This window comes from Nomascus leucogenys, chromosome 3, assembly GCF_006542625.1.
Source record: "Nomascus leucogenys isolate Asia chromosome 3, Asia_NLE_v1, whole genome shotgun sequence".
NCBI lineage: Eukaryota > Metazoa > Chordata > Mammalia > Primates > Hylobatidae > Nomascus > Nomascus leucogenys.
In genome coordinates, this window is record NC_044383.1 from 42751665 (window position 1) to 42895843 (window position 144179).

The window sequence follows — 144179 nt, forward strand, 5'->3', positions numbered from 1 at the left end:
AATTTTAAATTTTAAAAGGAATTTTTAAAAGGAATTTTTAGGACAATTCCAAACCTCAAAATAAAAAATGGAGACATTTCAATGCAGTCACATATGATCTTGGATAAGTTATAAAATTTCTCCCAGCCTCTATTTCCTCCTCTGCACTGAAGAGTGAACAAATGGTTTCTTAGATGCATTCCAGCAACAAACTATTTGTCTTCTGTCTGAGATTTCCTCAGGGGATATCTCCCAAGATCCCCAGTGGATGCCTAAAACCCCAGATAGTACCCAATCGTATATATACTGTGTTTTTTTTTCGATCTGATGAGAGAGGGCTACTAAGTGACTAATGGTGGGTGGCATATACAGTGTGGATATGTTGGAAAAGGGATGATTCATATCCTGGGTAAGACAGAGAGAGATTTCATCACGCTACTCAGAATAGTGTGCAATTGACAACTTACACATTGTTTATTTCTGAAATTTTCCATTTAATATTTTCGGACCATGGTTCACCACAGATAACTGAAACCAAGAAAAGCAAAACAGAGAATAACTAACATAAGTAAGGTTGAAGAAATTTCCTCTTCCATCTTCTTAACTATTAGATAATATTGCTTTGTGGCCTAGGTATTATCTTCCACTCTTCCTCTGACTCAATGGATTGGTTTGCTTATCCTAGGCAGAAAGGAGCCTCTGAAATGTTGATCACAGCGAAAGAGCTGTGAACATTGGCCCATCATTAGGGCTTTTCTTTTTTCATTAAAACTTTTTTTGAATGTGTACAGGGAAGAATATGGGCATAGTAATCAGATAAACTTGGGTTTGAAACATAATTATTCCTTACCAGCTGATTGCAAGAGCTAACAAGCTTCCTTATCTGGAAAAACAGGGCTAATACCCACCTTGAAGAATGAAAGTACTATTCAGCACTCTGATCAATATACTTAGAGGTTTTTATTCCTTTTCTTCTTATTTATAATCCACTAGGGCCTAACAAGAAAACAGATTTGATTAGAGTCTTAAACTAAAGAAATCACTGCTGGCTTCCAATGAAACCTTCAAACAAAATGGAATGAAGCAAGTCTCACAAATAATAAAAATCAGCTGCTCTGACAGGGTTTGGATACCAAGGGGAATTTTAGCCAATAGGTATTAAATCAACATACACCTCCAGGATTCCTTTATAGAAGAATATAACCGGTCATTTCTTTGCTTATGTGTAAGACTTCCAGAATGCTACGAGAAAATTAACTCTCTTTTCAATATATTAGGCTTTGAAGTCTAAATATAAAGGCAATCAGGGTCTATTTTCAGAGCGGAGAGGACTGTTTCTAGACATCCAGGAAGGATTAGTCCAAACGGGTGTAACCCCCTGGAGGCCTTGTCCCCAGAGCATCCTCATCTCCTAGGTGCCAGGGGCTTAAGGAATCCCCCTCCCTCCTTTTTTTCTTTCTTCCTCCTCTCGGAGCTCCCACCCTCACCCCATTCGACTGCTTCTTTTCCGTCTTCGCTTCTTCCCATAAGCGGTCAAAATAGAAAATGGAAGTACCTATTTGTTGCTTAGTGTAGTGCTCAGAGAGGTTTTTGTTGTTGTTTAATTAAGAAAAATAAAATCCCCCTCTAGGTTCTTCATTTCGCAATGAGCCCGAACATCCGCTGGCTCATTAGGCCTCTTAACAAAAGAAAAATGCCCCCACTGAACTGTGGCTGACTACTGTGCGGAGGCTGGGGTCGGCCGGAGTGGTTCTGAGTATCTATCATGCGGCATGAACAGCTTCCCGGGCGAAGGGACCCGGGATCCCGGGAGGCGCGTGCAGCGCCGCCCCCTCACAGTAGGGAGGCGCGGGAGAGGCGGCGGTCCCTGCCCAGCCTGGGTATCCCGTCCCAGGAGCGCGAGGGAGCGGGCAGCGGCCGGAGGCGGCGGCGGCGGCGGCGGCGGGGACGCGGCGCGGCTGCCGCAGGGGAGCGGCGGCGGCGGCGGCGGCGGCGGCGGGCGCGAGGGGCGGGGCGCACTCGCAACTTCTGCCGCTGCCGCTGCCGCTGCCGCTGCCTCCCGGGCGCTCTCGGCCCAGCCGAGCTGTTGCTGCGAACTGTGGAGCTGCCGGCGGAGCCCGGCCCGAGCTCCCTCGACTCTGCGCGTCCCAGGCGTCCGTCGGGCGCCGAGGCGCCTCCCGCAGGGAGTCCCCGTGAGGCCGCGCTGCCGCGTTACCCGCAGCGGCCGGGGGTCCGGGGAGTGCGGGACTCTGAGACCGAGCCAGGCGCCCCCCAGCGGTCGGCGCGGGCCCCATGGCTGGGCCGGGAGGAGCGGAACCGGCGAGGTGAAGCCCCGGGGCCGGCAGCCGGAGCGCGTGGCGGGGGCGCCGGCTCCATGGGCAGCTGCACACGGCGGCGCGATGATGGACGTTAACAGCAGCGGCCGCCCGGACCTCTACGGGCACCTCCGCTCTTTCCTTCTGCCAGAAGTGGGGCGCGGGCTGCCCGACCTGAGCCCCGACGGTGGCGCCGACCCGGTCGCGGGCTCCTGGGCGCCGCACCTGCTGAGCGAGGTGACAGCCAGCCCGGCGCCCACCTGGGACGCGCCCCCGGACAATGCCTCCGGCTGTGGGGAACAGATCAACTACGGCAGAGCCGAGAAAGTTGTGATCGGCTCCATCCTGACGCTCATCACGCTGCTGACGATCGCGGGCAACTGCCTGGTGGTGATCTCCGTGTGCTTCGTCAAGAAGCTCCGCCAGCCTTCCAACTACCTGATCGTGTCCCTGGCGCTGGCCGACCTCTCGGTGGCTGTGGCGGTCATGCCCTTCGTCAGCGTCACCGACCTCATCGGGGGCAAGTGGATCTTTGGCCACTTTTTCTGTAATGTCTTCATCGCCATGGACGTCATGTGCTGCACGGCCTCGATCATGACCCTGTGCGTGATAAGCATTGACAGGTAAGGGCCGGACCGCCCCGTCCCAGGCTCTGGCTGGGGACCGGCTGGCAGCTCAGCCCCGCGCGCTCTCCTTTCCTGGGAGGATCAAGCCAGACTTCAAGGCGGGATGAAGGGCTGCGCTTAAAACACCGCTCCCCCCAAATCCACCCTGCACCAACCAAACTTCGGTTACGGCATAGCCTATGCACATCTTTAAAAGAAAAACCCGAAATGTTCTGGTTTACTGTAGTGACGAATTTAAGACCAAAGTTAAGAGTATTTTAAGCCTTAGCATTTCCACCAGGGCGTCCCTTGCCTTGGTTTTTGGAAGGAAGGGATTTGATGCTCCCTGACTTGATCAAGCCTTGCTGTGAGTCTTAAAGAGTCATTAAAAAAAAAAAAAAATCAGTCGGAGAAAAGCCACCTTGCTTCCCTCATTGTGGGAGCTACTCCCTAGGCCAGTGAAAAGACCTTGGATGGCTCTAGAATTGGGGTCTGCATGTCTTAGACATTGCATCCTTATGATGGTCAGTTCGGAATCGCATTCTTGCTTGTGGAAGTCTGATTTTAATGTTTGATAATGCTGTCTGTATCTTGCGAGCTTACTGACTGGAGCCTTACTCCAGGTCTGAATGGCTGGTTCTAGCCTTTCATCATAGCCCTTGGGAACCTTCTCTTGAGAACTCCCCCATTGGAGTAATTGAAACAGAGGCTGACCATCTGTCAGGGATGCTAGGGGAAAAATTCCTGCCTTGGGTGTCATATTGAACTAGGAGACCCACAGGGTTTCTTCAGACTGTAAGGTTACAGGCTTTTGAAATGGAGCTAGTCTTTGACCCTTGAAATATTATGCAGTTGACAACTTCAAGTATGGTCTCAATCCTCTTTGGCCTAAAACTCTATTTCACTTGAAACTGAAATATGAGACCTTAATATTCACACTCAGAATTTTGCCGGTGTTTCAGGACTAGTATCCTGTTGTGTTTAATGATACAGAGAAATGGTTGCTTATTTTCTTAGTGGATCTATAGAACCTTTATATATGTAGACCTTTCAGCCTAGGGGAAATAATTGATGCCTCCACACTTAAAATGACAGTGCCTCAAAGGATGGTCTAGCATGAAACTGAGACTTTCCTTTTTTTCTTCTTGAAAACACTGCTGTTTGTGGTTTGCTGGTACTTAAAATGTTATGCTGTGTATGTTTTTTGCTTGACCAGGGTTTATAGTTACTAAATAAAGGAAATAATAGAAAAGGGAATATTTTCAAGAAGAAAAACACATTGTAGCTCCATTTAGCTAATAATTTAGGTTATTTTTCTTTAAATTGATTCTACCATTTTATATATCATGGTAGAAGCTGCTGACAGCAAACAAGGAATTATTTAAGAGCAGAGCATGAACTGCATATGTGAGAATATTAGCACCAAATTTGGCAGCTGAAGTTCTGAATTACATAGTTAAGAATGACAAAAACATATGCATTTACAGTCAGGCTGTGGCAACTGGAATTAGGAGAGTGCACTCAATACACATAGTAAGTAAATACATGAATTATAAGCACAGAAATCTGACTGCTCAGCCAACCAAAACAGAGCATCCTGCATGAATGGAGTCCTTTTAAGTGGAACTTAGTGTAATAAAACAAATAACGGTTTATGCTGCAAGTACTGTATTTATAACCATTTTTTAAAATTTCACAGTTGATAAATGTTACATAAATAGTACCTTGTGCTAATTTGTCTCCTAAGACAGCCAGTGTTTCTCTTCTTCTGGGCTACATTGAGGTTTGGCTGAGATCACCTTGTGATTCCTATACATGAGCTAAAGGCATTCTTCACTCAGCGTGCGTGTGTGACTTAGCATCGGCAGGCATGTCCTGAATACCGAGAAGAGATTAATCCTTCTTGGCAAGAGCTTAAAATTTGTTGTTAACTATATTCTTATGATTGTCACAAATTGTGGTAACATAGGCATATAGATTCTCCTTTTACCTATGAGAATTGCCCCATTGGTGAATTCTGCTTAAAAATTATTTTAGAAGATCAGCATATCATTTCTTTAGAGAAAATGAAGAATTGATAAAATTGGAAGACACAGACTAATTTTCTTCCAAGAACACTGAGAACTAAAAATGAGAAAAAAGGAAAATATATTATTTCTGAAAAGCATGTTTTCTGCAATTCCGTTGTAGAATATGACAGATGATATTAAATGTGCTGTGAAAATATGTAAAAAAAATTATCTTCATTCATTCCCTTGTTCATTCCCTCTTGAGTACCTAATATAGGTTACACTGTGCTTTGTGCATCATAATCAAAGATTAATTACAATATTGTTGCTTTTGTGCTCATACTGTATTTTGAGAGTTTGGATATCTGTTGGGCATTTAGCCTGTCTAAAATGGAACCTTTCATTTTTCTTAACCACTCCCCATCACACTGGGATGCTTTTCTAATGTAATGCCATACCGTTTTTCACAGGCTTCAGAGCTCCCATCCCGTGTCTTTTTCAGAAAATGACTTGTATTCATTGAAAAAGTAGCAGCCATCAGATGAGAACTTTTATCTTTCCCCCACCAAACAATCTGTCCTGCATATGTACCCTTCTTTTTACTTCTTTCCAGTTAAAAAGCAAAAAGACATTGTGAGCCAGCAAATACCAAACTACTTGGACTTTATATTCCATCTCCCCACCTTCTCAAGGACTTTGTTCCTTCATTGTTTCTTCATGTATGGTCTTTTTTGTTGTTGTTGTTTTGTTGTTTTTTTTGGGGGGTGGGGGCGGGGACAGAATCTCACTCTGTTACCCAGGCTGGAGTGCAGTGGTCCGATCTCTGCTCACTGCACCCTCTGCTTCCTGGGTTCAGGTGATTCTCGTGCCTCAGCCCCTGCAAATACCTAGGATTACAGGTGCACGCCACCATGCCCGGCTAATTTTTGAATTTTAGTAGACACGGGGTTTTGCCATGTTGGCAAACTCGTGACATCAACTGATCCGCCCACCTCGGCCTCCCAAAGTGCTGGGATTACAGGCGTGAGCCACCATGCCCAGCTCATTGATGGTCTTTCTTCAGCTTTTCCTTTCTACCGTGTCAGGTTCGTTTTTCTATCTTTTAAAACCCTTCTTTGGCCTCTGGCCTCACTTCTTCCTCCAGCCACTGCTCTGCTTCACAGTTAAGCTGCTCAAAGAATTGTATCCATAAGTTGTGTTTTCTTCCTTACACTTTAGATAGATGACTTTGATGCTCATCAGGTTTACTGCAATATTCTAATTGGCTTTCCTGGTTCCACTTCTGTCCAGCCCCAATCTATTCCCTAAGAAGAAGCAAGAATGGTCTATTTAGAAACTTTTTAAAGTGAAATAATTTACATATAATGACATGCACAGATGTTAAATATTCAATTTGTATGTTGACAAATATATATACCTCCGTGACCAATGTTCTAATCAAGATATGGAATATCTTGTCATCCAAGAAAGTTCCCTTGTGCTAATTTAAGAATGATCTTTTAAAAATAGAAATCAAATTACCAGCCAGATGTGGTGACTCACAACTGTAATCCCAGCACTTTGGGAGGCCGAGGCTGGAGGATTGCTGGAGCCCTGGAGTTCAAGACCAGCCTGGGCAACGTAGGGAGACTCCCATCTCTACGGAAAAAAAAAAAAAAAAAGAAAAGAATGAAAAAAGCTAGGCATGGTGTCAAATGCCTGTGGTCTCAATTACTTGGGAAGCTGAGGTGGGAGGATCACTTTGGCCCAGGAGGTTGAGGCTGCAGTGAGCCATGATTACACCACTGCACTCTAGCCTGGGCAATAGAGTGAGGCACTGTCTTGAAAAAAAAAAAAAAAAAGAAATCAAATTACTTTTTATGTATAGTTTTAAAACATGAAAAATAGTTTTACATATCATTTAGGGGAGCTTGTAGAAAGAATAAAAGTATAAAATAGTGCAAGGGAGTGGTTGACACCAAATTCAGGACAGTGGTTTATCTCTGGTGGGGTGGGTGGAGATGTAATCAGTAGTATATATATCACCTATATTGGTAATGTTTCGTTTCTTAATCTTGGTGGTGGATATAGACTTATTATCCATTGTATAACTTTTTGTATGACTGAAATATTTGTTAAAACTTTTTGAAATTCATATAGAAAAGTATATGTATGTGCACAATTCTAAATAGGAAGCTTGATGAATTTCCACATCCATGTAAACAACTATATTAAGAAATAGAACACTGGCAACCTCCCAGAGGTCCCCTCCTCTCCTTTTCTAGTTTCTATTGCCTGCAAAGAGAACCATTGTCCTGACATTAGCATCATACATTGGGGTTTTGCTTGGCTGGAACTTCATATAAATGGAATTGTATAGTATGTACTCTTTTGAATCTGGCTTCTATTTCTCAACATAATGTCCGTGAGAGTCATCTGTAGTTTTTAGCCTATCAGTGGTTCATTCATTTTTATTGATAAGTAGTATTCCATTGTATAAATATACCATAATTTGCTTATCCATTCACTGTAGATGGACATTTGAGTTTTTTCTAGTTTCTGGCTATCTCTAATAGTGCTGCTCTGAACATTTATTTGTGTACAAGTCATTTGTGGATATGTTTAAATTTATTTTGGGGAAATACAATCCTAGGTAATAAGGTACTTTGGAACATTTTAATTTTATCTATCCCCTCACACCTTTTATGTTATTATTGTCATTCATTTTATGTCTACAGATTATTAAAACCCATTAGATATTATTTTTATTGTTGTAACAGTCAGTATTCATTCTTCTTTGCCTACATGTTCATCTTTTCCATTGTTCTTTTTTTTGCATTACTACATTTTCATCTGAGATCATTTTCTTCTGCCCAATTAGATGCCTGTTAGCATTATTATTTTTTTAAATTAAAAACTTTTTTTTTTTTTTTTACTTTACATAAAGAGACAGAGTCTCGCCATGTTGCCCAGGCTGGTCTTGAACTCCTGGCCTCAAGTAATTCTCTCACCCTGGCCTCCCAAAGTGCTGAGATTACAGATATGACCCATCATGCCCGGCCCAGCATTATTTTTTTACTGAATGCATTAGTCTGTTCTCATGCTGCTAATAAAGACATACCCAAGACTGGGTAATTTATAAAGGAAAGAGGTTTAATTGACTCACAGTTCCACATGGCTGGAGAGGCCTCACAATCATGGTGGAAGGTGAAGGGGAAGCAAGGCATGTCTTTCATGGCATCAGGCAAGAGAGAGCTTGTGCACGGGAACTCCCATTTATAAAACCATCAGATCTTGTGAGACTTATTCACTACCAGGAGAATGGTATGGGGGAAACCACCCCCATGATTCAGTTATCTCCACCTGGCTCTGCCCTTGACGTGTGGGGATTATTACAATTCAAGGTGAGATTTGGGTGGGGACACAGCCAAACCATATTACTGAGGGTTTGCTAGTGACAAATCCTCTCAATTCTTACTTGTCTGAAAATGTCTTTGTTTCAGCTTCTTTCTTTTTTTTTAAGACAGAGTCTCACTCTGTAGCCTAGGCTGGAGTGTAGTGGCGCGATCTCAGCTCACTGCAAGCTCCACCTCCTGGACTCATGCCATTCTCCTGCCTTAGCCTCCCAAGTAGCTGGGACTACAGGCGTCTGCCACCACGCCCTGCTAATTTTTGTATTTTTAGTAGAGACGGGATTTCACCATGTTAACCAGGATGGTCTTGATCTCCTGACCTCGTGATCCGCCTGCCTCGGCCTCCCAAAGTGCTGGGATTGCAGGTGTGAGCCAATGCACCCAGCCTCAGCTTCATTTTTGAATGATATTTTCACTGAGTATGGAATTTTATATTTCTAGTTTTTTTCCCCAGAACTTTAAAACATTGTTCCATTGTCTTCTGACTGCCATAATTTCTGTTGAAAAATCAGCCATTAGCCAACATTATTATGACTCCATGGAAGGTAATATGTCTTTTTTACCCTGACTTCTAGGGTTTTGTCTTTGTCTTTAATTTTTATCAGTTTTTCTGTGATGTCTCTAGGTCTGGCTTTATTGATTTTTTGTTGTTATTGTTGTTTATTTACTGTTAACCCTGTTTGGGGTTCCTAATGATTTTTAAAATTTGTGTATTGATATCTTTAATCAGTTTTCTGTTATCTTGTCAAACACTACTACTGTTCCATTCTTTGCTTTTCTATGTCTTCAAACATATGTATTGTAGACCTTTTTACTCTGTCACACATATTTCTTACTCTTTTCTATATTTTCCATTTTATGTTTTACCTCTGTGCTCGAGTTTTGAAAAAATTTTGACCAGCCTTCCAATTTGTTAATTGTCTCTTCTACTATGTCTAATCTGTTGTTCAATCTTATCTATTGAGTTAATTTCCATAATAGTATTTTACAATTCTAGACATTCCATTTAAGCTTTTTAAATTGATTCTGATTTTTTTGGTGAAATTCTCTACCTTTTTGTCTAATTTCTTCATCTTGTTATATATTTTAGTATATTAATCATAGTTTGACTCTTTGTTTCCTGACTCCAATATCTGAATCACTTGTGGTTTCTTTATGTGATCTGCTTTTTTCTCTGGGTTTTTGGTCTGTGTCTTGGCATGCCTAGCAAATGTTGATTGTATATTCATCATATTGCATGAAAAATTGTAGATGCTGTAGATGATGTTATTTTGTTCCAGAGAAAATGGTAGGCAGGCATATTGGACAACTGATTATTTTAATCCAATTAGGGACTGAGCTGAACATAGGCTGTATTTTAGTTCTGATAGAGCTCTGCCACTGCCAGATGCCTCTTTCTAGGATGTAGCCTTCTTAGGATTTCAGCCCAATGACTTCTACCCCTGGCTAGTTCAGAACTTTAAATGTTCTTTCCTCAAAACTGTGAGACTATCAAGCATGGCTTCTTAGCCTCCTGCCTTATGCAGTCTCAGAATTCAGCAAATGTTTTGAGGGAAATATCAAACAGGTGCTGGGCTTAGGTTTCACTGGCATCTTTGCCTTTTAGGCCTCTGACTTTTGCCTATCTCCAAAAGACTGCCAAATGCTCTTCTGGTGTTTTTGCCCCTTATTAGCAACTCTCTGCTGAGGCTCTTTACCTGGATCCTTAGCCCCTTACCTTTCACCCAATTTTGGCAAGTGCCCCAAGGGAAAGAGCAGCTGCACAATATTGGCTTGCTTCCCTGTGCTTCTGTCTTCTCTAGGATTTTGTTCCCTGAAGTCCTGGTTGTCTCAACAACTGCTTGATGCTTTCGGGCATCACAGCGTGCAGGCGTGTGTGAGTGTGTGTGTATTTGTGCTTTATCCAGCTTTTAAAGTGGCTTTCAGCAGAAGCATTGGTCTGAAGTATCAAACAACCCCATCATAGCTAGAAGTGGCTATGTGCCTGAAATATTTTAAATGTATGCTAATATAGAAATATAATTATGTAAATTTCCTGCTTAAAATTTTTCATTTTTGTTTCATTTCACTTGGAATAAAATTCACTCTTTAGCACATGTAGGAGGTCCTTGGTTTGTCCTGTCTCACTCCTCAACATCTTGAACTGCATTCTGTTTTGTTCGCCACATTCCAGTCACATTGACCTTTCTCAGTTTCTCTATTGTATCAGATTCTTTCCTGCATCAGGTTTACTCCATGAAAACTCACCAACTAATATATTTGTGAAACTGATTTTACATCTGAAGTTCTGTTCTCTAATATATATTTTTTAATTCTAAGTTGGAAAGTTTAAGTGTTTAACCCTCTAGACTGACAACAATTAAAATGTCAAAAAACTACCAAGTGTTGGGAAGGATATGGAGCAAAGGGAATTTACATACATTACTAGTGGGATTATAAATTGGTGAACTACTTTGCAAATAGTTTAGTGTTATCATGCAATGTTAAAAATGCATACACCCTAAGACCCTGTTATTTTATCACCAGGTATATATCAGAAAGATGCTTGTCCACCAAAAGTCTTCTACAAGAATATTTATAGTATCCACAAACTTGAAACCTTAAAACTTGAAATAATACACCTGTGTGTCAGTAGTAGAATGAATAAATAAATTGTGTTATATTCATACAACAGAATGCTATCTAGGAGTGTTTATCAAACTTGAATGTGCATCAGAACTACCTGGAGAGCTTATTAAAACACAGATTGTTGGGCCTCACCCCAGACCTTACCAAATCAGAAACCTTACCCCAAGAGTTTCCGATTTCAAAAGTTTGGAGTTGGGCTAAGAATGTACAGTTCACATAAATTCCCAGGTGATTCTGATGCTTCTGGTCTTGGGATCTTACTTAGAGAAGTATTAATATACAGCAATGAAAATGAACAAATTCTAACTACACACAGCAACCAAGTGAATCTCATGAAGTAATTTAAGTGATTTTTTGTTATATAAATTTTGAAACATATTTTAAAGTCAAGTATACTATAATGAGTCTGATGTATCCATTATCCGTCTTCAACAGTGATCAACTGATGGTCAATTTATTCAAAATATACTTTGCAACTCTTCCTTCATCCAATTATTTTAAATCAAATTTCAGATGTCATATCATTTCACTGATAAATATTTTATGGTTACAAATGTAAGGCTGAGCAGAAGCAGCAAAGTATAAAGTATATACATATGTGATTCCATTCAAATAAAAATTTTAAATAGACAAAAATATTTTTAGGGTTGTACGTAAGTGGTAATATTATAAAGAAAAGGAAGGAACTGTGTATCATAAGAACAAAGAGGCCAGGCACAGTGGCTTACACCTATAATGCCAGCACTTTGGGAGGCTGAGGTGGGCAGATCACCTGAGGTCGGGAGTTCGAGACCAGCCTCACCAACATGGAGAAGCCCCGTCTCTACTAAAAATACAAAATTAGCTGGGTGTGGTGGCGCATGCCTGTAATCCCAGCTACTCGGGAGGCAGGAGAATCGCTTGAACCCGGGAGACTGAGGTTGCAGTGAGCCGAGATTGCACCATTGCACTCCAGCCTGGGCAACACGAGCAAACCCTGTCAAAAAAAAAAAAAAAAAAAAAAAAGAACGAAGAGAGTGATTGCTTTTAGATGGGATGGAGAAAACTGAAATCAGAGCGGCATGCTTCTAAGGTGGTGTAGTGTTTTCTTTCTTGACTGGAGTGGTAATTACACAAGGGTTAACTTAATTATTGTTAAAGTGTCTATGTATATTTTAGGCACTTTCCTGTATATGTATTTTATTTTATAATGAAAGGGGCAAAAGTATGTATTTGATACATCTCGTGAGGTAGATTTGGATTAAGTCAGCTATATGATTAATCTGAGCAGATATAGTTATTGTTTTAATGCTGTCAGCAACCATTAGTTTTTAGCTTTGTGTATGAGGGCAGGGGCCAACTTTGGGTTGTTCATGGTTACAGGAACTCATCTGCCTTATTTGCAAGAGCTGTAATATTTAGCTCTGATTGGTGTCTGGCTGAAGCCTTGCTTCCTCGCCAGGTACTATGACTCATTCCCTCTGATGATCTGAGTTCTGCTTTTGGCTTTAATTCTGCTTCAGTCAGCAGGGCAGGGTGCATTCTGGCTTCTCCAGACTCCTTTCACTTCAAAGGAAGTTATCCTTGCTCATCTCTAAAATTAATTTTCTGCTTGTAGATACATTTTAAGAATTGATGGAATCCTCTTCTGGCTTTGCTATGGGAAAGTGAGAAGGAGATGAAACGCGTCTTCTGCCCTGTTCTTTTGTGTAGTAACACTTAGCCACCAACTGCTTTTTTTTTTTCCTCTCATGTTAACTAACAGGAAGTAATGCTTCAGGGTAGAAATGATGATAGCTAATAGATGTTTAATGATTTATTGCTTACAGACCACTCCCAAATACAGAAATCTCCACTGATCTGCTCTACAACATTGTGAGGTGGGCATCGGTATCCCCACTTGCTGTAGGAGGAACTTGAGGCTCAGAGGGTAGAAGTGACTTGACAAGGACATACAGTTTGTATGGATGGAACTTGTATTCAAAGCTTGTTCAAATATTGTGTATTTATTTATATCTATATGTATAAGTATTTCTAAGGAAAATAATAAAAGTGGAGACATGGAACATTCCAGTCAAAGCAGCAGCAGATGCCAGGAACACAGAGGCACTGAATCAGTCTTTGAATGAACTCACAGAGAGGGAGCAGGAAGGCATTCTGAGTGAGGGAATAGCATAGGAGAAGCGCAAGTCAATAACCCTTCACCCCTTGCAGTAGATACTGCTGGTTGCCTACCCCAATCTCCATCCTCCCCTTCCTCCTTTAGTTGTGGGAATTCCTGCTTTGACCTGGGAATATGGCTGCCCAGAATAAAGGCTGCATTTCTTAGCCTCCCTTACAGCTAGATGTGGCCATGTTACTGAATTTGGGCTTGAGAGATGTTAGTAGAAGTATTATGTTTCAGCTTCCCAGAAACTGCCTTCAAGAAAATTGGTGTGTGCCGTCTTCCTATTTTCTGTCCTTTCCTCCATCTTCTTGCCTGGAATATGAAGATGGTGGCTAGAGCTCTGGCCATCTTAGTCAAGATGGACAAAAATGGCCATGCTTGTTAAAGAGGAGCAGTATGCTGGAAGGGTATCCTGGATCGTGGAGGACTGTCAACTCCACAGAATTGCTGGAACCTTGACTTCTTACTAATTGATGAACTAATACCATTATGTTGTTTATCACATGCAGCTGAACTTAATCTCAACTGCTAAACCTAGTACAAATTGGGTATCCCTGATCTGAAAGTCTGAAACCCAAAGTGCTCCAAGATTAGATCTTTGAGTACTGACATGATGCCACAAGTAGAAAAGTTCACACCTGACCTCATGTGATGGGCACACAAAATTATTTAAAATATTATATAAGATTACTGTCATATCATTTCACTGATATTTTGATTTTTGGGTACAAGGTAAATATAAAACATAAATGAATTTTGTGTTTAGACTTAGGTCCCATCCTCAAGATATTTTATTATGTATATGCACATATTTCAAAATATAAAAAAGGTTCCCAGCATTTTGGATCAGGCATACTCAACCTGTACACATTTCTTCTCCCTGTCACCCATCCTTCCCACAGATGTTCATATACACCTTTTTTTTCCACCTTGGCATATGATTCTGTTTTGAGAACAGGCAAAAGAGGACAATGTGTCTGAAGTGCTGGTCAGCCACAGCGTCTTGGGTGGCATTGGAACAGAGGGTGAGGTATCATGGAAACAAAATTCTTGGCCAGAAGATCATGGAGTGAAGGGTCTAGGGGGAAAGCTTATGGCTTCTGGGCACCAAGGGTGGCCATCCCAGGCAGGTGGTGGTCTTCTTGGCAGCCAGGCATCATGTGCAGTGCCAGGAAGTCTCCAGATGCAGGGCAGTGACCACTGGGGCACCACCTACACTTTCTAAAACTTCACTGTGAGAGTGTCACTGGGTCATGCGTCTTTGGAAACCCTTCAGGGATAACACTACCATTTTATGAATGCGTTTTGTGCTACTTAAGTTTCTAGACACTTGACACATGGCATCTCATCGAATCTTTACAATATCCTTGTGAGGGTGTTTTTTGAGTGTCTGTCGTTGAGTGACTCTGCTGGCCAAAGATGAACAAGACATATATGAACACTTTTAATACCATTCTATAGGTGAGGAAGCTGAGGAAACTCACATACATTGTATGTGACTGGAACAATGTCTGAATCCAAAGGTCATACGTATTTCACCATATCATTGTAGCCATTGCCTGCTATATGAGGAGGATATTGTTAGGATAGCATTCAAGGCTCTTTATCATTTGATTGCAGTCCCTTACAGCTTTAATCTGGCCAACTCTCTGAAGACACCCTCCTTTTCAACACTACATCAGAACGGAAATCGTGCTCTTACTTCCGTACCTTGTTCCTCGTCCAAGTTCCCATCCCATTAAGTGCCATCGGTTTGCACCCAGTTGCTTTGCTAGATACTTGAGTATTGTTTTTGAAACTTTCCACCTCAGCCTTCCACTTTCACTTACTGATCACCAAGTCCTTCTGATTGTGCCTATACAGCCCCCTACCCCCAACAACTCAACTTCAGCCCCTATCATCTTTCAGTTGGGCACTCACAGTAGCCTCTTGGCCTGGGTCTTCATCCTTGGACCCTGTTAATGCAGGGCGCACAACCCTGGCTGCATGTTAGAATCACCTGGGCAACTTTATACCAATGCTTGGGGAGACCCCCTGGAGATTCTTATTTAATTGATGCCAGGTGGGCCTGGGCATCACATCAGTATATTTGAAAATATCCCCCAGATGATCCCAATGTGCAGCCAGAGGGAGAACCCCTGAGCCAGACTGATCTTTAAAACATAAAAATGTGATTATATCCATGGTTCCCAAACTTATCTGCATATCAAAGTCACCTAGGAATCCCCTCAAAGCACTGGCCATACCAAGACTAATTAATTCATAGTATCTGGAAGTGGGACTCGTGCTTCCATATTTTTTGAAGCTCCCTAGTCTAATGTGCAGATAGGTTTGGGCACTACTGGGTCATGCTGTTCTCCTGTTCAGGTTATTTATTGGGTTCCCCTGGTCTTGGGATAAGATAGTAAATCTTTAATGTGACCTAAAATATTATATGATCTGGCCTCTGCCAATCTCACTAAATCAGGGGTTGGCAAACACTTTTTTTCTGTAAAGGTATAGGTAGTAAATATTTTAAGCTTGTGGACTGTAAGGTCTCTGTTGCAACTCCTCAACTCTGCCACTGTAGCATGAAAACAGCCATAGATAATACGTAAATGTGTGGGTGTGGCTGTGTTCCAATAAAGCTTTATTTATGGATACAGAAAATTGAATTTGATATAATTTTAACATATCATAAAATAGCATTCTTCTGGTTTTATTTTTTTCAACTAGTTAAAAATACAAAGACCGTTCTTAGCTGGGGGCCATACAAAAACAGACTGGGACCAGATTTGGTCCTACTGGAGCTTGCCAGCTTCTGCTCCAGATTTGATTTGGTTCCATTTAATTCTTTCCCTCCTTTCCTTCTTTCCCCCTTTCTTTTCTCCCATGTTTCCTTCCTTTCTTCCTACCTGCAACCAACTAACCAGTCATGTACCATATTGCCTCTCCTCCCCATATTTTGGCAGTTCTGGTCTTCTTTCAGTTCCTTGACATTTTGATGTTCAGGGTCTTCACATGTCTATTCATGTCTCCCCTGGAATACTCTTCTATCTCTTTAGCTGGGTAACTTTTATCACTCTTCAGGCAGGTCTTTGATTAGATATTACTAGGTCATGGACACATTTCTAGGATCCCCTATCTTAAACAGTCTTTTAACACCTTGCACTTTTTCTTCCTAATTCTCACCTCAATTTGTAATTAATGGTTTGTAAAATTAACTGTAATAAAGTCATGATTTGTGGGATCATCTGTACACTCTGCATAGCATGACCCAGGCTTATCTTGAAGACTGCATTGCCAGCCCCTTGGCATAGTACTTTGTACTTGGTAGGTGTTCAGTTAATCTTTGTGGATTGACTGTGGAAGGAAGGGAGGGAGGGAAGGAAGAAGGAAGGAAAGAAAAAAAAGGAGGGAAGGAAGTAGGAAGGAAGGAAAAAAAGGAGGGAAGAAAGGGAAGAAAAAAGGGAATGGTGCCTCTGATTCTCAAATCCACACATCTGGCCTTGACTTCTTATTCTGCATCTTCCTATAAGACATTCCTCTTTGTGGCAGTGGAGAAGTTTACTTGATAAACCAAGTTAGGATCAGGAGATGTCTGGTGAAAACAGAAGCAGTGTGGAGGCAGTGGGACAGTCCCAAGGGATGGCCTCATGAGAACATAGTAGGCTGGTGAGTTACTTCCTGTTCTGCAGAACGCCAACATTAGCAAAGCTGCCAGTGATGTGAAGGTCTTAGCAGCTTAGATCCAGGAGTTAGCTTTTTAGTATCATCAGTTCTGTGCTATGGAGCAGGATGAAACATAGGCAAAATTAAATGAAAATCTCAGGGTCCTTTTTTTTTTTTTTTCACTAAGTAAACACATTTTTGATGAAGGCCACACATCCCAGAAAGAAAGCCATGGGTGTCAGCCATGAAGGCAATAGCCAAGTAGAAGAGCATAACAACTGGCAGTAGCAATCCCATTGTTGGGTGCCAAGGGCTGTGCATGATTCATCTCATTGAATCCCCATGACCACTCTGTGGGCACACTCACACCCCCACCCCTACCCCTGGGTGATGAGGACAGGGAGGCTGATAGAGGTTAGGAGTACACAGCAAGAAAGGAGTGGTATCAGGTTTGGCCATGAGGAATGTCTGACTCCTGATCTGTCTTACCCCTTCATGCTGCTATAACAAAATACCCAAGACTGGGTAATTTATAAACAACAGAAATTTGTTTCTCACAGTTCTAGAGGCTGGGAAGTCCAAGATCAAGGCACAGGCAAGTTCCGTGTCTGGTAAAGACATAGTCTCTGCTTGCAAGATGGTGCCTTGTTGCTGCATCCTTATGTGGCAAAAGGAACAGAGGGAAAAAAGGCCTAGTGAATTTACTCCAGCCCTTTTATGAGGTTGCTAATCCCATCCATGAGGGCTGTAACCTCATGACTTAATCACCTCCCAAAAGTCCGCCTCTTAATACTATCACATTGAGGTTTAAGTTCCAACATATGAATTTTCGAGGGACATATACATTCAAACCATAGCAGGATCTTTTTTGTTGTTGCTGTATTTTTTTTTTTTTTTTTTGAGACAGAATCTTGCTCTATGCCCAGGCTGAAGTGGAGTGGCATGATCTTGGCTCACTGCAACCTCTGTCTCCTGGGTTCAAGCGATTCTTCTGCCTCAGCATTCCAAGTAGCTGGGATTACAGTCGTGCACCATCACGACTGGCTAATTTTTGTATTTTTAGTAGAAATGAGTTTTCACCTGATGGCCAGGCTGGTCTTGAGCTCCTGGCCTCAAGTGATTAGCCAACTTTGGCCTCCCAAGTTGCTGAGATTACAGGTGTGAGCCACCATGTGTGGCCAGCAGGGTCTTCCAAGGCTCAAGGGGGCACTGGCTTTGTGAACATGATTTATGAACCATGTCGACCATGGACCATTTTCTCTTGCCTTTCAGAGAAGAAGAGGATGTTAATAATAATTATTGGAATATAAATGTATAGTCTCATCTAAAACCCTTAGGATCAGAGGTATTTCAGAATTCAGAATTGTTTGGATTTTAGAAATGTAATTCAGTTAATATACTGTATATTACATAGCACCACAATGGGATCTGGGGCTGCATCCTAAACCAAATGTAAGAATAGTTATATTTAGTGGAGAAAATTAAGACTATAGTCATATCAATTCAAGTTAGGTTTTGTTGCCAGATCAGTTTGCCACAAGTTTGACAGGCAAAATCATAGCTCCCCTAATTCCTAACTATGTCCTAATTCCTGGAACCTGTAAATATATTACCTTACATAGCAAATTGGGGGAATGAAGGTAGCAGGTGGAATTAAGGTTGTTAATCAGCTGACTTTAAAGTTGGAGAATTATCCTGGATTATCCAGATGTACACCATGTAATCACAAGGGTTCTTAAATGTGAAAGAATGAGGCAAGAGAGTCAGAGAGGGACATATGACAAAGGGAGCAGAGGTTGGAGTGATGTGATGTGAGAGGGACCCAGTCCACCAATGGTGGCTTTGAAGATGGAAGGGGGCCATGAGCCAAAGAATGGGAGAAGCCTCTAAAAGACGGAAAAGGTGATGAAATGAATCCTCTCTAGACTCTTCAGAAAGGAACACAGCCTGTAGACACCTTGATTTTAGTCCAGGGACCCACATTTGATTTCTGACCTACAAAACTGCAGGATAAAAAATTTTTGTTGTTTTAAGCCACTGAATTTGTGGGAACTTGTTACAGTAGCAGTAGAAATTAATACAACCAGTTTAAGAATGAGGTCTAATTTCAGAGCTTTTCAGGCTTTAGATTTATGGTTAAGAAATTGTAGACCTGTAAGTAGTCTTACTGTGCATTACTCAAGATACTAAGTGTCCTATTGAAGGCACTTTTATTATCGCCGTTTTACAGATGAGAAAGCTGAGGCTCCGAGAGATTAACAAATATGCCTAAGGTTGCAGAACTAATAAGTGACTAGTCTGGGACTTGAAGCCATGGCTCTTTTTCTGCTTCATAGCCTGTACTCTTAGACTGCTTGCTTCTAAGCAATTGTTGGTGCCTAGATTTGAGGCTTAAAGCTTTGACCAGTGTCAGGGACTGTACTTAATGCTGGGGATAAGGATGAACAAGTTAAAGATGAATACTGCCCAGGCCTTGGAGTCAACAGACCTGAGTTCAGGTCCTAAAATTTGACATTTGCAGTTCTGTGGCCATGTAGACATTATTTAACTTCTTTGAGATTCAGGATACTCATCTATAACATAGGTAATACTAATGCCTTCCCCATAGGTTTGTGATAGTTAATTGGGTTGGTGTAGGTGAAGTCTTTTGTCGCATGCTTGGCTAATACCAATTGTGCTGATAAATGTGAGCTGTTACACTTATTAGTAGTGTTGTTGTATTAATATTATGCTTCTCTAGTAAGGAACTTATTGTTGTAAATAGAGGAGTCAGGTCTCTAAGAAAAATTTGAACAGTTCTTAAAAATTGAAGAAGTTGAAAGAATAAGACAAACTCCATGCCTTTTGTCAGACAGGATTCCCTTCTCTTGGTTTCAGTGGCTGCTGTAAGTGTTGGGTGTTCAGGACAGTTGCATTGCATACTGCAGCTAAGTTTTCTGCATGTTTGGGGTGGGAGAATGAAGCAGCCTATCTGATCATTTGGCTTTACTCCTTTCCAGTGTCATTGCGGGCACTTTTATTATCCCCATTTTACAGACGAGAAAGTTGATCTCACTCCCTGCCATCAGTTAGATTTTGGGTTACAATGATGATTAAGGTATTATGGACTATCAGATGTAGTCCTTCACAGATTTAAGATAGAATATAAGCAGTGAGCTCTAACAGAGAGGCCAGATGTGTGTGTGTGTGTGTGTGTGTGTGTGTGTGTGTGTGTATGAGAGAGAGAGAGAGAGAGAGACAGATGGAGAGACAGACAGATGGAGAGATGGAGAGGAGAGAGGAAGAGATGATTGCATGCACAACCAAGTTAGAGAAGATGGTGGTGGTGAGATTTATTTAATAAGCAAACTGTTACTGCTTGCCTACAAGATATTTAAGAACTATGAGGATACAAAAGTGAATAAAGACACATTCCCATCCTTAACATGTTATCTAGTTGAGGGTAAATTAAGACTATTTCGTTCACATCAGAAAATTTAGAGCTTTTGAAAGTTAGGTTATAGATATTGCTTTACAATCAATTCCTGTGTGATATGACCTTTCTTGAAAGAGATATGAGTCATTTAGCTTCTAGTTGCAAACAATTGTGTTGTTTTATTAGCACTTCCATCAATAAAAACCCCGGTATTCTCTGGTCTGTTTTCCAACAGCCTTTTTGTGCCTGAAGAATTATTAAGGACCCCTGCAAAATGATGGCTCCTAGCTCAAACTTAAGTACTCACTCTTCTGATGTTGTATGTTAAAGTAAAGGATACCAATCTGGGACTGGGGACTATCTCTAGTGCATCTGTTTGGGGAGCTTTATTTCACCCATTTATCCAGTTTGTATTATCACTTTCATTATGCCCTCTGTTCTGATTCAAATCCCTGAGTATTCTATTTTTCTGGGCATGCTTATAACATATTCCACTCTCTAAAAGAGAGGCAGCTACATAGCTTTCTTCCTTTTAAATGGTTTTTTTCATCTGGAACATGAGGCAGAACCATCTACCAAAAAGGGGCTATCAATATTTATGGTCAAACATGGGGAGACTTAAAAGGCATGCTCCAATCCATCCATAATCAATCTGGTCCAGTTGCCTGAATATTTCACAATTGTATTCTGGGAAATGTATATTCTGTATGTTTGGATTAAAAAGTCTCTGCTATTTTCAGTAAAAGTCTTTGAAAATTCTTTCATGCTGATGAAAGGATTGTCTTACAATTTTTTATTTGATAGTTTTCTGAGTTCCACAGGCCCCTACTAATCCAGCTTCTTTTCTGGGCCACAAAGGTGATAGCCCTTTATTAGCAACTACTTAGCATAATAAAATTGCCTTTTCTTCTTATGTAAGTTATGGGGATTTATCTTTTTGCTTCTTTAATATTTATTGACTACCTAATCTATGTTGGTTACTCTTCCTTATCATAAGCAAGGCAAATAACACCTTTGCTCTCTAGGATCTTATATTCCAGTAAGAATAAACAGGTAGGTAAGAAACAGATAAGTTAAAACACACACACACATTAATTTGTTAGTAATAAGTGTCATGCATAATTAAAATAGGGCAATGTGTAAGAGTGGGTGATCATGGAAGGCCTTTCTGAGGAGGTGACATATAACTGAGATGTAAATGACATGAAGGAGCCAGCTGTGTGAAGATCAGGAAAAAGAGCTTTCTAGGCAGAGGCAGCAGCTGGCAGAAAGGCCCTGGGCCAGTGTGATTGGAGTAGAGAGATAAAAGGAAAACCTGGAAGGAGATGAGATTAGAGAAGTGTTGCAAATTATATTGGGATTCAGACCAGGTAAAGAGTTTGGACTTTATTCTAAGTGCTGCAGAACCACTGGAGACTTTGAAACATAGGGTGAAATGGTCTGGTTTTTAATTTTAATGGTTCATTGTGGTTACTTTGTGGAGAATGAAATGGAGGAGGGTGAGAATGAAAACTTGGAGACCAAGGGGAAGGCTTCTACATTAGTCAAGGCAAGAGGTAATTGTAGCTTGGACTGGGTTGGAGTAGTGGAGACAGAGGCAACTGGAGAAATTCCAGATCTGTCTTGGAGGTGTATCGGCAGGCCTTGCTGATGGACTGGATGTAGGCGCTGAGGGAGAGAGGCATAAAGGATGACTCTTGTGCTTTTGGCTCAAGCAATTCAGTAAATGGTGATACTGTTTACCATGATGTGACGGTAGTAGAATTGGTGGTAAAAATCAAGAGTTCTATTTTGACTGATAAATTTTATATCAATAGACATTTGGATATGAGTCTAGAATTCCAGAGAGAAATCAAGACTAGAGGTAAAAAATTGGGTGTCATTATAAATGATATTTCAGGCAATGGTGTAGGAGAGAGCAGATAGGAAAAGGGGTTTAAAAACCAAGCTTTGAGGAGATAAAATGTTTGGAGGTTAAGAGAAGGACGCAGCAAAGCTTAAAAAGGGATGGTTAGTCAGTGCAATATGAGGAACATCTGTCATGGAAATTAAGGGGAAAGTGTTTTGACAAAGATGGAATATAATCAAATTGGTGACCTTGAAGTCATTAGTGATCTTGAGTAGTTTTAGTGAAGAAGTCAGATGGAAGCCAGCAAGAGTTAGGTAAAGAGAAAATGAGAGGAAAGGAGAGATGGCAGCTAGAAGCAACTCTTCCAAGAAGTTTTGCTGATAGGCACTCACCTGGAAGTCAAAGGACCTAGATTCCAGCCCAAATGTGCCGCATTGTACTCTGATGATAATTGTTTGTGTTAGTCATTTTCTGTTGTTACAACAGAATACCACAGATTGGGTGGCTTATGAAGAAAATAATTTTATTTAGCACAGTGTTCTGGAAGCTGGGAAGTTCAAGAGCTTAGTGCCAACATCTGGTGACAGCCTTCTTGCTGCATCATAATGTGTTGAGAGACCAAGAGCCAGAGAGCTAGAGAGAGAGTTCACTTTATAACAAAGCCACTCTGGAGATAACGAGCCCACTCTCGTGGTAGTGACATTAATCCATTGAAGGCAGAGGGATTAAGTTTCCAACACATGAACTTTTAGGCAACACATTCAACCATATCATTGTTTATGTAAGTGTCTTATTATGTTCCATTAGAATGCACAAAAACTTTGAGGTCTTTATTCAGTTCAACTTCCTAATACTTAAAAAGTTCTTGGCACACAGCAAATACTTACACCTTTTAGTTGAATGAATGGATGGATAAATTAATGAATATTCTACTAGAGTAGAAACACTTAGGCTCAAGACCACGTCTGATTAATCTTCTACAGGCCATGCAAACTAGTCAGGATGCAACAATATTTCTGAATGAATAAATGACTCCAATGAACTGAGGGGTATAGTAGGGAAGCTGGGGCCAGGAAAGGTCAGAGATGGGAGCTGTTTAGACCAAGGTTCTCATAGGACTGGGTAAGACCTGGGACTGAGGTTTAAGGGCAAAGAAAGCTGTTGAAGTAGAAGACAGGGGATAGGATACAGGTTCTTCTGGATTTGTCTCTGACTCCCTAACTATGACCTTATGTAAGTTATTATGCCTTATCTCTAAACTGTATTCCTCATGATGATAGAAATATCTCTGTAGAGTTAATGTGAGGATTTAATGAGATTACATTCACAGCTGAACATGGTGGCTGATGCCTGTGATCCCAGCACTTCGGGAAGCCAAGGCAGGAGAATCAGTCAAGCTCAGGAGTTCAAGACCAGCCTGGGCAATATAGCAAGACACCGTCTCTACAAAAAAAAAAAAAAATTCTGGTGTGGTGGCACACACCTGTAAGTCCTAGCCACTCAGGAGGCTGAGATGAAAGGATTGCTTGGGCCCCAGAGGTCGAGGCTACAGTGAGCTGTGTCATACCAGTGTACTCCAGCCTGAGCAACAGAGCAAGACCCTGTCTCAAATAAAAAAAAAAATTTAATTAACAATATATATTCACAAAGAGTTTAGTCAATGGCTTGACTCATATAAACACCCACTGACAGGCAGCATTGTTATTAATACTGTTGATAATATTGTTCGATACTGGCCTGTACCAGGGACTTAGGTTCCACCAGTCAGTTAGAGCAGCTTTCTGGGATTAAGGAGTTGTTTGAATGGGAGGGCTTGCTGATGTTCTTTCTGACTCTCCGTTTTCATCCTAAAAGGAATAAATAAATCAAGTTTACCTTTGGGAAAAACCTGTATTGGGGCTTGATGAGGCTTCAGGGAATGCCATCCTGCCCTCCAAAGCACCCTATATGTTTATTGATGTCAGCAGTGGGGGCCAAAATGTATCCAATAATCGAGTTCAGATGCTGCTCAAGGTAAGTCAGTGTCTTGAATTCATTCATGCTGAGGTGGGGTCAGTAGGTCAGTTGGGAAGGATACATAATTTGTGTCTTTATGTAACGTTTTAGCAAATGGGGAGGGCTTGGGTGCATCATCACACCTCAGATAGCATCCGAGTTGTTCTTGCCCTTTCCTTGTGTACTTCCTGAGTGTCATGTGTTCTCCTGTGCTTCCATGCCCCACTACAAGTTGTTTCCTCTGCTTGGAATGCTCTACCCTTGTCTGCCTATTTCCTAAACATTCTTTGAGATTCAACTAAAGTGCCACAGCCTTTTGAAAGCTGTCTCTGACACTGTGGTCTGGGTTAGGTGTCCCTCTCAAGCTCTCCCTTAGTCCCCTGAGCTTCCTTCTCTACTCTCATCATGCTGAATTGTAATTGTTTATATTTCTGGGTCCCTTGCACACCAAATGCTGAGGTCCTTCGGGACAGGGCATCTTATTTATCTGTGTTTTCTTCCAGCTCCTATTGGTATGTGGAAGGTGCTCAATAAATGTTTGGTGGATTAGTGGTTGAGTGAATAAATGAATGAAACAAGAAAACAAGCAATAGTTGACTGTTTAATCAGGTCTTGGTATAAAACAGGCAGGCAGAGGAATATGAAAGAGAGACATAGAAGCTGCACCACTGATGACCCAGTTCTGCCTTGGTGGGTTGTGTTTTTTTCTTCCCTGAGTGGAGACCTCATCATAGCTGCCAGGACCATTTGTTTTGTGACTTTGAAGGCTTAGCCCTGCTTTATGTGATTTATGAGGACACTGCCAATTTCATTCCCAGGATGTTCTGTCATTAAGGTCTTCCTGTAAGGGTGGTCAGTACAATGGGATTTTACCTGCATAGCTCATTATATGAACATCCCCAGCATGGGGATGGTTTAGCTTATTGGGTTACTTTCCAAGCCTTAGAGGCAAGACTAGACACTGGAAATAGTATGATAGCTATAGAGATTTCAAATATACCTATACAAAATGGGAAATCATAAGATGAACTCTAACCTTATCTCCAGAACCTCCCAAAACATACACATTACTACATCTTGGGTGAGTCAGAGGCATTTTTACATTTTCACAGTGGTTCTTGTCTTGATTCTTCTTCCAGGGAATAGCAAATTTTTCCTGGAAAATTCCTGGGAGACTATAACATTCCCTGTCCCAAGATATCACTTATATGCAGCCTTGTGATAGACTGTAAAAACTGCCCCCAATTCTTCCTGTTCCTACATGCACACCCCTCTGAAGGGTGACTTTGCACCCCTTCCTACACAGAATTTAGAATTGGCCTTATAACTTGCTTTACCTAATGGGATCTTAGCAAACATGATACAAGCAGAGATGTGAAAAGGGGTGTTCATTGGAGTTGGCCTTCTTTTGCTTCTTTTGGGGACCCTGTGACTGCTAGCTACCATGTGAAGAAGCCCTCATTGGACAATGAGAGACCCATGGCCTACTCATTCTATTTCCTTGGCTGCCAGTTGCCAGTCAGGTGAATGGATGAAGTTATTATAGATTGTCCAGACATGAGCAGATCACCTGACCACAGACACAGAGAAAACCCAACTGAGATGATCTGAACCTGCCTAGACTGGAACAGCCCAGCTGACTCACAGAAGAGCAAGCTGAATAAAAGGCTGTGGTTTAGGCTGCAAGGTTTTGCAGTAGTTTGTTATACAGAAAAAGCTAACTGATGTAGCAGGCCTTTGGTGATTTTCCCCCACCCCCCCGAATTTATGTTCCCATATTTATGTATTCAGATTATAACACAATGTTCATCTCCATCATGTTCTTTGGATGGTTGTTCATGAGTCTGCCTCCCCAGTAGACTTTGGATACTTCAGGGGTAGGAGCACTATCTGGAGGACTAGTAGGATTTGCACACCTAAGGCCTAGCCCAGTGCCAGGGACTAAGAATGTGCTCTGGAAATGTGGATGGACTCCATGAATGTGTGCAGCTCAACTTTTGAATCTTAGCTTCTGTGTCACCAGTAGCTCCTTTATTTATTTCCCTCTTACTCCTCAGCTGGGTATATAAATCCTGATGTTTGCTATATTCTTGAAATTTTCTATTTTCACATTCTCTTTTGCAGTTAGCGTGCCTTTTACCTATCCTTCTAATTTCTTAGTGTACCTATAGATAGACAACAGCAAAGTGCTCCCAAGTTTTTTCAAAATAGGATTATGTAGTCATGAAAGACATCAGCCAAAATAAAGCCTTTTGATAATAATCCAAGTTTCCTTTTTCTAAATTACATCTTTCAAATAGCATTATGTGATGATTGATTTTCATTTCATTTAGATTTAATTTTATTTTCAATGTGTAAGTTTCGTATTTTCAAAATGAACAATCTTCCCAATGAAAGCTATTAATTTCATCTTGTCTAAGGTGATAAATCATTTACTGTGTCTCTTCACTAAAATCCCTGATTATTACTGGCATTTTGGGAACTCCAGGAAGTCATGTGAAGGAGGCCCCCAGATACAAAATGAAGGAAAAGGAAGGTAACTCAGATAAAAGCCATTAACAACTCCCCAAGAAATTTTTGTCAAATGAATCTTCAATGTAAGATTAATAATAAATGTTACTATTTATTAGTCAGACCTTGTGTTACATGCTGAATATCTCTTTTAATCTTTACAACAACCCTATGTGGTATGTTCTATTACCCTCCTTTTACAAATGAGGAAAGGCTTAGATAATTTAATCAGGTTACCTAGAGTCAGAACCTGGAATCGAACCAGCTTTCAGAGCTGGTGCCTTAACTCTTAAGCTTCACAGAGAAGGGAATGTAAAATATGGTCTATTCATGGTAAATCATGTATCCTCTTTTAAAAAGATAAAAATCAAATAACGTATCTAGAGCTTGGAAGGTCCTCTAGAGGCATGATCTTGACACTCTGGAATATTCTCTACAGTGGTGGAGTAGGGGCTGACCTTGGTGTGTACGTTGGTTCATACCCATTTCTAATGGCCTAGGAGTTTCAGGCTTGGCATGCCCGAGGTCAGTTGAGGTCGAGCTATCCTCACAACTACCAGAGAATGTTAAAACTGTAAGGGACTTGTGTTAGTTCATGTCTCCAAGTCTACTCCACCTTCCTCCACTCCATCCTCTTCCCTGGGAAACTGACATGCTGTTTGGCTTCAATGGGTTCAGCCAGTGGAGAGTCCAGGAAAGGATATCGGAGGGAGTGGGAAGGTGGAGAGTAGACTCCCTGCTTGTAGGCCCACCTTGCACTGGCTGTGCCCTTGTCTGGAAGTCACTGGTCTTTTTCAGAGGGCCTTTGCTGCATGACTCCTTCCTTCTGGACCATGTTTTGTCCTCTTCCCTCCTCCCTGTGGGCCTGGGATGGTGAATGTTATGTTGCTGAACTCTTAACGGTTTTCCCACTGAGAGGTGACAGCGTGCTGGCAGCCCTCGCAGCCCTCACTCACTCTTGGTGCCTCCTCAGCCTCGGCGCCCATTCTGGCCACGCTTGAGGATCCCTTCAGCCTACTGCTGCACCATGGTAGCCCTTCTCTGGGCTGGCTGAGGCCGCAGCTGGCTCCCTCAGCTTGCGGGGAGGTTTGGAGGGAGAGGCACGAGCAGGAACCATGGCTGCATGTGGAGCTTGCAGGCCAGCTGGAGTTCCGGGTGGGCGTGGGCTTGGCGGCCCATGCTTGGAGTGGCTGGCCAGCCCTGCTGGCCCGGAGCAGTGAGGGGCTTAGCACCTGGGCCAGCAGCTGTGGAGGGTGCGCCAGGTCCCCCGGCAGTGCTGGCCCACCGGCGCTGTGCTCGATTTCTCGCCAGGCCTTAGCTGCCTCCCCGCGGGGCAGGGCTCGGGACCTGCAGCCTGCCATGCCTGAGTCTCCCCCACACCCACTGTGGGCTCCTGTGCTGCCTGAGCCTCCCTGATGAGTGCTGCCCCCTGCTCCACGGCGCCCAGTTCCATCGACTGCCCAAGGGCTGAGGAGTGCGCGTGCATGGCACGGGACTGGCAGGCAGCTCCACCACCTGCGACCCGGTGCCAGATCCACTGGGTGAAGCCAGCTGGGCTCCTGAGTCTGGTGGGGACTTGGAGAATCTTTATGTCTAGCTAAGGGATTGTAAATACACCAATCAACACTCTGTATCTAGCTCAAGGTTTGTAAACACACCAATCAGCACCCTATGTCTAGCTCAGGGTTTGTGAATGCACCAATCGGCACTCTGTATCTAGTTAATCTGGTGGGGACTTGCAGAACTTTTATGTCTAGCTAAGGGATTGTGAATGCACCAGTCGGCACTCTGTATCTGGCTCAAAGGATTGTAAATACACCAATCAGCACTCTGTGCCTAGCTCAGGGTTTGTAAATACACCAATCGACACTCTGTATCTAGCTAATCTAGTGGAGACCTGGAGAACTTTTGTGTCTAGCTCAGGGATTGTAAACACACCAATCAGCACCCTGTCAAAACGGGCCAATCAGCTCTCTGTAAAACAGACCAATTGGCTCTCTGTAAAATGGACCAATCAGCAGGATGTGGGTGGGGCCAGATAAGAGAATAAAAGCAGGCTGCCCGAGCCAGCAGTGGCAACCCGCTGGGGTCCCGTTGGGTGTGGAAGCCTTGTTCTTTCGCTTTTTGCAATAGATCTTGCTACTGCTCACTCTTTGGGTCCACACTGCCTTTATGAGCCGTAACACTCACACGAAGGTCTGCAGCTTCACTCCTGAAGCCAGCGAGACCAGAACCCACTGGGAGGAAAGAACAACTCCAGACATGTGCTGCCTTAAGAGATGTAACACTCACCACCAAGGTCTGCAGCTTCACTCCTGAGCCAGCGAGACCACGAACCCACCGGAAGGAAGAAACTCCTAACACATCCGAACATCAGAAGGAACAAACTCTGGACACGCCGCCTTTAAGAACTGTAACACTCATCGCGAGGGTCCGCGGCTTCATTCTTGAAGTCAGTGAGACTGAGAATCTACCAATTCCGGACACACTACCTTGAGCCCATGGCCCTGCAAATAGTCTCCTTGAACTACCCTAATTGGAATGTGCAATCTGTTTCTTGCTGAGACCCTGATTGATACAGAATTTTAGAGATTATGTAGTACAACCTTCACATTTTATGAAGAGAAAACCAAAGTATGGAGAGTAAGTGCCTGCTTGAAGCAACTGCTAAGTGGCAGAGCCTGAACTCGAAAAGTGTACCGGACTGACCTCTTGTCTGGAGATCCTCCAACATAACCCCAGTGTGAAAAGACTAGTGAGTAGCACAACATTAGTTGGAGTAGGCATTTATTTTATTTTTGCCTTTTTTGTGGAGCATCCTAACTGGGCCAAAGCTTGCTTGCTTTTTTTTTTTTTTTTTTTTTTTTTGAGACAGGGTCTCACTATGTCACCCAGGCTGGAGTGCAGTGGCGCCATCTTGGCTTCCTGCCACCTCCATCTCCTGGGTTTAAGCAATCCTCCCACCTCAGCTCTCCAAATACTTGGGACTACAGGCACACACCACCACACCTGGTAAATATTTTTGTATTTTTTGTAGAGATGGGGTTTCATCATGTTGCCCAGGCTGGTCTCAAACTCCTGGGCACAAGCTATCCGCCTACATTGGCCTCCCAAATTGCTAGAATTACAGGTGTGAGCCACTGCGCCCAGCTGGCCAAATCTTTCTATAATGACTTTTGCCCACGTTATTGCTCAGCTGTACTTAGGCAACTTTTCAGCTATGACTGTTGCCTTTTCTTAGGTGTTCCAGAATGAAAAGTTCCATGAATGGGCTTCTGTGTTTATCTGGTTACAAATTTAGAAGCTGTGTAAGCAAGTGGTTTGTGTGTGAGTGTAATTAATGCCTTCAGGTAAATGGTTTTTGTTCTTTAATAAATGCAGAGTATTCATCAGTTTAATAACACCTATGAACCAAAATGGCAGTGAATCAGGATCTTCTTCAAAGGAAGACTGTTGTTACAGTTTATTGGTAACAGTTATTGAGTGGTATTCAAGTTTGGATTACTGAGGTTGGCTGTTGTGGGTATACTGGCACAAGATAAACAGTCAATAAATATTTGTCAAATTTTAGGATTGTTTTATCTATTTCTGTGAGAAATGTCATTGGTGTTTTGATATGGATTGCATTGAATCTGTAGATTGCTTTGGTTAATATGGACATTTTTTTTTTTTTTTTTGAGACGGAGTCTCACTGTCACCCAGGCTGGAGTGTAGTGGCATGATCTCGGCTCACTGCAGGCTCCGCCCCCTGGGGTTCACGCCATTCTCCTGCCTCAGCCTCCCGCGTAGCTGGGATTACAAGCGCCCGCCACCTTGCCCAGCTAATTTTTTGTATTTTTAGTAGAGACGGGGTTTCACCGTGTTAGCCAGGATGGTCTCGATCTCCTGACCTCGTGATCTGCCCACCTCGGCCTCCCAAAGTGCTAGGATTACAGGTGTGAGCCACCGCACCTGGCCAATATGGACATTTTAACAAATTGATTCTTCCAATCCATGAACATGAAACATTTTTCCATTTTTTTGTGTGTGCTCTCTTCAATTTCTTTCACTTCTTTGGTTAATTCCTAGGTATTTAATTTTATTTGTAGCTATTGTAAATGGGATTACTTGATTTCTTTTTCAGGTTGTTTGCTGTTGGCATATAGAAATGCTACTGATTTCTGTATATTGATTTTGTATGTTGAAACATTACTGAGTTTATCAGTTCCAATAGTTTTTTGTTTTGCATGTGGAGTTTTCAGGTTTTTCCAAATGTAAGTTCATATAATCTGCAAACAAGGACAGTTTGACTTATTTCTTTCCAATGTGAATGCCTCTTATATCTTTCTCTTATCTGATTGCTCTAGGTAGGACTTCCAGTACTATGTTGAATAACAGTGGTGAAAAGTGGGGATCCTTCATCGGGAGGGGAACATCATACACCAGGGCCTGTCAGGGGGTGGGGGGCTAGGGGAGGGATAGCATTAGGAGACTAATGTTGGTGACAGGTTGAAGGGTGCAGCAAACCACCATGGCACGTGTATACCTATGTAACAAAAGTGCATGTTCTTCACATGTACCCCAGAACTTAAAGTATAAAAAAAAGATTTGACAACCACAAAAAAAGAAAAGTGGGGATCGTTATCCTGTTCTAGATCTTAGAGGAAAGTTTTTCAGTTTTTCCCCATTCAGTATCATACTAGCTGTGGGTCTGTCATATATTGCTTTTATTATATTTAGGTATGTTCCTTCTACACTCAGTTTTTTTAGGGTTTTTATCATGCTAAGGGATCCTGAATTTTATCAAATGTCTTTTTCAGCATCAGCTGAAATGATATATGGGTTTTACCCTTCATTCTGGTAATATAATGTATCACATTGATTTACATATGTTGAACTATACTTGCATACCTGGGATAAATCCCACTTGGTCATGATGAATGATCTTTTTAGTATGTTGTTGAATTTGGTTTGCAAGATTTTTTTGAGGATGTTTGCATCAATATTCATCAGGGATATTAGCCTGTACTTTTTTTTTTCTTTTTTCAAATTTTCAAACCCCTAAGACTTCTACATCCTATCTAGTTTTCTTTTTTTTGGATGCATTTTCATCTGGTGTTGGCATCAGGGTAATACTGTCCTCATAAAATGAGTTTAGAAGTATTCTATTTTTCAGAATAGTTTCAGTACGATTGATTTTTTTTAAATGTTTTGTAAAATGCAGCAGTGAAGCTATTGGGTCCTGGGCTTTTCTTTGCTGGGAGATTTTTTATTACGGTTTCTATCTCATTACTTGTTATTGGTATGTTCAAGTTTGGATTTCTTTATGGTTCAATCTTGGTAAGTTGTATATGTCTAGGAATTTATCCATTTCTTCTAGGTTTTCCAATTTAGTGGCATAGTAAGCCTCTAATAATCCTTCGAGTTTCTGCAGTATCAGTTATAATGCCTTTCTTTTTCATCTCTGATTTTATGTATTTGGGTCTTCTCTATTTTTCCTTAGATTGGCTAAAGGTTTGTCAAGTTTGTTTATGTTTTCAGAAAACCAAGATTTCATTTTGTTGGTCTTTTGCATGGTTTTCTTCATTTCAATTTCATTTATTTCTGCTCTGATATTTATTGTTTTTCTACCGATTTTAGGTTCTGTTTGCTCTTGCTTTTACAGTTCTTTAACATGTATTGTTAGGTTGATTATTTGATGTTTTTCTACTTTTTTTATGTAGGCACTTATAACTATAAACTTCTCTCTTATTACTGCTTTCACTGTATCCCGCAGGTTTTGATATGTTGTGTTTCCATTATCATTTGTTTTAATAAATTTTTTGATTCGCTTCTTAATTTCTTCACAGACCAACTGGTCATTCAGGAGTGTATTATTTAATTTCCGTGTGTTTGTGTGGTTTCCAAGATTTTGCTTATTTATTTCTTGTTTTATTCCATTGTGGTCAGAGAAGATACTTATTATTTCAGTTTTTTTGAATGTGTTAAGACTTGTTTTGTGTCCTAATATATGGTCTATCCTTGAGAATGATCCATGTGCTGAGAAGATTGTCTTCAGCCATTGGATGAAATATTTTGTAAATATCTATTAGGTCAATTTGGTCAATAGTGCAGATTAAGTTCTATGTTTGTTGTTTTTCTTTCTGGGTGATCTGTCAAATGCTGAAAGTGGGGTGTTGAAGTCTCCTGCTATCATTGTATTGGGGTTTATCTCTCTTTTTAGCTCTAATATTTTCTTTATATATCTGGGTACTCCAGTGTTGGGTAGATATGTATTTACAATTGTTATATCCTCTTGCAGAATTGACCCTTTTATCATTATGCAATGACCTTCTTTGTCTCTTTTTATGATTTTTGTCTTGAATTCTATTTTGTCTGATAAAAGTATAGCTACTGTTCCTCTTTTTGGTTTTCACTTGCTTAGAAAGTCTTTTTCCATTATTTTTTTTCAGTTTATGTGTGTCTTTATAGGTGTAGTATGTTAGTGTGTTTCTGGTAGGCAACAGAACATTGGATCTGTTTTCTAATCCATTCAGCCACTCTGTCTTTTTTGACTAATTTTTTGTTTAATTTTTATTTTTAGTAGAGACATGGTCTTGCTTTGTTGCCCAGGCTGGTCTCAAATTCCTGAGGTCTAGCAATCTTCCCTCCTTGGCCTCCCAAAGTGCTGAGATTACAAGTGTAAGCCAACATACCCAGCCTGCTCTGTGTCTTTTCATTGGAGAGTTTAGTCCATTTACATTCATTGTTGTTATTAATAAGTAAGGACTTATTATTTTTTATTTTCTGGTTGTTTTGTGTTCTTCTCTTCCTTCTTTCCTTCCTTTCTGTCTTCCTTTTAGTAAAGGTTATTTTCTCTAGTGGTATGGTTGAATTTCTTTATTTTTATTTTTTGTGTATTTGTGGTATGTTTTGTTTTGTTTTGCAGTTACTATGAGGCTTGCAAACAATAATTTATAACCCAGTATTTTATTCATTTATTTATTATTATTATTATTATTATTTTTTGAGATGGAGTCTTGCTGTGTCACCCAGGCTGGAGTGCAGTGGCATGATCTTGGCTCACTGCAAGCTCTGCCTCCTGGGTTCATGCCATTCTCCTGCCTCAGCCTCCTGAGCAGCTGGGACCACAGGTGCTCGCTACCATGCCCAGCTAATTTTTTGTATTTTTAGTAGAGATGGGGTTTCACCATGTTAGCCAGGATGGTCTCAATCTCCTGAGCTCGTGATCTGCCTGCCTCAGCCTCCCAAAGTGCTGGGATTACCCCAGTATTTTAAACTTATGACAACTTAACACTGATTGCATAAACAAGCAGTAAGTAATAAAAACTCTACACTTCACCTTCATCCTCTTGCTTTTAAACTTTGTGTTGTTTCTGTTTATATCTTATAGTACTGTCTGTGCCTTAAAAAGTTATTATTTTTATCAGTTCATCTTTTAGTCTTTCCACTCAAGAGGTGAGTAGTTAACATAGTGCAATTACAGTGTTATTATATTCTGTTTTTCTCTTTACTTATTATTATCAGTGAGTTTTGTACCTTCAGATGATTTCTTATTGCTCATTTATTTCCTTTACTTTCAGACTGAAAAACTTCTGTTTTCTTGTAGGACAGGTCTGCTGTTGATAAAATACCTCAGCTTTTGTTTGTCTGGGCAAATCTTTATTTCTCCTTCATGTTTGAAGGATATTTTCACCAGATATATTATTCTAGGGTAAAAGTTTTTTTTTTTCTTTAGTGTTTTAAATATGTATGACACTCTTTCCTGGCCTATAAGGTTTCCACTGAAAAGTCTGCTGCCAGACATATTAGAGCTCATAGTATGTTGTTTCTTTTCTCTTGCTGCTTTCAGGAACTTTTCTTTATCTTCGACCTTTTGGAGTTTGTTAAATGCTTTGATGCAGTCTTCTTTGGGTTAAATCTGCTTGGAATTCTTTAATCTTCTTTTACTTGGATATTGACAGCTTTCTCTAGGTTTGTCAAGTTCTCTGTTACCCCTTTGAATAAACTTTCGATCCCTATCTCTCTTTCCACCTCCTCTTTAAGGCCAGTGACTCTTAAACTTGCCCCTTTGATGCTATTTTCTAGTCTTGTAGGTGTGCTTCATTTTTTAAATTCCTTTTTCATTTTGTCTTCTCTGACTGTGTATTTCCAAATAGCCTGTCTTCAAGCTCATTAATTCTTTCTGATACTTGGTCGGTTCTGCTATTGAGACTTTGATGCGTTCTTCAGTATGTCAATTTCATTTTTCAACTCTAGAATTTCTGTTTGATTTTTTTAAATTATGAATTCCTGTGTTATATTTATCTGATAAGATCCTAAATTCCTTCTCTGTGTTATCTTAAATTTCATTGAGTTTTCTCAAAACTGCTATTTTGAATTCTCTGTCTGAAAGGTCACATATCTCCATCTCTCTGGGATTGGCTCCTGGTGACTTATTTAGTTCATTTTTGAGATCGTATTTTCCTGGATGGTCTTGATGCTTGTGGATGTTTGTTGGTGTTTGTGCATTGAAGAGTTAGGTATTTATTGTAGTCTTCTCAGGCTGGGCTTGTTTGTACCCATCCTTCTTAGGAAGGTTTTACAGGTATTTGAAGGGACTTGGATGTTGTAATCTAAGTTTTTTGTCACTGCCACCATGTCTGCATTAGGCAGCAGTCTTATAGAGGTATAAGCCTGCAGACTTATAGAGGTACTGCCTTGGTGGTTGTGGATAAGATCCTGAAGAATTCTCTGGATTGCCAGGCAGAGACTGTCATATTCTTGCCTCACTTTCTCCTAAACAAATGGAGCTTCTCTCTCTGTGTTGAGTTGGCTGGAGCTGGGAAAGGGGTTCTATAAGTAACCTTGTATCCACCACCACTGGGACTGCCCTGGGTCAAAACACTGAGTCTTGCCCAAGGCCCACTGTAACCACTACCTGGCTACTGCCTGTGTTCACTCAAGGCCCTAGGGCTCTACAGCCAGCAGGTGATAAAGCCAGCCAGGCTTCCCCTTCAGGGAGTGGAGTTCCCCAGGGCCCCAGATGGGCCCCGAAAAGCCACCCAGGAGCCAGGACCTGAAGTCAGAAACCAAAGAAATCTGTGCTGGTGCCACAAGGCAATGTCTTTCCCAATAGTCCCTCCCCCTTCCACAAGAAGAGGGGTCTCTCCCCATAGCCACCATTACCCGAGGCCCATGGGGAATACTGCCAGGCTACCACTGATGTTCACTTAAGGCCCTGGAGCTTTTCAGTCAGCTTGTGGTGAATGCTTCCAGGATTGGGACTCACCCTTCATGGAAATATGCTCCCCTCTGGCCCAGGACAGGTCCAGAAATCCAAGAGCCAAGGCCTGGAATCAGGGAACACCAAGGGCCTGCTTGGTGCTCTACCCAGCTGTGGCCAAACTGGTATCTAAACTGCAAGACTAAGTCCCCTTTACTATTTTTTCTGCTTTTCCCAAGAAGGAATCCCTCCCCTTGGCTACCACAGCTGGGAATGTGCTGGGTCACATCTGAAGCCAGTACATCTCAGAGTCTCATCCAAGGCTCACAGGGTGTACTACCTAGATACCACTGCTGATTATTCAGGACTCAAGGACTCTTTAGCCAGGAGGTTATTAATCCTGCAAGGACTACATTCTTTGCTTCAAGGCAGTTTTTTCCCTTCTGGCCCAAGGTGTGTCTGCAAATGTCATCTGGGAACTAGGAACTGGAATGGGGACCTCAGAGCTCTGTTTGGTACCATATCCTGTTGTGGCTCAGCTCATATCCAAATTGCAAGACAACTCTTTGCTCTTTGCTCTCCTCTCCTTAGGTGGAAGGAAGCAATCTTGTGCAGAGCCGCAAGCTGCACTGCCTGGGATTGGGGGATGGTTAGTACAAGCACTCCTGTATTACTCTGTGTTCACACTGCTATAAAGAACTACCCGAGACTCAGTAATTTATGAAGAAAAGAGGTTTAATTGACTCACAGTTCTGAAGGCTCTATAGGAGGCATGGCTGGGGAGACCTCAGGAAGCTTAAAATCATGGCAGAAGACAAAGGGGAAGCAAGCATGTCTTCCCCATGGCCAGCAGGAAAAAGAGAGTGAAAGGGGAGGTGCTACACACTTTCAAACAACTGGATCTCATGAGAACTCTATCACCAGAACAGCAAGGGGGAAGTTCACCCCCATAATTGAATCAACTCCCACCAGGCTTCTCTTCCAACATTGAAGATTGTAGGTCATTATGAGATTTGGGTGGGGACACAGAGCCAAACTCTATCATTCCACTCCTGGCCCCTCCTAAATTTCATGTCCTCACATTTCAAAACAATCATGCCTTCCCAACAGTCCCCCAGAGTCTTAACTCATTCCAGCATTAACTCAAAAGTCCAAGTCCAAAGTCTAATGTGAAACAAGGCAAGTCCCTTCCACTATGAGCCTGTAAAATTAAGAACAAATTAGTTACTTCCAAGATACCATGACAGTACAGACAATGGGTAAATGCTCACATTCTAAGAGGGAGAAATCAGCCAAAACAAATGGGCTACAGGCTGTATGCAAGTCTGAAACCCAGAAGGGCAGTCATTACATCTTAAAGCTCCAAAATAATATTATTTGACTCCATGTCTCATTTGTAGGCCATACTGACACAAGAGATGGGCTCCCAAGGCCTTGGGCAGCTCCACCCCTGTGTATCTGCAGGGTATAGCCCCCTCAGCTGCTTTTATGGGCTGGTGTTGAGAGCCTGCAGCTTTTCCAGGTGCATGGTACAAGCTGTCAGTAGATTCTGGGGTCTGAGGGACAGTGGCCCTCTTCTCATAGCTCCACGAGGCAGTGCCCCAGTGGGGATTCTGTGTAGGTACTCTAACTCCACATTTCCCCATCCACACTGCCCTAAAAGAGGTTCTCCATGAGGGCTTTGTGCCTGCAGTAGACTTCTGCCTGCACATCCAGGCATTTCCATACATCCTCTGAGATCTAGGTGGAGGCTCCCAAGCCTCACCTCTTCCCTTCTGTGCACCCACAGGCTTAATACCACGTGGAAGCTTTGGTGGCTTCTGGCTTGCACCCTCTGGAGCAGTGGCCTGAACTGTACCTTGGCCTCTTTTAGCCATGGCTCCATGGCTGGAGCAGAGTAGCTAGGACACCAGCTGACATGTCTTGAGGCTGTACAGAGCAGCAGGTTCCTGGTCCTGGCCCATGAAACCATTCTTCCCTCCTAGCCTCCAGGCCTGTGATGGGAGGGGCTGCTGTTAAAGTCTTTGAAATGCCCTGGGGACATATTCCCCATTGTCTTGGCTATTAACATCAGGCTCTTCTTCACTTATGCAAATTGCTGCAACCAACTCAACTTCCTTCCCTGAAAATGGGCTTTTCTTTTCTACCATATGGCCAGACTACAAATTTTCCAAACTTTTATGCTCTGCTTCCCTTTTAAATATAAGTTCCAGTTTCAGATCATCTCTGTGCTTATGAATACAAGCATATGCTGTTAGAAGCAGCCAGGCCATGTCTTGAATGCTTTACTGCTTAGAAATTTCTTCTGCCAGATACCCTCAATCATCTCTCTCAAGCTCAAAGTTCCACAGATCTCTAGGGCAGGGGCAGGCACAATGCTGCCAGTCTCTTTTCTAAAGCATGGCAATTTAGTCATGGCATGACCTTTACTTCAGTTCCCAATAAGTTCCTCATCTCCATCTGAGACCACTTCAGCCTGGACTTTATTGTTCATATCACTTTCAGCATTTTGGTCACAACAATTTAATAAGTCTCTAGGAAGTTCCAAACTTTCCTACCATCTTTCTGTCTTCTTCTGATCCCTTCAAACTGTTCTAAACTCTGCCTATTACCCAGTTCCAAAGCTGCTTCCACATTTTCAGGTATATTTATAGCAATGCCCCACTCCTGGTACCAATTTTGTGTATTAGTTTGTGATTACACTGCTATAAAGAACTACCTGAGACTCGATAATTTATGCAGAAAAGAGGTTTAATTGACTCACAGTTCCAAAGGCTGTACAGAAGGCATGGCTGGGGAGGCCTCAGGAAACTTAAAATCATGGCAGAAAGTAAAGGGAATCAAGCATGTCTTTCCCATTGCCAGCAGGAGAGAGAGAGAGAGTGAAGGGGGAGGTGCTATATACTTTAAAACAACCAGATCTCATGAGAACCCTATCACAAGAATAGCAATGGGAAGTTCACCCTCATGATTGAGTCACCTCCCACCAGGTTCCTTCTCCAACACTGAAGATTACAATTCAACATGAGATTTGGGTAGGGACACCTAACATCAAACCATGTCAATTCCCTTGGCTGTACTGGTTGGTGTCTCACTAGGTCATGTGTCCCCGAAGTCCACTGGCCTTGAACCCAGCACAGCACTAGGAGTTGCCTTGGAGTTGCAGTCCTTGTGACCTAGACTGCCTTTCTAGTTTGTTTACGACCCCAGAGCACCTTAGCCTGCAGTGGCAAGGCTTGCTGGAACTCAAGTTCTAACTGCTGGCAGGGACAATTCCCCTCTGGCTAGGGTTGGTTTAAATGCCCCATCCATTTATTTCAGCTGAGTTCTGGCCAGGGTTGCTTTCCGCTGTGACAGACAGCACTGAGTTCCAATGCAAAGTCCCACAATCACTGTGCTCTTTCTCCCCCAAGTGCACAGATTCTCTATGCTTTGGGGCTGCTGCTGGAGGTTGGGGAAGGGATGTCATCAGCAATTCAAGATTGTCTTTCCTACCCTCTTCAGTGCCTGTTTTGGTGATATGAAGTTAAAATCAGGCACTGTGATTACTCACTTGATGTTTGGTTCTTATGAAGGAGCTTGTGTGTGTGCATGCGTGTGTGTATGTGTGTGAGTGTGTAGATAGCTGTTAAACTTGATATTTCTTCAGGGACGATGATTGGTGGAAGCTTGTATTCATCTGTTTTGTTCCACCTCCTACTCTGTGACTTTCTTATGAGATATAACACATAATTTTTTTCCACATGAGCCTCAATTTCCACATTGTAAAGCTGGGTTGATAATACCTTCCTCATGGGGTTTTTTGATGGTTAAGTTTTTAAAAATGTATATGCTAGAGACCTTTTTAAAAATAAGTTGTAAAGAGATTATAGACAGTCCCCAACTTAGGATGGTTCCACTTACTATTTTTCAACTTTTTAGTGGTTCATAAGCAATACGCATTTAGTACCTCCTCATCTTATGATGGGGTTCTGTCTGGGTAAACACTTTGTAAGCCCATCATAAGCCAAGGAACATCTGTATTGCCTTTACTAGTGCTAGGATGTTACGATTGTCCTTTGAATTGACAGACTCAGTGGGACTCTCTTGTAGGACCTATGTTGACATTTTGTTCTGTGTACAGTACTAGTTCAGCTGCTTGGGATCTTCTTCCTGTATGTATAAAACTCATTTTAGTTCTTTTGATTCCAAAGGGTTAACTCAAGAAAATTACTAGAAAGCACATTTCTTACAGCAGGTATCCCTCTTTGTAAGCCAGGATGTCTGGGAGTATCCAGATCTTTGCACTAAGCACTAATGGTGGTCCGAAGTCATGTTCAACAACTCTTCCCATCAAAACTTTTCTCCTCAAAACTTCTGAACACTGTGTTCAGATTCTTCTTTCTCGTCCCTACTCCCCTGCCAACAACAACTAAATAAAAAGAAAATCAAAAAGCCATCACTCCTTTAAATTACCAGGGGACCACCTAAAAATCTTTATTATTTCATTATGCAGAACAGTTTATCTCTTTTCAGCCTGACTCACACATCAGACTAGCCTAGAGTCATCCCTTTCACAACCTAAAGGTTGTGCCATCCCAAACAAAAGACTGACTTATTCCCCCAGGGGTGAATTCTGTACTTTCCCAGAATGCAGAAGCAGCTTGTGCAAGAATTTCTTTCTTTTTTTAAATAGACTTTCCTTCCTGATAAATGTAAATATGGTTATGATTAATAAAATGCAAATTTACTTGAGGATTTAAGCTATTATAGTAGCTTTTTGTCATTCTGTATTTTTTCAATCAACTGATACTAAAAGGAAAATCACTACTAAATGTGGGTTACAAAAATGTTTTGACATTTAAAAGATGTTCTTTTTTTTTTTTTTTAAGATGGGAATCTCTGGGATAAGCCTTTTGGTTTGTGAAACACTTCTGAAACTCCATCCTTCCTCAAAGCTAGTGGGAAGCTAGCTGATGCCAGTCTGAATGATTCCTGGTCTGGGGTCTGTGATGGTATTTGTGTTTCTTATTGCAAGGTTTTATACTAAGGAATGAGGCTGAACTAAATCCAGTGTCAGAGAAAAAGTGATCTCAGAAACCAAGAGGACAATTAGAAGTCTGTTGGCCCCAGAAATAGAAACCAACTATCAGGCAAAGCCTTTGTGAGGCAATTTGGGGTTCTAACACTACATTACCTACAAATCAATGGATATTTTAGGAGAAATTAAAAAGGGATAAAGTACTCTGTTCAAAAAAAAGGTTTGAAACCCAGCAGATTCCTGTGGGCTTTGCATCCCCAGCCCTAGGCATCTCTGTTTAAAGAGGCAGCTTAGTGATAAGGGAGGAGGAGAGAATTTCTATGAAGGGGTAGAAATGTAGACTTATATTTATATATATTTTTTAAAGTTTTTGTTGTTTAGCAGCTTCAGTGAGGTATAATTTCAAGATCATAAAATTACCCAGGGTAAGTGGGTATAGATAAGTATATAGGTCAGTTATTTTGAGTGAATTTTTAGAGTTTTATATCTATCAACACAATTCAGCTTTAGAACATTTTTAAATATCTCTTACTTCATTTTGTGTTGCTGTAACAGTACCTGAGACTGGGTAATTTATATGTATTAGTCTATTCTCACACTGCTATAAAGAATTACCTGAGGCTGGATAATTTATAAAGACAGTAAGTTTAATTGGCTCACGGCTCCACAGGCTGTACGGGATGCATGGCTGGGGAGGCCTCAGGAAACTTTCAATCATGGTAGAAGGTGAAGTAGGCATGTCTTACACGGCTGAAGCAGGAGGAAGAGAGAGATGGGGGAAGTGCTGCATACCTTTAAACAACCAGATCTCATGAGAATTCACGCACTATCATGAGAACAGCAAGGGAGGAAGTCTGCCCCCATGATCCAGTTACCTTCCACCAGGCCTTTTCTCCAACACTGGGGATTATAATTCGACATGAGATTTGGGTGAGAACACAAATCCAATCTATACCTTCTAAACACTAGAAGTTTATTTAGTTCGTGGTTCTGGAGGCCGCAAAGTTGAAGAACATGGTGCCAGCATCTAGTGGGGACCTTTGTGCTGAATCATTCCATAGCAGATGGTGGAAGAACAAGAGAGTGTGAGGCCAAGAGAATGTGAGAACATGAGAGGAAGCAGGGGCCAAACTCATTTTTTTTTTTTTTTTTTTTTTTTTTGAGATGGAGTCTCACTCTGTTGCTCAGGCTAGAGTGCAATAGTGCAATCTCGGCTCACTGCAACCTCCACCTCCCGGGTTTGAGCAATTCTCCTGCCTCAGCCTCCCAAGCAGCTGGCATTACAGGTGTGCGCTATCGTGCCCGGCTAATTTTTGTGTTTTTGGTAGAGACAGGATTTCACCATGTTGGCCAGGCTGGTCTCGAACTCCTGACCTCAGCCTCAGCATCCCAACGTGTTGGGATTACAGGCCTGAGCCACTGCAACAGTTGCAAACTCACTTTTATATCAAGATCACTCTTGCAATAACAGTGTTACATTAATAAGTGCAGAGCAATGTTATGTTAATGAAGGCAGAGCCCTCAATGACCTAAACACCTCCCATTTGGCCCCACCTCCCACCATGGTTGCATTGGGGATTAAGATTCCAACATATGAGCACATTTAAACCACAGCAATCCTCAAAAGTTCCCAGTGCTCTTTAGTCTATACCCACTTCTGTCCTTTAGTTCCAGGCAACCATTCACTTTCTGTCTATAGATTTGCCTTTTCTGGAAATGTAATATAAATAGACTCATAAAGTATGTATTCTTTTGTGTATATCTTCTTTCACTTGACATAATTTTGAGGTTCATGGATATTGTAGTATATATCAGTAGCTCATTTTGTTTTCTGAATAGATTCTGTTGTATGAGTATAGCATGTTTTGTTTATTCTTTCAACAGTTAACATTTTGATATGTTTCCACTTTCTTGCTATTATGACTAGTTATATTATGAACATTTATATACCAGTTTTTCTGTGGACTGACAACTGAAATGAGTGATTAAGGCACAAGTCTCAAATAATTGAGGTTTATTGAGCCAGCTTAAGGTCTTGCCCAGGAAAATCTTGAGTCACAGAAGCACCTATGACTTTTTCCAAAGAGGTTCTCAGGAAGTTTAGTATTTATACATTTTCCTTAAAAAGGGTGGGGGATGGGGCAGCAGTGAGACAAATGATTACATACTTATGACAGTTTAGTTAGTGCCCAGTAAATCTACATCTTACATAAGATAAGATGAACATTTGAAGAAAATGGGAATAGAGGAAACATATGTCTCAGGGAAGGGTGAAGGAATGATTAATCTCATCTTACCTTAGGGAGGGGTGAAAGCATGATTAATCTTGTCTTTATTGTGTCCCTGTGAAGATAAGCTAGTAGTCTTTTGAAAGGACTAGTTTCTTTTTAGCTCTTAGGGAAGAAAGCCTGATGGCTCCCCCGAAGGTGGGGGTATCAGGAAGTGTGTCCAACTTCCCATTTCACCATGGCTGTGAACTCAGCTTTTCAGGTTTCTCTGGGGTTTCCTTGGCCAAGAGAAGGTGTGTTCAGTCATTTGGGGGTTTAGAATTGTTTTTATTTCTTATTTTTCCTGCTTTTGCCTAAGATTGGCCAGAGGCAGCATCAGTGGCCAAACTTTTATTTTGTCCCATGTTGTTGCTGAGGTGGTATGGCTATCTGCTTCAGGTCCGTCCTGTCTCTTGGTGGGACCCTTGTGGCTAAGGGACATAGAGCCAAAAAACTTACAGCCAATTTAAGTGTTCTAGGATGGCATAGAGGGCAGGTACTCATCAATATTTAAAACCTTTTATGCAATATAAGAGCTAAAAACCAAAGCCAAAAGGCCAGGTTATTTGTAGGGTCTGAATTAATTATATCCCTCAAAACCAGACCTAACAGTTTCATGTGCCCCCTTCTCCCACGATAGTCCCTGGGCTTAGAGGGAGGGTGCTTGTATAGTTCTAGCAGCAGGGGATTGGCAAGGAGAAACAGATCATGCCCGGTGGGATTTCAGATTAGGGAGATTCATAGGCTCTTGAATCATCTGTAGTTTTCAAAACACCACAACTTCAGTTTTCTCAGAAGTGAAACAACGGGGAAATAAATAACATTAATAATTTGACAAAAGAGAATTTATAGGTCAGAATGAAAGAGGAACTTATTCCATTAGAGAGCTAACTAAAAACATCATGAAGAAAATTATAACTAGGTTCTTTTTTAGAGACCCACTGCAGAAAAATAGTAATTCAAAACAAAAGTCACAGCTGGAATCCGGTAATAATTGTGTTATAGTTTTCCTTTGAAATAGAATTTCTGTGTCTCTACTCCCTCCTTTTTTACTAAAAAGAAATGATGGTATGGCCAATTTATGTGCAAAATAAGTTTCAGGAATACTCACAAATAGTTTCCAAATTTTGGAGAACTCAGAGAGGTATATTCTGCTCACAAAAGTGTGCTTTACAATCAGAGTAGCAGCCTCCTTCCAAGCAGGACATTGTCCTTTCACCTTGGAGCTACCATCCACAAACCAAGTAGCTCTTGGTCAGTCAGGTGAGAGCTGTTTATTGGGTGCTGTAAAATCCAGGAGCTCCTCGTATAGTTTCAGACTCAGTCCTAGGGAGAAAGTAGCTCTCTGCTCATGAGTATCTCCTCGTTGTACACTCCAGATAGCATCATCCTGTATAAACCGTTTCCATTTTATTAGGGAACCCTGGGCACTTCAATGGGGCACTGCTATCCCCGTTAACATAGGGGTAGCTTCAGTTAATGTCCCTTAGCAAGGCAGTAAATGCTCCTCAAGTGGAAATGCTTTTGAAGTCTCAGTAGTCATCACTGGGAGGTGCTCACAGACTTTTGCCAAAACCTGCAATAAATGCTCTACAAAGGGCTATCAAAGTACAGAATTTGTTCCCACAAGCATTCTAGCTTCTACTCTCCACTCTGTGGGCTTGGGCAATCTTACTGGTTCTCATTTAGCATGTCCATTTTTTTTTCTTCAACTTTTAAGTTCAGGGGTACATATGCAGGATGTGCAGGTTTGTTACGTAGGTAAACGTGTGCCATGATGGCCTGTTGCACATATCATCCCATCACCCAGGTGTCAAGCCCAGCGTTCATTAGCTATTCTTCCCAATGCTCTCCCTCAGGCCCCCCACAAAAGGCCCCAGCATGTGTTGTTCTCCTCCCCGCACTTGTCCATTTAATATTGCTTGAGGGGCGCATTTACATCCTTTCTGTTTTATAGTACTAGGTAGGGGAAACATCTCCCAGTCAGATATAAGATCTATTTTTATAAACATTTAGGTAAAGGAGACACAATCACTTTAGAAAATGCCTGTTTAAACATTCCAACTTTTGCCTGTAATCCAAGCACTTTGGGAGGCCGATGCAGGTGGATCGCCTGAGGTCAGGAGTTCAAGACCAGCCTGGCCAACATGGTGAAACCCTGTCTCTACTAAAAATGCAAAAATTAGCTAGGTGAGGTGGTGGGCACCTGTAATCCCAGCTACTCATGAGGCTGAGGCAGGAGAATCGGTTGAACCTAAGAGGCAGAGGTTGCAGTGAGCCGAGATCGCACCACTGCACTTCAGCCTGGGCAACAGAGTGAGACTACATCTCCAAAAAAAAAAAAAAATTCCAACTTTTGCAATCCTACATTTTTACATTCTGGTCCCAGAAACTTCTTTTATGACCATTTTACCCTTTCTTTTGAAAAGGACCTGGGTTCCCAGCAGGAGGTTGAGCCAAGGGACTTAGGCCCTTTTGTCAATCCATATCTTGGTTCACCTGCCTCACTATGCCCCAGGCAATTACTGGCCAGCTTTCTCATTGTAATCTTTGTCTTTTGACTTTTAAAAAAAATTTCTCCAATCTGGGGTAAAGAGAATAAATAGGTTTGGGGCCCTTTAATGCTGGGGAACTAGCAAAGTCCCTTTGGTCCATCCAACCCTTGGTAATGTTGTACTAAGACCTTTGTTTTAACCCCATCAGTTTCTATTTTATTCATTTAATTTCTTAATAACCATCTAAAGACTTCTACCCTGATGGGATGAATCCCATGTTTCTCTCTCATTTCTTCTCTGAGTTTCATTGTTTTCCTATCATTGTTTTCTTTCTTCACCTTATTTTTTAGAATAACCATTTAAAAATTTCCACCGTCCTGGAATGAGTCCTTTGACTCTCCGTTTTGATTTTCCCCATGCTCTTCTTAATTACTTTAATGTTTTATTAGCATCTGTAAGACCCATGAGGGGAAGCTGAAATAGCCAATTTGCTATGGCTTCTCGTTTTGTTCTGGAACAACAGTAGGAGTAGCATTACATGGGGTGCCCATTTGGAAGGAGCCCCTTTAGCCCCTTTAACCACAGCATTTATCATGAACTAGGTAATGGGCATATTTAGTGGGTGAATATTCCTGTCATCATAAAGTGAGTCCCTTATGGCTTGTATATGAAGCACATCAGCAGCTTCATCTGGCATGCTCCACTTGGCATTACTAAGTAGAGTTGGACAGTTCCCCTTCTTAGGGCTTTTATCCAGTCCACCAGGCTGGCTATGAAACAGCACCATTGTCTGCAGTAAATACCTGAGGTTTGTCATCTCATGCCAAGGAAATCAATTAGGTGGACACAAGAAGTGGGTTTAGGAACAGAGGTTTAATAGGCAAAAGAAAGAGAAAGGAGAACAGCTCTCTCTCTTGCAAAAGAGAGGGGCACCTGAATGAGACTTCTGGCCCACTGTGGAGTGTTCCGGATTTTATAGACAGGCTTGAGGAGGCTATGTCTGATTTACATAGGGCGCATAGATTGGTTGGACCAGGTGTGATGTTTACATAGCTGGTGAGGAAGCTGGTCATCCTACCCTAATCTTATTAGGCAAATGGAGTCTTTGCCTGGCCAGCGCCATGCTGTCTTTTCCTTACTGTACATGTGGTTTGGCAAAGAGAAGGGAAGATGGAGCTGCCATTTTGAACCTGCCTAGCCCCAGGTAGCCATTTCCTATTGGCACAGCTGCCAGCATTCACCCTTGCAAACTTTTAGCTTGCATGTCTGTCTGCAGCTTGATTTTACAGGTTGCTCTTTGTTAGAAAAGAAGTGATTTTGGGGCTGCTTTTCATTGAAAGGAAAACCTTACCAAGGAATCCCGAACCCTCACTGTCTAAATAATTTCTTTTTTTTTTTTCGAGACGGAGTCTTACTCCATCACCCAGGCTGGGGTACAGTGGCATGATCTTGGCTCACTGCAACCTCTGCCACCCACGTTCAAACGACCCTGCGGCCTCAGCCTCCCGAGTAGCTGGGACTACAGGCATGTGCTACCATGCCTGGCTAATTTTTATATTTTTAGTAGAGATGGGGTTTCACCATGTTGGCCAGGCTGGTCTTGAGCTCCTGGCCTCAGGTGATCGGCCCGCCTCGGCCTTCCAAAGTGCTGGTATTATAGGTGTGATCCACCGTGCCCAGGCCAATAATTTCTTTCTAACTTCTATATCAGCTCTTCTCTAAGAATACCCTCCTATCAGTCTGTATCACATATGCCCATCTGTGATTTTTCAGTAGTGAGCTGCAGGTCCTGCATCAACCTACACACCTTTTTTCCACTCTGTCTTATTTAAAATGCAAGATACTACTCCAAAATCAGTCACTGTTACAATCCATTTTAGTAAAGGTTTTTTAGGAAGCTGATGATACTGATGTGCAAAATGGAACAGTTCCTTTACATTATGCCCTCTGGTTTCAGTAGTTAATTGGTTTTGCCCTTCCCTCACATTAGCTACCTTCTTGGTAATCACAGGCCTCAGAGGTACTTTATATTGCCCCAGTCTATCTTTCCCCTTTGTGGGTGGCTTTGAGGCTGGTGATCTGAGATCAGACAGTCCCTTATCTGAACTTGGTTTGGCCAAGGCCCAACCCAGCATACTCTTTTACTTTCGTTTTAGCTATTATAGATAACAATAACCGAGGGATTGATGTTTCTCTTTTTCCTTATTAGTTTGCATTTCCTCATGCATCTTGTGAACCAGTTCCCCAGGAGTTGGATCCATTACTAAACTCCACTGGTAACTTTTACCTTTAGTAACTTAGTACAGCGCAGCTGCAGCTCCATACCATGGATAACCCCATGGCCACTTATGAATCAAGGGTTCCTCATTCCCTACCCTTTTATCCTTTCTCTTTCTATCCATTTAATTTTATCTGTGTCATTTTTTCTTCATTTTGAAGAAATCTTTATGTAGCCTCTAAACTAGACAAAATTACTTTTTCTTTAGCAAAAAACCACATCCTCATGTTATTTATAACCTTTACCAAAACACATCTTAGTTTCTTTATGAACTCTCCATGTAGAATTCTCTTATATCTAGTAGTTTTAATTATATTTGTTAACAACTATTCTAACTCTAAGTAACCCTAATTTACAGTGAAAAACCTGGGATTACTTAATATAACATGATCTCTAGATTTTAAATTACTAAAGAAATTTTACAACTAGTTTTACTTATCAAAGATTCCTAAAGTCTCATGAGCTAACAGGCATTTGGGCTAGCATGTTGTTCTGATATTTGATTTAAGCACTTAATTTTCTTTAAGCCTATTGATTAGAGCTCTTTCATAAAATTTGGTAGTGAAACATCACATACACATGACACATAGAAACATATAGACACGTAGAAGCAGATCTTACAGAGTTACAAGATTTTTCGTTTGTCAGGTTTCAAAAAATTTCTCTCCCCTACTTTAGACTATCAGTCTCTTTATTGCCTATTTCATACCTTAAACAATTATTAGCTAGGCAACTCTACATTTGCATCTCCAAACTCATGACTCTTCAGGGAGAGAAAGTAGAAAATGTACACCTCAAAGGCACAGAACTTAGAACAAAACAAAGGCAAGCAAGGTTTGTTATGTTAACTCTAAGACACTGTGTTCCCTGTAGTTAAACTTCCTAGTGGTTTAGGTGCAGAGACAAAGGTGCTTTTACAAATAGTGATTTCCTTTAAAGATGTAAATTTCTTTCACAAAGAGATTCAAAGACTGATTTAATTTAATAAGTGTTCTTTTTCAACTCAGCTTGTGTCTTATTTAGATAACTGGCTTCGGGTGGAGTCCTTTAAGGAAAAGGGACAATAAAGCATGTGGTTTTTAGGGCCCAAACCATGCTTTTCTTATCCAAACATGCAAAGAAACGAGTAGCCCCCTATAGTAATGACCACTTCCTGTAAATAACTGTCTTCAGCCACCTCTAACATTGTAGCTATTGCCAGACTCACCAGCCAGTGCACACACCAATGTCAAGTCCTTTCATAGTACAAAGTAATATCTGGTACCCTGCAAAAGTCAGAGACCAGGTAATGCAATATAAAAGAGTGCAGAGTTTTAGACCTGAGAGGCATCTGTCTGCTTACAACCCTTTGGTTTTCATAAGGAAAAACAAAATTTTCGTCCCAACAGAGGAGTCTTTGTCAACTTTTATGTTTTCCCCAAAGGATCTTAGGTTGTCAGAAATTCCTCCCCTTCTTTTTGGTCCCTTCTATGGCATTGAGGGTTGCAAGAGGAAGGAGGAACAGACAGGATTCAGAAAAAAATAAATAAATAAAAATCCCCAAGACAGGATCCAAAAAGAGAAACAGCATAAAGCTCTTTAAAAAAGAAAAAGTAATTATAGCTTAGATATCAGCTTTTAATGAAGCCAACTTCTAACCATAGAAGTCTTTAAAAGAAAAAAATTCTTTCAGATCTCTTATTACCTGGGATAAACAGCTGATATTTCTGGCCTTTGAATTCCTTTACCAAACGTAAAGGAGTGGGGAGGGGTGGTGGCTCTTTTGCTCAGCTGCTGAGCTTAAACCTCTCGTGGGAGGCGGAGCATGCAGGTGAGCAGGTGCAGGAGCTGGGGCGAGTGCCTTTAGGCGCCGGCAGGAATGAACCCCGTACCAGCCCGTGGCAGATTCTAGCAGTTGCCCACAACCTCTGGAACCCCAGAGGGCATGTGTTACAAACAATACTCTTTTAGTATTTGCTGTCCAAAGATGGCTAAGTGTTAACTAGCTCAGTGGGGAGACATACACCCTGTCCTCTTGGTACCCAGGTTCTTGTCTGGTGTCCAGGAAGAGTCATGTCACACAGACTTGAAGGACGGTGAATGTGGAGGTTTTGTTGAATGATGGAGGTGGCTCTGAGCTGAAGGGGAGCTGGAAAGGTATGGTGTGGGAAGAAGGTGATCTTTCCCTGAAGTCCAGCTATCTCTGGCTGGTCTCTTCTCTGAAGTCGTGTCTTCTGAAGTTAAGCTGCATCTTTTCCTAGTCTGTGATGCTCAGTTGCTCCTACTCCTCTCAACATTCAGTTGCTTGTTCTCTTTTCTCCTTCTGTGCCATGCTGCTCTGTTCCTCTGCCAGTGGAGCTTGGGGTTTTTATGGGTGCAGGATGGAAGCATGGCAGGCCCAGGTAGTTTTGGAAAAAGTAACACTCGGTGGGAGAAACAGGGATGTGAAGTTCTCATTTAGGGCCACAAGCACAGGCTTGCAGGTGGAACCCTTGCCAGGGACTCTGCCCTCTCCTACCCAGTATTTTCCTGCCTCCTGTTCGTATCATTATGGCTTAGCCAAGAACACACAAAGTATCTCCAAAGCAGTGCAAAGCAGTCCTCTTAAGATCTAGAATTGTTACAGTAGGTAGCTAGTCAGACATGACCAGGGCAGGAGAGGGCTCCTGTCCCCTACACCAGGAATGTCAGGCAACCATCAGATGATGGTCAGGCGGTTGTTAACTCTCTCTCCAAAATAATAATTGGTCACAGCCAGACTCAGGAAAAGGCAGTCTCCCGATAAACAGAAACACCTGAAACTGGTGATCAGCAGCTTCCTGATAAGATCTCAGGAGTGGGGCGAGTGGGTTCAATCTTGTGCATCAAATGGCAAATAGTGGAGTTTAAGTGGTATTTGACCTCCTGGGGATAGTCAACTAGTAAGGGAAAAACACCTCAAATGATAGTGTACAACTCCAGTAAACATACTGTGCATACACCCCTCCCGAGTGCTGGCAGGCTACTGTGCATGTGAACACCCCACCCCAAGGGAAACATCAGGGGAGAATGGACACAAGACTCTCATATGCCAACATATCAAACCCCAAGTCAAAGTTCGAATGGCACACTTGATCTCTCAAGTCACCTGCTTGGCCCTTTTCCAAGTGTACTTTACTTCCTTTCATTCCTGCTCTAAAGCTTTTAAATAAACTTTCAGTCTTACTCTAAAACTTGCCTTGGTCTCTTCTTCTCCCTTATACCCCTCAGTCAAATTCTTTCTTCTGAGGTGGCAAGAACTGAAGTTGCTTTAGGCCCATATGGATCTGCTGCTGGTAACAGAATGACACCAAAGACAGCAAAAAAAAAAAAAAGAAAAAAAAATTGGCCACAAATGGGGTACAACTCATTTTTGTCTGTCTGGCCATATACTCTATGGTCTCAGTTTCTCAGCTGGTCATCTACACACAAAGGCCCAAAACCACCATATGCCTCCACAGATGGAAGACAGGAAATCAAAAACTGTCCATGGAAGGGAAGAGGATCAATAAGTCATACAAATATCAAACCAAAAGGACAGATTCCATGATCATGAATTTTAACTACCAGACTACAAAATGGAGCAGCTTCCGTTGTTAATCCCACATGGAATCAAAAGCAGGCAGTTTGAGTGTACAAGGGATTTTAACTGTGTTTTAGGTCAGATTTTGCTCTTTAAAGAGAATTCTTAAGGCTAGCTGTAACACTGTTATGGATTCTTTTAAAAATTTAACCTTTCCATCAATTGTTTAGAATAAGAGATCTCTAAAATCTTTTTTATTTCCAATAGTGTACTTAGTTCCAGTAGTGACTCAATTCAAAAGCCTCTTCATTTAAAGCCCAGGTGGTAATTTTCCAGGTTTTTACCATATTCCTGGAGAAGGCATAGAGGAAGCAATCCCCGTGATCCTCCAAAATTCTCTCTCAGAAATAGACTTAAGCCAGTGAATGGCTGCAAAAGCCCCAGAGGGATGGGACTTTTAAGTCAAAACTCCTCTCAAGAGCTTGACACATTCAGAACAGTGTGCTACTTAAAATACTATGTGTCTCGGACTCCCAGTCTTTTCAGATTGGCTGGCTGGCCTGACCCTGAAAAATCATGCCCTCTGGATGGCAGAGACTAGAAAAGTAACCCAAGCACATAAAACAAGACAAGAGGGAAAACTCATCCAGTTTCCCTCTCAGGAGCCCACAGTGAAGTTTTTCTTAACAGACACTGGTCTAGTCAGAACCATAAAATGGACTGGTCTGCAGGGCTAGCTTGAACAGCAGGCTTATAGGGATTCTAGGCCCATGTTCTCTACCCTATGACACTGCTCTTTATGAGGGAACAATGCAGAAAGACAAAGGAAAATGGCAACAAAAAAGGCTATTTCTGAGAGGCAAGGGGTCAAACAATATGAACATTCACACCATAAAGTACCAAAAATACACCAGAGTCACTACACCCCAAGACTAGTTACACAAATCCGTTTTTTCCCAATAATCAAAATTTTGAGACAAAACGGTGATTTTTAACCATCTGTTCAATCGGATTGCACATGGAGGCCAGGAGGCTCACTGATAAGAATTTCTTACCTATTTGCTGGCTTGTAAGTTTCCTGAGTTCTCTTCATTCTGGCTTCCAAAAGAGAAGAGTGGTTTTGGGGATCCTACTGGCTATGCCAAATTGTGGGGGCCAAGGAGGAGCTTTCCCCTTGACCCTCTGAAGTTTTGCTGAAAAATTAACTCACAAAAGGCAGATTAATGGGAGAAAAAGTATACAATTTATTTAATCATGGTTACATGGGAACCTTCAGAATGAAGACTCTTAGCTAATCTTTCCTAGATCCAAATTAGGGAAGGTCTGGCTGGGCCACTTTATAATATGTCAAATAAATATATTTTTGGGGGTAAAATATTGATTTTTTTTAACCAGCTGGTGTTTCTGGGGTTGGAGCTTGACTTTCTGAAACTATGGAGTTTTAGTCAACATTGTGGGTGGGAGGAAGAGTTGGTCAAATCTAATGGAAGATAGACCAAAACCAAAAAACAGAAAAAGTGGTTTCGTAATTTACATATAGTTGAGATCTCTGAGCGTAAGGAGAAATTATAGCCAGCTGGCAATAAACCTTGACCTTGAGCTACCAAATCTCAAAATAAAACCCCAAACCAGCTCCTTACCTGGAGATGGGGCCCAAGCTGAAGACTGCTCTCCACTGGAAGTGAGCAAACTCCCTTTTCAGAGGAGTTATGTGGCAAAATAAACCTTGGGATCTGAAATCAAAAATTTCAGATCAGGGAACCTCAGGAGAAGAGAGCAGCTTTTGAGCATTGGCGACGTGCACAATCTGTCAGAGAGAATCTCTTGCCAGCACTGATAGGAGGTTTGCTGCGGGTCAAAGGGGCTGATCTCTTCTCCGACATCTGGTCAGAGTTAATGAAATGACTACTAACATGAGCATGAGGCATAAGTCTCAAATCATGGAGCTTTATTGAGCCACCTTGAAGGCATGCCCAGGAAAAACAGAAGCTTCTATGGTTGTTTTTTACAAAGAGGTTCTCAGGATATTTAGTATTTATATATTTTTCCTTAAAAAGGGGAAAGGGTGGGACAGCAGTGAGACAAATGATTACATACTCATGAAAGTTTAGTGCCCAGTGAATCTATATTTTACATAAGATAAGGTGAACGTTTGAAGAAAAAGAGAATAGAGAAAACAGATGTCTCAGGGAGGGGTGAAGGAATGATTAATCTCATGTTGTATTTGTTCTGTACATGTGAAGATAAGCTAGTAGTCTTTTGAAAGGACTCGTTTCTATTTAGCCCTTAGGGAAGAAAGCCTGATGGCTGTTATCGAGGGTGGGAGGGTGGGAGTATAATAAGGCGTGGCTAATCTCCTATCCCTTGTCACTGTGACTCAGCTTCGAAGGTTTCTCTAGGGTTCCTTTGGCCAAGAGGGGTTCTATTCAGTCAGTTGGGGGCTTATAATTTTATTTTTATTTCTTAGGACATTGCTTTATTTTTCTTGGGTAGATTACCATGAGTAGAATTGCTAATAGGTGTGTGTTTGACTTTCTAAGAAAATGGCCAAACTTTTGTAAGTGGTTGTACATTCTCAACATCAATGTATGGGAATTCCAGGTTTTTTTTCACATTCACACCACACTTTGTAATGTTAGATGTTTTGATTATAGCCACTCTAGTGAGTGTGTAGAATTTCTGTTGTCATTTAAATTTGTATTTTTCTTCTTATTAATGTTGTTATCTTAGCCAATTGTGTAATTTCTTTGATGAGATATCCATACACAGTTTACCTCCACTTTTTAATTGGATTGTTTGTGGCTCTATTATTGAATTGTAGCAGTTCTTTATATATTCTGGATACAACCTCTTTAATAGATATGTGATTTGGAGGTATTTTTTCTCCCATCTATTATTTTTAAAAAATCATTACTTAAAATACTTTCAACCTCTAAGTTTTAGTGTGGTGGGGCAAAGCCCCAGGTCATCAAAGCTAGGAATAATACAATGTTTAACTATCACCACTGACCAGTCAGAATGGATTTGGGTCATAGGGTGGATGATGGAAAGGTGGGGGACCCTCAGGAGCTTGGAACAGCAGCTATTTGCCAGCAAGTATAGAAATATTATATTTAAACAACTGGTACCATTTTACCAGTGTATATACCTGGTATGAGATCAGACTTATATCTTTGTCAAGCGATTTGAGGGGTACAGGAGTTGATTCGCGGGGAGTCCTAGAAGTATCAGTGTGGAAGCACAAAGAAGAAACCAGCCTAGAATCTCACCAGTGGACAGCTGGGGCTGTTAGGGGTTTTGATCTAATGCAGACAGATACTGACACCCAGCAAGGCTCAAAGTATTTCTTAGGAGCATTGGCTCTCAACCCAGGCTTTTATGAGAATCAGCTGGGGATCTCTTCATTCATTCATTCATGCAGAGCCGGCTGTGCGGGAAACATGAGTTTTATTACTCAAATCAGTCTCCTGGAGCATTCAGGGATCAGAGTTTTTAAGGAAAATTTGGTGGGTGTCAGGATGGGGAGCAGTGAGTCGAAGGAGGTCTGATTGGTTGGGCCAGAGATGAAATCACAGGGAGTTGAAGCCGTCTTCTTGCACTGTTAGTTCCTGGATAGGGGCCACAAGATCAGATGAGCCAGTTTATCAATCTGTGTGGTGCCAGCTGATCCATTAAGGGCAGGGTTTGCAAAATATCTCAGGCACTAATCTTAGGTTTTACAATAGTCATGTTATCCCCAGGAGCAATTTGGGGAGGGTCAGAAACTTGTAGCCTCCAGCTACATGACTCCTAAACCATAATTTCTTTTTTTTTGACTAATTTGTTAGCTCTACAAAGGCAGTCTAGTTCTTGGGCAAGAAGGCAGTTTGTTTTGGGAAAGGGCTGTTATTATCTTTGTTTCAAAGTATAAACTATAACTAAGTTCCTCCCAAAGTTAGTTCAGCCTACACCCAGGAATGAGCAAGGACAGCTTGGAGGTTAGAAGCAAGATGGAGTTGGTTAGGTCAAATCTCTGTCACTTTCTCAGTTATAATTTTGCAGTGGTAGTTTCAGTCTTACTCTGTCACCCAGGCTGGAGTGCATGTATGATCACGGCTCACTACAACCTCAACCTCCTGGGCTAAAGAGATCCTCCCACCTCGGTCCCTGAGTTGCTGGGACTCAGGCCTGTGCCACCACACTTGGCTAATTTTTTATTTTTAGTTTTGTAGAGATGGGGGTTTCAGTATGTTGCCCAGGTTGGCCTTGAACTCTTGGGCTCAAGTGATCCTCCCTCCTTGGCCTCCCAGCATCAGGCATGAGTCACTGTGTCCAGCCTGGGGATATCTTAAAAAGTACCTATACCTGGGCCCCAACCCAGTCCAATTTAACCAGACTATCTGCAAGTGGGGCTTAGGCTATAGGACTTTTTCTATAGGAGTTTTTAAAGCTCCTAGGTGATTCTAATGACATCTACATTTGAGAATTCCTGTGGAAAACCCAATATTGCTTTGAGTAGGATTGTACCCAGTCCTGAATGAGCTACATAAAATGAAGATAGTATTAGCTTTTGCAAACATGGCTTCTTCTGCTGCTTGAGAAAAACTGGAGATAAAACAACAACTCCCATTTTTTTTAGTCTTCTTTAAAGCATATGCTGTGGTTTGAATGTTCCCTCCAAAACTCGGTTGACATTTATTTGCCATTTTGATGGTATTAAGAGGTGGGACCACCAAGAGGTGATTAGGCCATGAGGGATCTACCCTCATCAGTGAATTAATACCATTATAGTAAGAATGGCCTCCTGATAAAAGTGAGTTCCACCCTGTCTTGCCCTCTTTTACCCTCTTACACTCTCTTGCCCTTTTGTCTACTGCCATGAAATGGTGCAGCAGGAAGGCTCTTGCCAGATATTCTGAGTCCCTCAGCCTTGGACTTCCCAGCCTCAGAATTGTTAAGAAATAAATTTATTTTCTTTATAAATGATCCAGTCTGTAGTATTCTGTTATAGCAACACAAAATGAACAAAGACAGCATGTGACCTCATTGAATTAAACAGTTATCTACCCTGATAATTCATTTCTTTTTTACATGTGAGGAGACAGAGACTCAGAGCCATTGAACAGTTTACTCAAGATCACATAGTCCATAAGCGGAAGAGTTTCTCATTCTCAGAGAATTAGCATCATTTATGTGAAAGTCCTGGAAACCTTTAGTATTGTCTTGTAAACTTCTTCCCAAAATGCAAAGAATGGAAAAGAGGCCTTCAAGTTACCACAATGTATGACCCTACAGAATAATATTGAACCTCTTACTTTTTGTTCTTAGAATAGTTTTTCATTTAGATTATGGCTATTTTTGATACAATTCTAACAAGTTTGCTTATCTGGTTTCCCAGTTGTCAGATTAGAAGCAGAAAATTAGAAAAGGGAGATGAGTTGCTCACAATAGACATATTAAAACAGCAATACATTGGAGCCAGAGCTTCATGGTGGAAGAAGAAAATAGTTTCCTTCTCTGTAAAATGTGTGGGATGAACTGGTCTCTGAGGCCGCTTCCAGCTCTAAAACTCAATGTGTTTAAGATAAAAGCTATAAAAAACTTCAGAAAAACACATAAAAATGAAAAAAACCTAGAAATTTGGACCCAGTGTTGGAGAAATAATCCTAGAAAATTTGGTTGCTTTTGAAGACATACCTTTATCATAGACAGTGCAGTACTTGATGTTTGTGATTATGGCACCGAATCATCAGGAGAAGATTAAAATTTATCTGTTTTTTTTTTTTTTGAGACAGAGTCTTGCTTTGTCGCCCAGGCTGGAGTGCAGTGGCACGATCTCGGCTCACTGCAAGCTCCGCCTTGCAGGTTTACACCATTCTCCTGCCTCAGCCTCCTGAGTAACTGGGACTACGGGCGCCTGCCACCACATCCGGCTAATTTTGTTCTTGTATTTTTAGTGGAGACGGGGTTTCACTGTGTTAGCCGGGTTGGTCTCAATCTCCTGACCTTGTGATCCGCCTGCTTCGGCCTCCCATACTGATGGGATTACAGGCATGAGCCTGGCCTTGTCTGTTTTTTAATCATTTTAGAGACAGGGTCTTGCTCTGTCACACAGGCTGGACTCTAGTGGCACAATCATAGCTCACTGTAACCTCTAACTCCTAGGCTTCCACATTAGCCTCCCTAGTAGCTGGGACCTACAGGCACTTGTCACCACACCTGGCTTATTTAGAGACAGGGTCTGTCTATATTGCTCAGGCTGTTCTGGAACTCCTGGCCTCAAAGTGCTGAGATTACAGGTTTGAGCCACCATACCTGGTCTAAAATTTGTTTTGTAAGCGCTGTTTCAGAATGCAGGAAAGCACACAAATTACTTTGGAAAGATTTCACTCTTTTCAACCTTTTGTTATTTAAACATCCATGGGTTTGGAACATTTATGTTGTGGGACAGTTTCCCTGATATATTCCTCATTGTTTTGTGGGACTTCTGTTCCTTGATAGAATAATTCAGATAGTTGTGACAGTATCTTGCATCTATTTATTGCTCGTAAACCAAAAATAAAGTCCTGAGATTCCCCCAGCCATCTGAATGGAACCCCCCTTCCTTGGCCAAGGGCATCCAAAGTTAACCTGAAAAACCAGTTCAGGCCATGATAGGAAGGGGGAGGTCGGACATGCCTCATTATACCTTCCTCCTTTTTGGAATTCAGGAAAAGCTGACCAGCATTAACATCAACACAGATAATAAGTCTGATTAGAAACATTTATACAATCTATTGTCTCTGAAGCCTGCTACCTGGAGGCTTCATCTGTGTGATAAAACCTTGCTCTCTATAACTCCTTATGATAACCCAGACATTCCTTTCTATTGATAATAACCCTTTCAACCAATTGCCAATCAGAACATGTTAAAATCTATCTATGACGTGGAAGCACCCCCCAACCCCCACCGACCCCTGCAAGCTTCAAGTTGTCCCGCCCTTCCAATGTACCAATGTAAATCTTACATGTGTTGATTGATGTATTATGTCTTCCTAAATGTATAAAGGCAAGCTGTACCCCAAACACCCTGGGCACATGTCATTAGGACCTCCTGAGGCTGTGTCATGGATGCATATTTAACCTTGGCAAAGCAAACCTTCTAAATTGATTGAGACCTGTGTCAGATAACTTTTGGGTTCACAACTTTATACCAATTCAGAGCATTTTTCTTTAAATCTTCCTCTTGCTTTTGTAGACTCCTATCTTGCCATGTCCTGTCTTCTTCTAGTTTCACACCTAAACTGATAATGTCTTCTACCTTTATCATTTGTTTCATTGTTATCATTCAGAAAGCCTCTAAATTTTTGTACTTCTGCCATTACTCTCCTTAGAAAGTGGTGGTGGACATGGTAGAAGGAAGTGCTCATTTTTTTCCTTACATATAAATGTTTATGAAAAGTGAGTTTGTGCTGTAGTTTTAGTTTCATATCTTGTTTTTTATTTAGGAGAAAAGAGAATCCTTGTGCACTGTTGTTGGTTTGTAAATTGGTATAGTTATTATGGAAAAAAGTATGGGGGTTTCTCAAAAAATTAAAAATAGAACTATCATATGATCCAGCAATCCTACTACTGGTATATACCCAAAAGAAAGTAAATCAGTATGTTGATGAGATATCTGCACTCTCATGCTCATTGCAGCATTATCCACAATAGCCAAGACATAGAAACAACCTAAGTGCCCCACAACAGATGAATGGATAAAGAAAATGTATATACTGTCATGCACTGTTGAGTAATGCTATTTCGGTCAATGACAGACCACATATATAACAGTGGTTCCATAAGATTATGATGGAGCTGAAAAGTTCCTAGTGCTTTCTGATGTTGTAGCCATCTTTATGTCATAGCACAATGCCTTACTCACGTGTTTGTGGTGATGCTGGTGTAAATTAACCTACTTCACTGCCAGTTGTGTAAAAGTATAACACATACAATTATGTATAGGCTGGGTGCAGTGGTTCATGCCTGTTCCCAGAACTTTGGGAGGCTGAGGTGGGAGGATTGCTTGAGCCCAGGAATTTTGAGATCAGCTTAGGCAACACAGGGAGACCCTATCCCTACAAATAATAATAAAAAATAGCCAGGTGTGGTGGTGTGCTCCTTTAGTCCCAGTTACTTGGGAGGCTGAGGTGAGAGAATTGCTTGATTCTTGAGCCCAGAAGGTTGAGGCTGCAGTGAGCCATGACTGCACCACTACACTCCAGCCTGCGTGATTGAGCAAGATCCTGTCTCAAAAAAATTTTTAAAAAGCAAAAAACAAAAATAAAAATTATGTATAGTACATAATACTTGATAATGATAATAAACAACTATGTTGCTGGTTTGTATGTTTACTATACTATACTTTTGTTATTTTAGAGTGTACTCCTACTTATAGAAGATAAGTTAACTGTAAAATAATTTCAGGCAGGTCCTTTAGGAGGTATTCCAGAAGGAGCTATTTTTTATTACAGGAGATGACAGCTCCTTGTATGTTGGTGCCCCTGAAGACCTACCTTCCAGTGGGAAAAGATGTGGAAGTGGAAGACAGTGATACTGATGATCCTGACCCTGTGTAGGCCGAGGCTAATGTGTGTGTTTGTGCCTCTTAATATTGGTTATATGGTTTAAATATCATTAATATTGAGTGTGAATTTGATTGGATTGAAGGATGCAAAGTATTTTTCCTGGGTGTATCTGTGTTGCCAAAGGAGATTAACATTTGAGTGAGTGGACTGGGAGAAGCAGACCCACCCTCAATCTGGCTGGGCACCATCTAATCAGCTGCCAGCATGGCTAGAATAAAGCAGGCAGAAAAAGTTGGAAGGACTAGACTTGCTGAGTCTTCTAGCCTTGATCTTTCTACTATGCCTCATGCTTCTTGCCCTTGAACATCAGACTCCAAGTTCTTCAGCTTTTGGACACCAGTGATTTGTCAGGGGTTCTTGGGCCTTCAGCCACAGACTGAAAGCTGCACTGTCGGGCTTCCCTATTTTTGAGGTTTGGGGACTCAGACTGGCTTCCTTGCTTCTTACCTTGCAGATAGCCTATTTTGGGATTTCGCCTTGTAATCGTGTGTGTCAATACTCCTTAATAAACTCCCCTTCATATAAACATCCATCCTATTAGTTCTGCCCCTCTAGAGAACCCTGACTAATACAGTGTCTTAGTTGAGGTACATTGTACACTCATCTGTAATTCCAAGGTGATCTTTGTTTTTGTTTTGAGCTTTCTTAAAAATTGTTTTTTTAAAATAATATTAAATTTATTTTCACTATTTATAGTGAATATATATATATAATTAGAAATATTGATGTACTACTATGAGTAATTTCCCAATATTAAACTCTTCTTGCATTCCTGGAATTATCCTCTTCTATGGTTATTAATGATTCCTTTAGTTGATTTTCAAGTTCTGTCCGTATGTTATTGTGATTTTCACCCCTCTACCCTATCATAATTATGATTATTGGAGATTTGTATATCTTCTTTTCAGAAATGTCTATGTAAGCCCTTTGCCCATTTTTAAATTGGGTTATTTGCTTTTTTCTTGTTGAGTTGTAGAAGTTCTTATCCAGAATATATTCTGGAAATTAATTCTATTGAATAAATGATTTGAAAATATTTTCTCTCATTCCACGGGTTGCCTTTGCATCCTCTTGATTGTTTTCTTTGATTCACAGATGTTTTAAGGTTCTGTTTCTTCACATTTGTTTATTTTTTGCTTTTGTTGCCTGTGCTTTTGTGTCATATCCAAGAAGTCATTGTCAAATCCAATGTCATGAAGCTTTTCTTTATGTCTTCTTTTAGGAGTTTTATAGTTTTAGGGCTTATATTTAGGTCTTCAGTTCATTTTTTTTTGTTGTTAATTTTCACATGTGGTATAAGGTAAGGATCCAACTGTATTCTTTTGCATGTGGGTATATGGTTTTCTCAGCATCAGTTGTTGAAACACTGTTCTTTCTCCATTCTGATAAATTCTGATAAATTCATTTTAAGGGTTTATCAGAACCCTTAGATAAACCTTTCTGTTTTAGATGTAAAAATGGAAAGCTGAAAGTATGTTTTCAATGTAATGATATTTTCAACTTATGATAGTTTTATCCACATGTAACCCCATTGTAAGTTGAGGAGCATACCGAATGGTAAAGTTGAAAAATGGTAAGTCAAGCCATAGTTAGTTAGGGACCATCCATAATCTCTTTACAACTTATAAAAAAGCTCTCTTGTGTATATATATAATGTACAGTTTAAATATATATATATTTAAAAGTGTAACCATTGAAAAATCCTATGAAAATGGGATTTTTCCATAGCAATCCTATGATATGCTATAAATCAAGAATTATGATTAATTACCTCTGATATAGCTGCAGCCAAAAAAACCAAACCAAACCAAAACAAAAAAAACCCAACAAAACAACGAAAACCCACAAACAAACCCAAAAGAGTCCTATTTACAGGCTCTATTCTTCATTTACCCAATTAGACGCTGAAGCCTTTAGAACTATAAACTTGTTGTTATCTTATTTTTAACTCCCACTACTTTGCCTTACACATGGGTGATGTTGGATTAGAAGGCAAGAAATTTGAAAATTTGATTCATGGAATCATGAATATGTTTTTGTCATTCAGAGATTGTGTAATGAACTTGTGTGAACAATTTTTAAAATTTTTCATGTTTTTGATAAAGTGGCTTCATACTCTGTTTTATTTCATCCTTGCAACAGAGTCACCTAATCTTTCTGCATGGCAAATGCTTCTGAAAATGAGGAGTTTGAGCCCCAAGATTTTCTGTTCTTTTTACTGCTCTTTAATTTCCTGATGTCTTTTTGTAGTATACTGAAAACAGATTTGGAGATTTCCCAGGTAAATCCCAAAGAACTGTAAGAAACAGCTGTGCCCAGATATTTCATACTTGAGGAGCCAAAACCCCTGTCAAATAATGGAATAATTCTCATGTTTGTGATAAATTGTTAAGAAAGATGATAGTGATAGAATGGAAAATTATTGAGCTTCAACTTACTAGAAATTGTAATCATACCCAAGTGAAATAAAACATTTGGAGGGATCATAAACACAATTAACCTTAAAAATTCTTCTCTGCGCTCATTTGACATAGTATATGTGTTTATTCTAAGTGCAATTTTGGGGGCCATGACATTTTAATTTAGGCTAGCCTTGCCATTGCCTGCTGCTCTTCCCCCTTCAGTGCTCATAAACTAAAATGTTTACATACACCTGGGCACTCATCTTTTTGAACATTTTCAATCTCCTACCTCTGAGTCTTTCTGTGGTCTTTTACACTTAGTCCTCTTGTTGAATTCTGTTCAGTGTTCAATGTGCAACTTCAGTATTAGGTTATCCATATAACCTTTCTTTAACTTCCCAGTTGAAATTACTCACCCGCAATCTAACTCCCCCTCGCTGCTTTAGGTATTGTATATAATATACATTATTTATGTGTACATACACACATACACTTTGATGGCAATTTCCACATTTGTCTCATTCTAAATATACATATGTCTGTCTTCTCTAAATGTAAACCTTCTTGTGTACAGGTATTTGATAATTTTTTTGAGTTTGTGCCCCACCTAGAAATTATAACAGTTACTGGCCCATGGTAATTTCTCACAATAGAGAAGGGTTTAGGACAAAGTTTTCTGAACCTGCCCCGTTTCAAAGTGAAATATATGTGTAGGATTGATAAAAATATATAGAAGAGATGAAGGGGAGTATTTTATTTGTATGAATTTATTAGTTCAAATTAGTGAGATTTGATTCTTACAGTCATTCAAAAGAGCATTGAGGCTGATTTAACAAACTTCCAGTGAAATTGTTGTTCATGGAAGACAGTTGTAGTCACATCAGTCTAAGCATCCAATGTAATTTTCTGTCTCTCTTACTCTCTTTTTCTGTCTTTTCTTCTCCCTCAATCTCCTTTTCTCTCTCTCTGCATAGTATCAAGAAAATCTAGATTTACATGGATGAGTAGTTACAAATGGCAGAATTTTTTTAATAGCTTGCACTTCAGTGTAACTGATCCAGTATTTTTAAATAGCTTCTTCTTCAATTTAACTGAAACAGTAGCTCAAAAGGCTAGGAAATGCTTGTTTCAAATTAAAATCACAGCAAGTAACAAGTGCATGCAGTTATTAATTGTTAAATATTCAGTTTAAAGAGTCAATTAATGGATTCATCAGCCAGTTAAATTTGTCACCATTTGGCAGAAAATACCATATGAATGTATCCTGTCACTTAATTGAGTGGAACACACAAATGTCATAGGATTGTATTCACTTGTATGATTTTATGTGAATAGACATATACAGGTCTGAATTAAAAGAACAAATCAAAACAGAAAAAGACCTGCAGTCTTCTTAATCAGTGTCACATTTTTAAGGAGTACAAATATATCCACTGCAAAGTTTTATTTTGAGGGCTCCAGAAAAAGGCAAAGTTAACCAGGCAGCACAAATTAAGTCATTTGGGGTCTCCCTTGTATTAAAATTTGATAAAGAACTCAAGTGTGGGCGATACTTTTTATTCCAGTTTTAAAAATGATTAATATGTTTAACAATGAAACTTGAATCAAATGTTTGCTGAACCCTGGAAACACATTTTCATTCCACATGACTAGGATAAAAGGATGTTAGCACTGGGAAGGTACATTGTGTCTAACCCTTTCAGTTTTCTAGATGTGAACTGCGATGATGTATATGAAAGTTTCCAGTACAATGTCTAGTGTGTGCACTAAATTGATATTTTCTTGAAATAACGAAATGAAATAATGAAATAATGAAGAATGAATCTTTATGGAATGCTTTTTGCATGCCAGGCACTCTGCTAAGTGCTCATAACAAACCCAGGATGGTACTATTATTATTTCCATTTTACAGATAAGAAAACTGAGGCATAAAGAGATTACATAATATGTTCAAGATCACCCAGCTTATCCGCTGCAGAACATGGATTTGAAATCTGGCTCTGTGACCTCCCCAAATCCAAATGTTTATCTACCACAGACAGTACACCATCATAATGCATTCAGCAAGTGCAATGCTTTCCCTAGTGATTTTTTTGTGTTTGATTGTGGCTGATTTTATGCAATCACGGAAGGCTGATCTTTCTGTTTTGTTTATCATTTTCATAGAACTATGATGATTCTTAATTGTCTGTTAACCTTCAGCAGTACATTTGCTAACAGCATTCAAAGAAACAGATCATGTCTTGGCACTTGGATTTATAAAGAACATTTGATTTTCCCAGTGAGCCTTTCCACATTATTTTCAGTTCAGGCAGATGCACTGATGTGTATGTGGCACATCCCTCCTGACACAGTTTTACTGTGGGCAGAAGAGAAAAAATAGCATTTAAAACCAGAGACCTTGTTATTTTTTCTTCTTTACATTTCAATGATTATTGATTTTGTGTCTTGAGAAGACTAGTTGTGAAGACCATGTAGGCAAAAAAAGTCACAAAAGAGTCAAAGCAGAGGCCTTGAGAATTGCTTGGTCTTTATGCTACTTTCAAGAGCTTTTTGTGGTATAACAACACAAAGCATAGAAGGAGGAAGGAAATATTTTTGTTTCAAAGGATCATTATTTACTTCTGGTTTCAGTAGTCAGTTAGCCAATAGATGTGCTGAGAAACTTAAGAAAGGCCTCATCATCTCTGTTGAAGAAGGATAAGTCGGTGCACGATGACAATATAACATTATATTGCATCATAGTGTTATGGATCAAGTGCTAGGGGATCGCAATAATGGGAGTAAGTAGCTGGGGTGGGGTGCAGATAGGAAGGACCTTACAGTAGAGGTGACACTTGAGCAAGGTCTTAAGGGATAAATAGGAGTTTGCTAGGCTATGAAGTGGGGACTAGAAGTGCAGACACTGTCTGACTTCTCCACTTTGGCCTGTTACTCTGTTTCCCTGAATTTTTTCATCAACTTCCTCTCTTCTGTTTTTCTTTTTTTTATTATTATTATTATACTTTAAGTTTTAGGGTACATGTGCACAATGTGCAGGTTTGTTACATATGTATCCATGTGCCATGTTGGTGTGCTATACCCATTAACTCGACATTTAGCATTAGGTATATCTCCTAATGCTGTCCCTCCCCCTCCCTCTACCCCACAACAGTCCGCGGAGTGTGATGTTCCCCTTCCTGTGTCCATGTGTTCTCATTGTTCAATTCCCACCTATGAGCGAGAACATGCGGTGTTTGGTTTTTTGTCCTTGCGATAGTTTACTGAGAATGATGTTTTCCAGTTTCATCCATGTCCCTACAAAGGACATGAACTCATCATTTTTTATGGCTGCATAGTATTCCATGGTGTATATGTGCCATATTTTCTTAATCCAGTCTATCGTTGTTGGACATTTGGGTTGGTTCCAAGTCGTTGCTATTGTGAATAGTGCTGCAATAAATATATGTGTGCATGTGTCTTTATAGTAGCATGATTTATAGTCCTTTGGGTATATACCCAGTAATGGGATGGCTGGATCAAATGGTATTTCTAGTTCTAGATCCCTGAGGAATCGCCACACTGACTTCCACAATGGTTGAACTAGTTTACAGTCCCACCAACAGTGTAAAAGTGTTCCTATTTCTCCACATCCTCTCCAGCACCTGTTGTTTCCTGACTTTTTAATGATGGCCATTCTAACTGGTGTGAGATGGTATCTCATTGTGATTTTGATTTGCATTTCTCTGATGGCCAGTGATGATGAGCATTTTTTCATGTGTTTTTTGGCTGCATAAATGTCTTCTTTTGAGAAGTGTCTGTTCATATCCTTCGCCCACCTTTTGATGGGGTTGTTTGTTTTTTTCTTGTAAATGTGTTTGAGTTCATTGTAGATTCTGGATATTAGCCCTTTGTCAGATGAGTAGGTTGCAAAAATTTTCTCCCATTTTGTAGGTTGCCTGTTCACTCTGATGGTAGTTTCTTTTGCTGTGCAGAAGCTCTTTAGTTTAATTAGATCCCATTCTTCAATTTTGGCTTTTGTTGCCGTTGCTTTTGATGTTTTAGACATGCAGTCCTTGCCCATGCCTATGTCCTGAATGATATTGCCTAGGTTTTCTTCTAGGGTTTTTATGGTTTTAGGTCTAACATGTAAGTCTTTAATCCATCTTGAATTAATTTTTGTATAAGGTGTAAGGAAGTGATCCAGTTTCAGCATTCTACATATGGCTAGCCAGTTTTCCCAGCACCATTTATTAAATAGGGAATCCTTTCCCCATTGCTTGTTTTTGTCAGGTTTGTCAAAGATCAGATAGTTGTAGATATGCAGCATTATTTCTGGGGGCTCTGTTCTGTTCCATTGATCTATGTGTCTGTTGTGGTACCAGTACCATGCTGTTTTGGTTACTGTAGCCTTGTAGTATAGTTTGAAGTCAGGTAGTGTGATGCCTCCAGCTTTGGTCTTTTGGCTTAGGATTGACTTGGCGATGGGCTCTTTTTTGGTTCCATATGAACTTTAAAGTAGTTTTTTCCAATTCTGTGAAGAAAGTCATTGGTAGCTTGATGGGGATGGCACTGAATCTATAAATTACCTTGGGCAGTATGGCCATTTCCATGATATTGATTCTTCCAACCCATGAGCATGGAATGTTCTTCCATTTGTTTGTATCCTCTTTTATTTCATTGAGCAGTGGTTTGTAGTTCTCCTTGAAGAGGTCCTTCACATCCCTTGTAAGTTGGATTCCTAGGTATTTGATTCTCTTTGAAGCAATTGTGAATGGGAGTTCACTCATGATTTGGCTCTCTGTTTGTCTGTGATTGGTGTACAAGAATGCTTGTGATTTTTGTACATTGATTTTGTATCCTGAGACTTTGCTGAAGTTGCTTATCAGCTTAAGGAGATTTTGGGCTGAGACAATGGGGTTTTCTAGATATATAATCATGTCATCTGCAAACAGGGACAATTTGACTTCCTCTTTTCCTAATTGAATACCCTTTATTTCCTTTTCCTGCCTGATTGCCCTGGCCAGAACTTCCAGCACTATGTTGAATAGGAGTGGTAAGAGAGGCATAGACCACTAGCAAGACTAATAAAGAAGAAAAGAGAGAAGAATCAAATAGACGCAATAAAAAATGATAAAGGGGATATCACCACCGATCCCACAGAAATACAATCTACCATCAGAGAATACTACAAACACCTCTACACAAATAAACTAGAAAATCTAGAAGAAATGGATAAATTCCTCGACACATACACCCTTCCAAGACTAAACCAGGAAGAAGTTGAATCTCTGAATAGACCAATAACAGGCTCTGAATTTGTGGCAATAATCAATAGCTTACCAACCAAAAAGAGTCCAGGACCTGATAGATTCACAGCAGAATTCTACCAGAGGTACCAGGAGGAACTGGTACCATTCTTTCTGAAACTATTCCAATCGATAGAAAAAGAGGGAATCCTCCCTAACACATTTTATGAGGCCAGCATCATCCTGATACCAAAGCCTGGCAGAGACACAACCAAGAAAGAGAATTTCAGACCAATATCCTTGATGAATATTGATGCAAAAATCCTCAATAAAATACTGGCAAACAGAATCCAGCAGCACATCAAAAAGCTTATCCACTATGATCAAGTGGGCTTCATCCCTGGGATGCAAGGCTGGTTCAACATATGCAAATCAATAAATGTAATCCAGCATATAAACAGAACCAAAGACAAAAACCACATGATTATCTCAATAGATGCAGAAAAGGCCTTTGACAAAATTCAACAACTCTTCTGTTTTTCTTTGCTTTATGTCAAAGGGGAAAAGTAACTAAAAATGACTAACTGAAATAAAATATTCCTTTATTTTTCTTGTTTTTCTAAGAGGTCTTGAAAGAAGTACATTCAAAATTTTTTTTTGTTTTACTCTAAACAATGTATAGGTAGAGCCATTGTTTAATCTTATACTGATACATTGATATCACAATTAGCTAATATTTAGTAAAAGAATGTGCAAAGAGAGTTGAGTTCCAGTAGCTGTAGGGATTAGGAATAACCATTTTCTTTTAAGCTTTATATCTGGATCCATTCTAATTCTTGGTCTCTGAATGATTGATCTTATTTGCTTTAACAAGTTTAGTGCAGTTATTTGTCGGTATATGTATGTAGGCCTTTTCTATAAGAAGTTGAGGTCTTCCCTGTTGTATTGTGACCATAATCATGGATTTTCCAGAAGAGCTCTGTTTAAAATGTTCTTTGGTGATTCCTTAAAAATACCAAAGCTGCATCTATTTTGGGTTTGGAATACTGTTTATGTACTAGTGTTTAGTTTTTGGTAAAACTGGGGGGTTATCAGATCGGCTGTCAGAGGTCTGCAGAATGATGGCAAAGCACCTACATGAAGATGTTTACCTGAGTTACCCAGGTAATTGCTATAATCCCTTGCTGGCTGTCAACCATTCCATAATGGCAGTCTTCCATGACAGGCCTCTCTCCACTAGATGGTGCTAACACCTGCTGTTGCAGCTCTGGCTCAGGGTAAGGGTAATTTAATAATCAAAGGCAAATCATTTATTTAATATCTATTTAACACTTACGAACCAGACCCTACAGGGGTTTTGAGTAGTCGGTTATGAAGATAACTAGGCCTCAGACCCTGACCTTGGGAGAATATACTCTTATTGTTATACAGAAATAGCAAGGGAGCAAGTGGAAGAGGTCATAAGAGAGGCAGTCTAAAAAAGTGGTTTAGCATGCGTATTCTGGAGACAGAGTCCCTGGTTCTCACATCCCAGCTTGTTCATTTGCTAGTTTACTAGCTAAATTACACTTCTTTGTGCCTCAGCTTTGTCATCTGTGAAATGTGAATACTAATATTCACATTTCATTTACAATTCCTCATTCATTTACAATTTATCATCTCTAAAATATGAATGATAGTATTACCTCCTTCATATGGCTGGTGTGAGGATTACATGAATTAAATATGTAAAGCACTTATCACTATAGCTGACATAAATCCCCACCCACAGCTACCAGCGTGTAAGTCCAGTGAAGGTAGTGAGCTTTGTCTTATTATTTTTTGTTTATTTTTATTTGTTTGAGATGGAGTCTTGCTCTGTAACCCAGGCTGGAGTGCAGTGGCACGATCCCAGCTCACTCACTGCAATCTCCGCCTCTCCCAGGTTCAAGTGATTCTCCTGTCTCTGTCTCCCGTGTAGCTGGGACTACAGATGCGTGCCACCACACCCAGCTAATTTTTGTATTTTAATAGAGACGGGGTTTCACCATATTGGCCAGGATGGTCTTGAACTCCTGACCTCGTGATCCACCCACCTTGGCCTCCCAAAGTGCTGGGATTACAGGCGTGACCCACTGTGCCTGGCGGTTTGTCTTATTATTTACTGATGTATCCCCAGTGTGTCTGGCACATAGTAGGCCCTCCTCTTGAGTAAATATGTTGAATGAATAAGGCATGGTTAGAGAATGGCTTTGTGAATCTACCTGAGTGAGTGATGTGTGGAAATAAGAGTCTAACAGGACCTCAGAAGCTTTCTAGTTTACTCACTTTCTTCTAGATTTCTGTCCTACTCATTCTAAAGAGGTATCTTATTATTAAAGTATGCCATTTTCCTAAGAAGGTCTTCCTGAGAAAATGCAGTAACGCAGACGATGATTTTTCCCATGTATTGTGCCAGAGAGGAAGGCTTCTATGAAGACCTTTCATGCCTTGGGCACCTCTTACAAGGGGGCTGGTCTCCTGGAGGTGTCACCACTCATCCTGTCTGATTCTCCCTCTTGCCCTCATGCTTTCTCTCTACATTGAACAAACATCTTGAAGGCAAATGTCAAGACAAGGCATAGAAGGAGCTTAATTTGTCACATTGAGTACTGCTGTGTGTAGAACTGCAATTTGCATTTTAATGTCCTGCTTATTCCCGAAAAGTGGCATTTTACAGATTTCCTGTATTATTCATGAATTTTAAGCTTTGTAGTTTAAAAATAAAAATTCAGGTAATAACCAAGAATAAGAGAAGTTAAACTCTGTCAGGTTTTCTTACTCTTTCCTGGTCTCATGACTTTTCCATCTATTTAAGCATTTCAAAGCCTATTCTTATGTTGGTTCTTAGATATTATGAACAAATACACATGGAAGTGTTAGCTCAGGCACCACATCTGGCTTCCTATTAGCTTCAAATTCCCCGAAATATGTATGTGGGGAAAAAAAAAATCAGTGGCCTGCATAGAGAAACATGAACAGATACCTAGCAGCAGGCGCGAACCACAGCATTTTCCTGATAATAAAGTGGATGAACCATCCTTAGCCAAGGCCTGCCCTTGGCCACTTGGCATTTACTGAGTGTTAGGGCCCCCCGATGGTTATCCTCGGTGTTGGGATGTGTGAGGTTTATAATGTTGAGTAAAGATCAGGTGTTAATCTGCCTGCTCTTCTAAATTATGTGTTTTTAGTGAAAACACAGGTTGGCTCCGGTCAGAGATAAACCCGACATATGTGCTGAGGAAGTTCCATCCCAAGAAATGCTTGGAATGAGCAGTATTTAAGAAGGAAGCCAGGTGGTATGAAAGCACCTTGTAGAAAGGCCACATCCCAGTGGTCACATGAACACAGGTGAGAAATCCCACTTCAGGAGCAGATACATTCCCAGGTCGGGTTGCTCAGCTGGCAGTACCATGGCTGCTTTCCAGCTCTCCTGAGAAGGGGCGCCAAGGCCACAAGACTTTGTGGATTGCGTATTCTTGGCTCAATTCTTGTCATCAGGTGTTATGGTGCATTCTGAGAAGGAGTAAGAATTGTTGGGGGAAAAAAATCAACATAGTTTTGAGGACTAAAGTAAAGTATAGGAATGAACCATAGTATTTCTTAAAATATATCACAAAATCAAGGTTGGAATTCTGGATGCTCAATACTGGTTCTTGGCTGAAATGGCTATTGCCACAGGCAGTGTTAAGATTGGGGGGGGGAATGCAGGAGTGCAGTTAGTTATTCATATGTATTTAGTGCGTGTGCACCAGGTACTGAGTCATGTGTTATATGGAGAAGTGTGTGTGTTTGGCAGTGGAGGTGGGGAGGCAGACAGACAGACATTACAAAGGTATCCAATGAATTTACATATAGGGTTTGAAAATCCCCTAGACTCTACTTCGCTTTCACTGAGAAGACAGAGTTCAAAATACATGTCTCTGCCACTTCTTTAATTAGATTTTCAATTAGATATTTAGGCCTTTCTGAGTGATCAGACACTTTTGATGTTTCTAGCTGCCTCTGATGTTTATGGGACAGGTACAATTTTTGCTACGGTTTTCTGCATGTTTCATTCATTCATTCATTTATTCATCCAACCAATATTTATTTAATGCTTATGTCATATCAACCATTGTACCAGGGTTTGGGTTTATTGCTGACCTGAACAATGAAAAACACAGTTCTTGTGCTAATGTGTCTTATATTACTGGGAATCCAGACAAATAAGCAGGTCACTTAATAGCCTCCTGCAGTGGATGATGAGGAGATTCCCTGAGAACTCAGAGCAGGGAGCTCAGTGAGATCAGAGAGTCTTTCTGGAGGACATGGCATCCTAGCTGATATCTAAAAAATGAGTAACTCTTAGCTTGAAGAAGTCTAAGAGTTCTCAGCAGAGGAACAGCCTGTGCAATGGTGGAAGTTTGAGCCTTTTCCAAAGTGGTTGACAACATGAATAGGAGTTAAAAAACTGGGAAGTAATACAGAACTGTATGTTCTGGAACTAATGATGCGAGTCATATGGTCAGCTATTACACATTGTTCTGGATCAAGGTGAGAATCATTAGGCTTTCTCCCGAACTGCCTGTCTTGGAGAGTGTGTTGGCTCCACATAGGATAAAGTGAAAGAAGGTAGTAAAGTCAATTCACATTAATCCCCATTCCTTAAGCAAACCTCTTGGCTTCCTGACATTATACTGATATTGGCTCAGCTGTAATTCATTTATTATATATACTACTGCATTTATGATAATATTGGGTGAATGTTTTTAAAAAAACTAGATAGTAGTAGAATTTGTTTTTATGGCTTCCATTTATTGAGGATGACCTATGTGCTGGCATTGTACCAAGGGTTTTAAAAGTGTTCATATTTAAACCCTGACATAGTCCTGTAAGGGAGGAGTTATTATATTTCCATTGTGCAGATGAGGGCCAGACAGTCCAAGAGATGAAGTGGCCTGCTCTGGGATGCTTGCCTAAGAAGGATTAGAGCAGGGTTCAAACCCAGGCTAAGAGGATGAGCACAGAACCCCAATACTTGAGCTTCAGAGACAGAACACAGAGGTATTTAGCACATGATGAAAGGAGAGTTATTAATGGATCTTTTCAGAGTCCTTTGTAATTTTTAAGATAACGAAAGCATTTTAAGAGATAAATGGTTAAATCTCCTCAGCTGGCTGGCAGCTGGTTGGCATCATGATTAGAGAGTTTTGTGTGTGGTGTATTTTATGACACATAATGTATAAAATGTTATACTGTTCCACATCATCTATCTAATATGACTTGTTTTAGCAAGAATGTAATTAATCCCCATCTTTCTTTGTATAATTGTATTGTAGCTGTCAAGAACTAAATGTTCTAGAAATTTTGCTTGAAGTCACAGAATAAAAAGGATAATTATATAGTAACCTTTCCCCTGTGGACCAACCTAGTTGGAAAAATTAATGGTGAAGAGCCATTACTCCACCATGAGTGGAGCATAAGAAAAGAAGACCCAGGCAGAGGTGAATTGTACATTAGTGGGGGCTCCAAAGTATAGCAGAAACATCACAGTAATTGAAGCAGGTGACAAGGAGAGGCAAACATAAACCATTCAAATATTGGGGTGGAGAAAATACTGAGTAAAATTTTAACATGAAATTAAAATCCAGGTTATTTCTAGTAGTATTATGGATGGATCAAATATTCTAAAAAGCCTATCACTAAAAAGCAAAATACTGAAAAGTCTGGATAAAATTTTAAAAATACATACCATTTTAATTGCATGGCTAAGCTGGCAAGAAAGTAAGAGGAATCCTTAGAGATCTGAAATGGAGAGAAAGCAAGGAGCCCAACAGGTAAACCAGTATAGAAGCTGTTAGCTTCCATTGGGGATAGGTGCTGATTTCTGGCGACCCAGAACTTTGAATATAAAGGCTGCATTCTGGAGGCAGGAAATAAACACAGGGCTTTTACAAAGTGGGGAGTGAGACTGAAGCTGCCACCAAATCTAGGACTTTTAAAAACATGACCCAGGCGAGGAAAATTTGCCAGGGAAATTTGCCTTTTCAACTTGGGCACTGGTAGTGGGAAGTATTTCTTGAGAAGCTGTAATTATAGCAGGCACTCATGGGGCTAGGGGCTAAGTTCATACTTCTCCTGAGGTCCAGAAAAAAATAGAGAAATAAAAACACTTCAAACTGGAATTTAATTTAAAAGGGTCCTGAACTGACAGCACTGCTGGCCTGACAGAAATAGATGCAAATGGTAATTGGAGAAACAGACCCTTATTACAGGCCTTAGATAATTCCCACAGTTCCAGTCCCAGTAAGCATGGGCTCCTAGTCACCAAATCATAAAACTTATCAGAAAACAAGGCACTTCCACCACAAACTACACAGAGCACAATGGATCTGCAGACTTGACAGGTGAAAATTATCAAATACCAAACATAAAATAGCCATGTTCACTGTTTTAAATATATAAAAGGTGGAATCAATAGTATGAGCAAGAAACAAGCAAACAAACAAAAAAACACCTCAAAAATGAAGCGGATTTGTGGGAAAGGATAAAAAGGCCCCAGAATGAGTGGCATTAGAAAATATTAGAAAATTGTACATGTCAATGAACACTTGGGGAGCCTCAGAAGCATCTCCATGGATCAGGGGTTTACCTTGTTTTGGAAGATCTTTGTTGAGTCTATTGAACCATTTAAGGGCACAATCATATATTTATTTATTTATTTATTTTTCAGAATGCCTTTCCTCTGGAAGAATCTAGGTGATCTAATTCCTTGAAGTATAGGAAAGGTGATGGGGCATGATTCTAGCAGGTTGATTGCTTAAGGAAGTCAGGAATTCCAAAGATGTTTTGAAGAGATTTAGCTTCATCATTGCCATCATCATCATCATCATCATCATCCCCATTTATACTTATTGGGGCATACTATGTATCATGCATTGTACTGAAAATATAATATGGATTATTTTACTTAATCTTAATATAATCTTATTACATAATTACTATTAGTAACCCTATGTTACAAGTGAGATAATTAAGCCTTAGAAGGGTTCAATGGTTTGCTCAAGATTAAGACTTCTGAGCACAGATTTCTGAATTTTGCTGCCTCTGGAAGCTGCTCAGTGTCCTCTCTTTGAAGCAGAGCAGCCAATGTGGTATCCTGAGGAGTCTGGGGCATTGAGTGCAGTCTGTCGCCCATGTCTGTGGAATTGGGGGTGCCATGAACTCTGCTACGGTGGTATCCAGGAGTGGAGCTCCCTCACCTGTATTTGTGATGTCCCATTGATGACAGGCCTCCCAAGACAGGAGCCAGCAGAGCCAGAGGCCAATGCTTGGTCCTGGAGTCCAGCCTGATCCAACCCAGGCAGAGAAGTGAGAGAGTCAAGGTCTGCAGCCAAAGGAGAAAGTGCCCAAAGCAGGGAAGAAAGGCTGGGGGCTTGGAGAAAGCCTTGAGTAAGGTACCGATTGTGGTTTGACTGCTGCCTGTGCTTACTATGGCCATAGGCAGGGTTATGCCCTTAACTAAGTTGTAATGGGCAAAGAACAGTGGCTAGAGGGCTTTTTCCAGCTAAATCTAGATTTTGATGCAGAAAATCTGAAGCATGAATATTTCTTTAAGTTGATGGGAGAGGGACTTTAGTTCTGATTCTCTGCCTAAGATAAATAAACGAAGAACCTTTATTATATAACAAGACACAATGTTTGAAATAAGGACATTTGAAATCAGATTTTTTTATTTCCTGGTAGAATAGCACACAGTATTTTCTAGGAAAAGGATTTTTTAAAAAATAAGTTCTTATCTTCAATTAGAAGATAAATAATGGCATTGTGTTGACCATGTATTACCCTTCTGGTGTCTTCTGGATCTTGTGTGGAATATGAAGTTAGTTTTCTAGTTGTTTCTGAGGAGAATGTCTGAAAGACTTTTTTTCTCTTCGAAAGAGTTATTTAAAAGTTAAACTTTAAAAAGTTGTTGCTCATTTGTTAGGAGTTGGGCTTAAATTCCTTATTCTCATAATTCGGCTTTAAAATTGATAGGATGTGTTTATATATACTAATAGGGAGATGCTATATATATATATAGATAGATATATAAAATACTGTGAAGAGAAAAGAGCAAGTTTTAGAATATGCAGAATATGATCTCATTTTTAGGAAAAGATTACATATCAACATACATGAATAAATTATGCATAGAGAATTTCTGGAGGAATACACTTAACAATGATTACTTCTAAGAGCAGTACTGGTGATCTAGGGTAGAAATGGGGGAGAGGACTTTCACTTTTCAATTCATACTATTTTGCATTATTTGAAATTTTGCTGTGGTCATATATTGTTTTCTAATCTAAAAATTAAGAAAAGTTTCAGAATGTTAAATTTCAAGCCATATCTATCATAGATGTAAACGTTTATTCCTTGCACAGGAGTTTTGTATATGTTTTCTTCTTCAAACCAATGGAACTCTTAGGAAGGGTAGGAAACTAAAGCACGTGGTCCCACAACATTCCAGGCACTAGGGTTTATGTCTGTCTCTTCCTGGGATAAAGAAACAGACCACTTCCAACAATCCCGTTGGATTTTACTTCTTAGCAGATTTATACATGTGGAGAGTTTGATTTTGTCATTCTTGATAATGTTGGTTGACCTTTGTACTGAGTGTGTGTGAGTGTGGGTCTGTGCCACTGCCCTATGGTGTTGTGCCTCTCACTGTTTCTTGGCACTCTCTGGGTTGCTATGTGTTTATTCATTTAATCATTTATCACTCATTTATCAATCACTTTCCATGTGGCACATACTGTGCTTCATTCTTGAATTTTGTTTCTCTTTTTTGTTGAGATGGAGTCTCACTCTGTCTCCCAGGCTAGAGTGCAGTGCCACAATCTCAGCTCACTGCAACCTCCATCTCCTGGGTTCAAGCAATTCTCCTACCTCAGCCTCCCGAGTAGCTGGGATTACAGGTGCCCGCCACCACGCCCAGCTAATTTTATGCATTTTTAGTAGAGATGGGGTTTCACCACATTGGCCAGGCTGGTCTCGAACTCCTGACCTCAGGTGATCCTCCTGCCTCAGCCTCCCAAAGTACTGGGATTACAGGCGTGAGCCACTGCGCCTCGTCGAATTTTATTTTCTTACTGTTTACTTAGTATTTTTGTAGAGACAGGGGCTTGCTATGTCACCCAGGCTGGTCTTGAACCGCTGACCTCAAGTGATCCTTTGGCCTCAGCCTCTCAATGTGCTGGGATTACAGGCGTGAGCCACGACACCTGGCCTCATACTTGAAATTTTAAAGGACAAGTGATACACTTTTAGAAGCTTGTAATTTTGAGTAAGGTAGACAATTACATGATGTGACCAGTGCAATGATATGGACAGAGTTCTAACCTAGCTTGCATGCAGGGCTGGAAGGTGAAGGATGACTGATGGGAATACAGATTAACCAAGAAAAGGTTTGGAGATGGGGTGCCCTAAGCACAGGGGCCACGGAGGTAAAAAATAACATGGAATGTGTGTTAGGCATTCGTGTCGCTCACAAATATTTCCATTTGTCCTCCATGTGGACATGTGACAAATTGCACTTCCCTGCCTCCTTGTGGTTCATCAAGGTTATGCAATGTGAGGAGAAATGACAAATACTTTTTCTGGGTAAGATCATTTAACTATGGGTGTCAAGTTCTCCAGAGCACTCTTCCCCTGGCCTGGGCATTGTAGGAGTATCATGACACAGAGATGTACTACTTAGCCATAACATGGAGGAGAGCTGGCCTAAAGAGTTGCCTGGACTCAGAGAAGATGCGACGAGTGAAAAATATACACTTGTTGTGATTTTGGAGTTGTGACCAGCCCATAACCTAGCTTCTTTGGGCCAGTGCAGTATATGAGAAACAAAAAGCAGGTGGAGGCAGGGAGCCAGCAGTGAGGCTGGAGCAAAATGCAGGGTCAGAGCAGGGAAGGCCTTGTCTTCCTTCTTGGGACAGAACATTGCCCACTATTCACTATCACATCAGATTTTATTTCTTAGCAGATTTAGAAGTATAGAGAATTCTATTTTGTTATTCCTGGTGATGTTGGTCCCTCTTTCTCTATTTGTCCTAACTTTTCCTCTGTTCTAACATTCTCTGCTCCAAAGGGGGAGAAGGACAAACTGGAAAAATCTTTTAAAAAATCTTCAAGAGGAACTCTGTTTCTTCAGGGATGGCTCCTGGGGGCTGTGCAAGGAAACAACACTATGAAGTGGCATGTTTAAAATCCTTCCTCCCTCCTGGCCCTTCATTAGTGAGAATCAGGGCAGCAGTTCTCTCCCTTCATGGTGGTTGACTCCCTCAATCTAGCACACTGTGCAGAAAGTTAGGAGTGCCTGATCTCTTTTCCTGATGGGGCACACCAGCTGGGGATTATGCAGGAACAAGGCAAAGGTCAGGGTGCCTGAGGCCGAGGAAGACTGTTTTGAAGTTGTATCTGGAGAGTGTCGGGATCAAAACTAAAAAATCAAGTTGAGACTTGAGTTGGGAAGAGTAGAGGTAGAAGCAGATCACATGGAAAATAGTATCCAGGAATGGGAACACATTTAGACAGTGGAAGAGACAGGAAAACAGTGAGTGTGAGCAATTGGAAAGCCACCTAAATTAAGTACAGAGGTAGAGGGTGAGTACATAGTGTATGTTTCTGTGGGAGACCCCACCTCATTTAAAGGAGCCACATTTGAGCAGTCTTAGCAGTGGGACTTTTAGTTTAATACAGTCTCTGTTTTAGGATGTCTTAGCTTATTTTCTGTGTTTGTAACATAATATCTAAAACTGGGTAATTTATGAGGAAAAGGAATTTATTACCTACAATTGTGGAGGCTGAGAAGTCCAAGGTTGAGGGGTCACATCTGGTGAAGGCTTTCTTGCTGGTAAGGACTCTGCAGAGTCCCCAGGCGGTACAGAGCATCACTTGGTGAGGGGCTGAGCATGCTAGCCCAAGTCTCTCTTCCTTTTCTTATAAAGCTACCACTTCCACTCCCATAATAATCTATGAATCCATTAACCCCTTAACCCATTACCCCGTTAATACATTAATCCATGAATGGATTAATCCATTCATCAGGGCAGAGCCCTCCTGACCCAGTCATCTCTTAAAGGCCCCACCTCTCAGTACTGCCACATTGGGGATTAAATTTCAACATGAGTTTCCGAAGGGACAGACATTCAAACCATAGCACAGGAGGATAATCAAGAGCTCATTATGTCCAGTGGTCTACTCGGCTATGCTGAAATGGCTAGGTGGATAGAGTAATGTCAACATCCTTGTCCTTTGGAATCCATGGTTAAGCTAGTTAGAATCAACTTTAGGGGAAATGGAAGATTGAAGAACTGTAGGAAATTGTAGCCTTTGAAGTATTCATAGAGGAATTTTCAGCATGGACAGAGGAGGAAGAGATGAAGGTGTGTGTGGGATTTAGGGGTGGTGGGTAAGGAAGTGGCATTGTTACATCTTGCTACAGATTTTGATCTCTCATACTGACCCCATGTGCTTTCACTTCCCATCAGCTGTCACAGGACACAGCAATTCAGGAGCCAACTCCTTGTTTCTCTGAATTGTGCAGTAACCTCATTGTTCACAACTGCTGGTTATCTGGTTTTGTTTAGGATAGAAATGCTTTCAGTTGAGATAGTTGCCTCCCAGCCTCTCTTGGTGCTATGATGGTCAGGTTACACAGCTCTGGCCAGTGAGACTGAAATGAAATTTCTTGCAGGTGGCACCTGGAAAAGTTCTTAAAAATGGACAGACTTGGTTGGCATTATCTTTTGCCTGTTGGCCGTTTGCCTGTCTTCTTGCCTGGAACATGGGTGGTGTACCTCTTTTTGTAGGAGGCATCTTAAGGCCACAGGTAAGTCTTTTAAAAATGGAAATTTAGAAGGATGTTGGGTCCTTTGGGTCCTTGACAGTATTGTAGAGTAAGTGGCCACACCTGTCCTGGCCTGCTGACCTCCAGAGGAAAACATTATTTAAGCCAGTTAGTGAGGCTATTATATTCAGCCCAAAAACATTCCTATCTGATATATACTCACTTATTCTACAGAATTAATTGCTTTCATTTGCCATGCCGTAATGAATTCTTGCCAGTCCTCAGCTAACTAAGACCTTCAATTAATTATATTTTCTTTCCTTTGCCTTTCTGTATGTGGACAGCTATTATGCAATAACAACACTGAGACTGTGTAGCCTCTGTAATCAGCAAAGAAAATTCTATTATAGTTTGTATACCATACTTATCTAAGTGGAAATCTACCTAATATATTTTAGAAAGATTTTTCACATTAAGGAGCAAAACATTAATCTTAGGATTCAAAAAAGAAAACGATCTTACTCCCTAAGTATTCCCCTTAATCTGGTATTTTCCACTTAAATATTGGTTTTAAAATTTAAAAAACAGAACAAACTCATGTTCTTTCAATCTATGTGACATGTGAGGTATGAAGTTTAGTAAATTACCTGTGTGACTAAATCAAATTTAAATTATAAACTTTAGAGAAGGAAGAAAAGGTTAGAAGCTTCACATCTTGTCTAAGGTTTATAGAATTTATTCACTTATTAAAGGATATAAAGATTACCTACCTGCTGCTTTCTCAAATAAATATCTGTGAATTAGAGTTGGTCAGCATACATATGTATGAGGGTGTATCTGAATTAAAACATTTGAAAATGAAAAGTTAGAGACAGCAGAAGAAGGAAACAGTGTCCATCCAACAGCCCTGAGTGATATTGGATATGGAAATTAGCCAGACCTTTCATGATTAAAGTATTTATGAAATTAAGCAGTCAACTATTACAGACATGAAATAGTACTAAGAACACACTGGGGGAACAAAGAGCAGGTAGACCCTATTGTCTACACCTGCCATATCCTATATGGTAGGCAATAGCCATGTGGGGCTTTTAAAAATTGGAAATGTGGCCCATGAGAATTATGATGTGCTGTCAGTGTAAAATAGTCACTAGATTTAAAAGAATTTATGCAAGAAATAGAATGCAAACTACCTCTCTAATAATTTTTATATTATATGTGGAAATTATATTTAGGATATATTGTGTGAAAAAATATATTATTAAAATTAATTTCCCCTGTTTATTTTTACTTCTTTCTTTTACTAGAAACTTTAAAATACATAATATGACTCTCATTTGTGGTTTATGTTATGTTTCTCTTGGGCAGTGCTGGTCTCAACCAAGTAATTGAAACATTCTCAGAGATACAGAAGAAAGTCAGTGAATAGAAAGCACAAGCTGTCACAAATTCTTCAAGAATCTACTTTCTAGAATTTTGTCTCTATAGAGTCTGTTATCCACAGAACAGCCTGAGTGAGCACTAAAAAATATGTCAGGCCAAGTCTTCCCCTGCTCAACCCTCCAGGGCTTTCTTAGAATAAAGCAAAAGGCCTCATAGTTGCCTGCTGGGCCCTGTGAGGTTTGGCTTCTGACCACTTTGGAATGTATCACTTCCCTTTCCCCTTGCGTGTGTCATGCTGGCCCCACTGGCACTTCTGCAGTTTCATGATCATGGCCACATGGTGCTCCCTGTGGGCCTTTGCATGTAGGATTCTCTTCCCCGGCATCTTCACGCAGCTCCCTCTCTCACCTCTTTCAGGACTCTGCTGGGACAGAGACCTCTCAACTCGCCATCGCACCTTGCCCCCTCCCTCTATCCCTGTAATTGTCTACACAGCACCGAGCATGGCCTGAAATCAGCAAGGATGACGATTTGTTTCCTTGCCTTTATCACCATCCTATCACTATTGCCTCGAACAGTAGTAGAACGTAGTAGGCCCTCGACTTCAATAAACAAATCAATGACTACATGGATGAAATAAGTTTAAGTGAAGCAAACAAAAAGGGAAAAATTATTAGAAGGATATACATCAAAATATTAGTAAGATCTATTTCTGAGTGATGAGAGTATGGGTAACTTTAATTTTCTTCTGTTTTCTACCCAACAGCACATTTCATCTTCTTCCTTATTTAGAGAGCTTTATTTTCTTTAGGCAGTCCCTCTGCTGCACGTGGTCATGTTTCACTAAACCACTCTGGGTTGTTTTATATTTTATATATTTTATATTTCTACCTGTGATTCATTTAAGAATGGGTATTTCTTACCACTGAGCTATCAGTGGAGGGCTGAAAAGGCCATCTTGGAAAGGTTTCATTTCTTAAAAAGCGATGCTTATGAAGAAGGTTTGTCAGAGTTTTGCTGGTCTTGGTTTGTATGTGATGTTTGGAACTGCAGCAGCCATACTGTGGTCCTGGGGCTGTGGGGCCCATGCACTGAGGATGGCAGAGTAAAAAGATGGAAGGAAACCAAGTCCGTCACCGTGTCATTGGGCTGCCAAATTAACTATTTCAGATCTGTCTTACTTAATAAATCATTCTTATTTGGGCCATTTTGAGTTGTTTTCTGAAAAAAATTTCCAGCCAAGTACTGTATATCTGACTGATGCTATGTCATAACAAAATTCACGTGAAGCAGCCTCCAAATTATAAACCTGTCAGATAAAAGTGCAGAAGTCATAATAAGAGGTACTATTGTAGAATTTCTCCCCAAGGAACAAGCTGGTGATGTAATTAACACAAAATGAGTACTGAGTACTAAGGGAACGAACAAGTCCAATAAAGAAGAAATACTTTGAATGATCAATATATTTATATAAAACTTGATTGATAAATATAACAGAAAAGTGGAAAAAGTAGAAAGCTGCTCCCCTTTTCATGTAATCTGTGCTGATTCCGACACATTTGGAGTCTGGAGTTCAATTCTGTAAAAAATTGAGGCCATCTTCTATGGAAAATTCTGATGGTATCATTTGAGCTCCCGGATCAAAATGGGCCTGAAGATAACCTGAACTTTTTTTTTATTCAGTGAGCCATTATGTTTGCCATTTTGCTTATTCCTGCTTGAGCTTAGGGTTATATCATCGCTAATGGAAAGGATGTAACTGAACAGAGGATGTGAAAGGAATGTATCATAAATGTCTGCAGTCATATAGTTGGCAGATGGAAAAAAAATAGCCTTATTTTCAATTGCTCTAAAAGAAGAACACCCCTGCACTCCCATGTTTGTTGCTGTTGTTATTCACAATAACCAAGATGTGGAAGCAGCCTAAGGGTCTATCACCTGACAAATGGATAAAGAAAATGTGGTACATATACACAATGCAGTACTATTCAGCCATAAAAAAGGAGATTCTGTCATTTGTAACAATATGAGTGGAATTGGAGGTTATTATGTTAAGTGAAATAAGCCAGGTACAAAAAGGCAAACATCACGTTTTCTCTTGTGGGATCTAAAAATCAAAGCAATTGAACCCATGGACATAGAGAGTAGAAGGATGGTTACCAGCAGCTGGGAAGAGTAGTGGGGGATGGAGAGGAGGTGAGGATGATTAATGGGTACAAAAAAAAATGAATGAATAAGGCATCCTATTCGATAGTACAACAGGGTGACTATAGTCAGTAAAAACTTAATTGTACATTTAAAAATAACTGAAAAAGTATAATTAGATTGTTTGTAACACAAAAGATAAATGCTTGGGAGGATGGACACTTCATTCTCCATGATGTGATTATTATACATTGCATGCCTGTATTAGAATAGCCTATGTACCTCATAAATATATACACCTATTACATACCCACAAAAATAAAAAAAGAATGACACCTATAGAGGGAAATTCATTAAAAGGAGCATTTGTTCTTGACTTAATATAGAACTTTTAAACACTTGTGATTATCCCACAGTGTAGCTGGTTGCTTCAAGCAGCTGCGACTTCTCTGTCATTGTATGAGTTTAACCGAAAGCAAGGGATGCTTTAAATGGGTATTTCTATACTGAGTTACTGTCAGGGTTTCTAAGTTTTTCCCAACTAGAAATTTCAGTTATTCTTCAACTGGAAATGGAAAATTGGGATTATATGAGAAGAGCGTGTGTATGGATATACTTTGTAAATGATTATGTGTGTGTGTGTTGGTTAAGAAGAGGCTCTGGAGTGAGAAAACTCATGTTGAAACCTAGTTTTGAGCTTTATTAACCATGTGATGTTGGGAAAGTAAACCTTTCTGAGCCTCAGTTTCCTCATTTGTAAAATAGGGATGATAATAATATCTAGAGGGTTGTACAGACTGAATCCAGTGCTGTAGATAAGCTTTTATCCCAGACCCTGGCATGTTACATATGCTCAGTTAGCTAGTATGTAATAAAAACATGAGGCAGAATTAATTTTGTTCTTGTTCTGCTTTTAGTAATACTTATTCTGGGCATAAAAGGAAAATATATAGCATGTTTCATTAAACTTAGAAAAAGCAGTTGGGTTTCTGGGTAGATACATGTGTAAAAAATATGACCCCCTCACCACACACACACACTTAGAAATGGATGGTAAGTTTATTAGCTACAATTTTAAATTCTGGAAGATTTTTGCTTTATTTTAAAGATATGTCATGTGAAAAGGGACTACAAGGAAATAGGAGATAAATAGCCACATCCTTTGAACTGAACTTGTGTGGTTTTTTAATGGCTAATATGTTAAATGGGAGAGGTAGAAGAGAAGAAAAATCTCCACTCTTATTGATAAATTTCTTATTTCCTAGAAGAAAAGTAAGACATTGAAATTATTAGACTATAACTAATGGCTCACATAGGCTACTACTATTGAATATTATTTACATCTGTTAGAATGATTCCATTTTAAAAGAAAATCATCAAAAGGATATGAGGATAAAGGATTAGAATGAAAGAAGATAATAAATAATAAACTCAATATCTAATGACTATTTGCTTTTTTAAAAGTATTAAGTGAGTAAGAGTAAAAATTATGCTGCTATGACCTAGGGTTTTATTTTTGGAAATTTGTTTGAATACTGTCTGAATATAGCATGCTTAATAAATTTTATGGTAATTTTGTCATTGATTTTCTACTTCAACTAACTTCCTAAATACTTGTATACATAAATGGCTTATAGTTCTGACCAAAAGGGATTTTTTTTCCTAAAAAAAAGTCTATTTTTAAAAGTTTACCTTGAAAGTTAGGTATCTTTTACTTTTTTTTCCTCTATTTCCTTTCCCTTTTAATCTCTCATTTTGTTATAGGATTTTGGGGTTGTCATTTCTCTGGCTGGAAACGTCTGTCTGGTGGTGCCTTTGCCTGACTTTTGCTTGGGCCTGCTGTGCTTGTTCTGCCCACTCAGCCTGGCAGGCTGCACTTGGCTCGCACTACCAGCCTGGATCCCACACCTTCAAGGGAGACTGCGAGTCAGGTGTGGAGTGGTGAGGGATGTGTGAGTGAATGTGGGGTCTGGCCACTGCGCAGTCAGACATGCTGGCTGCTGCCATGGGGCAGGCAGCTCCAGGTGCTGGCATGGGCGTCAGCTCTCTGGGAGGCTGTGGCTGGACCAGGCACACTGCACGCAGCTTCCCTGGCTGGCACTGGGGAATGTGGTGGCACCCAGAAGCTCGTGGACACCAGGAATCACAGGGTCTCAAAGAGGGAGTCACAGCCCTGGCTCAGGGAGCTCCTCAGGTCTGGTCTCCCCAAAGGGCCTCAGCTCTTCTCTCCTTCTCTTTGCCTGCAACCTGGTGAGCAGTGGGCATGTTTCAGCCCTGTTTGTGTTATAGCAGCTCTTTTAGCCTCGCCATTTGGTGAGTCCTGAGTTCTTGTTCTGCAAACAGGAAGAATGAGGTATGCGGACAAGTGAAGGGTGAGCGAGACGAAGAGGAGCTTTACTGAGCAATAGAACAACCAGCAGAGACCCACAGCGGGCAGCTCCTTTCTAAGCCCAGGGTGTCCCATTGAGTGTTCAGCTCCTAGCAGAGAGGGTAGCTCCTCTTTGCAGGCAGGTCTTCCCAACAAGTGTTTGGCTCCCAGCAGAGAGGGTAGCTCCTGTCTGCAGGTGGTCATCCCGATGAGTGTTCAGTTCTCAGCAGAGAGGGTAGCTCCTTTCTACAGCTTGTGGTCCTGCCATCCCTTCTGCTCTGGCTGAGCCTGGGGCTTTCATGGGCCTCAGATGGGAGGAAGTGTGTGCCCATTAGTCCATGGGTGGCCATGGGTGGGTCTGAAAAAGGCACCACAAGTTCCCACCTCAGTCCGTGTGGGACTGGCAGTGTGACCACCAGTCTTCAGGACCTCCCTGGCCTGAAGGCGGGGCCTCACCGGGAACCCACCGCCTTTTGCCCAGGATCCTGTCTGCCTCCTGCTAGGGTCCATGGCACCCAGGCTGCTTGGGCCAAGGGGCACCTGCAGGCCAGTGCCGAGCTGCCCTCAGCACCCACCTTGGCTTCCCTGCAGTGCTTGTTGGTGCCCAATGTCTAGAGGGGGCCGAGGCGACGGGGGGCTGGCATGTCAGTGCTGTCCTGAGTGTGAGCACACCTGGCTGGGCTGTGACAGTGCCCGGGCTCGGCCCCAGTCCCGCTGTGGGTTGGGAGCAGGCACTGGGAGTGGGGAGAGGCCAGGCAGCAGAAGCAGACAACCCCAGGGGTTGGCGGGCCTTCTGGGCCCCTGAGGGTACAGAGTCAGAGACTCCAAGTCCTATGCCTGGGAGGGCGGGAGCCCCGCCCTCTCCATGGAGCCTGCAGGCAGTCCGGGCTATGCCTCTTTGCAGCCTGGGGTGGGGCCTCCAGGTCCTCTCTGGGCTCCTCTCTGTCTGCCCCTCCGTGCCCGACTGTGCTGCTCCGGCGCTGGCAGGTAGCTCAGCTCAGCCCTGTCGCAGTGGCCCCCAGGGCGGCAGGCTCTCAGAGGGTCCCTCTTATCCCTGGCTCCCTCCAGCTCTATGGAGCGCAGCACCATCCTGGGCCCAGCTCTGCCTCCTTCCCGTGCGCTCCCCGCAGCTGCGGTATGCTAGAATGGTCATGCTGGGCCAGGGTTCAGAGTCCTGGAGGCTGTGGGCCTGGAGGCAGGTCCCGCCTGGCTGCACAAGGGTGGGTGCAGAGCAGTCAGCTGCCTTGGGGATGCAGGGCACAGGGGTCCAGCCACCGCCACTGCTGCTCCCGCAGCGGCTCCTGCTGCCACCACTCACACCTCCTTGCTGCAGCCAGCGTGATGGCAGCGGCCGCTCCGGACTGCCTGCTGCCGCTGTCAATTTGGTTGCCTGTAAAAGGGATTTTCAGTTTTATTTATTTTTGTCAGTAATTTAAATAATAATAGTTTTATTTTTGTCAATAATGTTTGTTATTATGGCAACTGGTTTTGCTGTTAAAGTTTTTGCTTTGGCTTTTTGGAATCTAATTTTTTAAATTCCTTTTCTAGGTTGGAATATATAATTGATTTTCTAATTCTAAAAATTGTTTTGTTCATTTATCCTCATGGCTATTTTAAAGTGCATATTTGGTTATAGTTGTAAAGTCTAAAGCTTATTATTTAAACTTTAAACCAGAAAATAATTTTGATAAGTATATAAGGATTTGTATTTTACTCTATTTTAGTGGAAATATATGAACATTTGTGATAGGCCTCGATCAGATAAGCAATTTAATACAGAAAGAAAACACATTGAGAATATGCATACATATGCACATATAACATGCATTTAAATATTAAACACGTTTGTTAGTTGATTGCTTTGGGGGAAGATTAATGGAAATGGGCAAATTAATTAACAATTATCAAAAGTAATGAATAGAAAAGGGAGTACAGAGTAAATTTAATCCCAAACTTTCCATACAACTTCCTTAAGAAAGAGAAATGGTCTTATCAAAGTATGAAATATGGAGACAAATGTCTTACCCAAAGCTTACCCAAGTGCCATAGTTTTATATGCTTTTAAAAGCTTGAGTATTGATGGATCTAGATTACTATGCATGGTATCCTTAAAGTTAGAAGTAAAATAATGTTTACATTCAAATAATTCAGCAATTGAGGAAATTTGAGGAAGCTCTTCTTTTCTGCAAAGATGACTCTGGGACACACACCCTTAGTAATTGCAGGATTTTTTTTGGAACATAGTGCTGTGGGCTGTAGTAATCAAAGTGTTCTTGGCTAGTGCGAGGAATCATCAGTACTGTGCTGTTTCAGTGGTACCTTCTGTAACTGAACACCAGCATTGGCCAACAACATTCTTCCTTTTCTTCAAAGGCCAAATGAAGGATTGACAGCCACTAAGTTTTAGGGTTCACATCACCAAGGAAGAAGTTGGAGTTGTTTTATTCTTTATGTTTGATCATTCTCATCTGAAGTGTGGATTTCATTTTGTCCTTGATTGGTGGACATGAGACTAAGAATGATGTGAATATCATTTGAATTCATTTATCCCATTGTTTATTTATTACTAGATAAATGAATGATGGCAAAGTCCCACAATTTAATACTTGCAGTTTTAGAAAAGCATGAGGGAGCTCTTGATGCACCAGTATGGAAGTATCTTGAGGACATATTAACTGAAAAAAGCAACATGCAGAAGAGAGGATCCAGTATGCTATCTTACATATAAGAAAGAGGGAGATAAGAACATATATCCTTATTTTCTTGTATTTGGACAAAGAAAAGATGAAGGGCACACAAGATTTTAATAAAAGTGATACATATTGGAGGTGGGGGATGAAGAGGATGGAAACAGAATTTGAAGCAAGATTTCTCAATATATGCCTTATATATCTTCGAAGTGTGTGAAAATGTTGCTTATTTGATGAAATAAATAACATTAAAAGAAAGATCACCCTGGATATGTAGGATAATGGGTTAGGAAGGAGAATAGTAGTTGTGAAGGAACCAATTTAGAGGCTATTGCAATACTTATGGAGAGAGAATGATTCTTGAGTGATGGCAATGGAGACAGAAAAGTAGATAGGTTTTAGAGATATTGAGGAAGTAACATAGGCAGAGCCGGGTTAAGATGGTGAATGAGGAGGACTCAGGTTTCTGGGACAGACTCACTAAGTTGGGGAAATGGAAGGATGTTCTGTTTTGTGGAGATGATAATATTTGGACATGTCGAGATGGTGCCAGACTTGTAGAAGTGTTTAATAAAAACTTGTTAGAGGAAGGAGTGAATAAGACACTTTAAAGATACCCAAGTAGAGATGCGAAGGAGGCAGTCGATTCATGGGTCTGGAGCTCCAAGGGGAAGTCTTGGCTGGAATCCAAATTTTGGGATAATCTAAGAAGCTTCCACCTTTACTGCTTGGAAAACTCCCTCTGGGAAGCCAGCTGACACGTAAGAAGTCTGTCGTGCTCTGAGGAAGCCTAGCCTAACTGTGCTAAGAAGGAAAGCATAATTGGGGAAGCACTGAGAGTGTGAGTGAAGCATCCTACAGCCCAACCAAATACCAGCTAAATGCAGGGGGAGTTTTCCAAGCAGTAAAGGTGGAAGCTGCACATCTCTTAAGGGTCAGCCTCAGAGGTCACATGGCATCACTTGCTGTACTCTCTGTTGGTAAAAACAAGTCACAAGGCCAGCCCAGAATAAAGGGAAGGAGAAAAATTTATCTATCAAAGAGGGATGGCAAAGAATATATGGCCATATTTAGTCCACCACAGCTCATTGGGAGATTATACCATGAGGATGCATAGAAATTTCTCCCAACATTTACTTAATAAACTAAGAAGCTAATGAGAATTCATAGTGCAAACATAATTTGCAAAAACTTCAGAGAAATTGAATATGGTTAAATCAGGTGTTAATTCCAAACTTGCCAAGTTCATGGAGAGATTTATAAAGAAGGACCAGTTGGCAGACAAATGAAATTAGTGGCTGAAATTATAATTTTAAAGAAGGTTTTACCCCTAGGCCCCACCTAACCAGGGAGCTCAGCCAGCAACCCCACCCATCTGTGGAACCCAGCCTATGACCCCACTGAGCAGAGAGCCAATCCAGTAGCCCTGTTCAACTGAGGAGCATAGCCCATGGCCTCATCCCACCAGAAAGCCTGGCCAGTGACCCTGCCTGGCCATGGAGCCCAGCCTAAGGCTCTTCCCAATTGCTGAGCACAGCTTGTGGGTAGAGTCCAGCTGGTAGCCCCGCCAGGCCAGGGAGCCCAGCCAGTGGCCCTGCTTGACCTCAGATCCCAGGCAGCAAACCCAGCCAGCTTTAGAGTACCTGCAGTGGCCCCACTCAACTAGAGATCCCAACAGGAAGCTCTGTCTGTCTGTCAATGCTACCAGTTGGCCTATCAAGAATCATAGGCTGGACTGAGTAGTGAAGTTCTTTCCCTGCCAAAGTGAACCTATACAGGTTAGAAGAGATGACTGTAGAGTTTTATGTGCAATGGAAGTTAAGTTGTTATCAGCTTAAATTAGGGTGATATTATAACTATAAGATATTTTATGTAATCCTTATGGTAAACACAAAGGAAAGACCTGTAGTAGATACACACAAGATAAAGAGAAGAGAAAGTATACCACTGCTACAAAAAATCTTCAGATTACAAAGGAAGACAGCAAGAGAGGAAGAATGGAATAAAGGAACTACAAAACAGGCAGAAAACAGCGAACAAAATGGCAGTGGTGAATGTTTACCTATCAATATGTAATTTCAATGTACATGGATTAAATTCTCCAAACAAAAGACATAGAATGGCTGAATGGATAAAAAATAAGAGCCAATAACATGCTGCCTACGAGAGACTCACTTTAGCTTTAAGGAGACACGTGGGCTGAAAGTGGGATGGAAAATGGGATGGAAAAAGATATTTCATGCAAGTGGTACCAAAAGAGAGTAGCAGTGGATACAGTTATATCAAACAAAATCGACTTTATGCCAAAACAATCACAAGAGACAAAGAAGGTCATTATACAATGATAAAGAGGTCAATTAATCAGGAAGATATAACAATTTAAATATTTATGCATTTAACATTGGAACACCTAAGTATATAAAGCAAATACTAATAGAAGAGAAGCGAGAAATAAACAGCAATACAATAATAGTAGGGGACTTACATATCCTACTCTCAACAATGAATAAATAATCCAAGCATAATATCAATAAGGAACCCCAGATATAGTAGAACTGTAGGCCAAATGGACCTAACAGACATATACAGAACATTCCACCTGGTAGCAGCAGAATATACATTCTTCTCAAGCACACACAGAACATTTTCCAGGATAGGTCATATGTTAGGCCACAAAATATGCTTCACAAATTCAAGAAGATTGATATCATACCAAGTATCTTTTCTGAACACGGTGGTATGAAACTGGAAATCAATCACAAGAGAAAAAGTGGAAAGTTCGCAGCTATGTGGAAATTAAATAACATAGTTCTGAACAACCAGTGGGTCAAAGAAGAAATGTAAAGAGTAATTAAAAATTCTGAAACAAACAAAAATGGAAACACAACATACCAAAACTAACAGGATGCCATGAAAGTATTTCTGAGAGAAAGGATACGAATAAACACCTACATGTTAAGAAAGAAAGAAAGAACCTAAATAAACAATGTAACTTTATATGTCAAGGAATTAGAAATAGAAAAAGACCAAATTTAGCAGGAGGAAGGACATAATAAAGATCAGAGCAAAAAAAAAATGAAATACACTAGATGAACAATAGTAAAGACTAACAAACCAGAGCTAGTTTTTTTTTTGGAAAAGATAAATCAACAAACCATTAACTAGACTAAGAATGAGAGAGAATAATTAAACAAATCAGAAATGAAAGAGCATACATTAAAACTGATGTCACAGAGATGCAAAGGATCATAAGAGACTATGATGAATAATTATAAAGTAACTAATAGGGATACTTCTAGGGGTAGCCTAGAAGAAATGGGTAAATTGCTAGAAACATACAATCTATCAAAACTGAATTAGGAAGAAAGAGAAAATCTGAACAGACCAATAACTAGTAAGTCAATTGAATCAATAATAAAAAACCTCCCAACAAACTAAAGTCCAGAGCCAGATGACTTCACTGGGGAATCTACCCAACATTTAAGGAAGAATTAATGTGAATTATTCTCAAACTCTTCCAAAAAGCTGAACAGGAAGGAACACTTCCAAATCCATTTTATGAAGCTAATATTACCTTGATACCATAGTTGGACGAGGACCCTATGAGAAAATAAAATTATAGGCCAATATCTCTGATGAACACAGATGCAAAAATCCTCAGCATAATATTAATACTAGCAAAAGATGGTCCAATATATGCAAATCAATAAATATGATACACCACATTAGCAGAAGGAAAGATAAAAATAATAAAAATAATACAATTATGTCAGTATATGAATAAAAAGCATTTGACACAATTCAACATCCTTTTAGTTAACATCACACTCAGTGTTGTAAAGCTGAAATTTTTTTCTTTAATATTGGGAATAAGACAGGGTTGTCCACTCACACCACTTCTGTTCAGCATAGTGCTGGAAGTCCTAGCCATACTAATTAGGCAAGAAAAAGAAATAAAAAGCATTCAAATTAGGAAGAAGTAAAAGTTTTTCTGTTTTCAGGTGACATGATGATCTTATACGTAGAAAACTCTAAAGACTCCACCAAAAATAACTGTACCAAAATTGCCAAAAACTGTAAGAACTAATAAGTGAATTTAGTAAAGTTGTGAGATACAAAAGCAACACACACAAATTAGTTGCATTTCCACAGAGTAACAACAAACTATCTGAAAAAGAAATAAAGCCACAGAGTGATCAGACAACCTACAGAATGGGAGAAAATTTTTGCAATCTACCCATCTGACAAAGGTCTAATATCCAGAATCTACAAGGAACTTAAACAAATTTACAAGAAAAAAACAAGCAACCCCATCAAAAAGTGGGCAAAGGATATGAACAGATACTTCTCTAAAGAAGACATTTATGTGGCCAACAAACATAGGAAAAAAAGCTCAACATCCCTGATCATTAGAGAAATGCAAATCAAAACCACAATGAGATACCATCTCAGGCCAGTCAGAATGGCAATTATTAAAAAATCAAAAAACAATAGATTCTGGTGAGCCTGTGGAGAAATAGGAATGCTTTCACACTGTTGGTGGGAATGTAAATTAGTTCAACCATTGTGGAAGACAGTGTGGCGATTTCTCAAGGACCTAGAAGCAGAAATACCATTTGACCCAGCAATCCCATTACTGGGTATATACCCAAAGAAATATAAATTATTCTACTATAAATACACATGCACACATATGTTTACTGCAACACTATTTACATTAGTAAAGACCAACCCAAATGCTCATCAATGATAGACTGGATAAAGAAAATGTGGTACATATACACCATGGAATACTATGCAACCATGAAAAAGAATGAGATCATGTCCTTTGCAGGGACATGGATGAAGCTGGAAACCATCATCCTCAGCAAACTAACACAGGAAAGAAAACCAAACACCGCATGTTCTCACTCATAAGTAGGAGTTGAACAATGAGAACTCATGGACACAGGGAGGGGAACGACATACACCGGGGCCTTTTAGGGGATGGGGGGCAAGAGGAGGGAGAGCATTAGGACAAATACCTAATGCATGTGGGCCTTAAAACCTAGATGACAGGTTGATAGGTGCGGCAAACCACCATGGCACACGTATACGTATGTAACAAACCTGCATGTTCTGCACACGTGTCCCGCAACTCAAAGTAAAATTTAAAAATGACTAAGTTTTAGCTATGCATCTTATAAAAAAAGAAATAAAACAATTCCAATTATAGTAGCATCAAAACCAATAAAATCTTTAGGAATAAATTTAACCAAGAAGGTGAAAGATGTATGTACTGAAATCTATAAGACATTGATGAAGGAAATTGAAGAAGACACAAATAAATATCTAGATACCCCATGTTCATGGAGTAGAGGAATTCATATTGTTAAAATGCCCATAAAACCCAGCACAATCTATAAGTTCAATGCAACTCCTATCAAAATTCCAATGGCATTTTTCACAGAAACAGAAAACAATCCTAAAATTCGTATGGAATCAGAAAAGACCCCAGACAGACAAAGCAATCATGAGAAAGAAAAATAAAGCTCAAGGCATCACATTTCCTCATTTAAAACTATATTACAAAATGGTACTGAAAACAATATGGTACTGGCATAAAAACAGACACATAGATCAATGTAACAGAATTGACGGCATGGAATCTATGGAAACCTCCACATATACGGTCAACTGATAATGGACAAGGATGCCAAGAGTGCAAAACAGGGAAAGAATATTCAATAAATGGTGCTGGAAAAACTATATCCACATGTAAAAGAATGAAATCCAACCCTTATCTTACACCACTCAGAAAAATTAACTTGAAATTGCTTAACGATTTTAATGTAGTATCTGACACCACAAAACTCCAAGAAGAAAACACAGGGTAAAAGCTCCTTTATATCGATATTGGCAGTGATATTTTTGAACATAACACCAAAGGACAAGCAACAAAAGCAAAAATAAACAAATGGGGCTACATTAAAATAAAAAGCTTCTTCACATAAAAGGAAACAGTTAACAAAATGAAAAGGCCATGTACAGAGTGGGAGAAAATATTCACAAACCATGTATCTTATGAGAGGTTAATATTCAAAATATTTAAAGAACCCATATCACTCAACAACAAAAACCCAAATAATTCCATTAAAAATGGGAAAAGGACCTGAACAGACATTTTTCCAAGAAGACATACATATGGACAACAGGTCCATGAAAAGGTGCTCAACATCACTTATCATCAGGGAAACATAAACATAACCACAATGAGCTATCACCTCACACTTGTGGGGATAGCTGTTATCAAAAAGACAAGAAATAATGAGTGTTCGTGAGGATGTGGAGAAAAGGGAACCCTTGTGCACTTGTTGGTGAGAATGTAAGTTAGTACAGCCTTTATGGAAAACAGTATGGAGGTTCCTTAAAAAATAAAAATACAACTAACTGCCATATGATCCAATGCTTCTACTTCTGGTTATATATCCAAAGGAAATGAAGCCAGTATGTTGAAGAGATATCTGCACTCCCATGTTAATTGCCCACTATTTACTATAGCCAAGCTGTGGAAGCAATCTAAGTGTCTGTCAAGGGATGAGTGGATAAAGAAAATGTGGTATATATACAGAATAGAATGTTTTTCAGCTACAAAAGAAGGCAATCTTGCCATTTGCAGTAACATAGATGAACCTTCAGGGCATTATGCTAAGTGAAATAAGTCAGACAGAGAAAGACAAATACTGCATAATCTCATTTGTTTGTGGAATCTAAAAAGTCAAACTCAGAAACAGAGAGTAGCATGGTTGTTGGCAGGGGGTTGGGGATGTGGGAAATGGGGATATGTTGGTCCAAACTCTTAGTTGTAGGATGAGTAAGGTATGGGAATCTAATGTACAGCATGGTGACTATAGTTAACAATAGTGTATTGTATACTTGAAATTTGCTAAGAGAGTAAACCTCACCACACACACACACACACACACACACATACACATACACACATATACACACAAAATGGTAACTATGTGAGGTAATAGATGTGTTAACTAATTTTACTGTGGTAATCATTTCACAATATGTATGTATATTAAACAAGAGAAAGTGATAAGGTAGAAACAGTCCAAAAAGAAAAAATAAAGCTTTGCAGTATTTTAGAGTAATTCTTTAATTTTTTGAAAACTGTGCTCATTATGAAAATTCAGTTATAAAAAATATGAAGAAGAAAACAAATCATCTAAACTCTTAGGCAGAAAAATAAAATAAATAACATGTAGTAAGTATCATTTTAGATGTTTCTTTATGCTTATGTCCACTTAGGAGGATGGCTGGCTAGCTGGTTAGCTGACTCAATGACAGGTAGATAGAAAGTTTATTGATTAAAAAAATTATAAAAATGATATCACACTATACATGTTATTTTAACAAAATATTAAAACTAAGTTTACTTGAATTTAAAATAAGAAAAACAAACTGAAGTAGAACTTTCAGTCAGAGCTACTATTTTTTCGTTTAATTTTTGTGACACATTATAATTGTACATATTTATAGGGTACGTGTTTATTGTATTTTATTTTTTAGAGACAGAGTCTCACTGTGTTGTGCAGGCCGCAGTTCAATGGCACAATCTCGGCTCACTGCAACTTCCATTTCCCGGGTTCAAGCAATTCTCCCTCCTCAGCCTCCCAAGTAGCTGGGATTACAGATGCCCACCAACACGCCTGGCTAATTTCCTGTATTTTTAGTACAGATGGGGTTTCACCATGTTGGCCAGGTTGATCTCAGACTCCTGACCTCAGGTGATCCACTTGCCTTGGCCTCCCAAATTGCTGGGATTACAAGTGTGAGCCAGTGCATCCAGCCCATATTGATGTTTTGATACATATAATGTATAGTGATCAGATCAGGGTAATTAACATATCCATAATCTCAAACATTTATCATTTCTTTGCATTGGGAATATTTTCGATATCCTCCTTCTAGCTGTTTGAAACTATATATGCATTGTTGACTATAGTCATCCTACAGTGCTATAGAACACTAGAACTTGTTCCTCTTATCTAGCTTTAATTTTGTATCCTTTAACAAATCTTTGTATATCCTTCTTTCCTCCTACCCTTCCCAGCCTCTGTTATCCTCTGTCCTACTTTTTACTCCTATGAGATCAACTAATTTTAGAGTGAGAACATGTGGTGTTTAACTTTCTGTACCTGGCTTATTTCACTTAATGTCTTCCAGTTTCATTCATGTTTCTGTGATCAACAGATTTTCCCTCTTTTTATGGGTGAATAGTATTTCATTGTGTATATACACCACACTTTCTGTATCCATTAATCTGTTGTTGGACACCTAGGTTGATTCAATATCTTGGCTATTGTGAATAGTGCTACAATAAACATGGGGAGGCAGATGTCCCTTTGATATACTGGTTTCCTTTCCTTTGTACAGCACTAATTTTAAGAGGTATCTGTTCCGGAAAGATTGTGTAAAGATTATGGGAAAATATGAAAGCCATCAGGAGGTTGGATTTGTATAAACTATGTGTTACAATTTTAAAATGTTACAACTTTAGGCAGTATCAGTTGATCTCTACTTTGAAAGTTGAATTGATTAGTGTTCTAACACTGTATCCTACCTTGCTTCCCCCCAGCTCCTGATTCTTGTGGCTTATATTATTTTTACTTTGTAAAATTTACATTCTGTTATGCTAATATAATTCCCATAGGTGTTACTGTTGCATTTAAACAAGTTCAGTAATAGCCATTGTTTCCCTGGTTTTAAATTCCTCATTTTGATTCATTTTTGGTTGGATGGATTTTATTTTCTCCCCCAAAATAGGGTTTATGGGTACTTTACTCTTCAAATTCTTTCATGTTTGAGAATGTCTACTTCTTAGCTTTATAATCTTAGATAACAGGCATAATGCTATTTCACTTTTTTTTTTTTTTTTTGAGACAGAGTTTCACTCTTGTTGCCCAGGCTGGAGTGCAATGGCATGATCTCGGCTCACCACAACCTCCACCTCCCGGGTTCAAGCGATTCTCCTGCCTCAGCCTCCCGAGTAGCTGGGATTACAGGCATGCGCCACCACGCCTAACTAATTTTGTATTTTTAGTAGAGATGGAGTTTCTCCATGTTGGTCAGGCTGGTCTCCAACTCCCCACCTCAGGTGATCCGCCCACCTCGGCCTCCCAAAGTGCTGGGATTACAGGCATGAGCCACTGCGCCCAGCCACTATTTCACATTTTATACACTCAATCTTTCTAGACATTTTCTGTTATATTTTGGCATGGAATTATGCTGTTGAGAATCAGCCTGATTTTTTTTCTACCTTGCATATTTTCTGATTTTGTTTTTCTTTCGCAAATGCCTGCAGTGGTCTGTCCATGTCTTGAAGTTCAATAACTTTACTAGGATAGGTATCATGGATAATAATTCTGTATCACTTTTTCCCAGCTATGTTATGTGTCCTTTTGCTGGTAAGATTCAGCTCTTTCACTGATTCAAGGAAAATGTCCTAAATTATATCACTGTATACTTTTTACATGTTGCAGCTCTATTTACTTAAACAATTTCCCCCCTACTTGTTAGGTTCTTTCTTTTCTTCAAGGAGATGTTATTATTATGTCTTATCTTTGTGTGTTCTCTTTACCTATCACCTTCTAATTGCTTGAATAATTTTTTCCATATGCATTGATATGATTACCTCAAGCCTTTTTACTTCATGCCATTGATTTGCTTTTCAGGTGTGTCTGTTTCTTTTCTTTTCTTTCCTTTTTTTTGAGACAGAGCCTTGCTCTGTCACCCAGGCTGGAGTGCAGTGGCACGATCTCTGCTCACTGCAACCTCCGCCTCCTGGGTTCAAGCAATTCTTCTGCCTCTGCCTCCTGAGTAGCTGGGACTACAGGCCAGTGCCACCACGCCTGGCTAATTTTTGTATTTTTAGTAGAGATAGGGTTTCACCATATTGGCCAGGGTGGTCTCAAACTCCTAACCTTGTGATCCGCCCACCTCGGCCTCCCAAAGTACTGGGATTACAGGCGTGAGCCACTGCACCTGGCCAGGTGTGTCTGTTTCTATTCTCAGCTCCTGCTCATTCATCCATTAGGTCTGCCCTGATGATGTTCTGGCCTCAATTTATTTTCTTAACTTAGCAGTCTCTTTATCTCATTCTGCTGTTTTAACATCTTTGAGCCTCTACTTCAGTGATCACATATATTTATTAAGGTCTCTTACAGTGAAAAGTACTTTTAGGAAAACAATTTCTATTCTGAATGTTTTGTTTGCCTTTTGACTTGGTTCTTCAAGTCTTAGCCATGTTCTGTTTTTTTTTCTTCCTTTCATTGTTGTTATTGTTGGAGCATGTTTCTGTAGTTGCTGTAACAGTTTAATCTTGCTCATTCTTAACACGAGTTGTTTATTTAAACCCTAATGTTTGTTCTCACATACTGTGGTTGAATAATCATTGATATTCTGCCTTATTTGATATGCTATTTTTCTCTTTTTAGGCTAGTATTTAGTACATCTGCTTTTCAGTTGCCTGGAAGTGTAGGGTTGTGGGGAAAGGAAGGGAGTAGATTCTACCGCAGCTGAGTGAAGTTTGTTAAGGAGGATTACTCTTTACTCCGAATGCTCATTAGATGTCCTGGACCAGACAACACCCCGCTAAGCTCAGGATTTACCAGTCTTCTGGAAGTTGGCGTACTCCCCTGGTTCAGCTCAGTGTCCTGAAAGATGACAAGTTCTGTTGGCCCTTAACTCTGCTAAAATGGTATGTGGAGCTTCTGCTCTTCATGGCTTTTCAGTACTTTTCTTTAGGTTGTCTTCTCACCCTCTTGATTTGCTTCTCCCCAGTATGAAGGTGTTATTTGGAATTTTAAGGATTTACTCACCCCGTTTCAACCCCATGGGATGGGGTTGAAAGCCACACAGAACCATCATAAAACAGAATATTTTCCTTTCTTTTCCTGCCTCTAACCTTTAAAAAGTTTTTAGCTAAGGTTTTATGCCATTCATTTCTTTTATTATTGCTGATAAATTTTGGTTCTTTCTTTGCTGCCACCCCCGCCCCCTTTTTCTGAGGAATAAAAGGCCAAATTCTTTGGGAGAATTTAGTTTATTGTGAATCCATATACAACTGAAGTAATTAACAAGTATAATTCAGGGGTCATTATTAATCTCTCACACTATTCATTTTCATGACTTTGTATAATTATCAAAAAATCCTTTAATAGACATGTATTTTTCTTTTTTTTTTCTCTTTCTTTTCTTTTCTTTTTTTTTGCAACAGGGTTTTCCTTGGTGGTGTTTTAAGCCACTAAAGTGTGGTAATTAGTTATGTAGCAACAGTTAACAAATATAATATATGAATTTTTACAGGCACTTTTAGAATTAAGTGATTTGTTTTATTTTAATTAAATCTGATTTTCTCTCTTAAGGGAAACTTTCTTTTTTGTTTAATAATAATATCCTTTCTCAAAGAGGAGGCTTTGCTACTGTGTTTCCAAACTTGGTTGAATTTTGTTGCTTTCTTCCCCCCTCTCTCTTTTATTTACTTCTCTCCCTCAATGCTGAGGGTAGAATAAGGAATGTAAGTTGTTTATTGGTCCTAACTATAAGTGCAGCTTAGAAACACTGATGGAAATGGTTTAAAAGTGTATTGGAACGCCACTGTAATATTGGTTTTAGAGAACAGGTCAGCATCTAGGTTAATGGCAAATGATAAGTTCAGTGTATTGTTAAAAATTTACTTTTAGTATTAAAAAAACCTGATTTACATACATCCAGAACACTGCACAAATCATAACTGAATAGCTCACTTACTTTCTACAAGGTGAGCATACCTGTGTAACACACCCAGAGGAAGAAAAAGAACATTTTCAGAACTCCAAGCTTTCCTCCTGCACCCTCACTGCTTAGGACCCCCTCTTCACCGGAGGTAACTGCTATTCTGGCTTCTGTCACCAGTGGCTGGTTTTGCCTGGTTTTGAATAGTATGTTCTTTTTTGTTTTTTAGCTTCTTTAGCTCGACCTTATGTTTGTGAAGATCATCCATGTTGACAAGCAGTAGTGGGTTCATTCTCATTGTTTTACAGAATTCCATTGCATAAATATGCCACAGTTTATGTACTTATTCTACTATTATAGAGTTATACTAATTTTACTTTTGTAGAGTGGGTTAGTTTCACTTGGGGCTATTACCAACAGTGCTGCTATAAACTTTTGTATGTGTATTTTGGTTAATGTTCATTATATACTCGGAATTGCTAGATCATAGAGTGTGTATTATTTAGCTTTAATAGATATTACAAAATAGTTTCCCAAAGTTACTGCGTCAGTTTACACTCCCACCAGTAATGTGTGAGAATCACAATTGTTTCATATCTTCACAGAACACTTGGCATTATAGTTTTTATCATCATCAGCATCATTAATTTTAACCACTCTGATGGCTGTTAGTGACATTTCATTGTGCTAATCTGCATTTTTCTCATGACTCGTGATGTTAAACACCTTTTCGTATGTTTGGTGAAGGTGAGTAATTTTCAAACTTTAGGCCTTGATCCATTAATGGGTTATGAAATCAATTTAGTGAGTTAAGGCCAGCATTTAAAAAGTCTGAAATAGAATAGAAGAGAGTAAATAATGGTTTATAATGGTAAATATAGATTTGTGAAACTTTTGTTTAATTTCCTAAATATAAATATACACGCATATCAGTTTATTATATAAAATGTTATATTTCTTTTTGTGAACTATGGTCAAAAAGGTTTTAAAAAACCTTGTTGTGTATTATGCATTCAAGAAAAATCTACAACTTGATTAAAACATAAAGACCACACATATCTCATTTAGCACAGTACTTGGAAATAAATCTAATAGCTGAGATAATGGAAACGTGATTCATAATGACTTTGTTAGGCTAAACTGGAAGCAAACTGTTCAGGTGAAATATACAGTAAAGTAAAGCCCTTCATGTGGTAAGTATAAAGTCCTTGTAATTGAATGGGAGAAGGCTGCTTTGACAGCAGTGTGTGGGATAAAGACCCAGAACAGTCCATCCTAAACACAAAGTCCTAGGTCTCCAATCCTTGAATGAGAATAGTGGCTTGGGAATCTGCATGTTTCTAAAGCTTCTGAGTGATTCTGATAATCTGGCAGTTTCAGCAGCCACTGACATGGAGATTCTAGTGGATTTTGCCAACTGCAAGGGAGGAATCTCCTGGAGGAGGTGTTCTAAGTGTGTGAACCCTTTTTAAGCTGAAGGCTCTAAAAAACCACCATATTTCAGAATAATTCTACCCAGTTTCTTTTACTCCCTAAATTATCATTCTATAGCAGTGAAACTCAGAAGAAGCCATTTAATTAAAGAACCATTATCTACCATTTCTATACAGTTAGAACGGAAGACAGGCAGCAGAGTTAATTTACTTCCGATCCCTCTCTATGCAGATTGTAACTCCCTAATCCTCTTTTTCTCTGAACCTGTACTTCAATGGCACTCCTAATGTGAGTTGCATATATTCCTCAATTATATAATACTTCGGTGCTTTTGTCTCTGAGATTTACTGTACTTTAACATTTGTATGCATTTTACAGTAAAATTTTGAAGGCTTTATAAGCATCCTGCTTTCTAATTAACAGTGAGGATAAAATGTTAGTGTGATTAAATATTAAACATGCATAATTAAAGAATATTAAAAATCAGTCTGTTTTTTTTTTTCCTTTTTTCTTTCTCTCCCTTGAAGGTAAGATTTATCCTATACAAGTTTTGGAAGAATGAATGTATAATTTAGAGAAACATTTCCTGAATACCAATATTACTTTATATAGTAATTATGGGATTTTAAATGCCAATGAGTTCTTTTTCTTTTTATAAACTTATGAATGTATTATAATAAAGCACTTTTGACAAGCTAATCAAATAAAACAATATAAGATTTAATTATCAGCTTTCTAAAGATTTTATGAACCAGATTGTTTCTATTGCCAGAATCATTTAGTAATTTAGGAATCTCAGAATCCTCTTAAATCTTTTATTTCATTCTCAAAATAGTGTTTTTTCTACATGCTCACTACAAAAATATCAAGCATAGAAAAACATAGAGAAAATTTAAAATCATTAAAATTTCTTCATCTCAGCTAAAACTACTATTGATATTTTAGTTGATATTCTTGTAGACATCTGAGCATACACAGACATGCTCACACAAGCGTACACCCAGTTTTATAAAGGTTAATAATATATGTTATACGATATTCTATTACTTATCTTTAAGATCTATGTGTTTTTAATCCACTCTTCTGTTGTTTCTGTGTTAGTAAATACAGACGTACATCATCATTTTTAATGGTTGCATTATACATATTATATACAGTATATATATACCATATCTAATCTCCTATTGATAATACTTAGATTGCATTCTTTTTCCTCTATTATGTGTTTAGTAACATCTCTGCACATTAGTCATTTTGCATTTGTACAATTATCTTAAGATAAAATCCTAGGTGTCTGATAATTGCCAAACTGTCTTCCAGAATTATTCCAGTTGACACTCCCAATAGCAAAGTAATAGAATGATTGCTTTTTCACAGTTTTCTAATATTGGATTTTGTCTTTCTTAGATATTGGCAAATGATAAAAATGTGTCATTTTAAAATTTGCATCTCTTTGATTATTAATGAAGTTCTACATAAATTTTAAGGTGCTTATTGGTCATTAGTGTCTCTCTCTCTCTCTCTTTAAAATAGAGATGGGGTCTTGCTATGTTGCTCAGGCTTGTCTCCAACTCCTGACCTCAAGTGATCCTTCCACCTTGGCCTCCCAAAGTGCTGGGATTATAGGCATGAGCCACTGCGCCCAGATTTGGCCATCAGTTTTTCTTCTTTGATCAATTGCTTAAATATTTTTATTGGGATGGTTGGCTTTTTGTTTTTTCTTTTACAAACTCTGAAGTTCTTACTATGGGATGGTTGTGTTTTGTATTGACCTGTAGGAAATCTGTGAATATTGTGATATTGCCATTTAGATTTCTAGTTTATGATTTGACTTTTAACTCTTCACAGAATGATTTTTGAATTAAACTAAATGTTGCTTATAAATGTTATTTATTTTGTTTGTTACAAACATTTATGGATGTTTCATTTTATACTTTCAAGCTTTTGTATTATAGTTAAGAATGGCCTTTGTCATCTCAGGATTGTGGAAATACTTGCCGATATTTTCTCATAGTCTTAGGGTTTGATTTTTTTACATGATAATCTTTGATCCATCTGGGATTTATATTTAATCAAAAGATAAGAAGCCAGTAATACTTTTACCTCAATTGCTGGCCAGTTGTGAGACTTCATGAATATCCAATTTTTTACTAGTGATTTAAAGTGACTCTTTTTATATTGAATTCCCTTATATATTTGAATCAGTTTGAACCTATCCTGTTTCATTGATATCTTTTTGAATAATTATTTTGGGGCTTTTATTTCTGTGGCTTTATATATATTTTTTAATAGGATAAGTATCCCTTCATTATTCTTTTTTAGATTATCTGTACATTTTTGCATGTTGACTTGGTGAGCTTTAAAATCATTAACAAAAGCCATGCCAGTTTATTCATTTGGGGTTATAAGGTATTTATAGATTGAGGGGAAATAGGTACTTTTATAATACTAGATTTTCTTATTGAAAAAACAAGCTTTTTTCCCCCATGGATTTAAGTATTTTAAAAAATGTACCTCAGTAGCATTTTGTATTTTCTTCATATAGGCCCTAAGTATTATTTTAAAAAAGCCTTTTTCCCAGATGTTTTTAGTTGTTATTAATTGCATCATCTCCACACTGTTTTCTGATTGTTAATGGTTATAACATATTAACTTTTGTTTATTTATTATATATCCAGACACTTTAGTGAACACTCATTTTTTTTCTAGAAGTTGATTTTAGCCTTATAATGTCTCACCAGGTGGAAGTGAGGAGCCTAAGAAGTAAATATAGCTACCTTATTGTAGGATTTCTTGAAATCATTAGAGAATGGTGCCTAAACTACAACAGAGTTTATGAAATATAATTTGTAAATCCAGGGAAGACTGAATATGGACTAAACACCATGATTGAAACATAATGTGTCAGCCCAAGTGTACTAGAATGAATAAACATACCATTTAAATGAGATTATCTAATATTCTGAAATGTTCTTTGTACCCTATTAATCTCTCAGGATTAATCTTTGTGAATTCTGTATCATTTACTTAGCCAGGAAAAAGATGGGATTGTTACTTAAGTGGGAAGGCATAGATCTAGTAAGGAACGTGTGAAGAAATGGGAGAGAAAACGGATTTCCTCAAAATAGGAGTTTACTACGTTGTAAATTCCAGGCTTGCTAATGTTTTAAATACTCCGAAAATAAAATATAACTTCTTTTTTTTTGTGAGTAATTTTTTCAACATAATACCTGTTACTTCAACCATCTACCCTATTGACACACCCCCAAGTCCAGTAAGTAGGTGTAAAATGGTCTGACAATGCCATCTGGTGGCCTCCTGGGGAATTGTGTAAAGTAACCTCTACCTGCTGCACTTCACTCCTTGGTGAACCTGAGGCACCATCCTGGGCTCATGTCTTGGATGCCACATTCAGGCTTGAGAGCAGGCAGTTTATGCTGGGGCTGTAGACAAAGAGAGACGAGAAATCAAAGTCCACATCTGGGAAAGGCTGCTGGGGAAATAAGGAAGGTGCCCAAAAGGCCACATTCACAGGAGCTGGTTGAGAACAAGGACCAGATTTTTCTTTTCCCTCCCTCCTCCCTTTCCCCTCTTCCTTACTCCTTCCCTCCCTCTCTTCTTCTGAGTTAACTTCCCCCCACACTGCCCACCTTTTTCTTAGCTCTTATTCTTGCATTCTCAGGAAAGCTTCCCTCTTTCTCTTCCCTCATTCTGTTTGGGAGCCACATCATAATCCTAACTACAGCTGATAAATCGAAGGGTAGTGCTTGTAGGTCAGCTTTATTAAGGAAAAGGGAAGGCAGAAGTTGGCAAATGAAGAACCAGTGTCATGAACACCTGAGTCCTTGGAAGGGATCAGAGGTCCCCTTCAACATTACCATGGCCTCAGGTTTTCCCCTTTATCCGACATGATTTCTCCATTTGCTTGCATGCAGGATTTTCGTCTCTTCTACTCACTGCCATATCCCCAACACCTGGAACAGAGCCTGTCCAGTAAAATGAGCTCCATTATTACTTGTTGAAGGAAAGAATTCTAGAGGAGTAAGAACATCTGGCTCGTTATTTTTTACTGTATTTCAATGTTGTCTTCCTGTAGGTGTTATAGTGATGCTAATTTTCATTGTGAAAGTATGATTTTGGACTTCCGTGGGATAATTTAAGTATTAAAGGATATTTCTAGCAGAAATTGTTTTTTAAGTTCTAACCTACTAACTGACTAACTTTCAGAAAATAACCTGTTGGTAAGTTAGGGACTCTCTGTATCTTTCCTTTTTATGTTTCAAGAATGTATCTTTTATACACATAAAGGAAGTAAAAACAACAACAACAAAATGACCAGCTTCTTTTCTGTCTTTGCTTCTCAAGTGCTCCTAGCTTCCCAGAAAAGAATCTAAGACTGTTAAATATGAGGAAAACACAGATTTGAAAAGCTGAAAAATATTAAGCATTTGGCAGAACATCTTTTCTGTATATGTTTTCTCTGTGTGCACAGACTTGTTTGCATTACAAATCCTTGATCACAGACTTGGAGTAATATTTATTCCCTCTATAGAACTAAGCACAGAGAAAATGTTGGATTTCCCTAACATTTTTCAGAATTGCACCCTTGTTTTGTGATTCTCCTAAGAACTGGAGAGAGAAGTCAGGCTGCTTTTATTTCTTAGATTGTTCCTCTGACATTGCTGTTGTGTGAGAATTTTCTGTGGGTAAAATAATAATAATAATCATCATCATCATCATCATTTTCTGCTAACTATTTCAACACTCTAGGATTCCCAAATTATCTCACGAATCTGTGTGATCTTAAAGAAATGCTTTTACTGTAATGCAAAGGGAAAGCTAAAATGAATTAAAAGCTGGCCTAAATTAAGACAGCTGGGGTGATCACTGGATGTATAATACCAGAGTGTGGTAGACCTTGGTTAAGTTTTGAGAATGTGTCACAACATACTACATCAGAGTCGATATGTTGTCCTGGTTGATTTTGGTGTCTGTGGTCATGGGGAGGGGGAGCTTTTTAAACTTGGTTGACTACATGCATTGTGAAAAACTATAAGGCATGCACAAAGCATGGACTGACTTTAGAGTCAGAGGGCTACAATCCGGCAATGCCTCTGTGTGACCTGGAATAAAATAGGTAACATCGCAGAGCCTTAGTTTACCTTTCTGCAAAATGGGAGTAATGATGCCTACCTAGAAGGGCTGTTTTGAGGACTGGCGCCGGTCCCTGGCTGGCAGGATTTGCTCAGTTGACCAGTTATGATCACAGTGTTCATCTGTTGTCTTTCCATCTCTCCACTAGGTACCTTGGGATCACAAGGCCCCTCACGTACCCTGTGAGGCAGAATGGGAAATGCATGGCGAAGATGATTCTCTCCGTCTGGCTTCTCTCCGCCTCCATCACTTTACCTCCACTCTTTGGATGGGCTCAGAATGTAAATGATGATAAGGTGTGCTTGATCAGCCAGGACTTTGGCTATACGATTTACTCTACCGCAGTGGCATTTTATATCCCCATGTCCGTCATGCTTTTCATGTACTACCAGATTTACAAGGCTGCCAGGAAGAGTGCTGCCAAACACAAGTTCCCTGGCTTCCCTCGAGTGGAGCCAGACAGCGTCATCGCCCTGAATGGCATAGTGAAGCTCCAGAAGGAGGTGGAAGAGTGTGCAAACCTTTCGAGACTCCTCAAGCATGAAAGGAAAAACATCTCCATCTTTAAGCGGGAACAGAAAGCAGCCACCACACTGGGGATCATCGTCGGGGCCTTTACCGTGTGCTGGCTGCCGTTTTTCCTCCTCTCGACAGCCAGACCCTTCATCTGTGGCACTTCCTGCAGCTGCATCCCACTGTGGGTGGAGAGGACATTTCTGTGGCTAGGCTATGCAAACTCTCTCATTAACCCTTTTATATATGCCTTCTTCAACCGGGACCTGAGGACCACCTATCGCAGCCTGCTCCAGTGCCAGTACCGGAATATCAACCGGAAGCTCTCGGCTGCAGGCATGCATGAAGCCCTGAAGCTTGCTGAGAGGCCAGAGAGACCTGAGTTTGTGCTGTAAGGTCATTTATCACTATTTTCCTTTTATCCCCCAAACCCTTTTATGCAGCTTGTTGAAGCACATCACAGAAAGCTTCCTGAACGAGTAGCTAGCTTAGTTTTTACTAAACATACCAGATTTGAATTGACAACACTATAGACTCCAGTCTTCCACCCAGTAAAATTCCAAAAGCCAAAAATAGGTACTTAGTTGGATTGGTAGATGAGACTAATTTGCTGATGAATTGCAATTGATGTGCTTGACAACAAGGCAGGTGATATTTTCCCTTCTTTCTCCATAAATGACATCCAAATGAAATCCTTACATCTGAATTTGTGTAACATTATTATTTTAGTTGTTATTATTCTTCTGTCCAGCAAAACTTTTTTGATGACCTCATCCTTCACAGATAAATTCTTCTTTTGAGGTAAGAGGCACAATGATCTTTTTAGTATGCAGTTACATTCACCTGGGCTGAAAGGAGGCAGCCGAGGAAAAAGAAGAGTGGTTAGTGTGGGGAGATGCCAGGATGAGGCAAGGTCTTAAAAGCTACAAGAGCACCTCTGTAATCCTAGCCACTTGGGAGGCTGAGGCAGGAGGCTAGCTTGAGCCCAAGGGTTGGATTATGCAGTGAGCTATGATCATGCCATTGCACTCCAACCTGGTTGACAGAGCAAGACTCGCCTCTAAAAAATAAAAGAAAAAGAGCCACAGGAGCTTTTAGGAAATGTTCCTGCCCATCTTGGCAGGTGAGAACCAAGAATTGGTCTAAGAGGTCTTAGTGACTTTCAAGGAAGCAATTACAATAGGTTCTTGGGATCTGAAAAAGGATCTGATGGTGATAGAGAAATGGAAATTTCAGAAGTGACCCACATGTTAAAAATTTGGCATTGTAAAGAAGGAAAGAGATAGTATACTAATTAGAGTTGTCAACATGTCAGATGAAGACTTTGTTTTAAATGTGAGGTAGAGGAGATTTCTTCACGTTTGAGAGTCAGGGGAAAAATAAACTTGGAATGAAAAATTGGAAGGTTCTGGTGAGAGAATGAGCAGATTAATGTTGGAGGTGTCCTTCTTCACTGAGCCTGGCAGGAAGGAGTGGACTAGAGAACCAGGGACCACTCTAGCAGAGAGGGACCTTCCTGGTCATCTTGTCCACCCCTGTCTTTCAACAGAAGAGCTAACTGGGAGTTGAAAAGTGAGATGTCTCACACTTAGCTAGTGTCACAACTAAGTCGAGATTCCACATCATCTGAATCCGGGTGCTACTCATTTTTCTTTTACTGGACTGCCTTTATCTTACAACTGAAAGTTGGAAGACTACAGCTATGCTAATTCTTAAGCTGAGTGTAGCTTCACAGGCATTCATGTTTACTTCTATTTTACTTCTATATACTCTTTTGTACATGAGATTGTTCACAATATAAAAAGTAGCATTAAAAAATAATGTAATTTTAAGTTCTAGAACATGTACTATGAGCAAACCCAGAGATCTTACTATGCCTATAAGAGTTCATTGACCATTAGGATTTTCCCACCAGATTCTGAATTCCTTCAGAGAAGGAACAATGTCTTAATCAGATTTCTTTCTGCAGAATCTAGTACAGTGCTTGACACATAATAGATGATAAATAAAAGTAATAACTGCTAACCATTATTGAACACCCGCTACATGCTACGCAGCATGCTACCTGCAAAATAGGTGCTTCTAGCATCCCCACTTTTCAGAAGAACAACTTAACGCTCAGGAACACAAAGTAACTGACCTATGTTCACACAGTCCCTAAGTGGTAGGTGTGATATGAATCACCCCGATGCTTGTATTGAATGTTATGCAATAATACTTGTTGAGTGACTTCAGTATATAGGCAGTGAAGAGTCTCAGAATATTTTTTAGTTGGAGACTAGCCATAAGCTCTCTAAGAAGACAATGAGAATGACTTGTTACTCTAAGTGAGTAAAGTTTATTAGACTTACTGCACTACGAGTGGTGTCCGCTCCTAGACAGTCTTAGTAGTTTCTCAGATGAAGGAAATAAGGCAAGGATATTGATAGAGTTTTGGAGCTTGGGCTGGGTGATTTGAAGGTGGGGAACTGGTGAGGATTAGGCAGAGTTTATGACATAATAGCTTTAGACTGGTAAGTACAGCTAGATGAGGGCTGTGAAGTGAGTGTTAATGAGCAAACTAGTCTTGATAAGTAGGCTATTTTTGTTGGCATATAGTCTTCTGAAAGTGACTATTTCCTAGAACAAACAGCTAGGTTATTTTGCCTGGCTCCAGCATTTTTTAGCACAGGAAAAAGAAAGCGTGTTGGTTTTAGTTCTCGGCAGTACCATGGGAAGGTCTCTCTGGCAATAGTGAGGAGGGCAGACAAGGGAAAGATGGGTGGCAGGGGATGCAGTTAAGCAGCCAGTGTGTAAAGTAGGAAAGAACAGATAAAGTCATGAGCAAGGAAACACTGCTATATTTGCGTGCATCCATAGGGTCAAAAAACTTGAGAATAATTTTATCGATTATTTTAGTTAATAATTCATAGATAATTCAGATCATAAAATGGTCATCTTTAAAATGTAACACAAAAAGGTTTTCCAGTTTAAAATAATAACATGCGTTTGCTGAGGATTCACTCTCAGGCACTTTGCTGAGCACTTTATGTGAATTTGATCAATTAATCCTCAAAAGTTTACGATAAGTTAGTTTTCTTCATTTCCATTCTGAAAATAACAAAACAAGGGCTTGGAGAAGTCAAATGATTTCTCCCACAGTCATACAGAGAGTGATAGAGCTGGATTTGAGCCCAGGACATCTGTGTTCAAAAGTGCTTTTGACTTCTATGCTACTGTGCCTTTTATAAAAATAAATCAGCTAACATAAAGTCTGAAGATACTTGCCTTTGTATCTTTAGCTAGTCTGGAGGCTTGGGTGTTGTTTTCCTGTAAGCTTAAGACAGAGGTCAGCAAACTTTAACTGTGAAGGGCCAAGTGGTAAATATTTTAAGCTTTGCTAGCCATATGGTCTCTATTGAAACTACTCATCTCACTGATGAGTAATTTGTCACTGACATAAGTAAACGGATAAGCCTGTGTACCAATAAAACTTTATTTACAAAAAGGGGCTGCTAGTTGTATTTGGCTCACAAGCCATAGTCTGCTGTATCTTCTTTGCATTTCTCTCAGTTTGAATTTATAATTACAGAATATCCACTTCATTAACGATGATTAGCCTAAAAATATCCATCAACTTTAGGAAATTTCTAATATGGCGACCATGCATTGAGGAAGATACAGAAAACAGATGATATCTTTCATGTCCTTATGCAGATAATTTTGTTGGATATACCTTACACAAACAGACATATGTTGCTATGGCCTGAATGTTTGTGTCTCCTGCAAAATTCATATTTTGAAACCAAATTCCCAATGCAATACTATGGAAGTGTGGATTCTTTAGAAGGTAATTAGGTCATGAGGGCAGGGCCCTCATGAATGGGATTATTGCCCTTATAAAAGAAGCCTGAGGGAGCTTGTTCACACCTTCTACCATGCGAGGAAGCAGTTAGAAGTTACCATCTATGAAGCAGACAGTGAGCCCTCACCAGACATGGGATCTACTGGTGACTTAATCTTGGATTTCTCAGCCTCTCGAACTATAAGAAATAAATTTCTGTTGTTTATAAGCTACCAGTTTATGGGATTTTGTTATAGCAGCCTGGCTAGGCTAAGACATATGCACATGCAACCTTTCTGTAATAAGGAAAGGAGGAGACAAGAAAAACTATAGGATTCAAAGGAAAGGAAAATAACTCAGAGCTTACACTAACCCTGATCAGAGAAGACTTCCTGAAGGATATGAACTCAAGCATGTCTATGAAGTTGGTCAAAGCATTTATAGTGAAAGGAGAGCAGAAATGGTATTCTAGGTGAAGAGGACTTTTTTTGTAAAGGCACCAGTGTGGGAGCTTATGCAAAGTACCATCTGGCTGAGGCTAAGTATTTGGGTGCAGGAACTGTTAGAGATCAAAGCAGAAGAGTAGATCGAGATGAAATGATAAAGGATCTTCTATACTAGCTCCAAGAATTTGGACTTTTAGTATTGACAAATGGTTCTTAATCAGGAGTAATTTTGCCTCCCATCCCAACTCTCTGGAGACATTTGGCAATTTCTGGAGGCATTTTTGGTTGTCACAAGTCTGGGTGGGACACTACTGGCATCTACTGGGTAGAGGCCAGGGCTGCTCTTAAGGATTTTACAGTATACAGGCCAGCAACCCCCTGCCCACCCCCCAACAAAGAAGTACCTAGTCCTTAATGCTAAATTTGGGACACTCTGTAGTAGTAAGCCATCAGTGAATCTGCAGGTAGGGGAATGGAGTCATCAAAATGGTCAAGACTGATGCCGTAGCACTGTGTGGATAACTCAGAAGTTAGAAAATGGATGTAAGGAGTCTCTTCATTGGCTTGTTTTTCCCAGAAACATTTGAGGGTCTGCTATGTACAAAGCACGGAACCAGGCATGGTAGGGTAGAAAGATGAGTAAGTGACAGTTGCAGTCTCTGGAAGCTTTTAATCTTGTGTGCTGGGGTGGCTGCAGAGATGGTGGTGGCTAGTAGGAGACTTGTAATCAGAACCCTTTGCTCCCCCTGGCTCTCTCTAGCTCTCACTCATCTTGTGGCCACCCTGCAGATTCTGGGCTCCTCCAGACTCTGGGCTTTCTCCAGCTCTTTTCCTCCCATCTAGCTTCTGGGCTTCTAGTCTCTCTTACCTTTTCGCCTTGCTCTGCCTTCTTGGCTCTACGTATTCTCCTACATAATAGTTTCTTTCTTTCCTGTATAAACGTATGAGACAGTTCCTGCTCCCAAATATTTACCCATTTTCCCCCATTTTCTTGATCAGCATAACCAGAACCTCAGGAGTTCATCAGGCACTCGAAAATTTTCCCTGGGGTAATGAAGTGAATAGATGGAGGAAGAGCTGTGAATACTTTTGCACTGGTAATTTTAATTTACTGCTATCAATTTTAATCCTTTTCCCAAGTATTCACAGATTGGTAATATAAAACCAAATGTTATAATGAAATATAATCAAGGATTCTTTTTTTCTTTTTAAATTTGATTTACTTATGGATTTGCTTTGAATTGCCATAAATTGCAGGAGGGCCTGCACAAGGAGGGTGCTGTTGAGACCAGGAAAGATGCCGCGGGTGTCTGTGTGGGTGCTACAATCTCCAGACCATCACAATTGGTTAGCAGGTGGGTAGCAAGGAAAAGGGAGACTTTGGAGATAGTGCTGTGGTCTGGAGGAATTCAGAACATGAACTATGTGAGCAGAGCAGTGCTGAGCTGGAGAAAGCGTGGTCTCTCCTGTCCTGGGAAGAGACAGTGGCCCTGGGCTAGGAATGTGTCTGTGGAGCACAGATGGTTGCCAGTCCTGTCTTCAGATACCTGGAGCCTGGAGTGCTGAGTCTGGGCTGAAGTGCAGTACTTGTCCTCAGGTGTTATTGTGTGAGGCTGAGGGGAAAAGCTAGAAACCATGTCTCCGGCAAAATCCATCTATTGATCACCCATCTGAAGGGCTGGGCTGAGAGGGGGATCTCAAAGAAGGAAGAGCAGCACTGCAGGCAAGACAGCCAAATGGCAGGGTAGGGGGTGCTTTAGATGGGGTGGGTAGATGGAGATTAGGGGCACAGTCCCAGTCTCTGGGTCCTCATAGACCTAGCTCTTAGGCACATGATGTAGTGTGGTAAGTTGAGGCCTGTGGAGGTGCAGAGTTAGGGGAGTGGCTTTACACCAGGAGAAAGGGACTTTTTCTCAGCCCTTGGCTGACACTTCTCTGTCACTAATGCCATTTCTGTGCATCTAGGAACGAGGGAAAGAAGTGAAGTTTCTTGGTTCCTGCACACATACCTTACAATAACACACCTTCCTAGGTTTGAGGGAGAGAACACATCTCATTGGTAATCATTATTTAGTCATTATTCTTTTCAAGTAGGGCAGGTGCAATAGTATTTTGCAAGGATTTTTGAGAGCAAAGTCATTTTTGGCTATAGCTGTATTAAAAAGGTGAATTTCTAAATGGGTTATTTGGGGCTGATTTGCAAATATATTAAAGCCTTGGCAACTTGTGGAAGTTATGAAATTTATGAAAAGAGTCACAACACTTTTTCTTTCCCTTGAAGGATACTCATAATCCCTTAGAAGCCACAAATGATTCAAAGTACTGACTGCTGTAAAAATTAAGTCTACCCACCACAAAATGAAAACTCACAATTACAGTTCTGCTAAATTATTTTCTATTTTTCTCTCTCTTTTTTTTAGACAAAATGCTGACTACTGTAGAAAAAAAGGTCATGATTCATGATCGAAAGCAGAACAATGGAGATGAAATAAACACGGCAAAATAGAGGTGGAAACAGAAGGAAGTCATTTGCTGAGACTGCAGAATGGAATGCAGCTTCTGTCCTTTCTCGGGATGTCTAAAACGTGACAAGCAGGGTGATCTGTTGTACACACTATCTTACGAGGGAGATGGTGACTTCTCCTTTTTTCTGTGGATCAGCGCTATTGTGTGTTCTCAGTTTAAGATAGCAGATCATCTCAGCAGTAAGCACACCGACAGAACTGAGTTCCAGAAAGGAAGCAGTTTCTGGTGCTTTGCATATGTCCAAATCCATGCAAGTGGGAGAAAGTTCCAATGCACACTTCTCATGCTTCTGAGTCTAGGCATTGTGGTGAATATGCAGGAATGATTCATGAGACAGAATGTATTTTGTTGTATGACAGAAGGCTTTTCCAAGCAAACTGCGGTGAGCGTAGTGTTGAATATGTTGCATGTCCATGTTAGAAAACAGAATCCAGTCATCAGCTAATACAAATGATTTCCCAGAGCAGTGTTTGTTTCAAGCTTCTGTCAAATAGTTTGGCTTTTCTGCAGGGTCTCTGTGATTTCCCCACCAATGTACTTTTCTTTGTTAACTCACTTATTATGGTATAACTCAGGAACAGGTCTCAGGATGGAGAGAAGCGTACAACTTGAGCAAAGCTTTTTCTTGTGCTCTGAAGGGTCTTGAGAGGGGAGGGGGATGCCTTCTGTGAGGATTTTTATCTCAGTGAAGCTCAAGTGGTAGCCAACTGCATTGTAATTAACATGATTATTGGCATGTTTTTGACTCTCATTTTCTACAAGTCTGCAGTGGGCCCACCCATGGGCTGGCCCATAACTGCATGTTATGTGGAAGAAGTGTGGGAATGATGGGTTTTCCATGAAATGTGATGCTTCTGGAGATGGGGCATGAACACGTTCATTCTTGTTGAGCTGCATTGTATTAAACCAAATTGTGTGAAGCGAGGTCACCTGGACCACTCTTGGGACCTGCTTCAGAACACCAGTCTGTTCCTTCTAGAGAATTAGTTTTTGTGTTCTATGTATCTTAAATCAAATGTGTGCCTACGCAATTCTGTCCTCTGATTCCCACCCCTACCCACGAAAAGATGGTAGACATGAAGGGCAGGGAAGGAAACAGAAAAGGTCTCTTTGCAGATATATATTTTTTAATGGCACTATGTAGTAATTAAGAGCTAAGGAGACAGAAAGACAGTAGATGAGAATAGAAGAGTACCTGTACCTACAAGGGGAAAAATGAATGCAATTCTTTATTTGATAAGAGTGAACTGAAAGAGAATATTATTTTCCTACAATAAAGCAAGCTGTCCTCTCACAGGATAAAGTGGAATTCCGACATGGATTATGGACTTCTTCTAACTCCCATTGACATTGCTTCTTACCAGACATGGGGAAAAGCTGCCTTTCCTGAAAGGGGAGGAGGGCACTGTCCTTTCAGACAAAGCTTGTACAAATTCCTGAACCGCAAATTTGCTAAAGTGACCGTATATATTATATTCATAATTTAAATGATTATTTATGGTCAGATACATATTGTTAAACTTGAAAATGTTTTATTACATTACATCAAATAAACTTTATTTGTAGCTGAAATAAAGCAATGTAAGTAAAAATTTTTAATTAAAGGTCTTATGTCATACATGTTGCTGTCTGTAGAATGGCTGAAGGGCAGACATTTTACATGTTTGCTGAAATCCTAACAGGTAGCTAAGACAGCTCTGGTTTCAATTACATTTCACTGGGGATTCATTCACTTAGTGACTTTATTTTTATAAAACAATGACTGTTCGTTACTTGATCTGATTAATGAGCATCATTTGGGCTCCTGGCACATTCTGCATTACTGGCATCAAAGGGACAAAGATGGGTATGGCACAGTCCTTGCTTTTCAGAGTTTGCCATCAGGTAGAAGGCAAACATGTCCAGTTTGTCACAATATAGTATAGTAAGTGCTATAACAGGTTTTAGGGAGTGACTTTTTCTTTCCTGTAGTGTAAGACAGGGCACTATGGTTAGTTGGATTGATTCAGGTTTTCAAATGTGTTGTTTAATTTTTTAATAAGACCTTCATGATTCATATTGGCTTCTTATCCCGCCTGACTTGAATGCCCGACTATTGACCTCTCTGCTTCATTCTGGCTATAGAGGCTGAGCTTCATGTGTATACTGTACTTTAAATATATGGCAGCAAATGAAAGGAAAAGGTAGAAATGGAAAGGAGATGAGAAAAATAAATCATTAATACAGTTTCACATATGACATAATTTGTGCCAAAGACACAGCTTTTGTTTTAACTAAGAATTGGGAAAATCATTGAAATGAACATTTTATATATAATGACTGTTCAAGCAAGAAGGACTATTCCTCTTCTCACTCTAGGGTATCAGCTGTCATTTTCTGGCAAGGCTGAGTACTGGGAAACCATGCTTGAGAAGTAAAGCACTTACTTGTAAGAGATAACTGAATCACTGTTGCCTTAGCATTTAGTTTTATTCTGTAAATATTAAACAGGAGATACTCAGAGTTCCTAGGTTTTCTAGCAACTGTTTCATAACTGAAAGCACTGATTATGTTGTCATGGGCTTGATATGCTTGTGTGTGTATTTGATGATCATATTTTTATGTAATTTTATTAGGTTCATTGATTGCAGGCAGTGGGTCAAAAATATGAATGGAAAATGCAGGCAATTTTTTCAAATAGTTGATGCTAATATGATAATTGAATTACCATCTGGAGATAGTGGGAATTTCCCTTTCAGCATTTTCATTGTCAATTTAGTTTTCAATTTAATGGCTATAAATGTTTCTAAATATTGGAGTCTTGAAAAATTGTTCATGCTCTTTCTGATCTCAGGACCTTCACACATGCTTTCCCTCTTGGTTTGTGATATTCTTCCTGATGTCATTTATTTGATGTATGCCTTCATTATTGTCCAGTAAATCTTGAAGGTTAGGGACCATGTCTGTTTTTCTCAACAATATGCCCATTACCTAGCACCATGCTGGGGACACATATATGGTAGGTCCATAATGGGTATGTTTTAATGAGAAGGAGGGACGGAAGGAGAGAGAGGCAAGAATTCAGTGGCACTTTTTGAAAATGTTTATATGAGGAAACAAAGAAGACTTGCCATGATCCAGCGACATGCCCAGTTTGAGTGGAAGAGAAGGAACTGGAATTAAGCTATTCTGTGTGCCCCTTAGGTCAGGCCCTCCACTACATGGTCCTGCTTCTCTTGCATGAGTTAGCTACTCATATCGTGAGAGCATCCTTTTCTTAATTTTCTGCACTAGTGGAGCAGAGCCATGTATGTGCTATGGCCCATATGTTGAAACTTGTTTATCTACAGCTAGCCAGATGGTCTGTAACAGCACACAAAGAAGCCATTTGGAAACTTTCAGAGGGTCAGCACGTTTTGAAAACAACTCAGAGTAATGCATATTGTGATGTCATTGCTTACTTTAAGCTTACAATGAGGAATATCTTGTTAGGTACTGAATGTGAAACATGCAGACTTTGAGAACCGACTCAGAGGTCCTAGCCCCCAGAGACAGAAATTTATTTAATTGGATCATCCTTTAGACTTGTTTTGTCTACATGTTCTCTGAAAAAGGAATATAATGTCTTAATTTAAAATACTTTGTTTTTTAAGTTGCTGCTGGGTTAAATACATTTTTTTTAAAGAAAACCTGCTTATGCAGTACATGTTAACAGAGATATGATGTGGTCATCAATAAAAATGTAAAAGAAAATTTACTGTGGCTGATATGAAACAGAAAGTGAGAGAGGGTGGCAAGTATCAGACGTAGATTTGCAGCTAACAGTTCTGTTTAGTCTTTGTTACATTAAAAAAGCCAAGATGAAAGAATTATACCTGTACTAGTGGAGGGGGAAAATGGTAATCTAAAATAGCAGATGATAAGAAATATCTGGAATTTATCTTTGATGTGGTATTATGTAATATTTTTGGTACCAAATAACCTTTTCCTAATTACATTTTGATTGGGCTATTATTAAAATGCTCTTTATTCTTTAAACCCACACAATCTCACAGTAGGAGAAGTGGTTCAAAGCTATGATGAGAGGCAGCAGAAAGTCAGCTGTACATATAAAAGTTTGTTATGCATAATTCACAAAGTACATGATCCAGTTGTAGGAAAAATGAGCTATAACCATATCCACAGACAATCACAGAGCTGGAGAATCTTATGGATGATCTAATACAACTCTCTACTCTTTTGCAGGTGAGAAAATACTAAAACACTAGAGCTGTGTTTTGTCTGAATTCGTTTAAAGGAGTATGGTATGTAGCAGTGCTTTGCTCTACACAATATTTGGTGAATAAATAATTTTTAAAATCTGTTACATAGGTATTAATAAAAATGAGTTATAAGAAAAATGCACTGAGGCAAAATATCTTGTTGAAGTATGTTGAGGCAAAAAAAATGAAGTGCAAAAACATACAAAAGATTTAAAAGACAAAACTACATTTCAATAAATATATTCAGAACAAATAAATGAAGAAAAAACAACAAAAACTGACCATTATTCACTGAAAGTGAGCAGTTACTCAAGTAGGGAAAACCTAGCAGTTACCTAGATAAGAAATCGCTGTAGCATGATCATTGCATGTGCATGACGCTAAGTGGCAAGGCTCACTGTGATGACTGCAGTATAGGGAGAGCATCCTGACAGGAAGGGTGAAGACCCGCAAGGAACCCCTTGTGCCTGAGAACTACACCTGGAGTACTGACACAGAGAAGCTGCCTGCTTCAGTATGTGCTCTGAAACAGTCAGGAAGCAGAGCCTGCGAACAACTGAAACTTTTTCTTCTTATGTTTTTCCTCTTTAGTTATCTACAATTAACTTGTATCCATACTGCTGATCTGAATGCTTTGAAAGGTATTTTATTTTTAGAATGATCATATTAATGAAATTTTTCTTAGAGACTACATTTTGACAAAATGTCCCCAACAGTTTGAAGGCAAAAGGTTGTGATATTGAAATGTTACTATCAAGTAATCACATCATTTTATATCTTAAGCCCAGTTTTCAAACTTCACTCTGAGTAAGAATTATCCAGGGAGCTTGTTAAACATGAAGATTCCTGGGCCCCACTTCAAGAGACTCTTGTATGTTGTGTCTGGTGCAGGAGTCGGGGTGAGGAGATGCAGAGTGAAGAGGGCTTTTCACCAGCCTAGCAGGTGATTCTGGTACAGGTGGTCTGGGATCCATGTTAAAAATTGCTGTTCCCAACGTGCTGGCAGACTGAATTACCTAGCCAGTTCTGTGTGCTATTAGTGAGGAAAAGCATGCTCAGTGTGAAATAATATCCAAATCGTTAGTATATGGTTATAGAATCTTGCCAAAGAAATGCACTATTTGTTCACAAGCTGTCTCTTACATACCCTTTAGTGCTCAGTACTTACTGTTGGTACCAAAAATCCAGGAAGCTTGCAGAGGAAAATAATCCACAGATCACCTTAGATAGTTTACAAATATGATATTTAAAGACATATAGATGTTTAAGTGATATCTATTGTTATGATTTCTTTCTCATTTGGTCTTAAGGCCTCTCTCGAGAGTGGCCATCAGCCAAGATAGCCACTCTCTAGAAGAGACCTGACCAGGGGAAAGTTAGTTTGGAGTGTGTTGGTCAAGTGAGGCATGAGGAGGTGAAACCAAAATGCATGAAGCAAGAAATTATTACAGGACCCAGAGAATTAGGGGTGCTGACAGGAGGCCCATGGTAAGTCTGGAGGTCACAGGGAGCTCAACCAGCAGTTGGGAAGCTAGACAGAGAGAAGACCTGTGGACTTTGTCCTTATTAAGGTCCATGGTTATCCCTTAGGCTTTCCAAGGGGATCATGGATTGGCTAGTTTCAAGAAAACATCTGAAAAATTAGGGGGTGGGAACTTATTTATATGACTCTGGTGTCGACAGTTAGGTTTTGTGTGGTCAACAGTTCCACAAAGGGAGGGGAATTTTTCACTAGGCCAATGGTGACGGGTTATGACTAGGTGTCATATTACTTATGTCAAAGCTAAAAATGGATGCCAAGGCAGCAACTATATTAAACAAATTTATAACAAGTGCTGAGCTGGCAAATTCCCACATGATTGGGTGATTCCTGTTAATGAAGTTTATTTTATTTTCAATTGTTATGGGTACATAATAGTTGTACATATTTACAGGATACATGTGATATTTTGACACAAGCATAAGGTGTGTAATGGTCAAATCAGAGTAGTTGGGATATCCATCACCTCAAACATTTATAATTTGTGTTGAGAACATTCCAAAGATACTCGTCTAGTTATTTTGAAATGTATAATTATTAACTGTAGTCACCCTATTGTGCTACCAAACACTAGATCTTATTTCTACTATATAACTGTATTTTTGTATTCATCAATCAACCCCTCTTATAATTAATTAATATTGGTACCAGCACAGGGTCAAATGAGAATCAATACATCACATTCCTTATAGCCAAGAAGCTGATCAAATGTTTGTCAACAAAACAAAGATAAGATCTTCGTAAATGTGTTGAATATTTGCCATTGAGTGCAAGCTATTGACATTGGCCAAGGTGTACACTTTTACCATTTTATATGTGTGTGTGTGTGTGTGTATCATGTCAATGATAGCATCTCACATTTAATTGTTTATTATTCATCTGTCATTCTGATAATCTTCACTACAATACTAAAAACTATTATCTCTATTTTATGGGTGAAGGAACTGAGGCTAAAGGAGCTCATGACATTAACTTGTAAGTAGAAAAATTGAGCTCAGCTGACTTATACTTTGCATTGTTATGATTTTTTATTATTTAAAATATTTTAAAAATATTTTTGTAGGGATGAGGGGTGGGTCTCACCACGTTGCCTAGGCTGGTCTCAAACTCCTGGCCTCAAGCAATCCTTTCACTTCAGCCTCCCAAAGTACTGGGATTGCAGGTGTGAGCCACCACGCCCAGCCTGTACTTTTCATTATATTCTTCCTTCCTGCAAAATACATCTCAGTGGTTGATGACTGGTTTTGTGGACCTGGAAATCTGCAACTGAACTCTGAGGGGACTCACTCTAGGGTGTTCAAATATCTTCTTTATTATACTAAGTACGACAGAGTCCCCAAGTTCAGGGTCAAATCCTAGATCATTGTGAAGGGCACAAAGATTATGATTCTTGCCTCCTCATCCTATTCTTGGGTTTTTCAATTTCCTGGATATCCTGATGGTTTTTCCTGGTTATGCATTTCTTTTGCAGTCTGCCTGTGATAGTTCATTTTATGTATCATCTTCATTGGATCATGGGGTACCCATATGTTTGTCTAAATATTATTTCCGGATGTGTCTATGGGGCTGTGTCTGGATAACGTTAGCATTTCAGTCAGTTCACTCATTAAAGCGGATTGCCCATTTCTGTATGGGTGAGAATCATCCAATCTGTTGAGGGCCTGAATAGAGCGAAAAGGTGGAGGAAGGGGAAATTTGCTTTGTGTCTGACTGTTTCTCCTGCCCTGGGACAGGGACCGTCAGCACACCAGTTCTTAGGCCTTTGGCCTCCTACTGAATTACACCACTGGATTTCCTGGGTCTCCTGCCTGCAAATTGCAGATCATGGGATTTCTTAGCTTTCACAATCATGTGAGCCAATGCCTCAAAATAAATCTCTCAATCTCCTCCCTTCTCATATATTGGTTCTGTTTCTCTGGAAAACCCTAATAACCTGCCCTAACTTCTATTGCCCTATAGTGTGTACCTTTCTATACTTTCCTCGTTAAAACGTATCTGCCCTGTGTTCCATTCTATCTTCTGCTGTCTCTTAACTGCCAATTAATCAAATACCTGAATCCATTCAGGTGCAATATCCTCTTTTTAATGGCATATCATTACATGGAGGCAAGCAACTTCTTTGATCAGTGTCTGAACCCAAAGAGTATTGATGGAAACTTCTTACAATGGGACAAGTTGGTCGTGGAGAAAGCAGCTCAACGTGTGTGCCTTCTTGACTAGGATTCTGTAAATCCTAGAGTTGTTTAATTACAGACCTCCCAGGGGCCCCAGAAGCTGAAAGCCTGCTGTTGTCCAAACTGATCTACATGACTTGGGCCAGGTCTGTTTTCTCCTAACATTAGAGCAGAGAACTGAGGGAATTCCCTATATTTTTAAAGCAAAACGAATGAAGGTAATTAGGTAACAGCTGAGATTTGTCAGGAAGTATTGGCCAGTTGCCTCCAGCTCCTGGTCTTTGTGGAGATCTGCTTCTGTGGGGCAGCTTCGGCTGCTCTCCTAGCCCCAGAGAGCAATTCTAGTGGCCATCAATTTCCTCATCAACAACTTTGTATGAAATATTAGAATATATTTTGGGTGTGGAGATAAAATTAACACCTGAAATTTTTTCTGAGCCCATAAATCAGAGATTACTCTTAAATTACTTATTCTCTTGGCTCTTAAAATTTTAATTGCAGCAAGCTTTTACATATTGGCATTTAATTTCTCTGTAAAAAAACTTTACTTAATTCAATCAATTAAGGGAAAATTTGGCCTAATTTCCATCCATCCATTTGGATCCTGCAGAGTACAAATTTTTTTGGACAAAAACACTTCTTAAATATTATAACACGAATTCTAGTGTGGGATGCAGTTTTACAGCAAAATTGTCTAATAAAGACAGATAAAATGTTTTTATTTCCATTTCACCAAAGCAAACATTAAAAAGGACACTAATATATTTAATTTGTCTACTATTACTGAGGACAGTTAAGGAAAAGATGTATATTTTTTAAAGAAACCATAACCAGAATTTTAGAATGATCTTATTAGACAAATGTGAACTTACGAAAGAATAAAGCAGAGTTTTAAATTTAATATTTCAAACAAATGGCAATGGATGAAGCATCTAAGACCCATTCATCTGTTACATTATCATTTTATCATATTTACTTCAAATTATTTTAATAAAAGAAAAATTTAAATGTACAGTTTATAACCCATTTTGTGCCCTTTAGGAAAGCTGTGTGACCTTGGACAAATTTGTTAATCTCCCTGTTTCTGGGCTTCAGATACTTCATCTGCAAAATGGAGATAATACTATCCAGTACCTCATAGAGTTGTTGAGAGGATTAAGTGAATAAAATGTAAAGAACTGAGAACAAAACCTGATGCCCTGATGTCTGAAAGCTGTCTGCTGCCAGTGTTTACTCCTCCTTCCCAATCTCCCTTCTTCCTTCAGTGGCAGGCACTTCTCTGAAGTTACTGTGCATCCTTCTAATCAATGCTTGAATGCTTTTAATATACAATATTTTTGTCTTTCAAAACCTTATATAACTGTGTAAATATTACACATACTGCCGTATTGTGTGCGTTTTCCTGCAACCTGCTTTTTTCTCAATGCTAGGATTTTGAGGCCTCTTTATATTGGGAGATGTAGATCAAGTTCATCAGTTTTAATTTACGATAATATTTGGTTAATTGAATACACTGCAATTCATTCCTCCATTTTCCCTCTCGTGGACATTTTATTTCCAGATTTTTTTTTGGAATTATAAAGAATGCTGCTGTGAGCATTTATGGATGTGTCACCTTGCATATTAGTGAGAATAGCTTCCATATGGGGCTTCCCAACCTTTTTCACTTGGATTGCCCTACCAGATGTCACTGTGCCTCTAAGCCAGGGCTGCCCTAGGGCTAAGGAAGTCAGTATCTTGTGGCATAAATCACAACCCATGTGCCCATTTAATGCAGACCTGTTGGGAAGCCCTGCCCCTCCCAGCACATTGGTCTTCAAATTAGGGTAAATGCACTGAACCAACGCCACCCCCCTGCCAACATACACTCACACGCATGCACTCAAAAACACACAAACACACATGAGAGCACCTACCTATACATGTGTATGCACACACAAACACAGAGGCTTTTTCAGTATGAATGGTTGTTAAAGGAATCAGTTTTCAGATCCTGATATTGGCAGCCTGAGAGCCACATGCAAGTTCCCACTTTCTTATTCGCCATCTTCTTCTCCCATATTTACATTAGAAAATTATTTGTCGTTTACTGAAATTTGAATTTAACTGGGCATCGTGTACATTTGTATGCGTGTGTGAGTTTGTTAAATCTGGCAAGGCTAGTGGAGTTAGAAATGGTCTTTTGACCCATGAAGGAATGATCTGAATTCAGATATATTGTAGAGTGGGTTGGCAGGACAATTTTTGTTTAATGATCTCTTCTATTCCTTCTCCTGATTGTTAAACTACACATCACTCCTGAGTGGGGAGTCCTGTGAGAGCAAAACAGGTAAGAAATATAGAGGGCATTGGTGGTGTATTTCGCTGGGACAGTGAACTCATGACAAAGTTTTGGTATTTACCCATGTAAGAATATTCAGGAGTTGCAAAAGGCAATCTGGGAAACATCAGTGTGTTGAGAAGCACAGCCCGGATTTCTCATTGTGAGAAAGGAGAAAGACTTTGGTGACTGCTCCTATTTACTGGGCTCACCTGCATTATTTGCAAGTTTGAGAAGGGAGGAGGTAAGAACGTCCATGTTTGTCTCCTGTAGATCAATATTACACTTTTAAGTAAAGTAAACATATGTTAAAAATAAATTAGTGTTTTATATTTTCTTAAACATTTATTCAGGCTGAGAAAGATTTCCATTCCCTTTGACAAAATTGTTGGATACTATAAATCTATATACACTTTTTATTTGGACTCAGTGTCCCTGCTCACTGTTATCCATCAACCAATTCTTCACTCATTTGTTCATTCTTATCATGTACTTATTATATTTACATTACAGGTATATGTCATGGATTTTACTGTAAAAAATGCACTTCATCATTAATATACTGTTGGTAAGCCTTATACTACTGGTAGCCTCCTTCCGTTTATTTTGCTATGAATTTACAGTGAACCCGGTTTCATTTTAGCAGTAAACAATGTTCATCTCTGGATATATAAACTAAATGAATGAAAAATTCTCATTAATTTAATTAAAAGATGCATTCTCGATAAAATTTTACATTTAATAATTATCAAACTTTGTAATACATTTAGCTTTTGATCAACAATAATTTAGTAGTAATTAAAGAGGAATTGGTAATATTTAAATTACCATTTCAAGTGGTAATAATTTTTTAAATCAAGAAAAATTTTTTAATCCTCACCATCTTAAAGTCGTAAGAAAAATATTTTTTCAGTTTCTCATTATATACACATTTCTGTAACAGTATGTTAGCGTGGTCAATAAAAGATATTTGAGCATAAAAATATGTTACTATAAACTTTAGTAATAAAGTGGAATGGAAATACAAGTCAAAACAAAAAAGGAAACAAGGTAAATTTTTCCAAATGTTAAAGAAAAGCTGCTTGTGTATTTTAAAAAATAGATGGTAATGGTTATCTGATACCACTTTTGAAAGAATAGCATCACACTTTTATTTTGTAAATGTATTTATAACAATTTCAAAATTATATATTTTGCAAGTATTTAAATTTATTATTAAAAATTACATCTCAATTTAAAAATTTTCAAGTGACTGCATAATTTTCCAAAATTATTTTATGGAGTACATGTGTAAAAAGCTTAGATGCCCAACAGTATGCTGAAAGTGGAGTTGTTACGTAGGAGGGTGTGTACATCCTTACCTAGATTTTTTGCCAAATTTTGAGTGGTTGCCTTACTTTGCATTCCCACAACAGTGTATGGGAATTCTCTTACTTCCGTATTTTCTCAAACATTTTGTATTGTCAACTTTTAAGTTTTTGCGTGTCCAAAGAGTGTAAAATGCTATCACTTTGGGTTTTTAAGTTTGCACTTCCCTGATTACTAGTGAGTTCCTCTTCTGTGAACTGCCTGCTCGTATCTTCACCCATTTTTCAATTGATTAATATACATATTTGTAATGTAAGGAACTAGTTTTTATAGGATGTTGGCTTTTGCAGCTTATTTTGGGGAAAACACCTTTAAATTTCTTTTACCCTTCTAATTCTCAATCTAGTCCTTAGCCAAAAATATTCCCCTTAACACGACATTATTATTTTTGATCTGTTCCCAGAGGGTTCCCTCTTTAGAAGTTAACTGCTGATTTTCTTTCCATGTAAGGCGTCAAACCATCTGGACACTTCTGACAACATGAAGAGAACTACATATTTTTACATGCCTAGATATATAGGTAACTTGATACAAATGAATAAAAAATATAAAATAAAAGCAATTGATCACTTTACTGAAAACCTAGGGTCATGTTGATTGGTTTAATAAGATTTGATTCTTTTAAACCTGAAATTGTTTAGAAAGAAGCTTCCCTCTTGAGGTATTCAGTGATTATTTGAAATACAGGTAATCCTTGATTTATGAGCAGATTGGCTAAGGCAATGGTTATAAATTGAGCCAATGAAATATTAATAGAATTGGTTTATGGAATGGGCTGAACCTCATGAAGGTTACAGATATGTCCAGGATTTTCTTCTCACCATTCTTTTCTCTTTGGTCATCAGATCTCTTTTCCTGGTCCCTAAACACCAACGTGGGCAAAGCCCAAAACTTTCTGGTCACTTTCAGGGATAAGAAAATGTCCTTTCAATGATAAAGAATAAAGTATTAAAAAGTCCATTCTGATACAGATGAAAACTTCAGTGCCAAAGTCAGTTTAAGTCCTTTGTCTGCAGCTCAGCCCTATCCTGAGGTCTTTAACTCAGGGACCTTTCGTGCGAAAGACAGTGTGGTCTCTTGTTTCACATATCCCACCCTTTCACTTTTTACCCTGGTTGGAAGAGGAGGGAAGATGAGAGGAAATGGAACACATGAGGAAAAGGAACAGAAATATTTTTAGTTAGCTGGTGTTATTGTTGTTCTTTGATATGGCAGGTGTCTTTGGGCTGACGTTTTGTGGGTTATGTTTTGGTTTAATTGGACACAAATCCATTCTGATGTGGGTTCTGTGCTCTCCAGATAACTTCTTCCAAGACCCCCTAAGCTCCATGACCTCCTGCTACTGGGATTCCTGTTTCTTACAGGCCATCCTTCTGGGTGTTACATTCAAGCCAGCTCAAGCCTACCTACTTCTGTGACCTATATTTTGCACAAGGGCAATGTCACACATCTTGGCCATGCCAAGAGCTAGAAGTGTGGCTCCTCACTGGGCACTACTGTTCTTTCTTCCACCTTACTTTGGAGGATTGTTCTAGCCAGCCTCCCACTTTCAGAATTCGGTAGGCCATGGCTACTTAAAGTGTGGTCTAGGGACCAGCAGCATCATGTGGAACCTTGCTAGAAATACAAAAGAACCTCAGGCTCCACCCATGCCCCACTGAATTAGAATCTGCTTTTTACCATGATCCTCAGGTGATTCATGTGCACATTAAAGTGTGAGAAGCTCTTACTTAGGCCAGAGGCAGGCGCTGGTCTCTATATTCAGGTTGACCTCTGCACTCCAGGGAACTCATGTAAGGCTCTCTCAAATTCTCTCGCAACACCCTATTTGGATCCACCCTAAGCTTCTGCAGCTCACTCTCATCCTGCTGGGGTACCTTATTGCTAGAACCTCCAGTTTCTTAAAATTTCTCTAGGAGCCTCTGTCATGTGGTCTGGAAGGGAGAGCACTTTCTTTCTTCATGAGCAGAGAGGACAAAATCCAAAATTCTTGCCCCTAAGGCCTGGAAGTCAGTACCACCCTGACCTTCTGAAAACATACTTGGTATTTTGCCTAGAAGGGCTACGTAGGATGGGAATGGAGGGGCTTGCAGGGTCAAAGAACCAGTTAATTCTCACCAAGGCTTGAGGGGAGGTATCTGGTGGATCCACAGTTCCTCTTCAGAATGTGGAGGAAACAGTCACCTCTTGTCTTTGGTTTGGGGCTTTATTCTGAAATTCCATGATAATTGGAAGAGTTATGTTCTTTTCATTATAATAAGAAGGATCCTTCTATTTTATGAGTTTAGAATCATGAAATGTGATCTAATTTTGGAAATTCTTTTTGTATCAGAAAAATACCAAAGTCAATAAGAATAAATGAAAGATTCAAGTATAATTTGTGGACTATGTTATTCAGACCAACGATTCTAGTAAAAAGAAATAAAAAAGCTGGATAAAATTAAAATAGAAAAACACCTTGAGAGCACCTGACGACATAGTAAAGAAACAGAGAGGGAAATGAACCCATAGAAGTAAGCAGAGCCCAAAGCTGTTTCTGTTCTGAGGGAACCGCCTGTAAGGGGCAGCTGGGGTTCACTTCTGTTGGGCTTCAAGTACAGAAATGAAGGGATCTTTCAAGAAGGAGAGTCAAATAGGAGACTCCCCAAATTCAGATCAGACCTTAAAGAGCAGAGATATCCCCAGGGTAAAAGTCCACAATTGATATGGTTTGACTCTGTGTCCCCACCCAAATCTCATCTCGAATTGTAATCCCTATGTATCTAGGGAGAGATCTGGTGGGAGGTGATTGGATCATGGGGGCAGTTTCCCCCACGCTGTTCTTGTGATAGTGAGTTCACATGAGATCTGATGCTTTTATAAGGGCTCTTCTCCCTTCACTCCTCACTCTTCTCTCTCCTGCCACCTTGTGAAGAAGGACGTGTTTGCTTCCCCTTCTGCCATGATTGTAAGTTTCCTGAGGGCTCCCCAAGCATGTAGAACTGTAAGTCAATTAAACCTCTTTCCTTTATAAATTACCCAGCTCTGGCAGTTCTTTATATTATTAGCAGTGTGAGAAAAAACTAAATACAACTAAACCCACTTCAGCCTCACTAATACTCAGTTCCCATTTCCACCCCTTGGTATCTTTGGATAGGGTTGTCTTGAGTTGGTTGGAGGGAAGAAAAAAGGGGGAAAAAAAACTTTCCTGAGAAGTTGGAGCCATAGTCTGTTCTAAAACAGATTTGCAGGCTTGGTTCACATTGTCTACGTGGTCTACGGGAACCCAAGCTTCTGAATTTGGTTGGAGGTGGGTCAGAGTGAGCTGCTAATACTTCCAGGCACCTGAAGCTATCATACATAAATCCTCTTTGGAGAAGTCTAGTCTTTAAAGGATTCCCATTAATACTGTTTCAAGGACATTATCAGTACATAGTAAACAAATAAACACATAAGGAAATAAGTAAGAACCAGAAGGAAAAACTGACAGTAGAAACAGACTCTCAAAATTGTAATTATTAGAACTCTAAGACAGATTGTAAAGAAGAAATAAGAATATAATAAAGTAAAATATATGAACGTTCAAACATTAGGTATTTAAAGTCAAATATTTTATGTACAAGTTACATTAAATGTCAATTCTTAGGAATTTTTTTTTGATAACTGGATGGGTACTCAGATGAGTACTATGTGTGTGCCCAGAAGACAATCGCATATCAGGCATAGGTATTTTATTTTTATTGCTCTAAGCACCTTTTTTTTTTCTCCTTTCTTTAAACTTTCTGGTGAGGTATATTTTATATTCAATAAAGAACATCAAAGTTTGGTGAAGTTTTACATATCCATATGACTACCACTTCTTTATTATTGAGCATTTCCAGCACCCTAACAGATCACTTATACCTTCACCACTCAATAACTGCAAAGGTAACTAATATTCTTACCTCTATTATCATAAGTTAGTTTTCCTTGTTTTTGAACTTTGTATAAATATAATAATATAATATGTATTCTCTGGTGTCTAGTTTCTCAATGTTTATGAGATCCATTCATCTTGCTGTGTGTAGGACTAGCTGTTTCTTTTCAAAATTGTATATATTCCATTTTATGGATATAACACAATTTATTCATTTTATTATTGGTAGATAATTGGTTCGTTTCCATTTGGAGACTGTTATGTATAATGCTGCTATGAGTATTCTTGCACATATCTTTTTATAAACACAAGCATTCAGTTCTTTTGGGAATATACCCAGAAGTGGAATTGCTGGGCCATAGACCACATGTATATTTTGCTTTAGTAAATACTGCCTAATAGTTTTACGAAATGGTTAGACCAATTTATATTCCTAGCAGAAATGCAACAGCATCCTCCAAAAACCTTTTATTTGCCTTCAAAATTAAGGTCATCTAATATCATTGCCATTTATGTTAATGAATTTCCGTAAAGTTTTGAATGGTAAATACTTGAGAAAGGGAAGCTTTCATGGTGACTTCTGCCTTGCCGAGGTTGTCAGCTGCCCATGCAGAGAAAAACAGTCAGGAGGTGAACGAATTCAAATAACACCATAGTTATTCATTTAATTCATGGTGCCTGAGGCCCACATCACCCCTGACCTTTCCCAGTTTTACAAGCGAGTAGATTTCAGTTTTTGTTTTAATTGGAATTGGATTTCTGACACCAGCAACTAAAATAATTCTGCCTAATAGAGAACTTGTACTGAAAGGAACATGGCAAAAGCTCGTTTAGTTTTTCCATTTCTAATATGTCAAAGTTTGCATTTTAAGAGTGAACATTTTGCTTCACTGACTGTATTGTGTAACATTTTATACTTATGTACCTACTAATTATGATATAAACTGTATACATCAAACCTTGCACATGTGGACAATTGAGACTCCTGGTAATATTTACCCAGGGTTGCTGCCGTAGGTAGGTGGAGTTTTGGAGACCTGCATGATTTTAGGTGGGGGCCAAGTAGTATAAAGAAACATCTATTTCCTTACCTTCCGCAATAAATGTATCAATCCATTAACACATGAAAGTAGAAAAGCCTCAGAATGAGGGGAGGTGTCTTGCGGATTATTTTTCAGATAACTCTCATTTGCGTTTGAAATACTAAAGAATTATGCTGGAGAAATTCACATTCAAGGGAGGTAAACACATTTGGCAAAATATAACATCATAGCTTATCTTTAGGAGACACCATAAATACCCAGGTGAAAGAAGATAATCAACTACAATTGTGGAGTCAGAGGATCTTTGCATGTAGAAGAAATGTTTATAATCTGGCAAATAAAAGAGGAGAGAGTAGAGAAGGAGAGAGGTGCAAGAGTTCTATCACCATAAACTGTGCATGGTGTGACAAAGCTCTGGCTTTCCTCAGGATCCTTTTAATTAATTAATTAATTAATTTTGGTGATCAGTGCATTTTTTTACTTGACGAATTTTAATAATTAGAATTATTACATTAGAAAAAAATAGAGTTAATTTTTGTTGAAATTAGCTTATCAGTCATCTATGAGATAATGCTTTTATTCAAAAAAGTTAACTGACTTTTTATAAAGCAACTTCCCACAACCAATCAGAGTCTGGATACTCTTTTCTGGTAACTTTCAAAAGAATCAGATGAAAGTAGGAAAATGTCCCTTCTTCCAATCCTATTTGAAAAGAATATGCCCAGTTTTGAATGCAATGAATGTCTGTGTATCTGGGAGTATTAAATTGCTAACTGTGAAGCAGATTTCAAGGTGATTTGGGAAGTTCTAGCTTGCTCCCACCACTAAAATGCAGATACCTGGCTAAGAATGGGCTCATGCACAAGAGCATTCAAGAAATACATTCACCTAAATATGATTAAACCTGTAGGAAACCTAGGCGTCCTAGTCTGCAGGGATCCGCTTCTTCTCTCCTTTGGTACCCTGAGTCATATGTGGCAGAAGGGGGTACTGTCTTTTACCTTTTCCACCCCAGGTGTCAGGGACACGGCAAAGCATTCATGTCCTTATTCCACTCTGCTCATTACTTGTCAGCTCACTCAAGTGTTTCTGTGTAGGCATCCTCTGCTTTTTTAGGTCACTGCTTGCTGTCTGGTAACCAGTTACCCCTTCTTGCTGTTTTTCTATTTCTGTTACACAGCAAGGGTGGGTTTAGGACCTACTTAGGCCATAGATAAGATCAGGCTGTAACACTGAGAAAATATTACTGCAACACATGAGGACTGTGCTTTAGCGCGAGGGAATTCCAGCATAGAAGATACTACAGTGCATCCTTGTCCAGAGTCCAGTAGCCATGGCCTTCTACAGTGGGGAATTTTTCTCATGTCTCTCCCCTTAGCTCTTGCCTACCACCAGCCTACCTTCTGACAGTGGGAAGGCCTTGGACAGGCCAGTCTCTGCACATTTTGCTAACATGTAAAGTGAAGGAGAGTGAGTCAGTTTTAAAGCTGTACTTAATTTTTTCTAAGATGCCATCACTTGCAAGATGCAGCGTTGTTCTGTGCACCTCTCTACCAGCAGGGGATTTATTTACAAAGGTGTAGAGGAACCACAAAACAATGTGCAGGAAGCTGGGGTTAGGATTTAAAAAGCTGTCACTACCTCACCACAAAAGAATGAGAGGAGGAAGATGTTACAGACACCTGGAAGGGGAGAGCTTTGTAGAGCAGGTTGAGTGGGTCAGGTAAGCTCCCAGGAGGGAGCAAGGGAGCAGCCAAAGCTCTGCCCTTACTCTCCCCCTCCCTCCCATCTCCTGCCAGGCCTCCTCATTGGTCCAACCCAACGTGAAACCAGAGGGCACAGGAGCACGTCCACATTGTCTGACCATCAGCCTCACAAGGAATGTGGGAAGTGGATCTGCAAGGGGAAATGAAAGACATCTCTGGTACAGCTACTAAGCAAGAATAAATTCTGGTGATTGAACTATGAGGCACTGCTTTCTTATCACTTAGAATTTTTATTTTGCACTTATTGAAAGAGCTCTATTCAACAGATAAAGAAATGGATTTATTTTTATCTTGCAGTACCTTTCTGGATTTAAAATAACTACATTTCAATGCTAAATAATGGCGTAACATTTTTGAAAACATTTGTGGTAGATATTTTTTCCCCAAAGATGACTACAATAATAGCTTTTGTTGCACACATGCTTCTAGAACCTTACTATATCCGCATTAAGAAGGGAGGCTTGGTTTCTCCCCACTTGAATCCAGGCTAGTTTCTGTCTTGCTGGTAACCAAAAGAGTGCCTCAGATGTGGTACGGTATGACTTTTGAAGCTAGGTCCGAAAAGATGATGCAACTTCCACCGTGCTTGCTGGAACGCTTGCTCTGAAGCCCAGAGCCTCCATGTTAACTTTCTGACCACGCTATGGCTGCCATGCTGTGAGGAAGCCCAGACTAGCCCAACTCTAGAAGGACTACATGGAGAAGCCCTGAAACTACATGACAAAAGATGCTTTGCCAGTTTCCAGCTGCTCCTGCTTGCTCCACTTCTGCTGTACCGGTTCCAGCTAGTATTGAAGAGCTCATGAGATATTTCTTAACTAGAACTACCCAGCCAAACCCTTCCCAAATTTCTGGTCCACAGAAACTGTGAGAGATAATAAACTACTTGTTGTTATTTTAAGCCACCAAGATTTGAGGTAATTAGTTATGTACCAGTAGTAACCAAAGTAATTTTAAATACCAGTTGTACTCAATAAATGCTGTACAGTCATGTGTTGCATAACTCAAGGGTGGACCACATACATGACAGTGGTCCCATAAGATTATAATGGCTATCCTGTATAGCCTCGATGTGTAGCAGACTATACCATCTAGTTTCAGTATGCTCTATGATGATGTTTGCACAATGACAAAATTGCCTAATGATTGCATTTCTCAGAATGTATCCCTGTCAGGTGACATATAACCATACCAATAATGCATTAATTAATTGATGACAATATGAATAACCATGGCCAAGTTTGTACATGCACAGGCAATGACAACTATGTCATGACATCTTCCTGGCCAACAACAATTGTGAGATGCCATCTATTTATTTTTTTGTTTTTTGAGACAGAGTCTAGCTCTGTTGCTCAGGCTGGAGTGTAGTGGCGTGATCTCAGCTCACTGCAACCTCTGCCTGCTGGGTTCAAGCGATTCTCCTGCCTCAGCCTCCTGAGTAGCTGGGATTAGAGGCGTCTGCCACCACGCCTGGCTAATTTTTTATTTTTAGTAGAGACGGGGTTTCACTGTGTTGGCTAGGCTGGTCTCGAACTCCTGACCTCGTGATCTGCCTGCCTCGGCCTCCCAAAGTGCTGGGATTACATACATGAGCCACTGTGCCCGGCCAATGCCATCTATTTTAAGATGCATCCTAGTGAAAGAAAATGTGAAGAAAATATATCACAAGATTGATAAGGTGTGGTAGTATTTATGTAAAGGGAAGGAGAAAGACAATGCAAAGAGTTAGTGATCTTGTTGGTAAGGCTATTTATTTTGAAAACTCTAATATTTTGTAGTTAAGGCGACATACTCATTGACAAAATAATTAAATGCAGAAAAAAGCTACTAAAACAATAAAATCACAAAAATCTCACCATTCAGAGATAAACTTCCAGATACCTAAATGTATATAGACACATATAGCTATGTGGACATAATGCTTTGTAAATAAGTTTATGCTACATTGCAGGTTAATTTTTTCACACTTAAAAACATGCTGAGAGGTCAGGTATGGTGGCTCACGCCTGTAATCCCAGCACTTTGGTGGATTACCTGAGGTCGGAGTTCGAGACTAGCCTGGCTAACATGGTGAAACCCCATTTCTACTAAAAATACAAAAATTAGCCTGGCATGGTGGCTCATGCCTGTAGTCCCAGCTACTCGGGAGGCTGTGGCAAGAGAATCACTTGAACCTGGGAGGTGGAGGTTGAGGTGAGCAGAGATTGTGCCATTGCATGCGCCACAGCATGGGAGACAGAGACAGACTCTGTCTAAAAACAAAAACAAAACCAAACAAATAAACAAAGAAAAAACATGCTGAGATCATGTTTCTACCTCAGTAAATAAAAAAACCTACACTCTTATTTTTTAATGGTAGCAGAGTAGCTCATGTTCTTAACCAATCATCCAGTGATGGACATTTTGTTGTTTCTTTTCAATTTCGCTTTTATGAATGCTAAAATAATATGCATATTTATGCATTTATGTTTTCCCTGTTGTGTTATTATCTCCTTGTGGAGAATTTGTAGTTATAAGACTGTTGGATTGAATGGGATTTATTTATAATGGATCACAAAAATAGCAACATTTATGATTATGATATGGATTGACCGACCTCCCGCCAAAATTGTTTCTATTCATACTCTATCAAAAGTTTTTGATAATGCCAAATTTCCTTCTCTTTTGCCAGTGTTAGGCTTTTGACATTTATCTGATGCCAATCTTATGGTTTAAAAATATTTATTTTTTATTGTTTTACTTATATTTGAGAAAATAATGAAACTGAATATCTCTATTTTTTGATCTACTTTAATTTCTTCTTTGGTAAATCAACTCTTCATAGTCTTTGACCATTTTTCTTTTTATAATTGATTTTCAAGAGCTCTTTGTACAGTAGAATTCTTGGTCCAATATGTGTGTTACTAAACTTTTTTTTCTGTTTTCCAAATGTCTATAATAATTATGATTCTTTGTTTTGGTTGCCCAGAAGTATTTAATTTGTATGTAAATTCATTTTCATTGATGGCTTCTGGCTTTGGTGTCACGTTTAGAAAGACTTGTTCCATTCTATAGTTATTAAAAGTGTTTACTCATACTTTTGCTTCACTTTTTACATTTATTAAGAATTTTAATCCAACTGGAGTTTAATTTTTCCCCTAATGTGGCTAGTTTGTTGTCTTCAATTATTTAGTGAGTAATCAATCTGTCCCCTGTGATTTAAAATGCCACATTTATCATACATCAAATCTCATAATACGTGAGATTGGTGTCTGTTTCTGGGATTCTCTGTCCCTTCGCAGTTTGTCTTTTCCTGCGCCAATACTATTCATGTTGTTGCTGTTGTTATTGTTATTACTGCTAAATACAAGGTGTTACTATCTAATAGAAAAAGTGTGTACCCCTCTCTTCTAGTCCTTTCATAATTTTTGTTACAGTCTTTGCAGATGAATTTAAAAATAATTTTTGTTAAATTTTAAAATAATCCTGTTGTAATTTTGACTGGCATTACATACAAGTTATGGTCTGTTTTAGAGAAAGAACTAAAGAACTGACATCTTTACAACACCAAGTCTTTCTGTCCACAAACAAGGTATGTCTTTTCATTTATTTGACAATTCTTGTGTATTTCTTGGTAAAGTTTTATAATTTTTATCTCTGCACACTTCTTTTTAGTTTTTGCTCTTTGTATTTTTGGTGTTTATTATGATTACATATGTGGTAGCTTTATTATTGATTATCTCTGGTATGTGAAGAATGATTGCTTATTATTGTGTATTTATTTTGAAGCTAGCTACCTTATTTATTCTCTTAACAGTTCCAGAAGTTTTCCAGGGCTTCACAGAAAATTATAAATTTTTAAAAATTATATAAAATTTTATTGTCAGGAAATAATTTTGCATCCTTCCTTTAAATATGTATACTTCTTACTTCATTTCTTTAATTAATATCATTGGCTTGAGATTCAGAACAATATTAAATTATTATGATGATCTAAGACATCTTTATTTCTGACTTTAATGGAAATACTTCCATTAGTTCTTCCCTGAGCATAGTGCTGGCCTTAGATTTGCAATATGCATTTAAAAAATATATTCACGTGGGATATATCCAATCCTATTTCACAGTTTGTTATTTTTAAAACCAGGAATAGATTTGGAAATAGACAAATGTTGTTGGCAGCTAAGAAAGTATATTAATTGACTTACTAATGTAATATTATCTTTGCAGTCTAGAATGATTAATACATTTTTGCAAACTAAAATCCTTTCAGTGTCTTATTTAATTCTATTTCCTACTATTATGTTTAGGATTTTGGGTGTCAATATATTTATATAAGTGAGATTGGTCAGCAGTTCTCTTTTTGTTTAATGAGATTTGGCGATAGTGTCATGTATTGACACATTTTTGAAATATTCCTATTTTTCTATAAATTGTTCCAGGCTCAGTAGAGAAGTTTATTTATATAAGTAAACAAATGTTATTTATTTTAAAATTTGCTCACAAAATTACCCTACCAGATCTTTTTGATAGGTGCCTTTTTTTTTACAGGGATAAATCTGGCTTTTATTTGAAAGGTATTTATTTATTTATTTTTATTTTTTTTTATTATACTTTAGGTTTTAGGGTACTGTGCACAATGTGCAGGTTTGTTACATATGTATCCATGTGCCATGTTGATTTCCTGCACCCATTAACTCGTCATTTAGCATTAGGTATATCTCCTAATGCTGTCCCTCCCCCCTCCTCCCACCCCACAACAGTCCCCGGAATGTGATGTTCCCCTTCCTGTGTCCATGAGTTCTCATTGTTCAATTCCCACCTATGAGTGAGAACATGCGGTGTTTGGTTTTTTGTCCTTGCGATAGTTTACTGAGAATGATGTTTTCCAGTTTCATCCATGTCCCTACAAAGGACACGAACTCATCATTTTTTATGGCTGCATAGTATTCCATGGTGTATATGTGCCACATTTTCTTCATCCAGTCTATCGTTGTTGGACATTTGGGTTGGTTCCAAGTCTTTGCTATTGTGAATAGTGCCGCAATAAACATACGTGTGCATGTGTCTTTATAGCAGCGTGATTTATAGTCCTTTGGGCATATACCCAGTAATGGGATGGCTGGGTCAAATGGTATTTCTAGTTCGAGATCCCTGAGGAATCGCCACACTGACTTCCACAATGGTTGAACTAGTTTACAGTCCCACCAAAAGTGTAAAAGTGTTCCTATTTCTCCACATCCTCTCCAGCACCTGTTGTTTCCTGATTTTATAATGATGGTCATTCTAACTGGTGTGAGATGGTATCTCATTGTGGTTTTGATTTGCATTTCTCTGATGGCCAGTGATGATGAGCATTTCTTCATGTGTTTTTTGGCTGCATATATGTCTTCTTTTGAGAAGTGTCTGTTCATATCCTTTGCCCACTTTTTGATGGGGTTGTTTGTTTTTTTCTTGTAAATTTGTTTGAGTTCATTGTAGATTCTGGATATTAGCCCTTTGTCAGATGAGTAGGTTGCAAAAATTTTCTCCCATTCTGTAGGCTGCCTGTTCACTCTGATGGTAGTTTCTTTTGCTGTGCAGAAGCTCTTTAGTTTAATTAGATCCCATTTGTCAATTTTGGCTTTTGTTGCCATTGCTTTTGGTGTTTTAGACATGAAGTCCTTGCCCACGCCTATGTCCTGAATGGTATTGCCTAGGTTTTCTTGTAGGATTTTAATGGTTTTAGGTCTAACATTTAAGTCTTTAATCCTTCTTGAATTAATTTTTGTATAAGGTGTAAGGAAGGGATCCAGTTTCAGCTTTCTACATATGGCTAGCCAGTTTTCCCAGCACCATTTATTAAATAGGGAATCCTTTCCCCATTTCTTGTTTTTGTCAGGTTTGTCAAAGATCAGATAGTTGTAGATATGCGGCATCATTTCTGAGGGCTCTGTTCTGTTCCATTGATCTATATCTCTGTTGTGGTACCAGTACCATGCTGTTTTGGTTACTGTAGCCTTGTAGTATAGTTTGAAGTCAGGTAGCGTGATGCCTCCAGCTTTGTTCTTTTGGCTTAGGATTGACTTGGCGATGCGGGCTCTTTTTTGGTTCCATATGAACTTTAAAGTAGTTTTTTCCAATTCTGTGAAGAAAGTCATTGGTAGCTTGATGGGGATGGCATTGAATCTATAAATTACTTTGGGCAGTATGGCCATTTTCACGATATTGATTCTTCCAACCCATGAGCATGGAATGTTCTTCCATTTGTTTGTATCCTCTTTTGTTTCATTGAGCAGTGGTTTGTAGTTCTCCTTGAAGAGGTCCTTCACATCCCTTGTAAGTTGGATTCCTAGGTATTTTATTCTCTTTGAAGCAATTGTGAATGGGAGTTCACTCATGATTTGGCTCTCTGTTTGTCTGTGATTGGTGTACAAGAATGCTTGTGATTTTTGTATAGGTGCCTTTTAAAAAGCTTTTATGTTTTCTTCTGGCTTTGGTATCAAATTAAGACTTTTTCCACCCTATTCTTATTAAAAGTGTATACTCTTTCTTTTGTATTACTCTGTAAGTTATCTTCATTTAATTAATTTTGTTTGTGCTTCTTTAAATATTTATTTTAGCATTAAATATTAATTCAAAACATTATATGGTAATATTTTGGTAAAGGATGTATTTTTCAAACAGCACAAGTAAGACAACAACAAAACAGCCATGTTGGCCACACCTGAGGTAAATTTTAAAAGAATGTAAGCTACTTCAATTTCACAGCTGAATATTATTGTATATGAATTGTTCTAGATATGCAAAGCTAAAAAAAAAAAGGCTTTTTCTCTCAGTAAAAATCATGAATCCCTATATCCCCAAATTTCCTATTTCTTAAGCCAAGAAGACAAACCAAATTCTCTCTGAATTTGTCTACATGCAACAACAAGAACTCATGGGCAATTTCATAAAGACCTGACTGACTAATGTGGACTGATTCTGTTTTGGCCTGGTGCTTTATGGGGGCTGAGAAGTTACTACGTAGAGGAAAAGAGACAAGCAACGCGGAAGGGGGAAGGAATGGCCTCTGCTAAATCCCAGATCTGAACTGACTGCAATGGAAACCAAACAAGCCACAGAAGGCTGCACTAATGATCTAGTTACACTCTTCCCTTCGTCCCTTTCTCTTGCAACAGAGGGCAGTGCTCTCCAGGAAAGCTCATACTGTATCTAGAATTTCTGTACAGATTTCCTCAAGGCAGTTAGGTTCATCGATGTAACTTTAACATAAGCACCGTGTTGTGTAGTGCTCAGGTATACTTTCTTCTGTTTGCTATTACATTAATGCTGAAAACACAATTTTCTAAAGCTGAAATGGAATGTGTATCACATGAAAAGATTCTATAATAATATTTAATTGAAGTACATAACTAGTATTACTATATTTTAATAATCATACATTTGATCTAGGCATTTGGCCTAAGAAAATAATCAGAAATAGGGTAAAGATTTATGTACAAATCAATTTATCTTGACATTATTTGTGTAAATCTTATAAAGCCATCATCTGAGAGTAGTGTTGTGAACAGAGAAACACATATCAATAACAACTGAATATAATTTTAAAACACTGTAAGTTCAGTATTAATTAGGTTCCTTTGGTTACAGGCAACAAAGAATGATTGTGGATAACATACAAAAAAAAGAATTATTTGGACATGAAGGAAAAGCTGAATAGCCCTTATGAAAGATAAGTATGAGGCTGCACTAAGGGTGTAGGTTTTAGGAACACATAAAGGATTTTTACAGGGCGCTACCATCAAGATGAGCCAACTGCAAATACTTTCCTCTCTTCTGTCACTGTACTCAAGGTTCAAATACCTGAGAAAGATCTTCCAAATAGCCTTACCAAGGCCCTATGTCTACCATTGGGCCAAGGGAACATAGGTACCTTGAGTAACAGTTTTATCAAGATTTCATAGCATAGGAAATGTTAGCAGAGACTATCTCTGGAACACAATGAACTACATTCTTGATTTCCCTTGCAGCTAGGTGGGGACCATGTGACTGAGTTCTGGGCAATGGAATGGGGGCAAAAGTGATGTACGCCACCTCTGGCCTGGCCCATTAAACTCCTGCAGATCCTCCATGCTCCCTTCCCTTCTTCATCTCAAGGCAGGTTGTAAAAGAATCAGTGCAGGGCTCAGGGGCCATGCAGGATGTCAAATCCACTACACAGAAGGAGCTGAGTTCTTTATGTCACCACATGGAGTCCACCCTCTGTACCATCATTGGACGGAAAGAGGCATGAGAAATAAACTGTAATGATGTTAAGCCACTGAGATTTGGAGGTTCTTTATTTCAGAAATGGGGCTACCCTAATATTCAAGGGTGTATGTTTGACAGACAAAAAACAAAACAAAAAACCAAACTTTGATTCTATAATTTCTGTACTTGCATTAAAAAACCTCGGTGAGGAGGTTACATAGACCATGGTAATTTTTTTTAATTCTCCCATCTAATTCCCTCACACAGTTACTCCCACATCTTATCCTTCAAAATTCTCAGAAAATTTATCTTCCAGTCCTGCCCACATATCTCTTGTTCTTCAACTCCAGCCTCACTTCTTTCCCTCTCAGTTTGCATCACAAAAGCTCAAATAATCATCAGGCAAAACAGAACTCCCCTTTGAGGGTGGGAGAAAGATGAAAATTAAACATCTGTCAGATAAAGGGGAATGTCAGAGAAAGGGACCATTCATACATTAATAATATCGTAACCTTTATGGCAATGAAAACTTGGAAACTACCTGAATGTCAAACATTAAGGAAGTAGTTAAATAAATTATGGCATACTTGTTACTGGTTATAAGAACAAGACAGATTTAGTCACTGTGCTCATGGAGCTTGTATACTAACAGTAATATATTATGATCATCAATAATCATGTTTTGGAAATAAAGTTAAATAATATGAAAAAAACAATTTCCAGTGAAGAACTTCAGGTAAGAAGCTACATATATAGTAATTTAATGCCAATTTAAAAATTTATGTATATATCCTTGTATATGTATGTATATGTACACATATGTGTGTGCGTATATATCAAACTGTTAAAAGTTATTGTCTCTGGATATTGATATTACAGGTGATTTTTATTTCCATTTTATACTTTTTTATATTTTCAAAATATTATAATAAGTGCATTTTTAATAGTAAGTGGGATTTTCAGATAATCCTTATTCCTTTTCTGATTATTTTCCAAGTGTTAATAGAATATATAATTAGCAAAAAGTATCAATCAAGTCACAGTATTTGATATCATTATGAACTGAGAAACCATTTGAGGAGTGGCTTCCTAGCTTAGTAGATTTTTGCTTCCAATAACCCTGTGGGCCTGAATTAACCTACTTGTAATGACTTGCCTACTGTATTAGTCTGTCCTCACATTGCTATAAAGAACTACCTGAGACTGGGTAGTTTATAAAGAAAAGAAGTTTAATTGACTTACAGTTCTGCAGGTTGCACAGGAGGCATAGCTGAGGAGGCTTCAGGAAACTTACAATCATGGCAGAAGGGGAAGGGGAAGCAAGTACATATTCACATGATGACAGGAAAGAGAGCTACACACTTTTAAACAACCAGATCCCATGAGAACTCACTGTCACAAGAACAGCAAGGGGGAATTCCACCCCATGATCCAATCACCTCCCACCAGGTCCCTCGCCCAAAACTGAGGTTTACAATTCAACTTCAGATTTGGGTGGGGACATAGAGCCAAACTGTATCACCTACCAAATAATATCTTTGGCTTTTGTGTAATATTTTAGACATTATATATCACTTTCATACACACATACACATACACACAATCTAACTGCATTTTTGCAACGTAATGGATTATTTTTAAAACACAAACAATGTGCATATGCTTACCTTTACTGTGACATCAAAGACGCTAATGCCATTGAACTTACCTGTTTTCAAAATAGAAGTACTAAAATTTCATCAGGTGGTTTTTAAACAAGCAGATTTATATCCTTAAAATGTGGAGGTGAAATTATTAATAACACTAGGCAATTCTGTTCAAGTTTATTTAGTAAATCTGCTGTGCTTTCCACTTGTTAATATGGAAATCTATAGAGATATTAAAATGCAATTTACATTGTGTTTAAAGAAAATGACTTTTGCTTAATACAATACAAAGCCGTTGAAAGCTAATCCCATGGCATATGCCCCTCCTTGAACTACCAAATATCATTGAGAGGAGTGAGTGAATTATTGTAGGTGATTTTAATTTAGATTATTAAAACATTTCCATAGACATAGAAGTCTGAGTTGATTAAACTTTAAACTTATCTGATTAAAGCACTTATTATATTATAGTTGAAGTTACAGGAAAATATTTCAATTGATTGGATAATTATGAATAAATAGGGAAGGACATGACTTAGAAGGTTTGTTTCAATTATTTAAGTGATTGCTATATGAAAGAAATTAAGAAACTGAAATTGTCTTGACATTGTATCAAATTGCCAGACAGAAGTTTTGATGATGAATAATTTTCTGATGTCTATCATGCTATGAATTTAGAAATCTATCCAAATTATTTTTTGAGATAGTTTATTTAGCTTAAGAAATAATAAGAGAAAGATAAAAAGTATGAAAATTCAACCAATAGAAAACATTTAAGCAGTTGAATGTTATTGGCAGTCTCTAGCTCATTTCCTCAGTTGTTTTTAGAGAAGGCTCCCAGCAAAGGTGCCTAAATGAATCTCAGAAAAGGGAACATGAACTATATTTCTAGTGGTTTGATCTCAGACTTGTAATTCCCATTGACAGAGGGAACTTTGTATTAGATTTTGGAGGTGGGTGGAGAAAATAGTACTTCTTGAGTACTGGCCCAGTGTTCAGTGTTTTATGGGTATTACCTCATTTAATTGTCATCCCCAAACCTATAAACTCTTTTTTTTTCTGAGATAGAGTGTTGCTCTGTTGCCCAGGTTGGAGGACAGTGGCATGATCTTGGCTCACTGCACCCTGGCCTCCCAGGTTCAAGCGATTCTCTGTCTCAGCCTCCCGAATAGCTTTGTTTAGTGGAGTCCTGTTTTACATAGAGTTTAAGTTTTAGTGTCATTATATGAAATGAAAATCATCCACAGTCTGAACTGCTTTTGAAAATCCTTTAAATTGTCCATCAAATAAACATGGTTTCAGGTATTCAACTGAGGTAGACTAGTTTAATAGCCATGTACCATAATATACACTATAGAATAAACAGTTTATATGCAAATGAAAATGTTAAACAATTTTAAGAGAGAGAGAACAAAGAAAAAACCTTCCAGTGCATATGCTTATTTAATGGACTGGCAGCACAATTCAAATAATAAATTTCTGTGCTTTTCCCATCTCCTTATATCTAAATAATTGACTAAATCCATAATATAAACACTCATGTGATGTGATTTAAATAAATTCTCTTTTTACTGAAGAAGGCAGAGGCTGTGAGTGGTTGCATCAATTCCCAAGTCCATATAGGAAGTGGTGTAGGAGCAAGTCAAAGGCTGCTTTTTAGATTTTAAAGCCCAAGCTTCCTCCCAACTCCCAAGATGCCATGCTGCCATGTCGCATTGTATCCAACTATGATCAATTCAAGGACTTTTCTCTAGCACATCAGATCGTTCTTGTCACATGACTAAAGAGCTGCTCACAGCATATTATGTGCAGCTATATCATGATCCCCCACTCCTGCCATTCTTTCATTTATTCCACAAACATTTATTGAGCAATGACTTTGTGCTGGCAATTTTCTAGGCACCAAGGATAAAGCAATGACAAAATTTCACTATCTTTCTTGACTATGCACATTATTCAGCATTTGGAAATGTATTTCTCTTATGTTAATCAATAGTCATTTATAAATAGAAAGCTTTAAATTTTCCTATAATTTTTTCTATGTAAAAAAAACATGCTTTACATGGTGGTTCAGTAAAAATAAAACGTTGGTCTGGTATTCAGAAGAGCTCCTTTTGAGGCTTAACTTGATAATTTTATTAAAAGCTTTGATTCATTGGTCAATTTTACTTTGACTCTCAATGACCTAACACTGAAGAACTTTCATTTATGAAACCAGATAGGCTACTTCTTGGGGTTGGAAAGATAAAATATGACAACCAACATGTAAGGGCCTCATAAACTATAAAATGCAACACAAATATAAAGCATTAATAATATCTTTGTAAAGTTATTCCATGATGTATGTCTAAGCCCTGGGAGATGGTAAACATGGTGGGTAGGAGCCCAAGGCATGAGGTCAGACAGACCTGGGTGGG

The 144179-nt window shown here is 39.5% G+C and overlaps 1 protein-coding gene across 3 annotated transcripts; it reads left to right on the forward strand.

The window, feature by feature from the left end:
• Positions 1–2000: 2000 nt before the first annotated feature.
• On the forward strand, positions 2001–115159 carry HTR7 (5-hydroxytryptamine receptor 7). 3 transcript variants are annotated; one of them, XM_030802546.1, is made up of 4 exons: positions 2001–2917; positions 106396–107151; positions 112287–112384; positions 113450–115154. In XM_030802546.1, the coding sequence occupies exons 1-4, from the start codon at positions 2379–2381 to the stop codon at positions 113533–113535; spliced, it is 1479 nt and encodes a 492-aa protein (XP_030658406.1). In that variant the 5' UTR covers positions 2001–2378; the 3' UTR covers positions 113536–115154. The 3 variants fall into 3 exon arrangements, with proteins under 3 accessions (XP_030658406.1, XP_030658409.1, XP_030658418.1); XM_030802549.1 differs by lacking the exon at positions 112287–112384 and having other exon boundaries at positions 113450–115159; XM_030802558.1 differs by lacking the exon at positions 112287–112384 and having other exon boundaries at positions 106396–107156.
• Positions 115160–144179: the final 29020 nt, after the last annotated feature.

Coding starts and splice junctions, on each gene's coding strand:
- HTR7 (XM_030802546.1), top strand. CDS start 2,379: ATGATGGACGTTAACAGCAGCGGCCGCCCGGACCTCTACGGGCACCTC. Junction 2,918..106,395: donor TGCGTGATAAGCATTGACAG/GTAAGGGCCGGA, acceptor TCTCTCCACTAG/GTACCTTGGGATCACAAGGC. Junction 112,385..113,449: donor CCATCACAATTGGTTAGCAG/GTGGGTAGCAAG, acceptor TCTTTTTTTTAG/ACAAAATGCTGACTACTGTA.